Below are 117,260 nucleotides of genomic sequence, written 5' to 3' on the forward strand. Positions count from 1 at the left end.
CTCTGCTTTAGAATATACTATCTAGGTTGGTCATAACTTTTCTTCCAAGGAGTAAGCGTCTTTTAATTTCATGGCTGCAATCACCATCTGCAGTGATTCTGGAGCCCCCCCCCAAAATAAAGTCTGACACTGTTTCCACTGTTTCCCCATCTATTTCCCATGAAGTGATGGGACCAGATGCCATGATCTTCGTTTTCTGAATGTTGAGCTTTAAGCCAACTTTTTCGCTCTCCTCTTTCACTTTCATCAAGAGGCCTTTTAGTTCCTCTTCACTTTCTGCCATAAGGGTGGTGTTATCTGCATATCTGAGATTATTGATATTTCTCCCAGCAATCTTGATTCCAGCTTGTGCTTCTTCCAGCCCAGCGTTTCTCATGATGTACTCTGCATGTAAGTTCAATAAGCAGGGTGACAATATACAGCCTTGACGTACTCCTTTTCCTATTTGGAACCAGTCTGTTGTTCCATGTCCAGTTCTAACTGTTGCTTCCTGACCTGCATACAGATTTCTCAAGAGGCAGGTCAGGTGGTCTGTATTCCCATCTCTTTCAGAATTTTCCACAGTTTATTGTGATTCACACAGTCAAAGGCTTTGGCATAGTCAATAAAGCAGAAATTGATGTTTTTCTGGAACTCTCTTGCTTTTTCCATGATCCAGCGGATGTTGGCAATTTGATCTCTGGTTCCTCTGCCTTTTCTAAAACCAGCTTGAACGTCAGGGAGTTCTCGGTTGATGTATTGCTGAAGCCTGGCTTGGAGAATTTTGAGCATCACCTTACTAGCATGTGAGATGAGTGCAATTGTGCAGTAGTTTGAGCATTCTTTAGCATTGCCTTTCTTTGGAATTGGAATGAAAACTGACCTTTTCCAGTCCTGTGGCCACTGCTGGGTTTTCCAAATTTGCTGGCATATTGAGTGCAGCACTTTCACAGCATCATCTTTCAGGATTTGAAATGGCTCAATTGGAATTCCATCACCTCCACTAGCTTTGTTCATTCACTTGAAATTTTCCCGTAGTTCTTTTCCCCCAGATTTATTTCTGGCTGTGTTGTCTCTGCAGCGCTCCGTTACTGCGTGTGGGCTTTCTCTAGGTGCAGAGCGTGGGCTCTAGGGCGTGGAGGCGTCAGTAGTCGCAGGGGCTCAGCTGTCCCTCGGGAAGTGGGATCCTAGTCCCGGGACCAGGGATTGAGCCTGTGTCCCCTGCACAGAATTCTTAACCAATGGGCACCACGGAAATGCCCTTCGAATCCTGTTCTCATGTTTCACCCCGTACAGTTTCTATAATGTGAGCTGTGCTCAGCTGCTCAGGCGTGTCCAACTCTTTGACCCCATGGACTGTAGCCCACTAGGCTCCTCTGTCCATGGAATTTCTGGGCAAGCATCCTGGAACGGGCTGCCACGCCCTTCTCCAGGGGATCTCCCCCACCCAGGGATGGAGCCAGGATCTCCCGCGCTGCGGGCGGGCTCTTCACCAGCTGAGCCTCCGCAGCTCTGCCGTAACACTCACTGACCTCCTCTTCTGCAACGCCTCATCTACTGCGGTATCTTAAGTTCAGCGAGAAACTGCTCTCTTCCTTCTTTCTCCTTCCACTACACCCCTCTTGTCCTTCTTTACAGACCTTCCACGTCTTTTGCCTTTTTGAACGCACGAAGAGCGCAAACCGCCACGCCAGCCGCCTTCCCTGCTCCTTCTAACACGCGCGTCCGTTTTGATCTGCTCTGAAGACTCTCATTACGGGCTGTGCTTGCCTGCCTCTTTGCATGCCTGGTGATCCCTGAATGGACGCCACACGCTGCGAATTTTACTTTGTAAGGTGCTAGATATTCTTACGTTCCTGGAAATCTTTTGGGGCTTTGTTGAAGAATACAGTTAATTGACCTAGACACAGCTTGATCCTTTCAAGTCCTGTTTTTATGATTTGTTAGCTGGGTCCACAGCAATGTTCAATCTAGGGCTCAAAGTTCATTTATGAGGCAAGCCTTTCCTGGATACTTCCAACCACCTTTATTTAACTCACCCATCAAAGCCATTACCTGCCGCGCCAGACACCACACAACTGGAGACCACCCCTATAGCCCGGAGCCCTCTGCTCTGTTCACATCATCCAATTCCAGATGTCCTCAAACCGGCCTGCCTTGCCCCACCTCTGCTTCCCCCGTGGAACCCACACGCAGGCCCTGGGTCATGCCTCCCCTCCCCTCCTGTCCTTGACCCACGCGGGGTTTCCTCGGGTGACCCCGCGCATGATGGCACGGCCCTTGCGCTTGGGGAGTGTCGTCTCCACGCCTGACGCCTGTCACACCTGAAAGAACACTCTTGGTCTTAACAGTCTCCCCGCCGAGGTGCGAGTCAGGTCTTCCTCTGGCCGGTAGGAGCGGGAACCGTCCCCAGGTCTGTGGCGCCGCGTCTTCCCCATGGCTTCCTTCCTGGCCTGTCTCCTCGGTATTTAAGAGGAGCCTCTGCAGCCCCCGGGTCCTCTGTGGGGCTTGCTTCTCCCTGCTGTTCTGCCCTCTGAACCTGAGCTGCCTCGGGGTCTCTGGACTCAGCTGGCCCCTCAACCCGGGAAGGCTGCAGCTCCCCTCACTGCCGCCGCCGCCAGGATGCTCTCACCAGGCGGTAAGGCCACCTCGTGAGTTTCCCAGCTCTTGGGGGTTACTCTCCTTTAATGCCCTGAGTTTTTGTTTTTTTTTTTTTTTAAAAGGCATGAGGGTAAGTTTCCATCTTGGCCAGAAGCAGGAATAACAAAAAAAAATCCTGTGTGCTTTATTTTGTTTTTTTAAGCTTATGAAATACTCAGCAGGCGTGTCTAGAAGCAGAGATGGTATCAATGACTCAACGGAGTCTGCACCTCCCGGTACAGATAAGAGGCTGGAATCCCTCTCTTAGGCCGTGGTCCGGGTGTCCCTCCCCAACACCGCCCTTGGACCTGTGTCTTCTTTACCATGCCATGTTGCTTCCAACCTTACTGTTTTTCTTAAACTGCAATTTTCTATTAAAACTTTTTTTAATGTATTTTAACTTTTGAGGGTTGTGCAGGATGTGGGATCTTAGTTCTTTGACCAGGGATCGAACTCAAATTCCCCTGCAGTGGGAATACGCAGTCTTAACTACCGGACCCCCAGGGAAGGGTGGAGGTCCTATTAACAAAAAAAAAAAAAAAAAGGAAAGAGAAAAAGAGGGACCTTCCGAGGATCAACTTGCAGAAATTTACAAAAGAAGACCAAAAGAGCAATGGGGGGGTTAGGGGAGGCAGGAAGAGAAAGAAGTACAACAGGCAAAGCCCTGAGATCTGACATCCGAGTAACAGGAACTCCAGAAAGAACACCCAGAAAACCAAAGGAGCGAAATCATTAACAAGTAATTCAAGAAAGTTTCCCAGAAATGAAGGACTGAAGTCCGTTCTGAAAAGGCTCATTCAGCAAGAGCCCAGGGCAATGCACCCACAGACCTTGGCTGCGGCGCGGTGGTGTGAATCCCGGAGCCGGGAGAGACAGTTTCGTACAAAGGTCAGTGCTCAGAACAGCCCCGGACTTCTCCACTGCAGCACAGAGTTTCCGATGGAAAGGCAACAATGCCTTCAATATTCTAACGGAAGCGAACTCCCACCTGGAGTCTCACCCTCAGCGGAGTATGAGAGAAGTCGCTTTCCGACACGTGCCTCTTCTACAGCAGAGGTGGGAGGAAGAGGTTACAAACCACAGGAGACCTCAAGAGGAAAGCCCGGAATGGCAAGGCCTTAAGCGCAAAGGAAAGCCAGTCCATGGAGAAGAGACTGACCAGACAGGGGGGATTAATGTCTTTAGACAAGTCTGGGGTTGGACTAGCAACAAGCAGACAGAAAACGAAGCAAGGAAGAATGTCCTGGGTCGGCCAAAAGGCTCACTCATCACGGAAAAACCCAAACCAACTCCTGGCCGACCCAACAAGAGGATTATTAATTCTAGGAAAGAGAAAGTTCTGCACGAAAGCGATCCCATCTACCACCTGGCTCAGCTGCAATCAAACCCCGGGCCCTAATCCCTAATAACAGAAACACCGACTATGATCGGGTCAGAATTACAGTATCAGGGAGACGGGCCACGGGGAGCACACGTCGGTAGGCAGGTCGGAGAAGCTGAAAGGTAAACGCCTGAAACGAAACGTCAAGGAGTAGCCACACAAACAGGCTTAAATGGAGACACGGAAGCAAACACGGACAAGCAGCCCGGAGCCGAGAGGGCTGGGGGAGAGGCGGCGCAACAAAGCTCCCAGAGCCACCCGCTCTTTCAGTGTGAATAACCGTTCTTCCTAAAGTGTGGAACACAAAACTGTTTACAAAGCTGTTTTAGGGTAACTTCATCGTTTTATAAAACTTCCAGGGAACTCCCCGGCAGTCCAGTGGTTGGGCCTCAGCTGCCGAGGGCCCAGGTTCGATCTCTGCTCAGGGAACCAAGGTCCCACGAACCATGGGGCACGGCCAAAAAGTTAACGCTCACATAAAACAAGACACTCTAGACCAGGCTCAGAACGTGGGCTTGGACAGGCTGAACCGGAATCGCTGAGTGGGGACCGCAAGGGCATGGCTCCAAACAGGTTCCGGAGCCCCCATCTCCAGGGGAGGCGCTGTGGGAACTTCGGTCGTGTCTGCGCGCATCTCAGTGGACCTGTTCCTTTTCAGAAACAGGTGTTCCTTTCCTTATCAGAAACAGATGAACTCCTGGTCGCATCGAAAGCAAATTACCTCCTTCCACTGGGAGTGCGCTGGAAGCCGCCCCCAGCCACCCTTCGTTGAACTTATAGGAGGAGCTCTGGGGGGACGGTCCTGGGAACTGACCTGCACGCAGGGCTGGCCCGAGGACCGCCACCTCGTGGCCGTGCTGTGACCTCGGGACGGAAGCTCGCTAGGGGACCTCCACCTCCCCCAGCACCGGGACATCTGTCCAACAGGCACCATTCTAGGGCCGACAACCGACCCCCTCGCCTCCAGTTTCTGCCGAAGCTCATCCTACACAGGGCCCCTGCCGGCCCCTCTCCCGTGTCCGACTTCTCCACGCTGCTTTTCCAGTTCGGGGCTGCCGTCAGCTACCAGCGCCGCACACCCCGTCTCTGCGTCAGCAGCCGCCGCTGTGCCAGTACACGCCGAGCGCTCTGACGAACACACAGGACCCTGCCCCCCGGGTCAGCGCAGCACTGCTTAGGAAGCCAGGGCTGCAGGAGCCACGGGGCTCTGAGTGACCTTCTCGTATTAGATTACTTCTGCTAGGTGCTGAGTCACTGGGGCTTGCAGGCTGTAAGCTCTGGGTCTTGGTTTCTTTCCCCACAGGCAGGACCTGTGTGTCCCGTTGTTTAAGCTGAGCTGACAGTGCTCCTGAAGAGGCTGCCGCGTGCATGACTGTGTGCCAACAAGGGAACCTGTGCGCCCTCGGAGCCCCTCCAAGCGCTTAGCCAGTGCCGGCTGGGACGGCGGCCCCCGTGCTCATCAATAACTGTGCTACTTCAAACTGGCGCTTCCCCAGCACACCTCCCAGGGTGTCAAAGCTTAAGCTGCGGCCCAAGCAAACACAGCAAAAAAACTACAAAAGGAACAGAGTCCTCAGATTCTCAAAAAGAAAAAGCCACCATATTTATTTAGTTTAACATCTTACCCACATCTAAAGAAAATGATGTCAACAGATAACCTAGGACATATACATAGGCACGCACCCCGACCCAGATAACCTAAAACAAAAAAAAAAAAAGCAAAGTTCTGTCCAACAGATAAAATCTATCTTCGCTTCTGGAAGATGTTTCCACGTCCCATTCCACGTCCTCTCCCTCTTGCGGCCACTGAAAGGTAGGGGAGAGAAAAGACGAGGCAGGTCGGTGCGGACCCTCACCACCGAGGAGCCAGTCCAGCAGCAGGCCCGCCCGCCACACCTCACGGGGAAAGCGCCCCCAGGAGGGGCGGGTGGCCAGGCAGAGCTGGAGAGGACACCCTGAACCTGTCTCCTGGCCCAGCACTGCCCCACCAGAAGCTGGGGGCAGGGCCTCGCAGGGACGGTGGTTTGGGGGGCCCGCCTGGGAACCAGAGAAAAGATGAATTCTCAGAGCTGCCCCAGGGTGAGCAAGCAAAACACTACAGATGCATTTAATTCACACGTAAAATTCCGAAACAGATGTCAAGTGTTAACGTCTATTAAATCTGGGTGAGGATTCTTGTTCTCTGAGCTGTTCTGCACGTGGAATGTTTCTGAATGGGGGCCGGGGAACCACAGGTGAAAACCCCAAACCACCCCTCGATGAAGACCGCTGTTCTGACTCAGGTCCGAAGAGGGGACCAGTGGCTTTGAAGAAGGGAAGATACCCTGCCGGCCTCTGGACTCTCCTCTCAGAGCCTGGAGCTGACCCAGGAGGGAAGGCAGGCCGTGAGAACCTGGGGGCACCGCCTCCTAGAGCCCCGACAGAGACGGGAGGGCGGCCCCGAGGAAGCGGAGCAGCAGCTGCAGCTCAGCCTCCGTACCTTCCCCTGGACGGAGGGCCAGGGCTCCAGTCCCCGCCGGGAGGGGCGAGGAGGCTCCCTGACCGGCTCTCCTGGAGGGCATCTGCAAGGCCCCTCGGAGCTCCAAGGCCACCTGAAGTGGGACAGGCCTGCTGCAGTTACAGGCCTGAGGGGCATCCGGGGACCTTCTGGCTCTGTATCGATAGATACTCAGACTGCTCCTAACGACTCACTCGTTTCCTAGCTGATCAACACGGCAGAACTCTTCAGGACCCTGACCCTGAACACTGAGTGGGCTAACCCAGGGAAAACGATCAGGCCGCATCACTGGGAAGACCACGTCCCACTTCTGGAACGTAGCAAAGGAAAATCGCATTCAGCCTCCTTTAACGGGTAAAAGATGGCCCCAGACGGCTGACTTCCCATCTGAGAGTGCCCCTCCCCACACCACCTCTCTCGCTCACGCTGGGCATCAGGAGACACCCCAGCCACACAGGGCCCACCCCCCCAGCCCTTCAGGGCCGCGCCTCTGCTCAGCGAGCAGCGCGGGGCAGGCTCCCCGCAGTCACCACAGCGGACTCATCCGCTCTCATCTGAGCCCGTCTTTCCTTAAGGAGCAGCTGTGGATCTTGTGCGCGTCCTGAGTGGGGGCGAGTGAGGCAAGACCGAGAAGGTGGGGTCTGGGGGTCCCCAGGACTGCGGGGCAGCGGTGTGGAGCTGGCTGCCCAGCCACAGGGCCTCCCTAGCAGGCCCCGGCTCGTCTGCCCGGCGCAGCCCCGCGCCCGCAGCACCTACCCTGGGCCTTCAGGATGGCCGCCTTGCCCCGGCCGGCACCCGAGCCCTGGTTCTTGTTCTTCATGCTCTTCAACATGGGTGCGTTCTTCAGCATGTCGGGCAGAATCAGGAAGCGGATCTTGCTGCCCCGGATGTACACCTGCTCCAGCTGGGCCACGCGGCCGTCTCTGTACGTGACCGTGATGTTGGACATCTGTAAGGGAACCGCCCTCGTCAGTAAGGTCACGGGCACCGGCAGAGAGCAGGGGGCAGGGGGCATGAAGGCAAGCGCTGGCTGGAGCGGGGGAGACCAGAAACGCAGATGCGTACGTCACAAGATGAAGCCGGGGACTCCAGAGGGCCTGCGGTGTGTACCGGAGCGGGGCTGCGCCTCGCGCCTCGCAGTACGCGGGTTCCCACTTCAATGGATTGAAAACCCAAGGCTGAATGGCCAGCACGCGGAGATTCCTACCTGGAACCTGGGCCTGGCCCCCAAGCCCCAATTCTGCCATCCGCAGCCCCCCCGTCAGCGTGTGCCACATGTCAGCCTCGCGCACCCCCGCATCGGCTGCAAAGGCGCCCCGAGGGCCACGAGCGCTCCAGACGTGGTGCCGCCCACACCCGGCGCCCGTGCCCAAACACAGGGCAGGTGTGCAGCGACAGCTCGCACGGGGACCACACAGGACTCAGGAGCAGGGCCGTCGCTGCAGCTACGCGGCCCCTCCAGCCTGCGGGCAGACGCGGATGCCGGCAGCGGGCGGCGGGGGTGGCCAGGGGAGAACCCAGCCAGGAGACTGGCCGGTCGTGGGAAGGCAACAGAAACGTGCCCGTGCCGATGCCGACAGGTACCACGCCTAACAGCACGGCAGCTCACTCCGCCAGCCTTCTGGGTGGAAAGGGAGCAGTCTGTCCACAGCGGGTCAAGCCCACATCGCACAGCGGAGCGCTGTTCCCTGCTTCCTGGCACCTGTTGTCTCCTTACCCCGACCTGCTCTTCCCTTCGAGTGCTAACTGCCCCGCCCCGGCCTCTGCTGGAGCCCCGGCCTCTGCTGGAGCCCCGGCCTGCAGAAGGGGCAGATGCACTCGGAGCCAGCCTGCAGCCTGCTCGGGGGCTCTCTGCCGCCGGCCGCCTCTCCTCCAGCCCACCCTGAGCACCGGACAGGCCGTTCTGGAAGAGCAGTGACACTCTGACTGCTCTCACAACCGGCATGTGTCCGGGCTGAAGCCTGCTCACGTCGGGGGCAACGATGACGGCAACGGGTCACAACCCCGTCACAAACACACGGATAGCGTGAGCCCATGTGGAGAACAAACGCGGGAATACACGGAGAGGCCCGCAGAGCAGACCCAGAGAACACAGGAAGTCCCATGGCAGAAGGAAAGCGCCCTTGCAACGGTTATAACTCCACCAAGATTCAAGCAAGAACCTTCACCGGGCGCGAGGCAGGGCTGGCCACCGGGAGACCGCTGAGAAACAGAACTTTACAAGGCATTTATTAAAGAACCTCCCCAGGAAACGCTCATCAGTCACGAAAGGAAAAGAAGCAGGCCCTGAAGGGCACACACAACACCTCAACCAGAAGATCAGGTTCACCTCAGGACACAAAAGTCACAACACCCCCCAAAGCGTAACCCAAATGAGAAAACGTCAGAGAAGCCCTAATCAAAGCACAGCCTAACAAAACAACCAGCCTCTAGTCTTCACCAAGTCATCCGTGGCGTGAAAAAGCAAGCTTGGAGCAACTGCTACACGCACTGAGGGGTCCGGGGCTGGGCCATGAGGGACAGCCTGCACGCCCCAAACACTGGAGGTGCTGCAGGTGAAAGAACAGACCCCATGCTGGGGTGCCTGGCTTAACAGCACAGCGGGAGGGAGCACGGGCACACGCGCACGACGGGCACGCGTGAAGGGGGCTAGGACCGCAGCCCGCTCCCCAGGAGAGCTCAGAGAACATCGCGGGGGGCTCCTACGGCCAAGATAACAGCCCACACTGACCTGTCACCGAAGGGGTGAGCATGCCAACACCCGCAGAGCGTCACTTCCGCGGAATCCATTAACCATCACCTTCCCTGGCAAAACGTCTGGGAATCACGCTGCTTTAAGTGTAGTGAAAGTCTGGACTTGGCCCTTACTTTTTTTTTTTTTAAAAAGGTAATATTTACTGTGCTTTGATGATCACAAACTTAACACACGATTGACGTTTCAAAATGAGAAAAATATTTTTAAAAAATTTTAAATGGAAAATGGCACCCCACTCCAGTACTCTTGCCTGGAGAATCCCATGGAGGGAGGAGCCTGGTGGGCTACAGTCCATGGGGTCGCAAAGAGCCGGACACAACTGAGCGACTTCACTTTCAACCACATATAACTTCTCACTGAAAAGCAACTACTCACGTGAGCCTTCCTCAAAATCTTTTTAAAGCATTTTAACGTATCATTTATAGCCTGGTTCTCGTCTTCATAAAACTGGGAACACTATGGAGTCCTGTATCTCCCCACTTATGCCAGTGGCCACACCACTTTACTGGGTGAGTAATCTTCTTCACAATGTGTACTAGTTTGGGTGATGAGCAACGTTGGCTGAGCTGAGACTTCCCCAGGGCAGCGCTGCTGTCGGAGGCTCTCCTAGTCGCCACCCGCTCCTCCGGGTCAGACCCGCGCCCTACACCAAAAGCTCTCCTGCCCCTGCCCCTGCCCCTTGACCCTCTGCAGCAGTCAGCTCCCCCAGTCAATCTCTTGCCGAGTTAACTCTATCCGCCTTTTACAGATGAACAAACAGGTAATTAACATTCCAAAGCCAGCTGAAATTCAAACCCACATCCAATTCCAAAGCCCAAGCTCCTAAACAGAAACTGCGACCCACACTGTAAAGCGATGCCATGCGAATTCACGCGCCGTGGGAAGGGAAGCGCACCAAGCAGTGGGTCCAACACGTCTTGGCAGAGCGATATTCAGCAGGTGAGTCCCGTAATCTCATTCTTCCCATTTCATGGATAAAACTATCACCCAAACCTGCTTGCTTGGCCAAGTATTTGCTCCGAGTGCAGTCACACGAGGTGCTTCTGCTAGGAAAATGGCAAATACCCAGAGTATGCGAGCGAAGACTCTGCTAGCTGCAAAGCACTGTGCAAACGCGCTGTGCGGGGCGGGGGCGCTGAGCCTGACGGCTCCGCTGAAGGCTGCGCTGCTGCTGCTGAGTCGCTTCAGTCGTGTCCGACTCTGTGCGACCCCACAGACCGCAGCCCGCCAGGCTCCCCGTCCACAGGATTTTCCAGGCAAGAGCGCTGGAGTGGGGTGCCACTGCCTCCTCCGGAAGGCTGTGCTGCTTCTCTTAAATGGGCCCAAAGTCCGTGAGAAGACAACCACGGGACTGGGAGCAGCGAAGGACGAGCAATCTAAACAGTCAGATTCTAGGTTTCATATTCTCAACCTCCAAGAGGCTCTCACTGATGCCCGCCTCTCTGGCACCTCTAATAGGGCCTGGCACAGCTTAGGCACTCGGTGAACCACCGCTGAGCAAGAACCTCAAGGAGCCCCAGCCGCCCGCGCCCTGCCCTCCGAGGCTCCGGCCCGCCCCGGCCCCGCACAGAGCAGGGCACCTGGCAGTTCATGTTGTCCTCCGCCTCGATGAGCTTGCCCCGATACACCTCGCCAGTGTTCGTCTCACACGTCACGATGTGGCCCTCGGCCTCGTGGAGGACTTTGATCGGCACTCCGATAGACATCCCGGCAGGAAGAGAGTTCTGCGGTGAGAGAGAGACAGCAGTTAGCTCATCTTCCGACGCCCAAGAACGCATGTGCAAACACCACAACCCCTCAAGGCTGACACTCTGGAAAACTCAGCAAAGTTGCCAGAGGTGCACTAGTTTTTTTTTTAGCTGAATTCTGAGCTTGAAGGACCCATCTGGCAAACACGTGCAGGGTGTGAGTGGGGAGGAACAGGGCCTCAACAGGGGGAAAGCTGACGGGAAAGAGCTGCCTCCCATCTTCCTTCCACCACAGGGCTCTTGAGTGCGCATGTTAAGTCGCTTTTCTGACTCTCTGCGACCCCATGGACTGTAGCCCACCAGGTTCCTCTGTCCGTGGGATTCTCCAGGCAACAATACTGGAGTGGGCTGCCACGCCCTTTTCCAGGGGATCTTCCCCACCCAGGGATGGAGCCCACGTCTCTTACATCTCCTGCACTGGCAAGAGGTCTTTTTAACCACTAGCGCCATCTGGGAAGCTCAGACGGGGCTGTGCGTTTAATTCAACCCATTAAGCACTCTGACCGTCTACTTACTTCACCATTAAGCTAAAGAGAAAATATCCAAGTGTTCACAAGGTGGCGGCGTGCTACAAGTGGGAAACGCTCACCCTGGAGGGAAAATATAACCAGGGAGAACCCCGACTTGATCTAATTAAGAGAGAAAAAAAGCAAGTGGATTTTTTCAATCCCAAGACGGGTGTATAAAACGAAAACTTCTGTAAAATGAAATGCTTTCTGCTCTCCAGTAATCAAGGCACGTCGCAGCCATCTGGTATTCCAGCCTTCCAAATGCAAATTTTTAAGCCCAGGTAAAAACCATACTGGCTTTTTGGCAGCTGTCCGTTACTTCCTGTAAGTGCTGAGGAGCTGGGGGATGTCAGAAGCACAAGAGGCGGTCCCTCGTACCTTAACTTTAGGGTAAAGGAGGAATTAGGCTGTGAACAGCCGAAAAGCAGGAATTGGCCCCAGATAGCTGAGATGCATGTGAAAGAAAAGATTTCAGGAAGCCCGGACTCTTGCATCTTCCCAAAGAACAGAAAAGTATTAAATCTCTTCAGGCCGGAGATCTGGTCTCCATTACTCAACAGTCATCTTTTAATATTCAGATTACCTGCCCCTTGCTGCAAACTTCTTTGTAGCCTGACTCCACCCCACCCAACATTTCTCTCTCCCAGGGGTCGCCTGAAATCCTGTCTTCCGGGCTCGGAGTCCTCATGATTCCCACCGAATAAACCTAATTCTCAGCTTTTAGGTGGCGGTATTTTTTCGGTTGACACGCAGCAGGAGGTCGAAAGAGAGGAAAAGGACCGGGAGAGGTTAGGAAAAAACAGGTTCCATTGCTGAGGACAACGCTGAACCGCAGCTGGGGGAACCGGGGCAGCACAGAGACTACCCCACGGAAGGGCAGCCGGAGTTACAAGACGCTGCAACACGATTTAGACAGAAGCAAGGAAATGTGATAACCTGTGTTTCCAGCGTTAGGGGATCAGGTCCTGGAAGGGGGAGGGAGGCAGAGATGCCAAGGGCTTTGAAAAGAAATCAGCCAAGTAGGGATCTGGGGGGAAGGTGGCCACCAGCCAGGAACGATCTCAAGACCACTGCCTGGATACTTCGAGAAACACCGGCCTGGAGAGGTTCGGAAACCGAAGAGCAAGTACTTCGGGGAAAAAGCTAACGAACGCACCTCCAGGCGCTTGGGAGGCGCCGCTGGGGGTCGGGGTGGCCCAGCTCCCCGCGGCTCTCCCTCCACGAGCACCGCAGGGCTCCTCGGCGGCGCGTCCTCCTCCAGCCCCCCGGCCCCCCGCGGGACCTCGGCCTAGCCCTCGCCCTCCCCGCACCCCCGGCCCCGTCCTCACCGGCTCCGGGCTCCTCTTTCAGAGGCGGCAGGGCAGACGGAACTCCGGCGACTGCGAAGGCGTGAGGGCGCGAATGGCGGGCCGCGCGCTCCCAGAATACCACGCGTTCCCAAAATGCCTCGCGCAGGGCCCGCCCCCTTCCTTTACCCGAGTGGCGGCGGGCGACGTCTCTCGCCTTCGCGTTCATCCTTACCGCGCCGGCTGGGGAACCCGAGCTCGGGTACAATAGTTCCGGGCCCGGGGAAGAGCGGGGCTGATGACCGGACCCAGGTGCCGCCGGAAACAGCGACCCTCGGGCCGGCCCGGGCCGAGGGGGACTCGCGGTCCCCAGCGCCCGACGCCAGACGCGGGCTGGACAGCGAGGCGGGCGGCGGCGGCGGCGGGGGCCCGGGGCCGGGACCTGCCCCCGCAGGGGAAGCCTGGGAAGCCGACGGCGCCGGGGAAGGGGTGCCCCGAGCGAGGCGAGTGCCCCCGGCGTGCGGACAGGGAGAGCGGGGACCCGGAGCAGCGGGCCGGGGGGCCGCCGGCGTGGGAGCCGGGGCGGGCCGGGGCGGGCCGGGGCGGGGCCTGGGGCCGCCGCCGCCTCCCGCCCCCGCTCCCCCCGGGGCGCTGGTGCTGGCCGCCCGGGGAGCCGGCGCGCGCCGGCCGCGCGCTCCCGTCCCCAGTCGACGCCAGAGCTGCAGCCCGCGCCGGGCCGGGGCCATGGGAGCCCCGCGCCGCCCGGGTCATGAGGACGGAGGTGGACGCGCAGGCAGCGGGGCCGCCGCTCGAGCCCGGTCAGTGTGGTCCCCCCGTCACCCCGGGGATCGCGGTGGGCGCGGGGCAGGGCCCCGGGGATCGGGGGGCGGCCCTGACCCCGGGGATCGCGGTGGGCGCCGGGCAGGGCCCCGGGGATCGGGGGGCGGCCCTGACCCCGGGGATCGCGGTGGGCGCGGGGCAGGGCCCTGGGGATCGGGGGGCGGCCCTGACCCCGGGGATCGCGGTGGGCGCGGGGCAGGGCCCCGGGGATCGGGGGGCGGCCCTGACCCCGGGGATCGCGGTGGGCGCGGGGCAGGGCCCTGGGGATCGGGGATCCGGGATCAGGGTTGGGGGGCAGCCCTCAGCCTGGGAATCGAGTTTGGGGGGGAACCCCGCCCGAGCGCCGGGCAGGGTCCGGCCGCGCGACCTTGGGCCGACCGCCGCCGCGGCCCCGGCTGTTGAGCTCTGAGCAAAACCTGGGCAGGTGTGCGCTCCGGCGGGTCCCGCCGGGCCGGCTACGGTCAGTTGGGGTTTGTTTGTTTTTCCTGATAACTCCCTGAGCAGGGACACCCCTGGGCATCTCTCGCTTGCGGTCATGGAGGGAAGGAGGGTCCTGGTTGAGCGGCCGGGGCGGGGGGAGGGGTCACCTTTCCCTGGAGCGAAAAGTCCTCTTTGGAGCTGCTTTGGGGAGAGCCTGTCCCCTCTCCGGTAACTGAGGCCTTAGACGGGGCAGGCAACTGGCAGGGCAGGGAGGGACAGCCTGCCCCTGGCCTCCCAGACTCCTGCCTGTTGTCTTGCTACGGAGTCTTCCTTCTCTAGTCCCGCCTTCCCCAGCGCCTGAGTTCCTTTGCTGGGGGGTGGGGAAGGGGGCACACACTGATAAATCAGCGGCCAGCCTCCGTGTGCTTTTCTGAGTGGGAGAGGGCGAGCAGTGGTTCCCCATCCCCTCTGCAACATACAGTTGACAAGAAAGGGCTGGTGAACTCTACAGTGAGGTGCCCGCACGGGGGAGACCCCAGCCCTGAGGCATCCATGGGGCACGACTGTGGCTGCAGCAAGGATTTGGGTCCAGGGCTGTCCCCGGGATTTGCTGTCTCGTCCTCCGGTTGTCCCACTCTGAGATCTTGGACCAGACACTTGCCTTTCCAGAGGCGCCTCCGTGGGGTAATGACTCACATTTCCAGGGCGCCTTCTCTGAGCAGGCACTCTGCCCGAGTTGTTTACATGCAGGGCCTCATTAATCCTCATAACGACTTGGGTGAAGCTGGTTCCTATTGTCACTTGCACTTTTGCAGATGAGCCGACCAAGAGCTTAAGTATTCAGGGCCAGGAAACTGCCTTCCTTCCTTGAGGACAGCTGCCAGCTGAAGCCAGGCCAGCCCCTTCCAGGCGGACCCTGGCCCTCAGGTGGGACGGGCTGTGGCTCCAGGTGCCTGGCAGCAGCTTTGGGCTTGGAAGGCCTGCCCTTATTGGGTTGGCTGACTTGCTTGTGCCTGGATTGGGGGTGGCCCCGAGGTGGGTGTTCAGGCGCCTCAGGGGTGTGGGCAGGATCAAAGCGTAAGAGATAAGGGTGAGAAGAGGTGGGGCAGAGTTCCTGAGGGCCCCAGCCAGCGGCGGGCGGTGCCACGTTTCACAGTTGGGGAGGCAGAGACAAGAGTCGGAGCCTGGCCACAGGTGCCCAGCCAGCCAGTGCCAGAGCCCGGGCGCAGAGTCAGGAGGAGCCGTGGACAGAGGATCATAGTCTGGAAGCCTGGGGGAGGGGGAGTCCTGCAGTGACCCGGAGGCTCAGGCCGCTCGAGGGAAAGGAAAAAAAAAAAGATAACCGCCTTCCATTCACCACCGAAGTGTGTCTGCCGAGGTCTCCGGGCTGGGAGGAGGCAAACGCTGCGTGTCTGCCACTGAGGAGTTCCCCACGGGTCTGGCGAGCAGACAGACACCAGCTCCGGTCCTCCAGGTGGAGGGGAAGGGACCGAGGCGTTTGCATGTTCAGAGATGGGAGACAGCCTTCTGGATGGAGGGATCTGCAGGAGCCAAGGCTGGGGAGCAAACAGCCTGTGGAGAGAAAGCCAGGAGGCAGCGTGCAGCTGCGGGAGGGGCTCTGGAAGGGCAGCAGCAGCCTGCGGAGGCCTCTGCCCCTGCTCAGCCTTCGGCGGGGCATTACTTTGGGACGTGAACACTTGGACGGCAGGGCTTGGTCCCGTGATCTAGTGTGCCCAGGGCCTAGCACACCGTAGTGGGCACTCGGGAGTTCATTTTCTTTCCAGCAGCGGTTTCTGGAGTCACCAGGCACTGGGAAAAACAGCGAATAAGATGAGCCAATCCTCTGCCCTGGGGCCGCTTCCAGTCTAGCAGGGAGACAGGCAGGCTTTTTCCGCTGTGGTGTCACTTTTGCCGAGCACTGTGGAGGAGCCCCTGCTCCCGAAGGCGGTCAGTAAACGCCTCTCACGGGGCGGGGGGTGGGGGGGCTTTGAGCCAGGACCTGAGCGGCAGAAAGGGGCAGACTTGAATCCCGAGGGTAAGAGCGCTCCCCCGGGGTGAGTGGGGCAGGCCCAGCGGGGCTTCGCAAGGGGTAAGAACTGTCTCCTGAGGGCTGTGGAAGACTGTGGAGGGACCCTTGCGGCTGCTGTGGACTGGAGAGGGACGGGGTGGCGGGGGGGGACAGGCAGAAGTCTGGCAGGTCGGGGCCCACGGGGCCCAGTCCGCAGCAGTGGGCGGAGGTGGTTGCTGCAAGGCACAGAGAGGTGGCCTGGGCTCCTTTTAGGGCCTCCTGGGGCCGGGGGACGGAGAGAGCGCAGCCTGACCCCCGACTGGCCTCAGCGCCCCGGGCCCCAGCCAGATGGAAGGCGAGGCTCCTGGCCGCACCCGTAAAGGGGCGCCGGGGACATTCTTGCCCCAGGGGCCAGGCGGCTCGGCCAGCAAGCGGCCTGCTCTCAGCAGTGCCGCCCTGCTTTCTGTGGGCCCTGCAGGTGAGGCGGGAGAGGAGAGAGGTCACGGCAGTGCAAGCAAGGCACAGTCCTGGCCCCTGCCCCAGAGAGGGCGTGGACAGTCCAGCAGGGCAGGGGTCCACGCGGGGGGCCCGGGCCGGCGGAGTGCTGATGAGCGACGGGGCACGGCCAGCCTGCCGTCCGGGGAGGCCTGGGAGGTGCTGGCCTCTGAGCCAGGCCTTGAGGCCGGGGAGGGTGTGGACGGGAGGGCGGAAGCTTGGGACCCCTGCAGGCGACAGGAGGTCGCAGGTCACAAGGCCAGGATGGACCGCAGGGCTCCCAGGCGCCCTGCTGGTTGGTCCACGTAGGGGTGGGATGGGGAAGGGTGCTGGGGGTCAGCTCTGCGCGGGCCGGTTGTGCGTTCAGGAGCGTCGCCTGGAGACCCCAGAGGGGGCGATCACGGCAGCCGAAAGGGCGTCCTGAACGAGCAGAGTGTCACGGGCGGTTCTTTAGCTCTGAGCTCCGAGCAGATTCCCGGGACCCCGGGGCAGGAGGGCCCCCCAGGCCCTGGGCCAGCGGGCCTGCCACGGCCCGCTCTCCGGTCTTAGGGCGCGTCCCGCACGGCCCCTGGCCCAGCCCCTGGTTTTCCTCAGCCGCCCGTGTGGGCTGTCCGCCCGGCCACTCCCCACCGAGTCGCCAGTCCGCAGGCCGGGCGCTCATGGGGCCCTAGGGAGGCGTTTGTTGACCAAAAGGGAAATCAGACCAAAGTCCCCACTCGAGGGATGGCCAGGCCCAGCCCACACGTGGAAGTCAGCGGCCCACGCCAGCAGGAGAGCCGAAACCGGAACGCCCAGGCCAGGCCCTTGCTGCTCTGCCCCGGGCAGCATGGCCCTGGCTGATAGGTGACTGCTCCCTCCTTGTAACCCCGGGGGCTGTGGAGTCAGCGGCCTTGGGAATTGAGACAGGAATGCCTGCCGAATGCCTCCGGGAGCCCCCCGCCACAGGGGCTCCAGAGAGGGGCCGCGGAGGGGCGTGGTGCCCGGGGCGGGGGGCCGTGCACCAAGCGGGCAGCGTCGTGGAAAAGTCTGCAGACAGGGTTTGGCTCCGTGGCCTGGGGGCTGAGCCAGTCCAGGCGGGAGGGAGGGGCACGTGAAGGCTGCAGCCCAGGGCGGGCGAGGGGCGGCTGGGCAGCAGAGGGTGCGGGGGCCACCCCACCGAGGGCCTGTGCACAGGGCTGGCCCGCCCAGACCGGCGCTTGGGGAGACCTCTGTTGTGGCAAGGAGAACGGGCTGAGGGGCCCAGTAAGGCTGTGGACCGTCCTCGAGTGGCCCCTTGGGACCTGAGTGGGCGCCAGCGGTGGCAGCTCCAGTGGGCGTGGGGTGGCGGGCACTGCGCCAAGAGTCTATGACCCCCTCCCGCCCCTGCCACCCGTGACCCCCCCCACCGTCCTCCTCCCGCCTGTGACCTCCCCCTCACCCCTCCCAACCATGACCCCCTCCTGCCCCTGCCACCCGTGACCCCCCCACGCCCCTCCCGCCCATGACCCCCCTCCCGCCTGTGACCCCCCTCCCGCCCCTGCCACCTGTGACCCCCCACCGTCCTCCTCCCGCCCGTGACCCCCACGCTCCTCCCGTGCAGGGGACTTCGTGCAGCTGCCGGTTCCCGTCATCCAGCAGCTCTTCCACTGGGACTGTGGCCTGGCCTGCTCCAGGATGGTGCTCCGGTGAGTGTGCCGGGCTGGCCCTCTGATGGGGGGCGGCGCAGGGGGAGAGCCCTGGGTGGGATTCATCGTCCAGGTGGCTGTCTCCAGCTGGGGCTTCGGGAAGGCCCAGCATCCACCCAGGCTCCACCCCAGCTGCGGAAGCCCGTGGCGGTGGACCAGGCCCCCCAGGTCTGCCTCCAGAGGATGCCCAGAGTCTGGAATGGCCAGGAAGTCACAGGTGCCCGGGCCTGCCCCACAGACTGACCCCCACGGCCGAGACGCAGGGCCCTCCTGCAGCCCCCCGACCTTGGACTCTTGGGAGACGGGGTCACTGGGCAGGGCAGCCTCCCGCTCCCCTTCCTGGAAGTCCAGGCAAGACAGGTGTTCCGTGCCTAACGCTCAGGGAACCGGTGAGGAGATGTGCTCCACTTAGAAGGTCCTGAGATGAGGCTGGAGAGGCTGGCAACTGGCCCAGAGCCACACGGCCCGTGAGGGACGCCAGGCGCAGAGTCCAGGCCCCGGACGGGGACCTGCGTGGTGCCCGGGAGGCCCCGGGCAGTGTGCAGTCAGGACCTAGGAGTTCACGATGCAGGGCGGAGCCTCGCGGGGGCACAGGCTCACACAGCAGGCCCTCGGGGAGGCTGCCCCGAGGCTCAGCGGGCACTGTGCCCGCAGGTACCTGGGCCAGCTGGACGACGCTGAGTTCGAGAGGGCCCTGCAGGAGCTGCGGCTCACCAGGAGCATCTGGACCATCGACCTGGCCTACCTGATGCGCCGCTTTGGTGTGCGGCACCGCTTCTGCACCCAGACCCTGGGCGTGGACAAGGGCTACAAGAACCAGGTGCGCCGGCAGCGGCCTTCCGGGCGTGGGACTGGGACCCAGACCGACGCGCAGCCAGACCGGGCACCAGGGCCCAGCAGCCCAGACACCCCCACTCTCACCTGTCCTGGACGCACCTGCCAACTTGCAGAGGCGCCCCGGTGACCTTCACGGTCCTGCCCTCTGCCGCAGCTCCAGCCGGCCAGGCCTCGGGCACCTGTCTTCCTCCGGCCGTCATTTGCTGGTTTTCCTCCTTCGTACGGGGACAGCCAGCTCCAAGTTGGGTCCCTGGTGTTCTAGAAGGAAAAAGAAAATCTACTGTCTTTCGTTTTTATAAAAAAGGAAGGCTGCCAGGGACCTCCTTGGAGGTCCAGTGGCTCAGACTCGGCGCTTCCAACGCAGAGGGCGTGGGTTCCTTCCCTGGCCGGAGAACTAAGATCCCAGGAGCCGTGTGGAACGGTCAAGAAGATAACTCAAAAAAACCCAAAAACACAAATAACAACAAAAGTAGAATGCCCGTAAAGCCTCATTGCGACCCCAGTGCACTCTGCCACCCTTAGGAGCAGGCCTGCCTCCAGCCTGGGCCGAGCAGAGAGTGCCTGCTGGCCTCGTGGGCGACAGGCCCACTACCCCGCGGCCAGTGCCCATCCACCTAGCTCTCCTTTGAACTATCCAGGCCAGGGGGAGAGGCTGGTGGATCTGGTGTGGTCAGAGTGGCCTCGAGGTGGAGGAAAGGCCCAGAGCAGTTCTCTCCTGCCTCCCCCGTGGGGGCCCTGGCCCCCCGAAGGCCCCTGCGCCAAACAGACTGTGTCCTTTGCTGACACGCGCTGGCTGAGTCGAGTGGGTGGCGTCCAGACCCCCGCCCACCCCCAGGGTGCTGGCCCAAGCCTGCCGCCCGCCCGTCTCCCGAGCACCCTCGCCAGCCTCGGGCGGTTCCGCCGCCCGCAGGCCGGGCCCGTGTCCGCTCCTGACCCCTGTGCTGTTGGCGCCCTCCCGGGGGCGGGCGTGAGGGCAGCCGGGCGGCAGCCTCTGCAGCTGCTTTGGCCTTGCAGCCCTTTTACAGGAAGCACTTCGACGCAGAGGAGACCCGGGTGAACCAGCTCTTTGCACAAGCCAAGACCTGCAAGGTGCTGGTGGAGAAGTGGTGAGTCCGCGTGTCGCCCCCGCCCCCGCCGCCCTTCCTCACGCACCTGCCACCCCAGGGCTGGTGGGGGGAGGCCCCCCTTGGGAAGGGGCAGGCCTGAGCTTTCCCACCTTGCTGGCCATGGGCACTGACTTGTACCCGCCCCCGCCCCCTGAGCCTTAGTTTTTCCATCCATCAAATGGGAACAGGTAGGGGGCTATGTGACCTAGGCTACACAAACTCTGGCCTAGGGTGGACCCTGAGCGGGCACACAGGACAGGTGAGCGAGACAGATCTGGCCAGCCCTCGGGCTGCTCAGGGAGTGCTGGCCGTGTGGCAGAGCACACGGACCCCGGTGGCGGGGGCACGGCCTGGGGAGCGCGCTGGCGCGGCGGGAGGCTGGCAGGGAGGCCTGGGTGTCAGCTGTCAGGGAGGCCTGGCCAGACCTCCTCCCGGCTGCCTGACCTTAATAGGTCTCCCTCTTCTCCTCCACACGGGGCGGGGGTGGGGGGACAGGAGACTTGCCCAGACGCAAGCAGCTTCCTCCCCAGCCTGCTGCGGGCACTGCGCCCAGCGGGCGTCCGGCTCCCAGACCCGGGCTGGTCTCTCCTTGGGTCTCCCGTCCTCCTGGATGGCTGTCTTCATGGTCACGTGACCCAGGCACATAGCCCTCTGGGCACAGGGAGGTCTCCACGTGTCCCCAGGCCACGTGAGCGCGTGTTGGAGGGTGAGGTGGCCGGTGTTAGCTCGGTGGCACCTGACCGGCTGCATGGAGGGCGGGGGCCGTTCCCGGCCAGACACCCCCCCGCCCCCCGCACAGTGAGTCCCACAGTCACCCCAGCCGCCCAGCCATGCACTGACCCGCGCCCGGGACCCCCACCCGGGCCCTCCCTCCAGCTGCGCCTGCGCTTCCCGGTGGCCGAAGCCCCCCTCGGGTCATACCTCCTACTGGGAGCTCAGCCAGCTGCTTCCTCTCAGAGACCCAGTGGAAAAATGGCACGCTTCCCCAGGCCAAGGCGTCAGAGCAGGCTGCCCTGTGACTCGGCGGGGCTGGAGCTGGGCCCGGCTACCAGGTGCCCACACGTACCCCCGAGGGGCCTGGAAGGAAGGAGGGCTCAGCGTGGCTCGGCATTGGCCCCCCAACCCCCAGTGAAGACGGTGGGGCCCGGGCACTGGGGAATCCCCCCAGCCCTTCCCACCTCAGGTCTGTCTGGGACTTGCCTCCTCCCGGGGGCCTCAGAGGGGCCAGGGCCTAAGAGTCTGGAACAGCCGGCTGACCCAGGGTTCCCCTGTGGGCGTTGCCAACTAGCCCTTCCCAGGCAGCCCCTTCTGCCACAGGGAGCCTCAAACAGAAAGAGAAATAACCCCTGCTTGGCTCCGATTGGGGGAAGTAAGTTAGGCCGCCCGTTCACACTACTGATGCACCCTTCAGGGTAAAAGACCGGGGCAGTGAGGGGCAGGCCCAGAGATGGGGTGCCGTCTGGAGTCGTATGGTCACCCTGTGACGGGCCTGTGGGGCCCAGCGTGTCCTGGGCACCCCCCCCCCCCGTCCATGCTTGGTCCCCCACTGAGCCCCGCCCACCGTGACAAAGCAGGCGGGTGCCCCCTGCACGGAGCTCAGGGCGGACGCGAGGCGCAGACCTGGGGACGGGGCAGACCGGGGCCTGGCAGGGGTCCGCAGGCGGGGCCTGGGGCCCAGCGGCACCGGCTGACGCCCGTCCGCCCCCCGCAGCAGGGTGAGCATGCAGGACATCCAGGCCCACCTGGCGCAGGGCCACGTGGCCATCGTGCTGGTGAACTCGGGGGTGCTGCACTGCGACCTCTGCTCCAGCCCCCCCAAGTACTGCTGCTTCGCGCCCAGCGGGCCCCGCCGCCTCTGCCGCTCGCCCGAGTACCAGGGCCACTTCGTCGTGCTGCGCGGCTACAGCCGGGCCGCCGGCTGCGTCTTCTACAACAACCCGGCCTACGCCGACCGTGAGTGGGGCGGGTGGGCCCCACCGCCTTCTCCCGGGGCCCCTGCCCGCCATCCCCGGGCCGGCCCTCTGCCCCCACCCAGGGCCCAGCCCAGGGCTGCGGTTCCCGGCGCCCCCAGCCCCCAGGCCAGCCCTCTGTGCTAGAAAGGGAGGTCTGGGGACCCTGGTCAGGGGACTAAGAGCCTGCACGCTTCGCAGAGTGGCCGAAAGAAAAAAAGAAAGTCTGCCCAGCCCTGGCCCTGGCCCCCGCCCAAGGCCCGGACTCCCCACGGCCCCGGGGACAAGGAGGGACCATAGCCCTGCGGCCTCCAGCGAGTCCCTCCCCTCTGGGCCTCCCTTTCTCCTGCTGAATCGGGGACAGCGCAGGGGACAGGCTCACAGGGGCCGCAGCGGCTGCAGGGAGGGCGTCCCGCGTGGTGGGGGTCAGCCGGGGTGCCCCCTTGCTGACCGCCCCGCCCTCCTGCCGCAGCAGGGATGTGCAGCGCCAGCGTCAGCAACTTCGAGGAGGCCAGGACCAGCTACGGCACGGACGAGGACATCCTCTTCGTCTACGGGGACAGCTGACAGCGGGGGCCCGCTGCGCCCTGCCCTGCCCCCAGAGGCCACCCCAGAGGCGCTGGCCCAGGCCTGGGGCTCAGACGAGGCGCTGCGTCCCTGCTGGCTGTTGACATCGTGCGGGCAGCCCCACATCTCAGGGTTGGGTGCTGGGGCCCTGGGCCTGCACGCCTGATCATGGCCGGGGGTGGCCTGTGGCCTCCCCCCAACCCAGCGCTCACTCCTGGCCCTCTGCAGAGAAGGCCGGGGGGTCTCTGTCGGCAGAGGGAGTAACCTAACCCAGGATCGCACAGCGCGGACCCCCGCATGGACTGGGGCGGCCTCCTGTTCCTTCCTTTTTTAGCCGGGGGAGGCGCGTGTGTGTGTGTGTGCGCGTGCGTGCGTGCCTCTGTGTGTGTGTGTGTGTGTGCGTGCGTGCCTGTGTGTGTGTGTGTGTGTGTGTGTGTGTGTGAGATTTAAGTCTTTTTTTTAGCCGGGGGAGGGTGTTTTTTTGAGATTGAAGTTTTCGCTTTTGGTGGCGCGAGACTCAACCTCAAGCAAGACAATAATAGTGGGGTCACAGGTACTTTGGAACCACGGACACCTCTTTTCACGGGCAGATCAGCCAGGCCAGGATCTCTTCCAAAGCCAGGGGGACCCGGGGCTGCAGGCAGGCAGGCCTCGCGCCACAGCCAGAACCTGACTCAGGACAGTGGTGGGGCTGCGTCTTGAACCTGGGTCTACACCCCTGGAGAAAAAAGGGAAATGGGTCATTCCCAAAAGGGGCTGGGACACCTCCTGCCCCTGCCCTGGGTTACCTCTGGCCAGGGGGGCCAGGATGCCGCCGTCAGCTACAGCACCTAAGTCTTGGTCGTCGGTGCCAGAAGCCTGATGCTGGGGCAGCGGCTTCCGCCGCTTCCCCAGGCTACGGACCACCCAGGACCACCCAGCTGTACAGCTCCTCTACCTGACAGCCTTGACTGAGAGGCAGGCACTTCTGGCCAGGCAGCCGCCCTTGCGGGCCCGTCTCGTCCCCGTTGCCTTAACCCTGGGTAGCCTGAGACCAGCCCCCCCCCCCCACCCCGAGTCCTGGTTCCCAAGGCCAGGAGGACCACACGTGGCAGCTGCAGGCTGGGCGCCCCTGGAAGGGGCCCGGGTGACCCCGGTGAGGGCGGCGGTGTCCAGGGAGACAGCGACAGAAAGGGGCGGCCGCCCTCAGGGAGGCCCACTACTCAGGCCGGCGGGGGCTGCCCAGGGAGTAGCCTCCAGTGTCCATGTTGCCTTCATCCGTCAGAGACACTGTCCCCAGGTCGGAGGAGCGAGCCTCTCGGGGAAGCCGCAGGTTAGAGGTCACCCGTCTGGAAGGTTCACAGGAGCTGCCTGGCCCCAGGGCCGACGCCACCTGCCTGGAGGGGGTCTCGGAGGCGAACCTCACCGTGTTATGTCCTGTTCACACACAAATCATGAAAACGGGGCTGGAGACAGCAGGACTCGGCCCACGACCCTGAGACCCCTTGGCCACACGTGGAGGGGGGCGCCCTGGACCGCTGGCTGTCTCCCCAGCCACCTAGGGGCAAAAGGGATTTTATGCATCACAGGGATTTTTATATGTGTTATCTCGTTTGTAATGAGCCATTCTCAATAAACATGGTCCTCACTCCAAGACCCTGGCAGCCCCCCCGCCCGCCTCTGTGATCCCAGTCTCCTTGGGACGGTCGCTCCTGAGCTCACGTGTAGGTGTGCTGGCCACCGGCCGCCCGGGCGTCCTCACGACGTGACCAGAGGTGCTAAGGAGGGGACAGCTCAAAACCGAGCGCAAAGGATCACTGGGGATCCAGGAGACCAGAGTGCGGAACCTTCCAGAGACTGTCGACTCTAACGCCCTGTGCTGAGAGCCAAGGGTGCGAAGCTCTATCTATATGACGGTGCCCTGACCAGGCCAGCTCGGCTAGCAAGGCGTGCCCAGGCAGTTAGGAGGTGCAGAAAAGGCTCTGATCCTACGGTGCGGGGACCCCGTTCCCTCAGGGGCTCTCCCAACTGCTTTGCCGCACAGTTCATTTCTGTGGGACCCTGGTCTTCCCTGAATGATGCTGACCTTTGGGTAAGCCCTGGTCCAGCATCCTGAGGTCATCGCTCAGGACTTGTCTGGTGGTCCATTGGCTGAGAACCCACCTTCCGATGCGGGGCCCGCAGGTATGGTCAGGAAACTTTTAAGATCCCAAGTGCCGTGGGGCAACTGAGCAAGCAAGCGGATGGTTGGCTGCTGATCCTCTGGGGACTTAGATCGCCAGCTCCTCCCACGAAAGCAAAACCACTGGCTCCACAGTGACCTCCAGCTCCCCCAAACGCCGGGGTCTTGTTCTCTGGTGGGACGACTAAGCTGAAATCTGATGGGTCCACCTGTGGCCAAGCTGTTCACCCAAAGCTGCACAGCCCCAAGCTGGAAGCAGGCATGGGTCCTCCGCTCAGGGGCTAGAGGCCCAGGCCAGTTCACCCGGTAAGCCTTGCTGCGCTTTTACCGGCTCTGCCACCAATAAAATACGTCAGACTGTCCAGCTCACTCAAGTCGAGGCGCAAGGGGAGAGTCTGTCCACCCTGATAGGGCCCACTGGGACAAGCCTGGTGACCGCACCTCAGCACCATCCAACGGCCACCTGGGCCTGTCCCTGGGCTGGGCAGAGCAGCGCCCCCGCCACCGTGGACCCCGCACGAAGGACACAGCACTTTCCGATGCAGAGGTTGCCCCTGCATGCAGAGAGGTGATTCTGGCCAAGGGCCGGCCCGTTTCTCCTGCAGGGAAGGAGGGCGCTGTGTCCAGGGCTTGGCCCTGCGCAGCACGCCCCCAATTCCATCACACCTCCCACCAGCTCTCGGGACTATCCGCGGTGGGCACTTGTTAGGGTCACGGAAGTGCTGCTCCCATCCGATCAGGCACTTTGGGTGCACTGCTGTGGCCCTTTAAACTCATCCGGGTGGTGTTCTTGGCTTTCGGGGCGGCCTGCAGCCTGACGAGGGTGCGCCTTTCATCACAAAAGCTCATCAACAAGGAGCGGGCGTCAAGGCGCTCGGTGGACCCTCTGCACGCCCTGCCGTCTGTCCGTGGGCACCTGGAGCCCTCCAGCACGGGAGAGCCTCCTCGTGGGCCCGGCCTCCCTCTCGGCCTCCTGGGCCACTCGCCCTTGTAGAGCAGTGTGGTTGCTGCACGCACCTGTCCCTAGAAAAGTCGCTTCCCGGGGACACCTGGACAGCAGTAGTAAGACGGTCAGCAGGACTTATTTCAAACTTCGGGGCTGAGCAGAGGCTGAGGTCCACGCCCAGAATTCCCTCCTGGTCTGGGAGTCCCAGCTCTGCTCTGCAGGGCCTTTGGCCGGATTAAATCAGGCCTACCCAGATTATCTAGGATAATCTCACTCGCTTGGTTAACTGCCTACAGGCTTAAATCACACTGGCCAAATACCTTCACAGATTAGCGTCTGATTGGGTAAACAGAGACAGCAGCCTGGCCAAGGTGACAGCTTCCATGGCTGTCCCCCGTCCGCAGAAGTCGCTGCCAACTCTAAACGGAAGGCTCTCTGGCTGCAGAGCGCGGGCTTCAGCAGCCGCGGTTCCCAGGCCCTGGAGCTCAGGCTGAGCAGCTGTGGCCCGCAGGCTTTGCTCCCCCACGGCATGTGGGGTCTTCCTGGCCGGGTCAGGGATGGAGCACACATCTCCAGCACTGGCAGGTGAGCCACCAGGGAGGTCCCTCACTTCTCTTCTTATTCGGCTGTGCTGGGCCTTCCAGCGAGATTTTCCATCTTTGTTGTGGCACGTGGACTGTTCAATGGCAGCACGTGGGATCTCAGTTCCCCGAGCAGGGGTTGAACCCGGCCCCGCCCTACAGTGGAAGCGTGGAGTCTCAGCCACTGGACCACCAGGCAAGTCCCCCATCGGTCTCGCTTCAAACCATCCTGCACAATCAGTGCCTGGGATTATCTTTTAATTGCATTATATAATTCACCCAGCAAAGTTTAACCACCTCAAAGTGACCAGAGTGACCAGATTCAGCGGCTCTGGCACACCCACCGTGCTGTGAAACACTCCTCTCCACCCGGCCCCCAAACGCTTTCATCCCCGGAGAAGGAAACCCGGTGCTCCTGCGCCAGCCCGCCTCACCCGACCAGCCTCCCCGCCCGCCCGCCCGGGCACAGCAGCGCCACCGGGGAGCCCGCAGGGAGAGCCCAGACTCAGCAGAGCCTGGCGCCCTGGCCCGTCCGCTGCGGGCAGAGGTGCCCTCCCCGGCGGGCGCGGGCTGAGGGCCGGCCGCTACTCTTTCACAATCCTGGGGGTGTAGTCGGGTTTGACAGCTTCGGCAAGCTCCTGAGCGTACATCTCGTATCTGCCCGTCATCTGAAAGCGAAAACAGCGGGACTTGGAGTGGTTCCGTTTCATTCTGAACGCCCTCGTTCGCACACCTCGCCTGCTGCCACTAGAGGGCAGCTGTGGGACAGAAATGCGACCGGAAGGCGGGCCGGAGGCCAGGATGGTCTCAGGCTGGGATTCGGAGACGCCACCCCGGCCCAACCCCGGCGTGACCCCTCCGACCCCGATTCCGGGGCGGTGGCGAAGATCACGGAGGCCGACGTGACTCACGCCCCCGGCCCCTGCTGCTGGAGCAGCTCTGTGATCTTCCACCGGAAGGCGTGGCGGCTCCCAGGCAGGGGGAGGAGGGCCGTCCTGCCCCCCGCGCCTCCACCCGAGAGGGGCTGACCTGCCGCCGCCCACTGGCAGCAGTGGGTCCCCGGGATCCACACCCCGGCGGCCTGGCTCTGGAGGGCCACCCACTGCACGCGGCGTCTCATCCTGGACACAGCGGCTGGGGAGAGGCTGGGGCGCGGCAGGAAAGCCCACCCAGGGCGCTCTCACCCCGTCCTTCCCACCGCCCCCTCCCTCCCAAGGCTCTGGCAGGAGCGGGGCCCGTCATCACAGCTGGGGACGGCTTCCGCTTTCAGAAAGTTACTAATGAGAAGCCATTCAGCTTACTGGCTCCCGCTTCCCATCCGTGCGGAACCGGCATTAACCTAAGCTTCCCAGGAGGACGAGAGACAGGAGACCTTCGCGTGGGCAGCGCCCTGTTGCTCAGTCGCCTGGGACTCAGGGAATGTGCCCAAGGACCCATGCTCACAGAAACAGGAGTCTCAGGCCTGGAGCCCACGTCTGGCTGGCCCCCCGCACCGCCCCCGCCCCCACCCCCGCCCCCGCCCCCGCCCCCGCCCAGGAGCGCTGGGCCGGCATCCCATCCTGACGATGTGACGTCTGTGCTGAGAAGCCGGTAAGGAGTTGGTGGAAACACCCCGGGAGGCTAACAGGGCGACACTCCAGCTGTGTGCCTGACGCGCTGTATTCCGGGGTGGGGGGGTCCCAGGCCGCAAGCATCCCGCTCTGGGAGGCGGGCACTTACGAGCCTTGGAGACCCGCCACCTTCCTTACAGGGTGTCAGGCCCCCAAGGCCTCCTGTTTTACAAGCGGGCGCATAAGGCCAGGAGCCGAAGTGGCTCGCAAGGCAGCAGCACCGCCAAGGCCCACTTCCCTCCATCGTCCGGGCCCAGCCTTGGGGCCTGGCCACGGGCAGAGCCAGACACACGCATCCATCTTGTGGTGCCGTCCCAGTGCAAGTGCCTGGGAAGGAAAAGAGGATTAGTGAGGCCAAGCCACTCTACTCCCTGGACAGATGGAATTGAGATGAACCTGCTTGGAGGCGCCCAGAATCTAATAAATCAGATGAGTGGGAAATTTATCGAGGCCTGCTGCCCCGGCAGCGTTTGACCCCGTGGTTCCCCTCCCAGGCCCCAGCCTCCGGCCTTCTGTGCAGCTCAGGGAGGGGGCCCATGCGGCTGGCCCTCAGGCCGCCCGGAGCGGCGCAGTCCTGGTGCTGGGAGCGGGCCGGGCCGCGCGGAGGAGCAGGGGCCTGGACACCCACCTTGAAGCCCCAGATGTCATTCACCTGCCGGCACAGGTTGAGGTCCAGCTCGGCGACCAGGAGCCCATCCCGGGTGCGGGAGAGCCCGGGGGTGCGGCTGCCATCCGGGGCCGCCACGTAGCTCGAGCCGTAAAAGTAGCCGAAGTCCCGGTGAGCTGCGGGGCAGCAACCGCAAGGCCCGTGAGCCCGTGCAGACGCGGGTGGCCTCTGCACCCACGTGGGGGAGACGCCCAGGACGAGGGCCCCCACACTCTCCCCAGCAGCTGCTGCGGCCCCGAGGACCTGCCTCCCCCGTCAGGCCTGGACGCCCGGCCGCTGGCTGCAAGTCGCCCTCAACGCCCTCCCCTCTGCCTCGGGAACCTTTCTTTTTATTATTTTTGATTTATTTCTATTATGTGTTTGGGTGCGCTGGGTCTTAGGTGCTGCACGTGGGATCTTTAAACTGAGATTAAAATGCTGTTTTTCTGATACGCACGCATATATGCGTATAGTTCGTTTGCTTATTTTTGTAGTTGTGGCATGCTGGATCCCGTTCCCTGGCCGGGGGTTGAACCCAGTTCCCACAGCAGGAGTGCGGAGTCTCAGCCCCTGGACCACCAGGGGGTCCCGACCCTGGGAACCGGTCTAAGGCCTCCCTGGCAGAGCTGTTGGTCCCCAGCATCAGCCACCACGGCCCAAGGGAGTCACGTGGCCCCCACGGTGAGCTCGGCCCCGCCCAGCCGTGTCGCGCCCTCACCCCCCTCCAGGCCTCGGGCCCCTCACCAGTAAAGCGGGCTGCCGGCCACCCCAAAGGTGTGCGGGGAGTGTGCGTGTGCCGCCCAGGGCCGGCAGGACCCCGGTCCTGTGACAAGAAGCCCCACGGGGCCAGAGGCTCCAGTCTCCCAGGCCTCAAGTGGGGGGATCTGAGCTCTTTCAGGAAATACTGCTGTGGGAGGCACGCCTGCTCAGCCCCGCTCTGCTTCCCAGACACCTCCTTGGAGATGGGGGTGGCCCCCTCCCACATTCCAGGCCAGAGAGGAGGGGCCGGGCGTGGCAGATTCCAGCCCTGCCTGCAGAGCCAAATAAGCTATGGGTAGGAACCCAAGGCAGCCATGCTGGGCTCCGGGGGCGCCTGGACAGCTGGGGGGTGAGGGGTGTGGTCTGCAGGGTGGGATATACACCCCTATTTCAGGGAGCTCACAGAGGGCGCCCCCACGGCTTGGCCCATCTCCACCCCAGTCCCTACTCCATTCTCATCTGGGGTGCCAGGGGGCCACAGGCCCAGGGTCCACACGAGAGCGGCAGGGGGCAGATGTGCAGACACGGTCTGTGGGGTGGGTCCTGCCAGGAGACAGCAGATGGACAAGGGACATCCAGGTTCTCCCCCGCCCAAGTCAGCCCCACGGAAAGTCAGCCCCACGGAAAGCCAGCTGGACGCACCTTTCTTGCCATCCCCAGAGGTGAACTCGTTTGGGAAGTGCTCCTGGAAATGAAACCGAGGTGAGACATGGCGCTAAGAGTGCAGAACCCTCCTGCCAGCGCCAGACGACACAAGAGACGCGGGTTCGGTCCCTGGGTCGGGGAGGTCCCCTGGAGGAGGAAATGGCAGCCCACTCCCGTGTTCCTGCCTGGAGAAGCCCAGGGACGGGGGAGCCTGGCGGGCTGCAGTCCACGGGACGCGACGGAAGCGGCTTAGCCTGCACGCACAAGACACACCTCTAGGGGGCGTTGGCGGGACGCTCGTCAGAGTCAGCCAGGGCGAGGGACCCAGGACAGTCACAGCCATGTGGACCGGCCTGATGGGCCTATGCCCCCCAAGTCCCAGCCCCCCGGCCAGCCGGGCATCTGACCAGCCCCGGGGGAAAGACCCCGATTTTGCTTTCAGGAGCTTATCGTCTGCTGGGAGAAGAGAAAGCCGTTGTGGAGACTGGCTCTCTGGGGCCGTGGAGGGCATCTGGGGCTTCACAATGCCCAGCCTGGGGGCAGCGCAGACAGCAGGGATACCCGCTCTCGATACCTTCCCCAAGACTGCGCGTCCAGCCAGGAGGGGGCGCCACGTACGGGCTGGTTAAAACACCAAGTTTCTTTCCTGTGGACCCACTCAGGGTTATCTCAGGCTGATCAGATGCTCTGAGTAGAGTCTGACATCTGATTAGCAAGAATGCGGAAGAGGATTTGTTATGTAATAAATACCCGGTGTTTGTACTCAAATCTTTCGGTGCCTGAGGTCAAGGTTTGGGGGAGGACGGGAAGAAAGCAGGTACTGGGTGGTGGTCATGGGCTGAGAGCCTTTGAAAATGACCTCAGCCGCAAGCGCAAGAGGGCCTGAGCAGTGCCAGCTTTCACGGCGACCGGCCCGGCCAGGCTCCCCGTGCCGGGACCCCGGGGTGTGGGGCGTGTGTGCCCAGAGGGGGTGGGACCCCGGGGTCCCCTCCTGGGCCCCCGCCACTGCCGCTCCTCCCGCCTGGCTTCTGCCGGGGCTGCCCCCGGAGGCTGGGCCTCAGGGACTCACCTGGCCCACGCGGTTGATGGCGCAGGTGAAGCAGTGGTTGGCGATGGCTGCGTTCCTGGCCTCGATGGGCCACAGGGACTCACTGCGCGAGAGGAAGGAGAGGAGCCAGCTTGCCAACCTCCCAGCCTTTGACTCAGCGGACGCTCGGCCCTGAGCTGCGGCCGGGCTGCCAGTCTTGCCGCGGGGCTCACGGCGCCCACGGGCGACCCCACACCCACCACCAACAGGCCAGCTCGTCCCGGCTCGGGCCGAAGCAGCCTTGTGGAGGGCGCCCGACGCACCAGCGGCAGCCCTGGATCAAAGCCTCGCCCTGGGGCCCCCCAGGCAGCGCAGCGGTTAAGACTCTCCCACTGCCGAGTGCACGGGTTCAATCCCCGGTCGGAGAGCTAAGGTCCCACAGGCCATGGGTGCGGTCAAAAAAAAGGAAATCCTCGCCCTAAGTTTCCTTTTCTGAAGCTTCCCCAAAGGGAAGCTGTGCAGACAAGCATCAGCTCACGGCTTCAGGAAACATCCGTCCCTTTCTTTGGCAGCTGAAGTGTCTGGCGGGTTAGGGGGTGCTACCTGGCAGGACCCCCTTAGCTGCTGCTTCTGCCTCATTCCCTCCTCCCAGGTGGGGTCAGGAACCCACCCCCCCCCCAGGCCAGTAGACATGAGAAGGGAGCTGGGGGCCTGGGGGCCTGTGTGCCCCCCAGCCCCTACCCTTGTAGTACAAGTCATATCCGACACTCTGCGACCCCATGGACTGCAGCCCACCGGGCTCCTCTGTTCACGGGATTTCCCAGGCAAGAGTACTAGGGTGGGTTGCCGTTTCCTCCTCCAGGGGAATTTTCCAGACCCGGGCTAGGGGGGCGTCAAACCCTCAGCTGGCGGGCTCTTTACCACTGGAGGTACCAGGGGGAGCCCTGTCATGCCGCTTTGCAAAGCCATCTGTCTCTGCGGGGCAAGATTTCGGGCCCAGCAAATAGTAAACCTGAGAGGAATTCAGGCTGGAGGCGGGCATCACCTCCCCTGAGCTGCCCCCCCATTTCCCTCTTCTGAACCCCGAGCCTCGAAGCAGAGCCCCCCACCCTGGTTCTCCTATGGGCACAGGACGGGGACATCCCCACGCGGGCACAGCTGAGCTCCCCAGGTCCAGCGCCTGCAGGGGTGGAGGGACTCCGTGGGAAACTCTGCTCCTGCGGACACCTGTCCGTCCGCAGCCCACCAGCAAAACGTGCCATGGAATTCAGCGGGCCTGCTGGCCACTGGCGGTCTGAGGAACAGTGCCGTCAGGGTTCTGGGTGCAGGGCTGCGAGCCCACTCAGAAGCACGGGGTGCCTGGGAGCGGAGGGCCCCGGAGCCTTCCTGTCAGCGTGCACCTGGCTGAGACCAGGGAGTAGGTGGAGGGGTGGGTGGGTGCTTGTCACAAGCCTAATTCTCGGCAGCGTTCACGAGTCTGGAGGGGGAAAAAGAATTCCAGCCTTGACGGAGGGACTCATTTTCCTGTTTTTCTCCCCCCAGTTGCTCGGCTGAGCTGACAAAACTTTTAAGAAAGGATTTTTACAGAAACACGCCCGTCGCTGACATTTTCGGGAATTAAATAGACAGCTGTGGAGCAGGCGCCGGGAGACACACGTCTTGCAGTTCTCCAGGGAGGGTGAGGGGGCCAGGACCCAACCCCCGGCCGGCAGGACACCGAGGCTCTCAGACAAGGCTGGAGATTCCTGAGAGCCGGGCTGGGCCGGGCGGGCGGGGTGCACCAGCCCCTGAAATCAGCCACAGTGGGGAAGGGTGGGAGGGCGGAAACCTCTGACCACTCGGCTGCAGGGCTCACGGTGACTCGGTTCATCAAACTGCACTGTGCCTCCACTGGGTGCTCGGAACTGGGGGACCCTATGTGCGGACACCTTGCCCACTCCCGCGAGGACACACGTGTTTGCACGCGCACGGGCGTGTGTGTGGGGGGAGGGGTGCTGATACAGGAGGTGGGAGATGTCAGAGAAGGGGATGGGTGCTTCTAGAAGCTGCGAGCCGAGGCTGCTGTGCAGCTGGTGGGTCTCTGCCGGGCCTCCTGCTTGTAAACCCTCAGCATCGATTCCACAAACAACCCTTCAGTATTTTAGGAAACTCACCCTGCGTCCCCTCCGTCCTAGCGAACCGCCTGCTGTACCGTTTTCCACACTCTACAGCCATCCTCGGCAAGGAGAGTCTCGGCAGGGTTCTGAGCCCAGCCTGGAAACGTCCCTTCTGCTCAGAGGCAGGGGTCACGGAGCTGTGTTAGCCCCAGGACGGCTGGACGATGTCCGCTGGGGGAGAGGAGCTGACCGTGAGCGCTCTCTCCCTTCCAGCTTTTCCCTGTTGTCCGTCACATGGCCCTGAGCAACTTCACGCAGGAAGCTTTCCTCTGCTCTCGCCAAAGTGCCCTCAAGCTAAGGTTTTCAGGCTGTAATTATCTGGTCAAGGGTGTGAGGGCTTCCCCATGGCTCAGCGAGAAGGAGATATGGGAGACACGGTTCCGGCGGGAAGATGCCCTGGAGGAGGAATTGGCAACCCACTGCAGTCTTCTTGCCTGGAGAATCCCATGGACAGAGGGGCCTGGTGGGCTGCAGTCCACGGGGTTGCACAGAGTCGGACATGACTGAGCGGCTGAGTGCGCAACGGGGTGAACGCTGTGGGAGCTGCTCAGACATGGGGCTTCCAAAAGACCCGTCAGCGCTTCGGTCGCCAGCAGAAACACACCCTCCCTGGAGGGCGCGAGTGGGCGGGACCACTGCTGTCCAAGGAAGGAAGACGGACAGCCGTTCACAAGCCAAGGTCACGAGCCATCAGGCGTGTTTTATGTTGAGCAGCTTCTGTCTGCTTAACTGGGGCTGATAAAAGCCCAGAAGCGCTCGGACGGAGAGGTGACACCTGAGTCCAGGCCACGGCTGTGTCCCTCCCAGCCTGCGCGCGGCTGTGCGCCGGGGGGCACTGGCTTCAGGGACCCCTCTGGGTGATGCCGCTCGCTGTGTGTGTAACACGTGGCTGCTCTGCGGCGTGGCCCGGGGCGTCTGTCCGGGCTTGCTGGCTGGACGACCAGGAACCACTCTTCCTCACGACTCTCAGGGGACGCGTTGTCACAGCGGCCACGCTGCCCGCTGCCTCTCTGGGGGTGGGGAGGAGACCCCAGACGTGACCGCCTCCGTGTGCCCAAGAGCGCCCCCTCCCCCAGACACAGACAGGACGGGGTTGTTCTGTAAGGGACGGCCGCGCAGATCAGTGTGCTGAGGGCTGAGGGAGGGGGCCCCACTTTCAGCAGCAAGTTCGAGGTGAAATGACGGCTATGTCCCCACATTTAAATTTCGGAAATCTTGTGGCGAGCGAGGGCAGGAGTGACAGGGTGGGCCCCCAGGGGACTGCAGGCTGCCCCCGAGCTGCCCCCCTCCACCGGGGATGGACACTCCCCCTCCCCACACCCGCCAACCCCCCCCTCCGATGACACGGCAGACCCCGGAATGCTCTGGGGGGAGCGAGCTGGGGAGGGAGGCATTCGCACAGATGCCCGGCGCTCTCCTGCTCCTTGATGAGGCAAAGGTGGAAACCACCCGCTGCTGGGGAGGGCGAAGCTAGGAAAGGGCACTGGTGCCAGTCACTGCAGCCCAGTGAGCGTCCCGGGGAGGCCCCGGAGCCCGCCCCCCACCCTGTGACAGCAGCTTTGTCTGCTCAGGGATAAGGCTAACACCACGTGGCTGGGTAAACGCAGGTGGCAGAGACCCTTGACTGATCTCTCAAGGACCCTCTCAGCTCGGACCCCTCCATCGCCGCCCACCCGCGCTGGACGGGAGGGGAGCCAAAGCTGCTCGGGTAACCCCCGATGCTCCGGCCCTTAGAAGGGGAGCTTTCCCGAATCCTGCCAGCGGGCCCTGCCCGAGACCTCGCCGCAGCCAAGGACGGCGTTTCGCAGCAGGGCACTGCTGTTCAGTATGGCGTGTCCGAGTCTGGGCGACCCCTGGGGACTGCAGCCCGCCAGCCGCCTCCGTCCGTGGGGATTCTCCAGGCAAGGACACTGGGGTGGGTTCCCCTGCCCTCCTCCAGGGGGATGGTCTTCCCGACCCAGGGACCGAACCCGCATCTCCTGCGTCTCTTGTATCGGCAGGTGGGTTCGTGACCACGTAGCACCACCTGGGGAGACCCCTCAGCTCTTCGAGGCGGGGACTGTAACGGACGCCTAAGTTGGCTGGCCCTAGCACTCACCGTCCCGGGGCTCGGGGACGTTGCACATCCCGGTGGTCACCTGCCTGCTCTTCACCCAACCCGCCTCTGCGCCCCGAAACCCGGCCCCCGGGCCCCCGCCGGGCCCCTTGGGCCCAGTGACCTGAGCGCTCCGATGGTGGCGGAGGGGTTGAAGATGATTTCGGCCCCGTTGATGCTGAACATCAGCCAGTTGAGGGGGTGGTGCCGCCCGTAGCAGATGTTGACGGCGATCCGCCCGAACTGGGTCTGGAACACGGGGTGGCCCAGGTTTCCCTCCATGTAGTATGTGGACTGGAAGACAGAGGGCCGCGGACGGATGCTGAGCCGCCAAGCTTCCCTTTCCTTAGGCTTGACAGAAAAATGAAAACATCGCCCATCCTCCCGAAGAGACACTCCTGGTATGACTCTAAACTCCAAAATTTCAGGCCACTTAAACTAAAAATAAAAAAAAAAAAAACCCAAACCGGAAAACCAGGCACAACACGAGCAAGCTCGCCCGAGGGGAAAGCACCGTGGCTGGAGCCCCTGCCCGCAGACCTGCGGTGACGCGGCAGAAAGCCCCCAGAGCTTCTTCCCGCAGTATGTCAAGGATAAACTGGGTGAGGTTTCATCCCAGCACCACTAGAGGCTGAGGCGTGTGGTCAACGTCCTCACCAGCCATCTGTACCCCGCCGGCTTGGGGGGGGGCACACGCCAACGTGTGTGATCTGAGCCACCGACCAAGGCCCATCTGAGACTGGAATTCCTCCCAGGGAGTGCCCTGTTCCACGGGCCTCCCTGGACAGACTGCCTGGGGTCAAGGACGTCTCCCACGGCCGGTAGGCAGGACACAGTCCTGGCAACTCTGCCAGCCCCCTCGGGGTGCCGGCCAGGGTCCCACGCAGGTCCGCTCCCTGCCTCTGCCTCCTCCCGTTAACCTCAACATTCGGCCGAGCTGGGCAGCAGCCAGGATGTGTGCACCGTGTGGACACGCGAGCAGGTCCCGGTGCACCGAGACACGCCCGGCGCTCTCTGCGGGGAGCTCAGGGTTAAGCCCAGAGTGAGCAGGTTCGGGGGCACGTCTTGCTGCCCCCCGCCTCCAGCGGTCCCTGGGGCACGCTGGGTGCTTCTTTCTCCTCTGGGGGCCTCGGCCAGCTCTGCACACCCCTTCACGTCGGCCCGACCGGCCTGGGAGCAGCTGGGACCCTCACAGCTGGGGAGGGCAGAGGGCGTCACACCCTGAACAGCTGTACTTACTGCAGACCCAGCTCAGACTTCAGACCTCAGGCGTTAGGTGAGGTCCGTTTCCCACCAGCCAACATCCACCTCCCTCCACCCACGATGGGCGTTAACCAGTTAGGACAGCCAACCAGTTAGGCCCTGAGCACGGGCTGAAGCCCTGGCCTTCACAGCTGTGCTCAGACGCGCAGCCCTCACGGCCGCCTGACACTCGGACCCTGGGGGAGCCCCAGACAAGGATCCCCCCACCCCCGAACAGGGACCAGACCTTGACGGACGAGGCGCTCAGGGCCTGCAGGGCCCGGCGATCGCCTCATGCGTGTGCGCCGTCGGTGCTGGCCTTACCTCATGCGCTGCTTTTCTTTCCCTCTTTATTGTTTAAATTATGGAAGTGTGATAACACACTGACGGGAGACTTGGAAAATAGAGGACAAAGTGACATACAGTTTACAATTTTTTTTTTTTAAGTAAACTAAAATTTTTCGCTGGAGTTTCAACATCAAACTCTCAAAAAACTGAACAGAATATCCAGAAAAGCAGAAGGTCAAAGTAGACCTGAAAACATGCTCCTCACTTTCAAGAAGAATTCCAGGAGGCCGACTCGGGTTACATTTTTAAAAATATTAATATATGCAAGAACACAGCCCTCTGTGCTAGAGACACGTGGGGACTCGCCCGGGACGCCCACTGTACCCCAGCCGCCCGCGTGACGCAGGGCGACGCGGGGCAGTCACACCATGCGGCGGCAGGGCCGCTCACGGGCCCAGGCGGGGTGGCTCACCTCGTTGAAGTCGCCCACTCTGGGGATGTGGTTCTTCCTCGTCTTGCCCAGGACCGCTCCAGAGCTGGAGATGACCACAGCCGTGTTCCACAGGACGTCCCCATGGGCCGAGTCTCGCTCCAGGATGGGGGACACCACCACCATACTGTGCTTCCTCGCCAGCTGGAAAAACAGACGTGGCGCCACCCTCCTTTCAAAGCGCGCATCGGATGTTTTTACGGAAGGATTCGAGGGTCCTCCTAGATAACGTCTGGGCTCCTCGCTCTCTCTACGCTTGTCCTTTTAAAGACCAAATGCCAGCGCTGTTCTGATGCCCAAGCTTAGCTACATAGGAACCGGCCTCGTCCTCGGGCACCCCCGCTGGGAGTGGACGGCCGGTGCAGCTGCTGCGGGGGCCACGCCCCCAAAAGTAAACCCAGAATGACCCCAGGACCCCCGATCCCACTTCTGGGTCTCCCCAAAGACCTGAAATGCGCCCTACAAGCGAGAAGAACCGTTTCTTCACCTCATTTACCGTGTGCCACGTTACAAACGGTGGGACACGACTTAGTGACCGAACAATGTCGTCTGCGCCAACAGGCAAGATACTTTATTCTGATTTTAGATGTTTCTTTCATGTGGCACGATTCGATGCCATCAGTTTGCGTTGCTTGAATATGGCATGTCCGTGTAATCTTCTCCTCCCAGACATGGTGTAATCCTTGATTTCTCCTTGATCCAAGATCTAGGAGAGAGAGCGTCAGTCTCCCACTGGCTGCGTTTTTGCATTCTCTGTGTTGTTGTGGTTTATACTTTTACGGGTAGTCGCTGGTTGTACGTAATATTGGCCTGGGATCAGCTGGTGTGCAGGATATGAGCTCCCCAAGCAGGGGCTGAGCTCTGCCCCCGCCAGGGGGAGTGCAGAGTCTGGACCTCTGGACCGTCACGGAAGTCCCACTCTCCCGATTCTTAAGCAGTCTACACTTAAACAGTTCCAGTCAGAATCAAATCACTTGACATTTCCATGAGCCTGGGCTTATATCAGCACTATACAGGTTATATCAGGATTTCTGAAACACTGAACATAGCCCCGGGGACCTTTCTAGTGTGGCTAAGGCTGATTTCCTAATTCTAAAGGGTGCAGAGAGCAAAGTCTTACGTTTTCCAACCCTGTGACCCCTCGACAAAGATCACAGACCCCGCAGTACAAATAAAATAAAAGCAAGCCTTCACGCCACTTCCCACAGACCTTCAGACCCGGAGGCAATAACGAGACAAAACGAAAAAAAGCAGATAAGGAGCGTTGACAAGGGTGTGGGGAAACGGGAACCTTCATAAAATGCCAGCACGAGTATAAATGATGTTGGGCTCCTCACGGAGTTAAATGCCAGCGCCACAGGGCTGGCAGCTGAGCGGGAGAGTGCCAGTGCTCACCCGTGCCCCCAGCAGCGCTGCTCACACCAGCCAAGGGAGGGGGCAACCCCACCAGATAAAGCGTGGCGTGCGCACGCAGTCGGAGAAGGCAAAGGCACCCCTCTCCAGTGCTCTTGCCTGGAAAATCCCATGCACGGAGGAGCTTGGCGGGCTGCAGCGCCTGGGGTCACAAGGAGTCGGACACGACTGAGCGGCTTCACGCATGCTTGCAGCGCAGTATTGTCATTTTGTTCAGCTGCTCGGTAGTGTCCAACTCTTTGTGACCCCATGGGCTGTAGCCTGCTAGGCTCCCCTGTCCTTCACTACCTCCCGGAGCTTGCTCAAACTCATGTCCATCGAGTCGGTGATGCCATCCAACCAGCTCATCCTCTGCCGCCGCCCCCTTCTCTTCCTGCCTTCGATCTTTCCAGCATCAGGGTCTTTTCTGACGAGCTGGCTTTTTGCATTGGGTCGACAGAGTATTGGAGCTTCAGCATCAGTCCTTGCAACAAACATTCAGGGTTGATTTCCTTTAGGATGGACTGAACGGAGTGTTGTCCAGCCTTAAGAAGGAAGGCGGTCCTGGCCCACGGGTGAAGTGGCTGTGGTCTCTGACGTGGATGAAACTGAGGACGTCGTGCCAAGTGAAGCCAGCCAGGCGCAAAAGGACCGACACTGCAGACGTGTGCTCAGGTGGGGCATCGAAAGCAGCCGAATTCACAGAGACCAAGCGGGTCAGGTGCCCGCAGCTGCAGGTGGAGCGGGCTTGATGCGTGGCTGGAGGGTTTCGGGCCTGCAAGATGACGACTTCTGGAGGCCTGTCGCGCAACGCTGTGAAGGCACTCACCACCCCCGACCAGGACGCCTAGGAGTGCTTGAGGTGACCGGAGACGTGGTTTCTGCCGCCGTGCACGCGCTCAGGCACGCCACACACTCTGCCACCGCGCGGACTGCAGCCCGCCAGGCTCCTCGTCCCTGACAGCATCCAGGCAAGAATACTGGCGCGGGCTGCCATTTCCTCCTCCGGGGGATCTTCCCAACCCAGGGACCCAACCCGCCTCTCCTGCATTGGCAGGCAGATCATTTACCACCAAGCCACCTGGGAAGCCCTCTTAGCGCAATAAAAAGAAGAAAACCAGGGCTTTCTCTGGCAGCACAGTGGAGAAGGCGATGGTACCCACTCCAGTACTCTTGCCTGGAAAATCCCATGGACGGAGGAGCCTGGTAGGCTGCAGTCCATGGGGACATGACTGAGCGACTTCATTTTCACTTTTCACTTTCACTTTTCACTTTCACTCATTGGAGAAGGAAATGGCAACCCACTCCAGTGCTCTTGCCTGGAGAATCCCAGGGACGGGGGAGCCTGGGGGGCTGCCGTCTCTGGGGCCGCACAGAGTCGGACATGACTGAAGCGCCTTAGCAGCAGCAGCACAGTGGTTAAGACTCTGCGCTTCCACTGCAGGCGCACAGGTTCAACCTCTGGTTGAGGAACTAAGATTCTACATGCCTCTTGGCGCAGCCAAAAAAAAAAAAAAGATTAAAAAAAGGAAAAAAAATCGTATGTCTCATCTACCCAAAAAAACCCAGAAACCCAGAACCCAACCAAACGTAACTCTTGGATACCAGATTCCTGTTGTCTCAAATGAGAACTGCAGGATCTGGGGGCCAGGAGGAGCAGCCCCAGCCGGTCATCTGTGCTCAGCCCGTTGCTACCCCCGACCTCAGCAACAGGACGGTGACCGCAGGATGCCAGGAGCCACGCAGGGGCGGCCGTGGCCCTGGGGCCCTGATGTGGACACGGGTGCCCTGGACCAGCGCACTCCCATCCTCCTGCCCTTTCTTCCTCCCGTCCTGGCTCAGGCACGCCGTCCGCGATCACTTCCTGCCCGGTCCTTGTCATCTTCTTGTCCGAGGCACAGAACTGACCTAGTGGCTGGGAGGCATCCCCCTGCAGCCTGAGAAGAGGGCTGCTTGGAATCACGGCTCGGTATTGACAGGGTCACTGTGGTCCAAAAGCCCCGAAATTTCCGTAGGAACGACGGGAGTTTTCTGAGGTGAGAGTGAGCATAAGCCACCATGTGGGACGTCATGGGGGTTTTGGGGGTGGCCACTCCATGAAGACAGTTCAAGGAGCGTAAAGCCCATCGCTTCAAAGGGCAGCAGTCCGTGGTTTTTAGCACACTCAGAGTTGTGCAACCGACACCACAACCTAATTTTAGAAAGTTTTCAACGCCCCAAGCGGAAACCCCGTCCCCGTGAGCATCCCTGCTCATCCCTTCTCCCCGCTTAGCCCTTGGCAGCCACCGACCTGTTCTCTGCCTCCACACAGCTGCCCTTCCTGGACAATGCGTAGAAACAGAATCTTGGAACACACTATGAGGTTTAAATAAAGAAAAATGAGGCCCAGTTTCTACACTGATGAGACGGGCCACACCTGTCAGGCCCCAGCAAGTGGGGTACAGGGCTCTGGCCAGGGACGTGGGCTTGACCCTAGTCCCCAGGTGCCAGGCCCGCCCCTTGCCGGCTGCAGACCCTGCTCTGGGCGGGTCACCCCCAGGCCGCCTCTGCGGGCTGCAGCTCCCTCACTTAAAAAGCCACGACAGGGAACTTCTCTGGAGGGTCCAGCGGGGAAGAATCAGCCTGCCAATGCGGGGAACACGGGATTGATCCCCGGTCAGGGAAGATCCCACCTGCTGCAGAGCACTAAACCTGTGCACCCCGACTAGTGAGGCCGCGCTCCAGACAGCAGCGGGAATGGCCACCGCCGGAGCCGGCACCCCTGAGGCCCGGGGGGCCCAGCTCGAGGGAGCCCCCACTCACCTCAACGCAGCAACGGAGGCCTAGTGCAGCCACGAATAACCTGAATTCATTAATGTCATTTTCTAAAAAGGCATGAAGGGCTCCTCTGGCTCAGAAACTGATTTCAAGTGAAAGGACACTTGAGAAAAAAAAAGGGCAATAAATAGTCTGATCTACTCTTATCTGCAAAACCAGAGCCAGGCGGGCGCACTGGCCTTGGGGCAGGACCACCCCGGCCGCAGCGGCCAGGCTCTGACCTGCATGTGTCCGCCGCCCCCAGGGCTGGCTTGCCAGCTGAAGGCCGCTTAACGTCTTACCTCTTGACAGAACTTGATGGTGGGCCCGTCCTCTGCTGACTCGGCAAATTCCGTCCACGGAAGCTTCTCTCTCGTACAGAAAGCAAAGGGCATCGCTGTGGAGAGGAGGCAGGCCAGAGTCACACCCAGGCTCAGGGCCTCTGGGGGGGCCCCTCGGCCTGGTGTGGGGGGCCTGCCTCCTGAGGCCACCCCCGGCTATGGACGACGGGCAGACCCTCCCCTTTCCCGGCTTCTAGGGGAGAGGCCAGCCATCCTGCCTACGGTCTTAGACACACTTGCAGCAGAAAGCCAAACAAACGCTTGCACACCCAGGCTCACAGCGGCCGAAAGATGGAAACGACCCGGGTCCACCCACGGACGAATGGCTGGACGGCGGTCCACCCACTCGGTGGGATACTGTGCTGTGTGCTCAGGCGCGTCCGACCCTTTGTGACCCCGTGGACCGTAGCCCGCCAGCCTCCTCTGTCCATGGGGATTCTCCCAGCCAAGGATACTGCAACGGGTGGCCATTTCCTTCTGCAGGGGATCCTCCCGACCCAGGGGTCGAACGCACGTATCCTGCATTGGCGGGCGGATTCTTTACCGCTGAGCCACCTTATTCAGCCTTAAAAAGGCAGGAAATTCTGACACTTGCTCCAACATGGGTGGACCCTGAAGACAGTAGTTCAGTCCAGTCGCTCAGTCGTGTCCGACTCTTTCAACATGGGTGGACCCTGAAGACAGTAGCTCAGTTCAGTTGCTCAGTCGTGTCCGACTCTTTGCAACCCCATGAATCTGAAGACGTTGCGTGCGGTGAAATAAGGGAGACAGAGGACAAGCGCTGCACCGGGCCACTCACATGGGCGCCCAGGACAGGCAGGTTCACGGAGACAGAGAGCGGAAGGACGGGTGCCGGGCCTGGGGGGCGCGCAGAACGGCGGGCTGCTGTTCGAGGGGCTGGAGCATCAGTGGGCAGGTGAGAAGGCTCTGCACGCGGACAGTGGCGATGGTTACAGGACAATGTGCGTGCGCTGAATGTTACGGAACTGAACCCACCAAAAAATGGTTAAAATGGTCAGCTTTATGCTCTGTCTATGCTACCAAAAGGTCAACCACACACACACAGAGGGAGCCCCTGGTGGCTCAGCAGTAAAGAATCCGCCTGCCAATGCGGGGCATGCGGGTTCGATCCCTGGGTCGGGAAGATCCCCTTGGAGAAGGAAATGGCAACCCACTCCAGGACTCTTGCCTGCAAAGTTCCATGGACAGAGGAGCCTGGGGGCTACAGTCCATGCGGTTGCGAAAGTCAGACACAATTTAGCGGCTAAACCATACGTGAAACAATTCTGTACAAGGTACAGCCAGAAACTGCTGGCCGACCTGCAGGTTGCTACGAGCACAGCCAAGGCTTCTTGGAGACGGTGTCCGAGGGTCCCCTCCCACGTCCATAGGAATGCTCCTTCTCCCGGGGGCCGAGGCCTCTTCAGGAACGAGGAGAGCTGTTCGTGCAATGGCCCCAGCAGAAGTCTGGGACATGCTGGATGGGCTGAGCGCTCTCCGGGGATAAAAGCATGCTTTCTGTCCTCTCTGGATAGATGATGCCCCACCATCGAGAGGGCCAGCTCAGCAGGAAGGTTCATAACTCACTGAGGTTTGTGTGCTTTAAAAAAAAGAAAGAGCAGGTACACACAGGTGCGGTAACAATTCAAAGAGTGCCAGGGCACCAGATTCTCAGCGGAGGTTTCCCCTGTGGGGGTGGAGGGGGCTGGCAGCCGGTAGGCACCAGGGAGGCGCGCACTCCTGCCGAGCGTGCTCCGCCACCTCGCGCACACGCTTCCACGTGCGCTGGTCTGCTGGCGCTCTCCCGCGTCCCCGGCGAGCTGGAGCCCCAGCCGAGTGGTCACTGGCTCTTCTGGACTCATCCTCCGGGTCCTTCCGCAACCTTTGCCCACTTCCTGCCGAGCTGCTGTCTTTTCCTTCGTGACTTGGAGCACTGAATTCCTTCTTTGGACCAATTCCGTGCAGAGTTGGCCCTCTGTACCTGTGGGTTCCCCCACCAGCTGAGGGTGGAAAATGTTTGAAGAAAAAAAAAAATCCACAACGCCCGAAAAAGCAGAACTTGAGGTTGCCACACAGAGGCAAGTATTCACTCGGCATTTGCACAGTGTTAATGCCGCTGGACAGCTCTGAAACCGACCGGCCTGCAGCGAAGGTTTGTGGGAAAGCTGTGGGATGTGGCCGAGGAGGCCTTTACCTGGTTGCTGCACAGGGCGTGTGTGGCCTCACTGTCATCAGCTGGCGACCACAAATTGGCACCTGCATGGGGGGCTTGCCATGTACCTCTGCAAGGAGCAGATGACTGTGCTGTGGCCGCTGCTGACCCCCAGCACCCCCTGCAGGAGTTCACTGTCAGAGCAGAAACGGGGCACTGTGCCCCGGGAACCTGGCGGGACAGGTCTTCAGGGAGGTAGGTGTTCTCAGAGGCTGACGTTACGAGCCAGCTCCTGTATGCCCTCGTGTCTAGAAAAGCACGAGAATCCTTCGTGGTGGCGACTGTTCCCCCTGAACAGAAGCTTCACGAGACCAGCAGAAACTTTCTACCAGAAAAACACATACGTGCGCCCCCCCGTAACCAAAATCAACAGAGACCGACCTTCCCCGCTACCCCTTCGGAGCAGCTTCTCAGAGCTGTCTGAGGGGCTGTCTCCTGGGCTGCAGTCCTCATATTGCCCCCAATAAAACGTAACTCTCACGTGCTGCACTTTTTGTTTTAAGTCGTCACAGTCTTTCCCAAACCCGGGCCGCGTGCCCAGCACGGTGCCAGGCCTGGTGAGAGGCAGCCTCTCCCGATACCCCTGTGAAGTGAGCGTGACTCTTCATCCCACAGAGGAGGAAGCGGGGCACCAGGCTCCCCAGTCCCTTCCAGTCCCTGGCAACCTGGGAGGACGGTGGCACCACAACCATCTCGGCCGCCCGGGACGTGGCCCACGGAGGCAGCGAAGTGGGCAGCGGACTCTGCCAGAAGCAGCCCCGGGGGCCTTGGCACCGGGCTCAAGACTCCCCAGGCTCCTTGGGTGAAGACGGATGAGCTATTTTAAGGAAGCCAACAAGAACGCTGTTGATAACGAAGAAAGATCCCTAATGACCGCTCACTCGCAGCTTTCAGAGCATTAGGAGAGACTCAAGGGCCCCAAGAGGATAAGACCTCCCTTCCGATTTCGTTTCAGGCTGCTAAGCTCTCCACATTTCTCCATTTCCATCTGAATGGTTTCTTTTCCTGTTTTCACAACCCCTGTAGTGTCAACAAACTTTCAAAAGCCGCATGTGGAAGGCAGGTTGGGGGAGGCTGGCTGCAAAGTTCTAACCATATTTTGCAAATCAGAGGGAAAAGGGGGTCCCCCATTCACTGAACCAGCGCTCCTCAAGTCACGCTCTGGACTTAGACACGGCCCTGCCCTCAGGAGATGCCAGCTGAGATGGGGCGCTCAATGGGAACCTGGTGGGGTGCTTAGTTCTGCGCAGGGGAGCCCCCAGGGCCCCCCAAAGGAGAGGGTGTCCACATTAAGCCTTGATGGATGAGTGGGAGTTTTCCAAGAAAGAGAAGAAGTTGGTTAAACCACCCAACAAATATTTTTAGCACCTGTCATGCACCAAGGATTATTCAAGCCACTAAAGATAAGACGGGGGTGGGAGAAAGAGTAAGCAGAACGGGATCCATCCAAACAATGGGATATTATGCGGCCACGGAAAGGAAGGGCAGTCTGACACTCGCAACAACAGGGACGGGCCTTGAAACACGACGCTCAGCGAGACCAGCCAGACACCAAGGGCCAAACACTGCAGGATTCCACTGGCACGAGGCCCCAGAGTCGTCAGATGCGCGGGGACAGAAAGCAGAACAGGGTCGGACGCCGCTGAAGCCACTTGGCAGCAGCAGCAGCAGCAGCTGCTCTCGGCGACGTGGAGGTAGGACTGCGGTTTTGCAAGCGGCAGAGAAAGCGTCGGGAGGGGCACTTACTCCACGCCTCCTGGAAGCAGACGATGTTGACCCCACACATGGCAGCCACCTCCACGACGGCCTCCACGCGTCTGTGTAGGGCAGCGACCTGGCGAGTCAAACAGCGAGCGTGAGAGCCCGTTGGGTTCTACTGCTGCTAATAAGTTGCGTCAGCCGCGTCCGACCCTGGCTGACCCCGTAGTCGGCAGCCCACCAGGCTCCCCCGTCCCTGGGATTCTCCAGGCAAGAGCACTGGAGTGGGCTGCCATTTCCTTCTCGGGTTCTACTGGTTAAGGCCAACTTTAACGTCCATCCCCCACCCGGCCCGCTCCAGGAAGACGTGCAGGGTGGGAGGTTCTGGGATGGGGGACAGTCCTCGGGCCCGAAGCCATGGGCAAAGGTGGAGGGGCAGAGGCCCTGGGGTCCCTCAGGCACTGGACGCCGCCTCGCTGAGCCTGGGTTTTCCCTGTCTGGAGAATGGGGAGAAGGCTGCCCGCCTCGTGGCATTGCTGAGATGTGAGCTGCTTCCTGAGAGAGGGGCCCAGCACACTCCAGAGCCGTCCCCTGGGTCACCTCCCCCTGTGTCCCCCAGCCCTGGGACCCCGGTCACTCAGGACACCCTGCGCCTGCAGCTGTGGGGATGCCCAGTCCTGCCAGCTCTGTCCCCGCGTGTTCCTGATCTTCCAAGGACGCCCAGCTGCGCCCTCTACCAGAACGTACTCCCTCCCCCCGACCTGACCTGCCCAGCGTGTGTTCTCACGTGTCGTCCATGGTGGGGGCGAGAATCGGGGTACCTGGGCTGCCCCCCAGCCTACGTGCACCCCGACAGCAGCGCCGCTCCCCCGGGCTTTCCCGTCTCATGACCCCACGAGCTCCTTAGGAGAGGCATCCTCAAATTATCCATGTCCTCAGCCCGCTGTCTGGCTCCCAGGAGACATTTGGAAGTGTTTTTGTTTAGAGACAGACCAGTGGAACCTGGTGGGGCCAGGCTGAAACCCAGAGACACCGGGTGCCCCCCCTACAGGGCCCTGCAGAGGCTGAGCTGGGAGCACATTCCTAGGTGCTGGAGGGGGGTGGGGAGGTAAGGACCACGTCTCTGCCCCGCCATGACCTCCTGACAACCTGGACTGGCCAAGGAGACAGATTTGCAACCCGATGGAGGCTGCGCGGGTGACTCCCGCACCGAGGAGCCAGGCAGAGGCGCACGGGCTGGACAGACATGTGCGCTGGCCAAAGCCCAAGAGGCAGGGTTCCAACAGAGAGAGCAGGAGCCCAAGGGTGGCCTCCTCCCTGGCAACTTGAACTCCATCCCAGGAGAGGGAGGCGGAGAAAGTGGTAGGAGCCAAAGAAAGAGAAAAGCAAGGGACATGGTTGAAGGGCCAGTGGGGGGGGGTGCCACACCAGGGCAGAACAGCTGGTCAGCCAGCAGGGACCGTGGCTGGAGGGCCGGGGCGGGGGGCACACCAGGGCAGGGCAGCTGATCGGCCAGTGGGGACCGTGACCAAGTCTTACAGGCGGGAGAGGCCTACCTGCTTCACCACGGGTGTGTCCGCGGGGAGCGGGGTCCTGTTCTGAACGAGCCCCACACGCACGGTCCGGGGCCTTCTCTGCTGCTCCGCGGCGGCCTCGAACGCATAGCCCTGCAGCTCGAAGTCCCCTCTGGAGGCGGCCTCGAGAGCCGCGCCGGGCAGGTCGAGCTTCCTAGACGCAGGAAGGCAGAGGGCAGATGAGCTGAGTGGGTCCGCGGCACCTGACGACACCCGCAGTCGCTCCTCCAGCCGAGAAGGGGTGCATGCGGTGTCCCGGCAGGAAGGCGCAGGAGCTGGCCAGGGCCGCGACCACCTGTGGGAAGCTGGGGCGGGGCTGCAGGACGGGGGACCGCCCCACCCCCAAGGGCCCCGGCGGGCGGAGAATGGCTTCAACTGGATTCTGGAGCCGGCAGGCCAAGTGGTTAGGCCCCACAGAGGAGGGCAGGGGGACGGGGCGGCAGGGAACCTAGGCAAGAGGTTGATGTTCAAGCTGCTGAAATCGGGGGCGGGGATTGAAGTCTCAGCATAGGTGAGAGGGGACGGAGTCCCCCAAACATCTGTGGACTGGAGTCAGAGGGCTCTGTGAGCTGGGGGGGTCACAGCAGGTTGTAAGGAGACAGGCGAGCAGGAGGCCAGGACTGATAGCAGGACAGAGGGTCACGAGTGTCTGGCGACCCCTGCCCTGCCAGGACCCCCAGCGGAGAGGGCAGCTCCCAGCCCGGTGCCGGACGGGCGAGGTGGGGCCCGGGCATCCAGACCAAAGGCTGAAGGGCTTCTCCCGGTGTGTGGTTTATTAACAGAGGCAAGTGGATTATTGATAAAATCTCCCACCAAAGTGACCACGGGCCAAACGGCAAACGCTGATGCCTGCTCCGTGCCCCCGCCCAGGGGTGGAACCTGCAGGAGAGGGCCCAGGAAGAGCTGACCATCTAGAGGGCGAGAGGGTTACGAAATACCCCAAGAATGCTTCAGAAAATTGCCTGACAGCCGTTATCTAATAATACTCCTCTCCCACTTTGAATCCCTTACTTAACAACGTTTCTTTCAAAATCACAGCCCTGTCAGCCCAAGCCCCCCTGCCACCGCCCCCCTGCCAGGCGCTTTCCGTGACGGCTCCCTGACAGCTCGGAGCTGGGTTCCGCCCTGACAGTCAGCCTGCTTTTCAAACTCGTCAGGGCTCCGTGCACTGCGACAGGTTAGAAATAGCTGCAAAGCCCACACCGTGCCTCCTGTTGCCGTGGGGGCCTCAGAGACGGTCCCCCGCCCCCCAGGACAAGTCACCGTTGCAGCGGGGGGCTGGGCGAGCGGCCTGTCCTCAGCCAGGAGGAAGACATCGGCTGGGAAAGCTCGCCAGAGGTCCACAAGCCCCCCAGGTGTAAGCTGGTCCTGCAGCCTCTGGCCGGCCCGCCCCACCCCAGCTCCCTGGGGACACCTGGCCCCGAGGCCTGGGGCCACATCCTGGAGGCTTTCCCTGCCCTCCTGTTATCCTGGCCTACCCGGCCCTGCCCCACTTCCTCCTGGAGAACCCACCTGGCCCTCAAGATGCACCCCCCGACCGTGTCCTGGTTCCACCAAGGGGCTCGGCTCACGGAGGCAGTGGGGCGACAGACAGCCGCGGTGGACGGAGCCCAGCCAACGGACCAGGACCTCACACGTGGGCTCTCTCCTGCCCTCAGCCCTCCCTTGGTGCCTGCAGCGGGCTCTCTGCCCCTCACCCGGTGGCTAAGGCCCCCACCCTGAGGGCCTCACTTACGACTCCAAGAAGGAAAGCCCATCACTTCCTGTCCTGGCCCCACAGACCCCTTTCCAGTTGGGGTCAAGGCAGGCCTTGCCCAAGGGAGCCCAGCCCCTGCTTCCTTGGCAACCTCTGGCTTCTGGAACTTCTTCCCCTCTAATGGATCTGCATTTTAAATAATTAAACCAGAGCTTTGTTACAAAAGAAACACAGGCTCTTGGGGAGGGGAAAAAAAGAAAACTCAAACGGTGGAGAATGTCAAACGAGTTCCCCTCCCTCCCGGAGCCTGGAGACAGCCCCTCAACGTCTGCCGCTTCTTTCCAGCATTTTCCCGTGTACGTCACACGCACAAAGGGGCCCTTCTGTGCGCTCCACTCTGCTGCGGGCACTCTTTCGCTCAGCGCTGTACACCCGTTGGGCGCCGTTCCCTATCTCCTGCAGACCGACCACAGTTCGCCATGACAGCTGTTTGAGTCTCTCCTCTCCTGTTTAGGAAGCACCAGAACCCCAGGGACAGGGGAGCCTGGTGGGCTGCCGTCTATGGGGTCGCACAGAGTGGGACACGACTGCAGTGACTTAGCAGCAGCAGCAGCAGCCTTCTGACTGCTAAAGCCACCTGGACTCCCTGCGGTCCCCACCCTTCCAGACCTCCTTGAGTCGCCCGACAGTCTGTCCCCAGTCTGAGCTGCCTCCTCGGTACTGGCCCTCGGGTCCTGCAACCTCACATCCTTGCCTCTGGAGCCTCCCACAGAATCTCCACTTCCTCTGCCCTTAGACTTCTCCTCTGCACCCACCCCTTCACCTGCAATGACCGTCCCTAGGACAACCCCAAGCCAGCGCCCACCACCTCTCTGGAGTCTTTGTAACAGGCTGTGGGCTGACCTGTGCACCCCTTCCGCCAGAAAAGATACGCTCAACATCCTAACACCCAGAACTCGTGACTGGGGAACTTTTTGGGAAAAACAGGGTCTTTGCAGACGGCATTAAAGATCTCAAGATAAGATCACTTGGTATCACCTGGGGGAGCCCGAATAAGCCAGTGCTGGGTTTTAAAAGGAAGGCCCAGAGGAGAGACACGGGCAGAAAAGAGTGTGGAATCAGAGGCAGAGGCCGGCGTGATGCTGCCACGGGCCCAGGAAACCAGAAGCCGCCAGAAAGCAGAAAAGCCTTGGGAGGACGCTGCCCGGAACCTCTGGAAGACCGTGCCCCTGCCAACACCCTGCCTTTTGTGCTTCTGGTCTTCAGAACCACGGGGATACATTTCCTTGGTTGAAGCCACGCGGCGTACGGCCATTTGTCAGAGCACACCTGCCGCGCCGGCCTGCCCCCCAGCTGCACCTCATCAGGTGAACCCACACGGGCCTCCCAAGGGCCCACACCCCCTGTGCCAGGCTGGCTGCCGCACCGCCTGTTGAGACTTCTGGGACCCTTCCTCCTCTCTGCCCCCAGGCACTCTGCCCGGTTTAGGCCTCCCCACCATCCACCTGCCCTTTGCAAATGCTCTGAAGGCTCCCAGCACCACCAGGACAATCCTGCCGCCTCTGCAGAGGAGGAGCCCCCAGGATCCACCCCGACTACTCCCACCTCCTCTCCTGGGCGAGCCCCCACAGTATTCTACAGCCACAGCCCCCAGACGGGCCTGTCCCCTGCTGTCTGCGCCTTGGCCTGGAGCAGCGGAGCCCCTTCCCGTCTCCGGACCAACTCCGCAGTCTCTTTCAGGACGCAGCTGAAGCCTGGCGCCCCAGAAGCCTCCCCCACTTGCCCCAACCCCGTCCATATGCACCCCCTCAGCTCCCCCGCATGCCTTCTTGCAGAGCAGGACAACCAGCAAAAGACGGAAGCCCCTTGAGGGCAGGAACCGTGGCTAACTCATCCTAGGACCTCTGGTGCCTGAGACAAAAATAAACGCTCAATAAATGTTTGTTGAATGAATAAATGCTTCTTGGTTCTGGCTGTCTTAAACCGTGCCTTGATGCTCTTTGGGGATTTCGTCTGTCTGGCACAAGCAAAGGCCCATTTAGCTCACTCACTTACTAAACACTTGCTAAGCGTCACCTTTGTCTTGGGGCCAGTGAGCACTCAGAGGAGCCGGTCTTGCGTGGAGTGAAGGCGGAGTCTAGGGGAGGACTCCATCATGCCCCCACAGAGGCAGCCATACCCAAGTCGGACCATGAGAAATGAACAAAAGACTTTGTTAAATACATTTTTTTATGTGGGTAATTTTTTAAAAGTCTTGATTGAGTTTGTTACAATGTTGCTTCTCTTTTGCGTTTTGGTTTTTTGGCCTCTAGGCAAGTGGGATCTTGGGGTCTCCCTGGTGGCTCAGAGTAAATAATTCGCCCGCAAGGCAGGAGACCTGGCTTGGATCCCTGGGTCGGGACGACCCCCTGGAGAAGCGAATGGCTACCCACTCCAGGATTTTTGCCTGGGGAATTCCATGGACAGAGTTTACAGTCCATGGGGTCGCAAAGAGCCAGACACAACCGAGCGGCTAATACTTTCACGTTTCGTGCAGGATCTTAGGTCCCCAACCAGAAGCTGGACCCATCCCCTCTGCACTGGAGGTGGTTCTTAACCACTGGGCCTCCAGGAAAGTTCCACGAACAGACGAACTTCTAAATGAGTAATTTTCCATCTTCACTTCGCATTCATAGCCAAATCCCACCCAATCATAAGTACAAACGGTTAAAACCCCAGAGTGAAGCTCGGAAGGGCCTAGCGCAGGGTGGAACAGAACCAAGGAGAGGGAAAATAGGAAGAATGGAAAGCGGAACCACTGACTCGGTTGCCGTGAGCCAAGCCCCAGGAAGAGGCCTGGTGGTCACTGATGAACGGAATCTGGCTTCCACGCCAGTCTTTCCTTGCTCTGGAGTGATCCCAGTGTGTGCACAGAGTCCTTCCAAGGCAGCCCTTTACCCTGAGCTCTAGAACGGGTCCTGGCCTGTCACCTACGCGGGAAACTTCTCTATTCCCAGCACTCTCTCTGACACCCGCGAGCTCTGTCTTTTCCCAGGGGAACTTGCCTGCCTCACCTTTAAATACTCCCTGCTTCAGGGCACTTTCCTTAGGAGCCCCAGTTCTCAGAGGTTTCCCCCATCGTGAGCCTTCACAGGTGGCATGGGAGGCAGTAATCCAGCATCAGCCCACTGGAGGGGCCTTGAGGGTGGGCAGTCCCAGGCACCCTCTTTGGGGATGAAGAGCCCTCTGGACACCGTTCGGCACCACGCTAACCCCCAAAGCTCCCCCTTTACTATCCACTACCTGTGAAAACATCTGGGGCTCTGAGGTCCGGTCCCCACCCCCGCCAGAACGCCACATGAGCTGGTGGCTGGGGCCCTCTGATCCAATTAACCCCCTCCAGTTCCAGGGGAGCTGACCAGGTGCTTCAAGGTCACTGCCACGAGGTCAGGGAGTGTGTGGTGTGGCTGGATGGGGGGAGCCCACAAACGGGCAAGAAAGTGGAAGGATGTCTGGTCAGGAGTTGCGTAGGGTCAGAGTTCGGATTTCATTCTAAGGGCCGTGGGAATCCCTTATAGAGTTTTAAACAGGATATGAGTTACATCTTCTGGTTGCTTTGAGAAAAGTGGACCAAAGAGAAACAGGAGCAGAAGGGCAAGTGTCTTCCAGCCCTGCGCTGCCGGCGTCCAAGAGCGCACTGCCCTTGGAAAGTCCCAGCGATGCCCACAGCAGGCTGGGAGTTAGCTCCGAGCATGGGAACTAACTCCTGGGACCTGCCAGTGGGAAAGGTCCCTTCGCCAACCAGATTCAGAGGCCTCTCCATCCCAGGACCCAGAGGCCGGTCACTGCGGAAAGGAGGAGCCGGGGGGCAGGACCTCCAGTGGGCCTGATGGGGGCTCTGGCTGGAGGTGCCGACCTAGACAGCCAGCCAGAGGGCAGGCCTGGTGCCGGGGAAGGAGCGGGTCACTGGAAGCTGGAAAGAAAGCTGGGTGATCACAGGGAAAGCGCAAATGAGCAAAACTGTCCTTCCCTCCAGGCTCCTAAGGGTTACAGTGGGTTGTGCAGCTGAGGTCCCATCTAGAGAACTCAGGGTCTCAGCTCGCCAATCCAGGATTCACCACCGCCCCCGCAAAGCCCTTCAGACCCGGAAGCCCCCGGTGTGGTCCCCCAGATCCACACCCGCTGGCCCCAGGGGACCCCGAGCCCCACCCCAAGCCCCCTGCCCGGCCAGTCTGGCTCCACGCACCTGGTCTCTTTGCCATAGAGAAGGCGTTTGACCTCCTGCAGGTCTCCGAGTGGCAGATGTTTTTCCAAGCACCGTTCCAGCGACTCAAACCCGGACCCGGCCATGGCTGAGGTCCGCACGTTTGTCCAGCCCTAGAGTGCCTGCTGCCCTTCGCCCCGGGGGGAGGAGGCGGAGGAGGCGGCAGTGGCCAGGCCCGCACATGCGCCCGCCGCCCGGGAGGACTCCGAGGACCCCGCTCCCCCCGCTCACGCCCCTGCTGGGCGCCAATCAGCGCCCGGGGCGTCGCGTGCGGTGACCGGGAAGGTGAATGGACCTTCCTGCCGCGCCTGGACTCCGGCCCAGCGCCCCGGACACGGGCTGAGTGCCCCGGGGGAGGGGAGCCTGGGCTGGAGGCCCCGCCACCCCCTCCGAGGCCTGGTGTCTGGAGTTAGGCGGGGTGGGGGCCAGGCCGCGCTCCCCCACACAGGGACCCTTGGGCCGTCGGGTGGCCAGTTACCACGGAGCGGGTGCGGTCGGCGAGGCGCGGACGGGTGGGTGTCCCCACGGGCTCCCTGGGTGAGATGGGGAGGGGGGTCCGGACCACCTCCCAGAGGCCACGGTGAGTCCCCCAGGACGTGAGGAGCCCTTGAGTCCGGCCCACCCGAGAGCCGGGCAGTGCGGCCCGATGGGGCAGGCACCTGCAGGGACGGTCTGCTCAGCCACTCGCAGGCCTCGCCACCCTGGATGCGGACAGAATCCTCGCGGGGTTGTTGGCCCGTCAAAGGAGATGGGGAGAACGGGGTAGGGGAGCCCAGAGAAGGCGCCGTGGGGCCGGGCTGGAGGGACGCTGCAGAAGCCCCTCGCGCGGGTGTGGGCGTTGATCTGATGCCTGTTCACGGTCAGTTTCCAGTATCTGATGGAGATGACTTTCATGAATGCAACCTTTGAGGGCTGGCAGTGTGTAAGGCGGAGAAGGCAATGGCACCCCACTCCAGTACTCTTGCCTGGAAAATCCCATGGGCGGAGGAGCCTGGTGGGCCGCAGTCCATGGCGTCGCTAAGGGTCGGACACGACTGAGCGACTTCACTTTCACTTTTCACTTTCATGCATTGGAGAAGGAAATGGCAACCCACGCCCGTGTTCTTGCCTGGAGAATCCCAGGGGCGGGGGAGCCTGGTGGGCTGCCGTCTATGGGGTCGCACAGAGTCGGACACGACTGAAGCAACTTAGCAGCAGCAGCAGCAGCAGTGCGTAAGGCTCCTAGATGAGGGCGTTGCACAGATCAGTGAGACCTGGCACCTTTCCTCCATGGTTTCGGGTAGGGAGAGACTCTGTAAATACAGCAGATTAAAAACAAACAAGCCCCGACTCACTGATTTGGCCGCCCCGGGTCTTGGGTGGCAGCTGGGGCTGCCTGTAGTTGCCGCGCCTGAACTCGGCTGTGGCTCGTGGCCAGCAGGAGCTAGTTCCCTGTGCTGGTCGCGGTTTAGCCGAAAGACAATGTCGGACTCTGGAACTCCACGGACTGCAGCCCGCCAGGCTCCTCTGTCCATGGGATTCTCTAGGCAAGAAGACAGGAGTGGGTTACCATTTCCTCCTCCAGGGGATCTTCCCAACCCAGGGGTGGAACCAGGGTATACTTCATTTCCCTGCATTGATGGGCGGGTCGTGTCTGACTCTTTGTGACCCCATGGACTGCAGCCCGCCAGGCTCCTCTGTCCATGGGATTCTCCAGGCAAGAACACTGGAGTGGGTTACCATTTCCTCCTCCAGAGGATCTTCCCGACCCAGGGACTGACTCCCGACCGAGGGCTGTATGCCTTGTGCTGGCATAGCACAAGGGTTCTTCACCAGCGCTGTCTGGGAAGCCCGGGAACGAACTGGAGCGCCCTGTGTCGGGAGCGCAGTCTTAGCCAGTGGAGCACCAGGGCAGTCCCAACACAGCAGATTTGAACAATTCGGTATGAAAAACCCAAGATGCCTTGGAGCTCACAGGAAAGGGTGCTTTCTGGCATAGAAAGGGAAATAATTCAAGACCTCAAAGTAGAGGCCTTATTGCCAGCTCAGAATGGCTCAGAGGGAATTTGAGCCTCCCTTCTTCCGCCTGCTCTTATCTCCTATTGCGGCATTTCCTAGTTTAGTTAATGGCCTCGCTGCCCACTCATTTGCCAAGCTTCCTCCACGTTCTTGCTCCCATACAATCAAGTTCTGCTAAATTTGTCTCCTGCCTTTTGTTAAACTCTTTCCCTCTCCCACCTCATGCCTGCAACCGCGTCATCTTTTGCTTGAACGGCTGCCAGTCTCCTAACTTAACTCCTTAGCGCTGATGTCTATCCTTAGTCGTCCTTCTAAAACTAACGTCTTGACATCCTTCATACCCTCTCTTTTATTATCTTCCTGCTTAGAATGACCTGCCATCTTCTGTTCTGTGACCTCTTACCCATCCTCCAAGACAAAGCTTACATATCCCCTCCTGTTAAGTCTCCTCCAGTTGCTCCAGAAGTTAGACTCTACTAACCCTCTGTGGATACCCCTATTAGAGCATTTCTCAAACACTGTTGTGTAATTATTTCTGAGCTCTAGGCAGGAACTGGGTCTGATCTACTTTTGTGTCTTCGGGGCTTTGATTAATTCTGAAGGGATCAAGGACAGATTCATTAAAGTGATGACATTTGAGCTGGACCTTGAGGCAGAAGGAGAAACTGTTATTATAGTTAAATTGCTTAATCCATCTTGCCCTATTGTTCGGTGACAGGTCATTCACCCTAGGTCATTATAAACCAGAGTTTCACAAATATGAAACATGTATTTGAGAAGGGTTTTAAAAATTATGTTAATTTTTTTTTATTTACCCAATTTATTTTCATTCTAAATAATAAGCCGCTTGACTAGATTCTTCTTTGGTAATGAGTAAAAATGACAATAGGCTCCGCCCTGCTTTCTCTTTGCAAATCCAGCCAAATCCCAAAGGTTTTAACTGCTTGCAAGCATACGACAGTGAGGGACTCTTCCTTGTTATGAAGACCAGTACTTTCGGTGGTGATATGGTTTGGTTTACGGATATGTAATAATTCAGTAGTTGTATACAGCATGAACAGGAAGGATGGAATAGGGGTCATTTGCTGACATATAGTTTTTCGAAGATTTGAAGCATATGATACTAACATTTTAAAAATCTGGGTTTTGCTATATTTTTTGTTTGAAGTGTCATTTTATAGAGGAAAAAAGAGCCTTATACCAGGAGTCAGGAAGTTTGTGGTTTAGTCTGGGTTCTGCCATCACCTCAGTCTTCCTGTTGTAAGAAAGATGGGGAAGGGAAGAAATCTGGGAATACCGTCTGCAGAAACTAAGCCCTTTCTAATTCTAATAAAATATGAGTCTAACAATCTAGTCACATATAAATTTATCTATTTACATGCATGTCTATGACAGAGCTTCATTATAGAGGCTGGTTTTATAGAAAGCCGATTTGTTTAAAATGTATCGGTTTTAGGCGTTGCTTTTAAATTCATAGCGTACATTAATTTTAATTCTTAGGGAAGGTACTTAAGGTACTGTGGACTGTGCTCATCAACACTGGACAGATCTGAAGGATTTTATGATCATCACGGGTGAGCAGGCCTCGACATGGGGACCCCATGACATGGAGACCCCGTCTGCCTCTTTTCTCCTGTGAACCAAAGGGGCTGCTTGAGACCTCGTTTAGCACTTTACAGCACACAAGAGCTTTTGCCTCTTTTTGTCCCATTCGATTCTCTCAGTATTACTGTGAACTGTGGGGCAGGAGCTCTTGGTATTTGTCAGATTTCCAAATTAAACATGATACTTACTGGAAGTAAAAGTACAGGCGCCAATATTTCACTTGTAGTCAGTCAAGGGGGAAAGGCCTTAAGGGACACAATCCTAAAGGCCCAATGTCGGGGCTAGCTTGTCCCTATATGGTGTTCCTTAGCTCAGAAATTATAGTTCTTCTTCTTTGCTAGGGTGTATTTTATTGCTAATATTACTACTATCCTTGTGTAGACTTGAGTGGCTCGCACGAAAGAGTTTTGGTATAGTGTACCCAAGTTGCCTGAAAATGGATTTTGTAGCAGAGCAGGGCCAGCCCAGGCAATATGGTGACGTATGGAGTTTTCATGGTTTTTCCCATCATGTATGGATGTGAGAGTTGGACCATAAAGAAAGCTGAGCGCCAAAGAATCGATGCTTTTGAACTGCAGTGCTGGAGAAGACTTCCCTTGGACTACAAGGAGACCCAACCAGTGACCCCTAAAGGAAATCAGTCCTGGATATTCATTGGAAGGACTGATGCTCAAGCTCCAATACTTGAGCCACCTGATGAGAAGAGCTGACTCATTGGAAAAGACCCTGATGCTGGGGAAGATTGAAGGCAGGAGGAGAAGGGGATGACAGAGGCTGAGCTGGTTGGATGGCATCACCGACTCAATGGACATGAGCTTGAACAAGCTCTGGGAGATGGTGATGGACAGGGAGGCCTGGTCATAGGTTCATAGGGTTGCGAAGAGTCAGACACAACTGAGCAACTGAACTGACTGATGGAGTTTCATTGTCTCCTTTCGAGCAGCTTAAACCTTTGTTCTTTGTTTCTGCTTTGAATCCATTGCTTCTTCCTTCATAACTAGCCCTGCCCATCCCTGAAAGGCCTTCCTTACCCTCAGCAAACTTTCAGAATCCATCTTGATGTTAGCTGAGCAACATTAAAACGCAGTGATCACCTCCATTTAGCGGGGGAGATCCTACGGAAGGGAGCTCTGATGACAGGAGTGTCAGGGGTGAGAAAAAATCCTAAGATGAATATTTGAATCAGGAGACCTCACCCCTCACCCCTCATTGTTTTCTGGAATATGACCTATCTCCTCCGTCTTATACATTCCTATTGCTACTTACACATCCATGCACAGGCTCTCATCATCTGAATTACTTCAACCAACTCATGATCAGTCTTCCTGCCTCCCAACTTCAAATTCCTCCTTAGCCTCGGTTCCCAGAGTGATCTGCTCTTCAGCGGCACTTCATTAGTTTAGGCCAAAGTCCAAGATGGCGTGGCACCAGGCCCCCTGACTTGGCCTCGTTTCCTGCTATAACTCTTCCCTGCCCATACTTTGGGCTCCAGCCCCGTCAGGCTGTTTCTAGTTGCACAAACACTGCCCCGTTTCATGCCTCTGTCTTTGCTCGGCTTTTTCTTCACCCAGAAAATTCTCACCCAGACCCTAAGATTCAATTCAGGTGTCTGCTCTCCAACGAGTCCTCTCCTGGCTCCTCAGGGTTGCTGTGGAGCAAACACTTCTGTGTTTCCATATTACTGAAGCTATGAAGTTTCTTGAGGATAGCAGTATGACATGCCTTTGGAAATAAAATGCTTTGTGTATAATTGGTGCTCAACAAATGATTGTTGAAGTAAATTAAACACCATATAAATATAAGTGTTTTTATAGCCACAGGGTCCTTTTGTAGCTAAATATTTAGCCTGCTTTTTAAAAAGACCACCCATAGCTGTGGCAGCTTCATAACTGTCTCCTTTTCCGCTGCCTTTACATCCTGGTTGTCTCCGACACAAGTCTTGGGTGGGTGCACACGTCTGACCAAATCCTGGAGCGGTTCGTGTGACAGCATGAATGGCCAAGAGGAGGAAGTCCGCCTCCAGGGGCTGCTTCCTGCAGCACAGCTCTGCTTGCTGGGAGGCTGCAAGCCCGACGGGTAGCGGTCAATCCCTCTTTGATTGTCTCCTCACCCATAGTCCCCTGGATTAGGAGTTTGGCAGGATCTTTAGCCATCACTTTCTTGAGTTGTACGTAACACACGTCAGGCCTCACCTTCAGAAATGTCCCAGCTATAGGTAACACACAGATCCCTGTGGCTTCCCCGGTGGTGCTGGAGGTGAAGAACCCGCCTGCCAGCCCAGGAGATGTAAGAGACACAGGTTCGATCCCTGGGTCGGGAAGATGCCCTGGAGGAGGGCATGGCAACCCACTCCAGTATTCTTGGCTGGAGAATCCCATTGACAGAGGAGCCTGACAGGCTACGGCCCACAGGACTGCAAAGAGTCGGACAGGACTGAGACGACTTCACAGGCGAAGGTAACAGACAGCTGCCTACGTGCGTCTTGAGAAGCAATATGGTGTAACAGAAAGAACGTTGAATTGGTATATAAATAGATTCTAATCCTGGTTTTGCTATTAGGTAACTGCAGCTCTAGATAAATTACCTGATATCTCTTCCTGATCTCTAAAGTTAAAGGTAATGGACTAATTCTCATACATTTTATGATGGCTAGAGTTTGGGATCTCTTAACTGTTGTGACAGCTTTTCACTGAGGCCCCCCCCCCCCCTCTTTTTAATCCAAATGGGAAGGGCGGGTGGAGCACATGCGGCTAGAGGCCCGCTCCTCGGCTAGTAGTGCTCTGAGACCAGGACCAGGACCCTCTTGTGTTAGAGCGCCTTGGCCCCGGGGAACTGCATTAGACCAGAAATCCCAGGGCTTGGGGTTCAGCCCTGGCTCCCCCAGGACAAGTCATGAGCTTTCCAGGTCTGTTTCTGCATCTGTAAATGAGTATGACAATACCCACTCTACTTTCTTTGAATTGAAATAATCAAATAAGCGAAGTGGAAATATCTTTGAAAATCTATACAGGAGTATTTTTTCAAGATATTTGTAATTAAGGAAAAGGTGTTCAGGTATAATATTCCCATGGAAAATCATAAATTTACCACCCTTAATGTCCTGGGTGCTCATCTTCGGGTATTTTTCAGTGGTGGTAGCATCTTTGTATTGAATCATTTATACTCTTTCTGCCGGTTCTTCTGGGAATCAAAAGCATACATTTAAAAGACGAGTAACTTTGAGGAAGGCGGCATTCTGAGGGAAGCCGTGAAGTCAGAGTTGGCTAGCCTAAGCTGAAGCCTAGTCCACAGCCCATCATTAGCTTGTCTAATCACTTGGGCTAGCAAGCTAAGCACAGTGCAAAATCCTGGGCTGAATTTTTGGGACCCAAACTTCATGAAGTTTCAACATGGTAAAATGAACCTTCTTCTTAAATGAACCTTCCTTTCAACCTCCCGCTCTCCCTAAAACACTGACATGAATATGCGGTGAGCTCGGCAGCAATATGTGTGGCATTTAGGGGTATTTGGCTGTTCATAAACTCAGCGTGAGTCGCCTGAGAGTTGTAGCTGCAGAGAAGCTGATTTAGTCTTCAGAAGGCTGCATCATGAGAGGGTCAGTGTCCAGAAACACCTGCAATCTGTCTGGCTCTGGGCCATGTGTGTGGCATGTAGACCATTTTGAGCACAGCCAGAAAAGAGAGAGATGATGCCGGTGAGACCATCTCATAGCAGCAAATGGTTGAAGGCACTGGGAACATTTATCCAGCAAAGCAAACACAGGAATGATACTGTCACTTGAGTCAGATCTCTGAAGCGGGCCAGGTGTAAGAGGTTTATATTTGTTCCGTATGGCCCTGCGGAGAGGCGCTGGAGGCGACGCATAGAAACACAGGGAGGTGCGCTTCAGGCCCAGTTACTTCCAGCGGGGGCGTCAGGATGCAGTTGCCTGCCTCTGCAGGCAGTGAGCGCTCAGCTGCTCTGAGTGTTCAAGCGCGGTCCCCACGGCCACTTGGTGGGGGTGTTGCAGAAGAAAGTCGGTCATCAGATGGGCAGTTGGACCAGATAGTCCGGGATTTGGACATATTGCTTTAACGTGAACCAAAACACAAACAACCAAACAAAAACCCCTAGGGATATCAAATCCAGAGAGCCGCAAACAGACCGTAGACCAGTAAGACGGTTTGGTGTCTGAAGCAGTGAAAGTCAGGAGGAACCTGCTGCTGAAGAGCCGGGCGGCGGGGAGACTTCAGTAACGCGCGTGGTAGCAGCGGAAGCCGTGTTTCTCAGAGAGTATTTGTCCGGCTTGGTTGGTTTCAATCGGAAAGGGACTACTTTAGTTGATAGTAGTGTGGACTTAGATCCTGGCACCTAATAGTGACTGAATAGGATTTTGGTCCCAGAATCAGGATGAAACAACCAACTTGTGGTTGTGAAGAGTGATTTCAACTGGAAAGTGGTTGTGTCTGGCCATCAGTTAGGGCAGAATCACTGTGCGGGGACTGAGAGCCCGCGCAGGCTCACAGCTGCGCACAGCCCAAGGCCGACGCGAGTGAATATGGACGGAAAGATATCTGTTAATCCAGACCAAACAGGCTCGTGTTCTGTACCTTGCCATCTACAGACAGCTGGTATCTAAAAGCCCTCAGCGCTGAAGCCAGGTCGGTTTCGTGCTCGGGGAGGCTGTACTGTGTCCTCTTATCCATTGCAAAGGGCCTGCAGTGCGAGCTCTGTCCTTAGTCCCGGAATCTGAGGCCCGCCTTAGACTCCAGCCTTGCTGCTGGCCCCGCCTGGATAATTACTGTCCCAAGTCAGATAGCCAGCCTGCCACGGTTGGGGCAATAAACACACTTGCGCTCCAGTTCAGGAACTGAGTCTAGGTTTTGTTTCTTAGATCCAGTCTCCTCCTGGCATGCCAGTGTACTGCCTCCTTTTAAACCTAGCTCTGCCGAGGGCTTGGGTCTCATTCTGCTCGCTGGGCCCTGCTAGCTGCTGACAGACTCCAACACAGACCACTTCCTGCCCCTGCCAAATCCCAGTGCCGCAGAGGCGCACCTTTGGACCTGTGTGCGCTGCAGGGTTAGGCTTCCGTTCTCTAAGACATGGAGCATCCCCTTCGTCATCAGGAGGCTTTCTTGGAGTCCTAAGTTTCTCCCTGGTCAAGGGAGTTGATTTGACCACGCCCGCTCCCTGTGGGAGCCCACCTGGTGCCGGCTTGCGCCTGGAGCGTTCCGCAGGAGGCCGTCTTCCATACCGGCCTCTCCCGTCACTAGCCAGCAAGAGCTTCCTGAACTCGAGACCATGCGTCCTTCTGAACCTCTGCGGAGTGCTTCTGGGCTCCCCAGCCCCATCTCTGTTTACTTAGCTGGGTGCTTTTCCTGTCTAGACTCCAAAGAGTTAAGTTTTAGCTGTCCACGGCAAGCTGCACAGCTTGTCTCACGAGGCTCATACAGACAGTCAGCATTTATTCTCTTCATTGGTTCACTTTATAAACGTGTATTGAGTAAGCCAGACAACTGGACCAGGCACTGGAGTCAAACACGGGTAAGTCCTATGGTGCTTGCTCTCCTAATCTAATAAGGCGCCTGTTTATCCAGTGCCTGCTGTGTGCCAGGCCTCCAAGTGACACACCTCGCAGAGGATGTCACTGTGTCACAGAGGAGTGTTGAGGAAAAGCTGGGCAGTTTGTATTACAGACCTGAGGCTCCAGAGACAGCACATGGTTAGTGCTTAATAAACAGTAGCTGTGTTTACCATGTTGGGCAATAATATTACCAAAAGGGCCGCACAGGTCCAGAGGGCGGGGAACAAGCGTCTGAGCCAGAAGGAGGTGTGGAGGACACAGGAAGGTCGATCCAAGAAGGGGGAAAAGCAGAAAAAGGTGCCCATTACAGAGTAGCCGGTCTGCCTGGGGCACCAGGGTAGATAAACAGTCGCGCTGCACCAGTGTGCGGGAAGATAGCGTCCTAGAGACACGTGCTCAAGACAGATTCTAGCCATGAAAGCTTTTACTGTATTCACGGGAGAAAATGCATGAAGTTTGTAAAAACTGGAAGGGTCAGACCAGCCTGAAAGTTATCCGGCCGAAAGGAAGGGAGACTGCAGGCTGCTTAGCCGCCTGGAGAGAGAGAAGCCCTTGCAAAACGAGGAGGTGACTGCGTCGCTTAAATGGACTTTGATCCATGTGTCTGGCAGGACAAGTGGAAATATTTTTCTCTTAAATAATTCAGGCCTGCCAGGCTTCCAACCCAGTTTAAGATAGTATAATCAGCTGCTATATAAAAATGTGTATGGTGTTCCAGTGTTGAAGGAGTAGAGTTTAAAGGAGGGATAAATACAAATTTCTGTGTTCAGCAGAGAGTTCATGAATAAAGCCCCTGCTGGCAGATACACGAGCGCCTTCAGCGGATTGCATTATCCCAAGGAGAAGGGAACACGATTTGCCTGTTGACCTGGCTTATAATGTACTTAAAACCATATCATCAGGAGACAGGCCTGATGATTTAAAGATATTTCTGTTTCCAATGTTCTATATTTTTATGAGGTAGACTTAATTTGAGATCTGTGACAGATTTTTCACGGCTGGTTGTTCGTATTTTCCCAAATCAGTAGAGACAGAAAATGGTGGGGAAACAAATGAAATTAAAAGGCCGTGGCAATCATGGCCATGCAAGATGAGGCTGCACAGCAACGATGCTGCTTAATCATGTCCCCAAACGTCGGGTTATTTTATCAAAAGCAACGTGGTACAGTGGTGAAATCGTACGTTTTAAAATTCCCAACTCTGCTATGTCTTAGTTTTATAACCTTGAGAAAGTAGCTTTTCTGAACCTTCTTTTTACTTTTTTAAAGCATTTATTCTTAATTGGAGGGTCGTTGCTTTACGGTAGTCTCTTCAGCAGCGTGAGTCAGCCAGGATTATACACGTGTCCGCTCCCTCTTGAGCCTCCCCCCCCCCCCCGCCTCCCAGCCCTCCGGGTGCGGCAGAGCGCGGGGCTGCGCCCGCGTGGCGCAGCAGCTCCCCGTCAGCCAGCTGCGTTGCGCGCGGCCGTGCGCATGTTCCAGCGCGGCTCTCTCGTCTCTCTCCCTCTCCTTCCCCCGTCGTGTCCAGAGTCTGTTCTGCACGCCTGCGTCTCTGTTCCTGTCTGGATCTTCTCTTACTCTTCTTCAGCATAAGATGATAATACTTGCTTCTGTGACTGCTTCAAGAATTAAATGAAAAGCGGGTCTGTGAAATAATCAGCAGTATGATGTCCCACTCTCCGTAGGGATATCGCTTCCCCACAGCGATGGGGCCACTCCTTGGAATATTTGGAAAGCCCCTGTGGATGTTGCCTACAGAGCCTGTGTTACAGCTTCTGGAACAACTTTAGTGCTGATAAGGGTTTTTGTTTTTGTTTTTTTTTGAGAGTAGATTTTATTTTTGAAAAAACAACAAGAGCTTAATTATTGGATGATGAGGTTGGAGGTTTTAACAGAGTGTGATGATAAAGTCTGGACTGTAGATTGATCATGAAAGCAACTCTGATGGAAAAGTTCCAGAGAAGCGACGAGCAAACAGAGTTTTTGGGATCAGTTTTGGATAGGTAAATTCTTGTGTGTTTCAGCTTTGTTATGTTCCACCTCATTTCTGTAGGATGATGCAAGACAGAGCTGATGATAGAGACCAGCAAAACGTGAGGAGGAAATAAAACACAGAGGCCGTCCTCCTGGCAGAGAGTTTACTGAAATATTTGAAATTCTTTCATTATGTACAACTCAGGGCTGCGTGCTAACAATGTAAAAAAAAAAAAAAAAATCCTGTTTCCAAGCCTTAGTGTATCGGGCTCGCCCGGCGGCTCAGCGGTAAAGAATTTGCCTGCCAGTGCGGGAGACCCGGGTTTGACGCCTGATCTGGGAAGCTCCCACGTGCCACAGAGCGGCTAAGTCGAGGGGCACAGCTATTGAGCCCGTGCTTTAGAGCCCGGGGGCTGCAGCTGCTGGAGCCTGCGCAACCTCGGGCCCAGAGTCCACAGCAAGAGAGGCTGCTGCCGCGCGAGCCTGGGCGCCACAGCCAGCGAGCAGCCCCTGCTCGGCACCCTGGGGGAAAGCCCTCGCCGCAACCGAGACCCGGCACAGCGAGGAGAAGCGGAATGGCGCTTAAGCAGATCTTTCCGTCCCAAGGCCGAGCACGGCCTCCCAGTCCTGCTTCGTGTCCCACTCGGTGCCGCCTTGAGATGAGTTCCTCGCCTCTGACCACTGTCCTCCTCTCAGCTTTCCAGGCACAAAGCTGCGTCCGATTCCGTCTCCTGCGTTAGCCATTTCCGCTGTAGAAGGTTTTCTCCTCTGCCTCTTTCCCGGTCTTACCGGATCCACGGTCATCTCTCCACCCGCTGGATTTTGCCTGGGTGACCGTAGTGGCCAGGAGGCTGATTTCCTAGTTTCTCCGATGTCGGTGCTTTTGTCTGACAGCGCCTTTTGCTTTTAACCTAATACTTTCACTCCCACGTGGTTATATCTTTGTTACAGCACCTAGCACAGTGCTGTGTGCGTGCCTGCTCCTGAGATCATCGTTGGCGCCCGATCTCTGGACGCTGAGCTCTCTGGAAGCAGGAGTGACCTCCTTTACCTCTGCCTATGGTGCTCAGGGCTTGCACACAGTTGTGTGGCCCCAAGCACATTGCTGAACGGCTCTATGTCTCAGTTTCTTCATCTGCAAAATGAGGATAGTAGTGTCTGTCAAAGCGCCGCTGCGTTGAAAGTGTGTGTGTATGTGTGTGTGTGTGTGTGTGTGTGAAAAGGGAGCTTCTGTATTATTATAGTTTTGTATATGACCATTTCTGTATCATTAGAGCACTCAGAAAAGTTACTGCTTGGTTTATCTGGTCAGACTCCTATTTCCTTGACCTTCGAGGGCTCCTATTTCCTTGACCTTCGAGGGCTTCTGTTTTCTGACTCCCCTCTTCTCTCCAGGTTGGTCTCACTGGCCCCCAGCATCGCCTCCCGTCCGCTAGCCCAGGCTTCTTTCTGTTGGCAAACGCTCTGCCCTCTCCGCCTGGGAGCGCCCGTGCCTTCTGTCGCTCCCTCCCCTTCCCTCGCCTCAGGTCCTCGGGAAGCCTTCTTCCTCTCTGAGGTCCCCACCAGAAGCTCCGCCTCGCCCTCACTCCTCTCTGCTTGAGCTCCTCTGGCATTTAGAGTTTGTATCTCAGCATAGGTACTTAACAGTGCCTTGGGTTTGTTCTGTCTCTCCAAAAAGAGTAAAAGCTCTTTGAGGACAGGGATCACGTGTTTCTTTCATATTCTCTCCTGTACACGGCGGCATGGTACCGGGTTTGTACTCATATAATAACCTTTTTTTCTTTATTTTATTGACATACAGTTGACTTACAATGTTTCCGGTGCACAGCAAGGTGATTCAGTTGTACATATAGACATATATTATTTTTGAAATTATTTTCCATTATAGGTAATTACAAGATACTGACTATAGTTCCCTGCGCTATACAGTAAACCTTTGTGGCTTGTTGCCTATTTTTTGAATCTTAGAAATCTAGCATTCTATTCATACTAAGTTCAAACAAATGGAATCAAAATGTCATAAATTTTTTAGTCAGGCAAACATTTGCCAGTGTTCTGAAACATATATATTCTGCATATTGTTATCTATATATACATACAGAAGCTTCTCTACTAGATAAAGACTTGAGAAAGAAAACACACACACACACAAAGACGGGGAAATCGGGAACATGCACTAGACGACATGGGAGCACAGAATATGAGATAGAAGAAGTGAGGCCAACGGGATAAACGCGAAGGCTCATCGCAGAGTCCGGCTGCTTTAAACATGGCTGCTCATGAGACGTGTATCTGGAGCTCCAGCGAGAAAGGCAGTGCCTGGGCATCTCTATTTTTCAAAAAATACCGAATAATTCTGTTATGCAGGATTTTAAAACACGGTTACCAGGTTTTCTATTAAACGGTAGTTTTGGTGATCTAGAGTTATCTTATTTTTCTGTTGACCCACCATGATACAATAGCGTTACGTAACAGTTGCATAATCACAACAGTAAGAGATGTTTCTCAGTTTCCATAATCAACAGTCAGACAAACAATAATTACAGCTGCAAGCCATAATGGAAACATGATTAACCTAACAAGAAAAAATAATTACGTACAAGTTGGGGGGGGGTTGTCAGAAAGTGAAGAGGAGCTAAAAAGCCTCTTGATGAAAGTGAAAGAGGAGAGTGAAAAAGTTGGCTTAAAGCTCAACATTCAGAAAATGAAGATCATGGCATCTGGTCCCATCACTTTATGGGAAATAGATGGGGAAACAGTGGAAACAGTGGCAGACTTTATTTTTGGGGGGCTCCAAAATCACTGCAGATGGTGACTGCAGCCATGAAATTAAAAGACGCTTACCCCTTGGAAGGAAAGTTCTGACCAACCTAGATAGCATATTGAAAAGCAGAGACATTACTTTGCCAATAAAGGTCCGTCTAGTCAAGACTATGGTTTTTCCTGTGGTCATGTATGGATGTGAGAGTTGGACTGTGAAGAAGGCTGAGCACCGAAGAATTGATGCTTTTGAACCGTGGTGTTGGAGAAGACTCTTGAGAGAGTAAAGGAGATCAGCCCTGGGATTTCTTTGGAGGGAATGATGCTAAAGCTGAAACTCCAGTACTTTGGCCACCTCATGCGAAGAGTTGACTCATTGGAGAAGACTCTGATGCTGGAGGGGTTGGGGGCAGGAGGAGAAGGGGACGACCAAGGATGAGATGGCCGGATGGCATCACAGACTCGATGGACGGGAGTCTGAGTGAACTCCGGGAGCTGGTGATGGACAGGGAGGCCTGGCGTGCTGCGGTTCACAGGGTCGCAGAGAGTCGGGCGCGCCTGAGCGGCTGGGCTGGGCTGACCTGGCGGCTGGGCTGAGCTGAGCTGGCGGCTGTCAGCAGAGTGATGTGGGGAGTGAAAGCGGATGCACGCACAGGCTGCGCTCCCCCAGCCAGCCTGTGTCTTTTCGTTGGTGTGTTTAACCCGTTTACGTTTAGGGTGATTATGGATGTATGTGGCCTCATTACTGTTTCGCAATTGTTCAGAGTCTGTTGTAGGTTGTTTCCTCCCTAGAGAAGCTCCTTTAGTACTTGTTGGAAGCTGGTTTGGTGGTGCTGACTTCTCTTAACTTTGGCTCGTCTGGAAAGCTTTAGATGTCTCCATCAGCCTGAATGGGAGTCTTGCTGGAAAGAGTACTCTTGGTTGCAGGTTCTTCCCTTTTACCACGTCAAACATCTTGCGCCATTCGCTTTTGGCTTGTCGAGCTTCTGTTGAGAAAGCCGCTGACGGCCCGACGGGAGTTCCCTGTACGTTGTTTGTCGTTTTCCTTCGTTTCTTTTCGTGTTTTTATCTCCGTCTTTCACTTTTGTCCGTCTGATTTCTGCACGGCTCAGCGTGCTCCCCCTTGGGTTCATCCTGCCTGGGACTCTCTGTGCTTCCTGGACTTGGATGACCATTTCCTTTCCCGCGTTAGGGAAGCTTTTCAGCTATTATCTCTCCAAATATTTTTCCGGGCCTCTCTGTGCTCTGTTCCGCGGCGGTGATCTCCACCACCCTGTCGTCCGGCCGTTTCCCGCTCTCTGCCTCAGTCGCGCTGCTGCGGATCCTTCTGGTGTCCTGCTCACCCGTGTCTGTTCTTTAGCTCATCTCGGTCTTTGGTAAACGTCGCCTGCATCTGCTCCATTGTTTTCCCGAGATGCTGGATCATCTTCACAATCGTTATTCTGAATTTGTTTCTGGAAGGTTGCCTGTCTCCCTTTCGTTTACTTGTTTTTCTGGAGTTTTGCCTTGTTCCTTCATCTGGGACTTAACTTTCTGCTTTTTCATCCTGGTTAATTTTCTATACTGTGGCTTTTGTTTTAGCCACTGTGGGACTGTGGTTTTTCTTGCTTCTTCTGTCTGGCCTCTGATGGAGGAGGCTCAGAGGCTTCTGTAAGCTTCCTGATGGGAGGGACTGGCAATGGGAAAAACTGGGTCTTGCTCTGGTGGGCAGGGCCTTGCTCAGTGAAGCTTTAGTCCAATTATCCGCTGATGGGAGGGGCTGTGCTCCCTCGTTGGGCATTGTTTGGCCTGAGAGACCCAGCCCTGGGGTCTGCAGGGCTCTACGGTAAGGTTAATGGCAACCTCCAAGAGGGCTTATGCCAAGGGGGGACCTTCCCAGGCTGCTGCGGCCAGGGCCCTGTCCCCCGGCTGAGCTCCTGTTGGCCCGCGCCTGCACAGGAGGCCCTCCAACACCAGCAGGTGGTTTTGGCTCAGCCTCCTGGGGGGTTGCCGCTCCTTTCTGCCGGGGCTCGGTGTGGGCAAGGTTTTGATTGTGCCCTCCGAGACTGTAGTCTGTTTCCCGCAGTCCTGTGGACTACGGTCAAATCCCGCTGGCCTGCAGGGTCGGATTCCTTGGGGATCCCCAGTCCCCTTGTTGGATCCTGGGCTGGGAAGCCTGATGTGGGGTTCAGAGCTTTCACAGCAGGGGGAGAACTTCTTTGCTGTTATTGTTTTCCAGTGTGTGGCCGCCCCTCGGTGGGTGTGGGATGTGATTTTTGCTATGATTGTGCCCCTCTCACCATCTCACCACAGCTTCTTCTTTGTCTTTTGACGTGGGGTCTCTTTTCTGGGGGGTTCCAGCATGCTCTGCCGACGGCTGTCTAACAGCTAGTTAAGCAACTCTTGCAGGGAGATGAGCACACATCTTTCTACTCTGCCATCTGCCATCTGATAACCTTTCTTGACGCATATTTTTTGATGCATATTACTAATGTGCTTTAGAAAGTATATGTATTTGCAGCAAGATACAGTAATTGAAAATGAGGTGCCTTCATTCTAATAGGGAGCTAGGAATATAAATATTCAGGGTGTCCCTTGGTCACTGCTGTGGAAGTTTTAAGAAAAGAGGATTAATGTGCTCAGATCTATTAATTAGATAAATCGTGGGTCTGTGCAGAGGGCAAGCAGGGTGAGTAAAGGCTAGAAGTAAAGGCTTCCAGTCTGCAGCATAACCTGAGACACGACAAAACTCTAATCTAAGGAGAGGGAGAGGTTAAATTCAGAAGATACTTTGGAAATAAAAATCAAAGAGATTTGTGTTCACTGAAATGGCGTATGGAAGATAGGGACGTTCAAGATGAGTAGGCTTGCTTCTTGAGCCTTGGCTTAATGGTGACACCATTTAGGAAGCAGGAGCCATGAGTGAAAAAGCAACTTTGGAAATTTAGATGCTTGTGGGTCTTCCAAAGACAGATCCCTGTGAACAGATGGAAACTTGGGTCTGGGGCCTCAGCTTTAGAACTGGGACTAGAGAGAGTGAGTCGGAGGTCTAATAAGCACATAGTGATTGCTGAGTCCATGGGCATAGAAGAGATCACCCAGAGACAGGACGCAGAGAGGTGGGAGGTGGAAAGCGGTGAGACAGAAAGTTCAGGGGAGTTGGAGGAGATGCAGAAAGGAGCAGGTCACCCGAGGTCAGAGTGCGGGCCGGCAGTTAACGTCGCAGCGGGTCAGCTCACGAGTGCGCATCGGACTCGGGAAAGCATTACAGTGGGCTGAGCTGGTCCCTGGTAGGAGTTCAGGGTATGGTGGCCAAAGTGAATTGAGTAGGGGAACAGAAGGGCCAACAGTGAGACCTGCTTGGAGTGACAGGAAGGAGAGAGAACAGTTTATTTGAGGGTGAGATACGGCTTTTTTTTTTTTTTTTTTTTTAATGAAGGTGTTTTGAATGTTTTTTGTGAAGGGAGGGAAAGGACCTGGGGAGGGGGGACGGCGGCAGCTGCGTGCTGCTGCTAGGCTGCTTCCGTTGTGTCTGAGTCTTTTGCAGCCCTGGACTAGCCCGCCGGGCCCCCCTGTCCATGCGATTCCAGCAAGAACTCTGGGTCGGGTTGCCTTTTCCTCCTCTAAGAGATCTTCCCCAGCCCGGGGCTGAACCGCGGTTCTGAGGTCTCCTGCACTGGCAGGGTTCTTGACCACTGGTGCCGCCTGGGAGGCCCGTCGGCTGTGTGCTGGGGGGCCCTTTACACATTCTTTCAATCCGTTCTCATACCATCTTGAAGTGGGGCCTCCCATCCACATGGTGTCTGAGGCTCCGCTCAGTCTACGAAACTGACCAGAGGGTGAAGGTTTCTCTGACTGCGAAGACCAGACTCCATCAGCAGGTGCTGCTCCTTCCACACGCTTCCTCCCCTCCGTGTAATCTGTTGGTCTGGGCGAAGAAGGGAGTGGGAAGAAATGGGGCCACGGTCATTGTGCCGCGACGACCTGAGGTGCAGTGGGAACACCTTCTCCACGGCAGGAGGCAGGGCGAGGCCTGAGGATGACCTGTAGAAGCTGAGCGACACGGCGAGCCTTAGTGGTCTTCCCTTAAGAGGGAGGGGCAGGGAAGGACACTGAGGTCAGAAACAATTGCTAGACAACTGACAATTAGAAATTATAGCCGAATAGCTGTGTTTAAGATGCTTTGGTTAATAAAAAGGTAAAGTTGGTTGAAAGATATCCAAGATTCTTAAAAAAACACCTGTCGGAAGTTGCTTTCACTTTCTTGGGGTTTAAAGAAAGACGGCAAAAGAGAGGCAAGTTCATACTAAAAAAAAGAAGTCCCTTTAAAAGGGCAGGAAGAATTGAGAGGTCAGTATATTATGAAGAAAGCCTAGGAAAGTATTTTTGTGTTTATATAAAGCTCCAATCCCTAAAGAATAAAGAGTAAGATATGAAAAAGCTCCAGACCCTTAGGATGGATCAGAGAGCCCCCGGCCTCTGACACAGCAGAGAGAGGGCACTGGACCCTGGAGTGGAGAGCCCTGCCTCAGCGCCCCACTCTGTCGCTGGGCACTTCCCATCAGCTCGTTAGGGCTGTTTTCTCAGCTGCAAAAGCTGCGGGCTGGTCTCTGATCTCTAAAGTGCCTTTGAGCTCGGAGTGTCTGTACTGGCGCTGGACACAGTCTGGCACGGTGGTAAGCACAGGCTCTAGACAGTGCTCACGTTGAATCTCCCCGCCTCACACCCACGCTGTGGGACCAGAGGCGAGGTACCAGCCTCCCTGGGCCTCAGTTTTCTCACTTGTAAACTAGGAATATTGCTAGTAACACCCGCACTGGGCAGTTGTGAAGACTCAGTGAAAACAGTCTGTAAACACTGCCTGACAGCAGGAAGTGCTGGATAAACGTAAGTTGTTGCAATCACAGATGCCGTTACACTGATACCCTTTTGCCACCAAGAGCATGCACCACTTTGCACCTACATCTTAAGGAGAAGAAGGCAAACGGAATTAACCAATCGGAGTTTGCCAGGTTCCCCTTTGGGAAAGGAATGAAAGGAATCCTCAAAGATTTGAGCTGTCAGGACCTCTGGGTTATGATTCAGCCACAGTCGACTGTCAGAATTTTCCCACAGCTCAGTGGAAAGTCACTGAAGGCTTCATGAAAGCGGTGCCGCCGCCTCCTGTGTTTCTCTGCTAGGAGGCACCGCTGACCCTGGAGTTTGAGTCTGCTGGTATCCCAGCAGGGGTAAGATCTGAGCAGCCTGCTGGACTCGGCGTCCGCAGCCCTGAGTGTCTGCCGCGCTGCAGACTCCAGCCTGTGAGTTTGTTGTCAACCCAGAGGTAGGGCATACAGAAGAGAAGTTTGGGGCCCGGATTGTTTTTCTAGGCTGGAACAGTGATGCAGTAACTGTCAGGTTACTTTGGAATTCAGAATCTCGCGTCTCCGTTGTCCACGCTATTCTCTGCCTCTCTCTGTGGGTAAACTTACGATTATGGATGTGACCTCGGAAGACAGCATACGCTAGTGATAGTCACAAAGGTTTTCTCAAATTACCCCAACAGAACCCTCACCTGTTTGTGACTGGCCATAGTTCAAACAGAAATGGAAATATCTGCACATTTGCTTCAAAGTCCTGACGTCTTTTGAAATCTTTCTAGATCACTTTCCCAAATTTGAATGCAGTGTCTCTTCAATGGGCTGAATGTTTCTCAAGCTTCCTGTTCTTAGCCTTGCAGAGGAAAGTAGTTTCTTGATCACCATGATGTTTAAGTAACTGTTGCTGATCTGGGCCAGTGCTCACTTTCCCTCTCATGGTTCCTTTGTCAGGAGCAGGCAGGGCAGGTCCCGCTCTGGCCTGGATATTCCCTCGCATTGAGGTTTACCCAGCATACGAATAAAATTTGAAACTGAGGCCTCTTGTCTAGGTATGAACTCCCGTTATGGCTAACCCCAGACTTGGTACTGGATGCCATTCACACCCTGATGTTGGTTGCCATACGCACCTCTTGACAGCATTTTAGTGATTCTGGTGCCTCCAAGCTGAAGAATTCTGCCTTTGGCCTCATTGCTTGTCTGTGTATTCTTTTCTCTTTAAGTGGATCATTGGGGTCCCTCCCTGCCCTTTGCCGAGTAATTAACTTGATGGTACTTGAAATGCCATACAATATACAGCATTTTTAGATAGGTAAAATGAGGCCCAGAGGCTTCCCTGGTGGCTCAGTGGTAAGGAATCCGCCTGCCAACGCAGGAGATGTGGGTTTGATCCGTGATCTGGAAAGATCCCACATACTGCGGAGCAGGTAAGCCCGTGGGCCACAGCTGCTGAGCCTGTTCACAGAGCCAGACCCGCGGCTGCTGACCCGTTCACGGAGCCCAGGCCCGCGGCTGCTGAGCCCGTTCACAGAGCCCAGACCCGCGGCTGCTGAGCCCGTTTACAGAGCCCAGGCCTTCGGCTGCTGAGCCTGTTCTCCACATCACGAGAGTAGCCCCCGCTCTCTGCAACTAGAGAAAAGGCCACACAGCAGCAGAGACCCAGCACAGCCAATGCATAAGTAAGTGAAATTAGTTTTTGGAAATGGAGGCCCAGAAAAGGTAATGACTTGTCCAGGTTCAAACAAGCACTTCTCAACAGGGGTCAAGCCCAGAATGCTGACTTCTCTAGGTCCTGCACCATACTGCTTGTGTTAGCTAGCAAGCATCTTCTTTTAAAGGAGAGGTTAAGCTGAGTGGTGGGAATGAGACCCTTCATGAAGAAAGGACAGGGCTGAAGGAGGTTGGAACCCAGGCAGGGGTCGGCACTGTGTAGGCAGGAGGCCCGAGGAAGCAGCGAGTGCCCGCTGCGGGTGGAGCCGGGGGCCCCCGGGTGAGCACGGCGCGCAGGGTGAGCTGGGAGACCACCGCAGCTCTTGGCCCGCTTGGAAACGCTCACCCGGCCAAACAGATACAGCTGCCCGTCCGGATCTTATTATTTCTACAGCTGCGATTTAACTGCTGCTTATCTTTCCTCTAGGAGATTCCTTGGAATGAAACCAATGGGAGATGAGGGTTTGGAGGAGTCTCATCAGAGCAGATGGGCTAGCAACAGCCAGGAAGCTTGTTGCCTTTGGCCGCGAGCACCGCCCTGGATCTGGACGTCTTGTGAGTAAACCCCAGCAGGCTCAGCCTCGAGCCCCAGTGAAGCTGTCCTGCTTCTCCTTGAAGAAGGACCTCGCGTGCTCTCACATCTTCCCTCCCCTCACGCTGATGCAGAAAATCACGTTCTCAGAGAACGCTTCCGTCTGAACTGCGGTGCCGGCAGCAGCCCCAGCTGGATTGCTTCTTAGCGCTGTCGCCCCTTGGATATATTTAGAAGTTCGCTGCACGGAAGGTCAGGAGACTGGGTCCTGGTTCTGACTGAGCCATCCATTTTCCCTGGGACCTTAGGCAAATTGCTCCTCCTTAGGCGAAGGTTTTCTCACCTGAAAGGTTGCTTATAGCAACATTATCTCTGTTTGTGAAATGATCACTGTTATCTACCAGACTTAATTTCAAAAGTACTGCTAGTGTCCCCGTTACGGATAGGAAACTGAGGCTTGCAATTCTCCTACCCTCACCATCTTATTTCAATTGCCAACCCCTACCCTGGCCGAGATCTTCCCTGTAGCTCAGGTGGTAAAGAATCTGCCTGCAGCGCAGGAGACCGGGGTTCGATCCCTGGGTCAGGAAGATCCTCTGGAGAAGGGACTGACTGTCCGCTCCAGTATTCTTGCCTGGAGAATCCCATGGATAGAGGAGCCTGACTGGCTACAGTTCGTGGGGTCGCAGAGAGTCGGGCACAACTAAGCGACTAACCCACACCCACACACCTTGGCCGAAGAATCGATGCTTTTGAACTGCAGTGTTGGAGAAAATTTTTGAGAGTCCCTTGGGCTACAAGAAGATCCAAACAGTTAGTCCTAAAGGCAATTGGTCCTGAATATTCATTGGAAGGACAGATGCTGAAGCTGAAACTCCTATGCTTTGGCCTTCTGATGTGAATAGCTGACTCATAGGAAAAGACCCTGATGCTGGGAAAGATTGAAGGCAGAAGGGGGCGACAGAGGATGAGATGGTTGGATGGCATCACCAACTCAATGGACATGTGTCTGAGTAAACTCCATGAGTTGGTGATGGACACGGAGGCCTGGTGGGCTGCAGTCCATGGGGTCACAGAGAGTCGGACACGACTGAGCGACTGAACTGAGCTGAATCCTGACCAGCAGCACTCCTTTCTCTGCCTTATTTTAGCCACAGCATTTCCTACCGCCAGAAACATGATCTCTGTTGCTTTTCGCTTTTCCCTCAGCCTCTGCAAGCTCTCTTAGGGAAGGGGCTTTGTTTTGTCCTTGTTGTTATGCATTGCTATGTTTCCAGAACCTAGAAAAATGCCTGGCACACAGTAGCCACTCAAATACTGGTTGAATGAAAAAAAATGAATGAATGTATCCTTGGTAGCAGGATACATTGGTAGACTCTATAGAAAAATCGATTTAGCAGTGTTAATGTTTAACATGCATTAACCTTTTGAACCTGCAATTCCAGAGCTAGGAATTTATCCTGTTGATGACATACTCACGCCTGTGTCTAAAGCCGTAAGTGCAAGGATGCTTCCTGCAACCGTTTGCTGTAGGAAAAGGCTAGAAGCCGTCAAACTGTGAACACTGAGGGAACTCGTGAAGCAAATTGTGATGATCCTCTGCAGCGGAGTTCTATGCAGAAGTGGAAGAGAATGGTGTAGCTCTGCGTGGGCTGATACGCAACAACCTGAGATACATCCGAAAGTGAAATAAAGCGGAGTCCAGAACAGAGTGTCACTTTCTTTTAATTTGCATTAAAAAGAAAAAGATATGATTTTAAAATATACTTGCTTGCGTCTGGACTGTTTCTAGGAGAAACACCAAATGGCTGCCCCTGGGGGAGAAACAGTTGCCCCAGTCAGTTGGATTGAATACTTTCTTTTTTGGCTGCGGCGAGTCCTCGTCGCTCCCAGCGGGCCCTCTGTAGCCGCGTCTGGCTGTGGCAGGCGGGCCTGCCCGTCGTCGTGCTGTGCGGGCCGCTCGGCTCCAGGGGCACGCATCAGCGGCAGGGGCCCGTGGGTGTAGTTGCTCCGTGGTGCGGGGGGTCTGCCCCGACCACGGGTTGTCCCTTGCGTTGCGAGGCAGATTCCTTAACCGCTGGGCCACCAGGGAAGCCATTAGAACTCACATTCTTGGAGTATGCTCCTTTTTAAAGGTTTGGTTTTTTTAAGCAGTTTCATGGAAATACAATTCACTTATCATAGATTTATCCATTTAAAGTGTACGATGCAGTGAGTTTTGCAGTAGGACGTTCTTAATTTTTAATAATTGTGGTAAATATATATGACATAAAAGTTGCCATTTTAACCATTTAAAGCGGCATCAACTACATTCACAGTGCCGGGCAGCCGTCCCCACTGTCTATTTCTGAAACTCTTTCAGCCTCAAACAGAAACTCCGTAACTGCCCTAGTACCGTGGGCTGCAGTATTTGATTTTTTTAAATTGAAGTGTGGTTGATTTGTAACTTTAGCTCCAGGTATGGACATAGCGATTCAGTATTCTTACGCATCACACTCCTTTAAAGTTGTTACAGAACAGCAAACGTGTTTCTCTGTCCCTGGGCTGTTTCTCACATGGTGAGTCTGCGTCTCAGTCCCCTGGCGCTATCTCCCCTCTCCCCTCCCTCCTCCCGGTGGTAGCCGCGGTGTGCTCTCCGCACCTGCGAGTCTGCTTCTGTTCTGTTCTATACATTTCTTAATTTTTTAGGCTCGACCTGTAAGTGATAACGTAGCCTAGTTGCCTTTATCTGTCTGAGCCATTTCACTAAGCGTAATACTCTCTCGGTCCACACACACTGTTGCAGATGGCAGGATTCCGTTCTTTTTATGGCCGAGTAACGTCCTGTTTCACACACACACACACACACACACACACACACACACACACCCCTCGCCCTCGTTATCCGTTTGTCTGTTGGTACACACTTGCGTTGCTCCCGAATCTTTTCTGTTGTCAATAACGCTGCTATAACTGTTGGGGTGTACGTGTATTTTGGAACTGGCATTTTCATCCTGTTCGTGGACGCAGCCAGGAGTGGCATTGCTGGATTCTGCCTTTGGTGTTTTGAAGAATCTCCATGCTGGTTTCCACAATGGCTGCACCAAGCTGCCTGACAAGCAGCGGTGTCTCAGGGCTCCCTTTTCTCTGCGTCCTCACCACCGCTGGCTGTTTGCGTTTTCTTTGATGAGGGCCATCCTGCCTCGTTACGGCTTCGATCTGCGTCTCTCTGGGGGTCAGTGGTGCCGAGCGTCTTTCCGTGCTGGCCCATCTGTGTGGCCTCTTTGGGACCGTGTCTGTTCAGGTCTTCTGCCCATTTCTTAATAGTGTGGTTTGCTTTTTAAAAGCAATACTTATGTATTTGGTTGCCTCGGGTCTTAACTGTGCATGTGGGATCTGGTTCCCTGACAAGCGGTCAAACCTGAGTCCCCTGTACTGGGGGCACGGAGTCTAAGCAACTGGACCAGCAGGGAAGGCCCTGGTGTGTGTTTGGTTTTTTACTATTGTATGAAGTGTTTACCTGTTTTGGCCATTAACCCCAACTGGTCATAATTACAACTTGCAAGCATTCTCTCCCACTTGGTAAGTCGTCTCATCGTTCGTCACCGCTTTCCTTGGTGTAAAAGTTCCTAAGTTTAACTAGGTGTCACTTACTTATTTTCAATTTTATTTCTTTCGCCTTAGGGGGCAGGTCCAAAGAAATGTTGCTACGACTCACGTCAGAGTGCGCTGCCTGCGCTCTTTAGTTTTATGGTTTCAGGTCTTACATTTGGGTCTTTAATCCATTTTGAGTTTACATTTGCAAATGATCTAAGGAAATGTTCTAGCCTCATCCTGTTACACGCAGCTGTCCCGTTTTCCAAGCAACACTTACTGAAGAGACTGTGTTTTCCTTCTTATATGCTCTCGCCTCCTCTGCTGTGGATTGATTGACCTCAGTTGTGTGGGTTTATTGCTGGGCTCGCTTTCCCGTTCTGTCCATCTGCGTGTCCATTTTGTGCTGGTCTGTTTTGACGACTGTAGCTTTGTAGTATAATCTGAAGTCGGGGGTGTGACACCTCCAGTTTGTTCTTTTTTCTCTCACTAGTCGTGAAATTTACTTTGTCATTAAAAAAGAAAAAAAAATCCTAGCAAACAAAAGTGCAGGGCTGTATAGCTTTACCAGGGGAATCCTACCAAACATAAAAAGAAGAGTTAATATCCATTCTTCTCAAACTGTTCCAAAAAATTGGACAGGCTAGAATACTGCCAAACTCATTCTACAAGACCTCCGTTGCCAAAATCAGAGAAAGACAATGTAAAAAAGGGAAACTACAGGCCAAGATCTCTGATGAGCAGAGATGCAAAACCCTCAGTAAAACACCAGCAAAGTGAATTTAACCGTATCCACAGGAATCCAATTTTAGCCATCTTTCTGGATAAGAGATGTTGAACACCATCTAACCCCTTCATTTTACGGATGAGAGAACAGACTCACAGAGGGAAGGTGGCTGCCCCAGGTCAGGAGGCTCATCAGTAACAGTCCTCCCAGTCCGAGGGACAGTGTTCAGGGTAGGTCACACAAGAGGCCTCTTGCCCCTTGACAAAAAGTGGGGCTTGTGTCTCTCCTGGCCCAAAGGAGGGTTTAGGAATCTCCCACGGGAGGTCTTTCTTGTATGTCTCAGATACCCGTCTATCTAGTAGTAGGGAATGGGACACTGCTCCCACGGACAGAGGAGCCTGGTGGGCTGCCGTCTACGGGATCGCACAGAGTCGGACACGACTGAAGCGACTTAGCAGCAGCAGCCGCGCCCTCCTAACAGTATCTCTGTTTAGCTCAAACCACTCAGCCAGTCTTCAGGGCTTGTCCAAATCCCCGCTTGATTCTTAACTCTTAGAAACATTGTTACTTAAAGCCTCTAATTAGCAGTCGGAGAGCAGGGTGGGCCTTTCAATGGCTGCGTCAGTTTCTGAGCTCCTTCCGCCCACTAGTGTAAGCTCTGGGCAGGCAGGAGCTGGTGGCTGATTCCCTGAAGTATGTGCCCAATCCCTGGGTCATAGTGGTTGGGTTAACTGAGCTGGGCTGTTCTGGGGGGGCGGCGGGAAGCTATGGTATGAGATGTGAGCCCCTGACAGAGTGTCTGTGCTGCCCAGAGAGACGCCGGTTGGATCTCAGAACACTGGAGCGGACAGAGGTCGTGACTGTCCCCCCGGCACCTAGAACCACGAATGACTCTTCCTTCGCGGTGCTTACCTGCTGGCAGTGACACCCTCGTTCACGTGGCTGATCACAGCTCCTCCCCTCTCCCCTCTCCTCCACTGCCTCACCCTCTGCCTCAGCACCAGGCCTGGGAAGCAGTCGGTGCTCAGAAAGTCCTTGCTGAAGGGGTGGTTGAAGGACTGGACCAACTCATTTCATAGATGGAGAAGCAGAGGCCCAAGGAGGTCGGGCTGCTCGGCGGCAAAGCTGGGACGAGCGGTCAGGCCTCCTGGGTCTCAGGCGGGTGTGCGACTCCTCCAATTTCCTTTGCGTTCGGTCACCGCTGGGGTCTAGTCCAACCTGCTTGTTTCCAGAAGGGAAACTGAGGCCCAGAGAGGGGAAGGACTCGCCCACAGTCACAGAAGAAGACCACGCCAGAGCTAGGCCTAGAGCCGAAAGCTCTTGACTCCCAAGCCAGTGCTCTTTCCTTGTAAAGGCGTAGAGAAAACAAAGCTGGATCGGGCTGATTGCCAAGCCCCTGTAGGAGGTCACATAGCCAAGCGGCTCTCAGAGCTCCTTGTCTATTCTTAGCCTGAACTTTTAGTGACTTGGGTCTGCAGCGGCTTTCCCCCCCTCTTCCTCAGCACTTGTTTTTTTGTGTATAGGTGGTGTGGGTTTTTAAATAAGGGGTGCTACGTGGAGGAAGTGGGCTTCGGCACCGTCCTGCCACGGGGGCCCTGAAGAGCATGGACGTGAGAGGGGCCCTGAGAAAACAATTAGCTTCTCTCCTCTGATGTGACCCCAGAGCCGCCCTTTCTGCTGCCTCTCACAACTGTCAACGCAAGGCTGAACTGCTCACACAATGAGGAGGAAATAGCCAGAAGGAATTTACAAAGAGGGCGGCCTGTTAGTGTTGGCCGCCGGTGCCTCACTGTGATGAGGACGGAGAACGAGCTCTTCCGGAGCCACAGTCCCGTCTGCAATGCTGTGTCATTAACGTCAGAGCCCCTTTCTGCACAAACTCTCAAAACCCCTTTCTCCACTTTGCCAAATGCTTGCTCTGGACAGGGACGCACAAGAAATTCAAGCAGCTACTGACTCTGGGTTACTTGGAAAGGACCAGAAACCCAGAGGATAGAAGGTAGTCGGTGCTGCAAGTTCAGAGGAGGCAGAAGCTGCTCTGGGCTGGCCTGGCTGAGAGAAGTTGCCGGGGCGGGGGGGGCAGCTTGAACCAGGGCTGGCGTGTAGCTGTCTGTTGCCGTGTAACAAATTACCTCAAAACTTGGTGGCTTAGAGCACAAGCAATTAATATCTCACAGTTTCTGTGGGTGAAGAATCGGATCCAGCCTAGCAGGATGACCCTGGCTCAAGGTGTTCTGGGAGGCTGCAGTCAAGCTCCTGGCCTCAAGGCTCGCCAGGACGTGGAGGGGAACCCAGTCTCAAGCTCACCGAACGGGTCGTTGGCAGGCCCATCCCTCGTGACACAAGCTTCTCTACACGACGGCTTCAGCCCGTGGAGCTGGCTTCCCCCCGGGTGACGGCAAGGGTGACTTCCGAGGTACACCGCCGCCCTTTGCTAACCTGACCTTAGACACGCTCTCCCGTCACTTCCGCTGACTCTTCACTGGAAGCAGCCACGAGGCTTGGCCCACCGAGAGGCAGAGGCCATTGGCCGCCGTGTCAGGGGCTGCCTCCCCCAACCTCGCCGGATGGGCAGGATGTAACGGAAGCACAGACAGCGTTTCAGGTGGAAAGGAGAGCGAAAGCACAGAGGCCACCGAGCTTCGAGCGCAGCGGCTCGGCTGGAGCACAGCCTGGAGCAGGAGTGTGGGCAGTAGCTGGAGAAGCTGTCTGGGCCCAGGCTGAACTGGGTTTAAAAAACACCCCGGGCTGCAGAGTTTTCCTTCTGCCCTTAGGCTCTCGTCCCTGCTGCCCCACTCCGCGGCGAGCTCTGTAAGTTTGGGAACCACTTCTGCTTCATGCTCAGTACGTCTCTGTGATTTACTGCGGAGGTTGGCAAGTGATGGTGATCAGGAAGACTCAAGGAGCAAGCCCTGTGAAGCCAGTGTGTCAGGAGAACGCACAGTGCCCGTGCCTTCTTGCTTTCGGGATTCAACAGAGTTACTTGTGGAGCGCCTGATCAAGATTTAAACACTGTCCCTTATTTCTGAGGCACCACTATGGAAATTCATAGCACACAACCAAGAGGGGCGCTGGGCTTTGGACTACAGTCCGTGTGGTTGCAAAGCGTCGGACACAGCTTAGCGACACAGCTTAGCGACACAGCTTAGCGACAACAACGGAAGCTCTTTCATCACCTCCTCGTTCTGTTGAGCCTCAGAATCTTGGTGCCTTGGCAAGAGGGGACCGGCTTGGTGTCTAAGGGCAGACAGAGCTGGTCTCCCTCAGCAGCGCAGGAGCTGGACCAGACTAGCGCAGCCGGACTGGGCAGGCTCCTCACACTGGTCTTGACTGCTCGCCGCGCCGCCTGCTCCAGTGGCTGGCTGGAGCGCCTGTCCGAGCTGCCGTCTGTGTTGCCCTTTGCTGTGACGGGAGGGAGAGCCTCTTCTGGGGGAAGGAGTGGAGGAAAAAAACTACCAGGTGGTGGGTTTGTTCGGGGCCGCCCCAGTCTGGGAGCTTAACCAGTAGCAACTGCTTTCTCCCAGTTCGGAGGCTGCAAGGGTCGCCGAGTCGGCAGGCTGGGTGTCTCCTGAGGCCCTCCTCCCGGCCTCGTGATGGTGTCCTCCCGTCTGGAGGCCTTTCTTCTCTGCTCACACCCCTGTGTCTTTTCCTATCTTACAAGGTCACCAGTCCTGTTGGATTAGGGCCCCACACTCGTAACCTCCTTTAACCATAACAGCCTTGTTAAAGGCTTGTCTCCACGTACAATCACACCGGGGGGTGGGGCCTCCTCATACAAGCGAGAGGGGCCCGGTTCATCCCATAACGGGGGCCAAAGTCTATCGCGCATGAGCCTTGTGTCCTGTCATCTGCGCTCTTCTAAGGGAAAGCTAACCTCCCGTTTGCAGAGATGGTGATCGATGATTCTTCTTGTTTTCCAAGGCTTTCCTTTTACTTATTTTAAATTCAACCTCTGGCGTGCTGGGTCTGCGTCGTGCGCGGGCTTTCTCTGACTGTGGTGGGCGGGCCACCCCCCGGGCTTGCGGGGCCGGCTCCTCCCTGCGCTCACGCCTCTCGCTGCTGGACGCAGGCTCCGGGGCGTGCGGGCTCCGCTGGTGTGTTGAGTGGGCGCAGCAGTTGCGACTCGCAGGCTCTGGAGCACAGGCTCGGGAGTTGTGACCCACGGGCTTAGCTGCTCTGTGGCTACGGGATCTTCCTGGATGAGGAATCGAACCTGGGTCCCTGCCTTGGCAGGCAGGCTCTTGTCCACCAGGAAAGTCCTGATCCAGGCTGTTAAGGACGCTTCACAGCCACCACCCCCCGTGGCATTACAGGAATCTCCCGGTTAGTAGACATGATGCTATCTCTCCTCTACAGAAGGGGAAGCCAAACAGGGAGGGTTCCCGGGTTCCCGAGTTCCCAGGTTCCCGCCCAGTTACAAAGTGTCTAGACTCTGGTTTCCAGATCCTGGGCCTCCTCTATCCCCTGCCTTGGTGTAACCTGCCCTTGACCACGCAGGACCAGCCCCTCAGCACCCTGACCTGGATTCTGACTGCCCACTTCTTCCTCCCGCCCTCTCCATCAGAACCTACGCCCCACCTTCGAGTCCTTCCATTTGATTACGGAAGCGACGAGTAGCTGGCTGAAGCAAATGTCGGGAAGAATCCATGTTGACTAGCTGGTGCGAGATTACTCGGGGGGGGGGGCGGGGATCCCAGCCACGGGTTAACAACCTGTGACGCTTTATAGCTTGTGAAACACTTTCTCCGCATGCCGTGTCTGACTTGTTTTCAGTCCCACCAGGATTCTCTGCAGCGGATGCCACTGGCATCCATACTGTTCAGACTCAGCGATGGGGCAGGTGCAGAGGCTGGGCTTGAACCAGACGCGGGGTGCCCTCTTTACTCTGTCTTTCTCCACCTCCGAAGTCTGCCAGACAGTTCAGAACCGTGTTTTGTTGCGTGGATGCGCTCCTCTAAATGTTCCAGCCTGCGGCTCACACCCTTCCCTGCGCATTCCCTCCTGACCGCCCCTCTGTCGAGCTCCCACGGCGCTGGGACTTGAGACTCTGCTCCGTTCCTGCTTAGCTGAGGTGACCGCAAACACATGTTCCCTCCTCACGAGGCTTTTGTTTCTTCATCTGGGATTAATTTCATCGACTAGGGCCATTTTCCAGCTTGAAGAGTCTTAACAAACTGATCGTCGGTATCTTCCGTTTCATCCACCCCATAAACAGCTATTGAGTATCTGCTATGCGTCAGGCCCTGTGCTACGCACTTTCCCCCCGTTTGCTCATTTCTTTTTAAAATAAACTTGGACCTTTGAGTTTCTTACCAACAGAAAACAATAGCAATAGAAGGGAAAACCCAAGAACAAAAAAGAAGAAAAACTTCCTCAGCAGGTTCCCGCACTCCCGCCCCACCATAGGCCTGGGGGACAGCAGGTCAAGGCCAGCAGGGACCCTGCCCTCAGGGCGTACACTTTCTCGCCTGCGGGGATTGCCCCTGGAAGCATCTGGTCTGGTACTTCTGGAGAAAAGCCCAGTCGTGCGGATGAATGACTGAGGAAGCCGAGAAAGGGCACCGGAGTAAGACGTGGCAAAGCGGGGGCCTGGGGAGCTGGGCTCTCCGGCCCGAGCTTGGGGTGCTTTCCTTCCGCACCGTGCCTTGCACTGTGAGCTCTCCCTTCTGGCCTGTGCTGAGACGGTGGCCTCTCTGCTGGGTGTTCCTGCCGAGATCTGGGCCTGCGCTGCCGCTGACTTGGTGGCTGACAACAGGCCTCATGAGTCACCATATCAACGCACAGATGCCCGCTTTCCACTGGAACTTGAGACACAAGAGTATAAGGAACACAGCCTGACGCTCGGGCGTGAGCCCGCTCCCAAGCGGGGCTTCCTTCTGGTCCTTTCCATGCTGCTGGGCCAGTCTGTCAGCCCTCCCTAGGAAACGGCACGCTTCTCTGCCCCACTCTCTACACTTCTGCCCCTGCTTTTCTCCAAATTAGGGCCAGAAGTAGCTGCCTGTAGATCTAGGCTCTGCTCACTCCGTATCCCACAGTCGTTTGCTGAAAAAGCCTTCAGCACCGCTCGCGCCTGGTCTCTCAAGGAGACGTTCCGAGATTTGGGCCACCGAGGGGACAGCCAGCCCCGGCGTGGGATGAGCCCCGCGCTCCTTTCCGTGTGGGGCACCCTCATCCGTGTGTCTTCGTAGGAACAGCAGCCTGGTGCCTACGTGAACACAAACAGCTGTTTGCACGGTCGGCCCTCAATTAGTGTGAACGTCACCACACTCATTTTAAAAATTGTGTTCGGTCAAAAGCAAACCGGCATGTGATTTAAAAAGGCAGCTTCTACAGCCCTACAAGGTTTATTGAGACCGAGAGCGCTCCTTGGCCTCGCTGCACGCACCCCGTCCCCACTCTCCCTTCCCTAGAGGGACCATTTTCAGCCTGCTCAGCTCATTCTTCTACTGATGCCTGTCTATAAACACTGAGAGCAGGTGCGTACTGCCGCTTCCTGGCTTTTCAGTTCAGGGGTTGTCTGCTGAGGCCCCACCGCAGGACGTGAGAACTCGGCCGCTCACTCCCCTGCGCGCGTGTGCGCGGCCCATGCTCCCCTGTCCCCACTATAGCCAGGGAGCAGCTTTGGGGAGGCCGGTTGCTGTGCGACAGAGCCAAGCCACGGTGTGACCTAGGACAGCTTTTCCGTCCCAGCGGGTCTCTCTGGTTTGATTCTGTTTTTTTTCTGACATTTAGGTTTCTCAGATCGCAGCACTAATTACCTCTCAGCCCTGCCAGGTGTCCAGCCCTCTTGGTGTGCCCTTGGAGGCCCGCTCCTCTCCTGCGTGGCTGCCGTCTCAGGAGCCCCCACCCCTGCCGTCAGCCCGAGGCTCCCTTGCCTCCGTCTTGTCTTGGGCCACCTGTTTCTGGATCTCATCCTTCTCGTTCTTTGCTTCCTTCCCTCTTTTTGATGACTCCTATTTTTGGAAACGTCTGAGAGCGCATGAAAGGGAGATTTTTTTAAGCCTTGCATGTCTGAAATGTCCAGCTCCCGCTTGATCAAGTGTGGAACCCCAGATAAGAAGTCATCTTTGCCTCCGAACTTCGATAGCACGGCTCCACTGTCTTCTAGGTTTCAGGGCTGCTGTGGAGGCCACGCCTTCTTTGCATGTGACCTGGAGGATTCTCTGTCTTCGGCATCAAGGATGTCACCAGGTCACACCTAGCGTGCTGGCCACGTGGTGGCCCTTTCAGCCTGAAAGCTCACGTTCCGTGATTCTGGAGTGTTCTCTTGCGTTATTCTATATCCTTCATTGTGGTTCTAAACCTCCTGTGATTCAGCTGTTGGGATGAGTTTCTCATCTGTCCTTTCCTTGTTTCCTTGTCTTTTTTATCCGACTCTCTGGGAAATTTCCTCAATTTATCTTCTAGTGCTTTTATTACATTTTAAAATTTCTGATGTCTTTTTTTTTCCCTTTCCAAGAGCTTGGCGACTTTTCCCTAAAAACAAACAAAAAAAACTTTTCAGTGGAGTTTTAGATATACTGAAATTAGGTGCACGTGGCTAGCCCACTGTTTTAACCCAGTGTCTCTAAATACATTGGTTGTTTAACAGTTCCTACCTTCTGTTTGCATCAAGCCCATCACAATGGTGCCCTACCACTTAATGCATTTGGCCCTCTCAGCCTAGAATGTGGTGTCTGTACAGAACCTTGGGGTCGTCCGGTTCATCCCCATCCCTGACAGAGAGAACACCCAGTTCTCAGAGACGGGAAGTGTCCTCTTGGAAAACGCTTGTCTCTGCCAGGACTCACCAGGGCGCGTGAGAGGAATGATTTGGCTACACTATACTCTTGTACCTGGTTTGTTTGGGTTTCCCAGGTGGCGCTACTGGTAAAGAACCCGCCTACCAGTGCAGGGGACATAAGAGATGGGAGTTTGATTCCTGGGTCGGGAAGATCCCCTGGAGGAGAGCGTGGCAACCCACTCCAGTGCTCTTGCCTGGAGACGCCCATGGATGGGGGAGCCTGGTGGGCTATAGTCCACGGGGTCGCAAAGAGTTGAACGTGTTTGTTTACTCTTTTCCAAAAAGTGTTACTGAGTTATAATTGACATATAATAAATAAACTGCACATATTTAAAAGTGTGTGACTTGATCAATTTGACCCATATACATATGGCCCCCACACATATATACACACATACTTACGAATCCATCATCACAGCCGAGATGCTGATCAGCCCCCAGACCCCTCATTCCCCTCTGTCTCTCCTGCCTCCCGCCTCCCGTGGCCTCTGCCCAGGCAGCCACGGGCCTGCTTTCTGTCCCTGTGGTCTAGTCTGTGTCTGCTCGGTATAAACGGAGTCACAGAGTGCGGCCTGTCTTTCTGTCTGGCTTTTCTGCACTGGTTTCGCTGGGTGCTTGGGAGGCCACGCCTGGCTGCCCAGGTGAGAAGGCTTCCCCAGCTCCACCACTTTCCACACCCTTCCCCTTGTGCACGCCTCCCATCTCGCCTCCTCCAGGGCTTGCCGCTGCAGCGTCCCGGCCTTCCCCTCTGCATCCAAGCCTGGAGTCGGGAAAGGACCGAATTAACATCCACACTGAGGTGACTGATATCTTCTGTGTATGGTTTGGGTGATTGTACAGAAGACGGAAGCCCATGTTTGGCTTGTGCCGAAGAAGTGAAGATCTCATGATGGATTTCCGGGCATGGCCACAGATGCGTGGGAGAGACTTTGGACAAAGGCCTCCCATGAGCCTCTAGACGTGCACCCTGGTAGCAGAATCCCCGCAAACTGAAAGCCCCTCTGGTTCCATTCAGAATTTTGGTTTCCTGAAACGTCAGCCATTGAGAAGCTAAAAAAAGAACAAATGTCTTGCTGGCCTTCCTTCCTTTTGGTCTGTTTGGCAGAGAAAAAAAAAAAGCCCTGTGTCGATAAGAGGTCAGTCGCGAAGGCAGGGATGCCATGTTTTGTCCCTGTGTCTCTGGTCTGGGTGAGAGGAGGGCCACCAGACCAAAGTCTGAAGCCGGCAGACCAGCCTGGCTCTGGAGGTGCCCCAGGTCTTCCCCTCCTTGTTGTATGTTTAATCTTTAATTCCTCATCGGTTAATTCACATTTCATTCTTGACAGTGCTGTGAAGGAGGAGAATTGGAACTATTTCTACATGTTGAATGTGAGAAAAGAGGGTAGCGCAATCTTAACTTCAACGCACTCCTCAGCAGTGGCCCTGTCCGAGGGGGGACCCCAGGCTGCTGCCCTCGCCGGGGACATGCTGGTAGGAAATCTTGGGGCGGAAGCAGGGGAGTCCGGCTCACTTTGACGTGTAGTGTATGTATTTATGGTTTGTATTAAGGCAGTGGCACCCACTCCAGTGCTCTTGCCTGGAAAATCCCATGGAGGGAGGAGCCTGGTGGGCTGCAGTCCACGGGGTCGCTAAGAGTCGGACACAACTGAGCAACTTCACTTTCACTTTTCACTTTTATGCACTGGAGAAGGACATGGCAACCCACTCCTGTGTTCTTGCCTGGAGAATCCCAGGGACGGGGAGCCTGGAGGGCTGCTGTTTATGGGGTCGCACAGAGTCGGACACGACTGAAGCGACTCAGCAGCAGCAGCAGCAGCAGCGATTGCCAAGGCAACGATATTTATCACACTGCATAGTCATATTCCTGAAGGCGAATCATCATCTGTGTTCTTCAGGCTGTGCGTTAGAACTCAGTGACTTATGCACTGAAGACAAGCTTGTTCCCTTAAGCACCAGCAGCGTTGGCACACACACACGCACCCCGTCTCCCGGGACCGGCGTTTTGCTCTGCCTTCTATAGGCTGACTTCTTTGGGCTCCATGTGGGAGCATATATAGTGTTTGTCTTTCCCTGTGTGACTTACCTCGAGGTCCGCCCGTGCTCAGGCAGCAGGCTGTTCTCAGTTCCACCGTGCGTGCGCTGCGTCTAACTGTGTCCATCTATCCCCTGACGGGCGTTTGGGTTGTCTCCATGCCTTGGCAGTTGTGAGCAGCGCTGCGATCGGCGTGGGAGTGCAGATGTCTCGTGGAAGTCCTGTCTTCATCTCCTCTGGCTGTGTACCCAGGAATGGGGTGCGGGTCCACAGGCTGAATCTGTTTTTATTTTTTTTGAGGAGCCTCCATCTTGTTTTCCATCGAGGTTGGCCCAGGTTACATTCCCACCAATAATGTACAAAGGGGTGGAACTTATTTTCACACGCTTGTTGGTCCGCTGGACTCCTCATCTGAACTGTCTGGTTTTCACTCCACCCACTTGGCTCGCAGGTGGTTTTCACAGGAGTTGCGTGCTGTGGACACTCAGGCTTCACTGAGTGTTGGCTACACGACTGTGCCTCCTTTCTCCAAGCCTGTGGCTTTCTTTCCTTTGTACATTTTGAATGTTTCTTGTGGGAAAAAAAGTTAAAAAATTTAAATAAGGGGATTTAGCAGTATTTTCTCTCGCAGCTTTTGTGTTTTAAGAAATCCGTCTTTCCCCAGAGATCATAAAGTTATCTTTGTCTTTTTGTTTGCTTCTAGTTTGTTGAAAGAGCTAAAGGGTTTTTTAGCCACGTGTATTCTGTTTTCGGTCTTACTTTTCCATTAAGAAGCTCTGTTGTCCCAGAGCCATTTAACGAGCACTCCGTCCTTCTGTGATTTGTAATGTCACCGCGGCTGCGTGACGATGCCCACGCAAGACGCATTTGTCTCCGACCTTGAGATCCCACCCACTTTGTCTGTCTGCCTGTCTGCCTATTGTAACGTCTGCCTTGAGCTTTTCTCTTTGTATGTCTGTTAAGGAACATTTTCACCTGCTTCCAAAGGGGGAAAGTTGTTTTGGCCCTTTTTGATCCTTACCCCCCCCACACATGATTTTGTTTTCAATCCAGATTGTCAAATTTCATGAAAACTCTCTTGGGCTTTTTTAGAGGTCTGTATTTCATTTCAAATTAATCTGGGAATGATTGCCAGTTTTAAAATATCGACTCTTCCCACTCACGAGCTCGGCGCGTCTCTGCCTCGATAGAGCCTTCTCTTTCTGCGCATATTTGTTGGCTTTATTCTTAGGTACCCTCTAGTTTTTGTTGCTGTTGTAAATGATGTTTTTGTAAATCGCTTCTTAGAACGGCTTTTAACTTCATCGTTGCTTGAACTTCTTTCTTTTCTCATCGTTTCGGCTGCACCTGGTCTCCGTCGCCGCGCGAGGGCCTTCTCTGGTTGCGGCAAGTGGAAGCTGCCCTCCAGCTGCCGTGCGCGGGCCTCTCACCGCAGCGGCTTCTCTCGAGGCGCGCAGGCTCACGGGCAGCTCTGGCTGCGGCTTGCCGGCTCTGGGGCCCGGGGGTTTCAGTAGTTGAGCACAGACGCTCCTCAGCTGTGGCTGCTGGCTTAGTTGCTCCTTGGCACGTGGAATCTTCCTGGGCCAGGGACCGAACCCGTTTCCCTGCGTTGGCGGGCAGATTCTTACCCACCGCGCCACCAGGGAAGTCCTCTTCTAGTAGTTTTTGATGGTATAAAGGAAGGCTGTTGATTTTTATAATATTGGCCATTAGCCAGCAGTCTTGAGGCACTCTCATTAGTACAGTCATCTCCGAAGAAATTTTTTGAGTTTTTCAATATAGAGAGTTAATGTAAATACCATCAGGTTATTCCCTTTCCCGGTCTTCCATCAGTGTCATGCTTATTGTGACCGCTCAGACCTTCATTACAATATTGACTAGTCTTTACTAGAAAGAGAAGGCTTCTAATATTTCACCACTGAGTATGATGTCTGCCGTAGGTTTTCAAAAAATACTGTTTATTGGGCTAAGAAATGCTTTTATATTTCTAGTTTACAAAGAGTTTTGACTATGAAAAGATGTTGAATTTTTAACATCATAATAATTTGCTCTGTCTATTGAGATATGTTGCTTTAACTTACTAATGTGAATAATATTGACTGATTATCTAATGTTAAGCCACCCTTGCATTCCTGGGATAAACTCCAATGGGTCGTGATTTATTTTTATACATTGCTAATACTGAGTATTTTGTGTCTAAATTTGTGGATAATGTTGGTCTCAAGTTTTCCTTTTCATACTTACGGTATAGAGAGGTGTAAACAAGCTGTTTTTATGAGGGTTACAGCCATTAGAATCAGAGGGGAATTTCAAGAGCAGCTCATTCGATCATGTCGGTAGAGACGGAAAAACTGGAACCCAGAGAAAGGAAATGCCTTTCCAAAATTATATAGAGTTACAAACAGAGTTGGGACTGAAGTACTTGGCAGAGCACTTATAAATTTCCAGTTGCTCTCCCATTCATGGTCTTACTCTGTCTTTATAGCAGCCTTGCAGGAAGAGAGTTGTTTATTGGCCCTCAGTCAGTAAAGAACGGGCTGCAATGCAGGAGACCTGGGTTCGATCCCTGGGTCAGGAAGATCCCCTGGAGGAGGGCATGGCAACCCGCCTCAGTGGGAAATCCCACGGACAGAGGAGCCTGGTGGGCCACAGTCCATGGGGTCGCAAGAGTCAGACACGACCGAGCAGCTGCACCACCACGTTTAAGGTTGGGCCGAGAACCAGGGAAGCCACATCGTGAATCATGTGACTGGAAGCCAGGCATCTGTCTCCTAGACCAGAGCCCCTTCCGAGTTACTTTCGTTCTCTGCCCAACCCCCCGACAGATCCACTGTTCAGCCTGCAATGAAGGGAACCCTGAGACCTACATGCAAAATGATTACTGTATAGGAGTCCAGCAGTATTTTCACAGGCATGTCAGACAAGCGGCCCGTCTGCTTGAGTGCGTCTGTCTGAGCGGCCACTCCAGGGGCGGGGGGGGAGGCCTTCGTGGTCCCCAAGGGTTGTCGGGTGAAGGGACACCCTCAAGGCCGGAGTAAGTCCGGGGTCTCTAAGGCTATCCCTCGTGGAGTCTCTGTACAGGGTCAGAGCACGGTCCCTGAGGGCCTGTCCTCGCCGCCCCCGACAACGGGGCTGCAGTTTCCCTCCCAGCCCTCCCCCAGCCCTGCGCCCCCGGCCCTCCCCCAGTATCTCTCGCAAGCTGCTTCCTGCACCAGCGCCCTTGTTTTGCGCCTGCTATTTGTGTCTGCTTCTAACAGCTGGCCCCAGCCCGGCAGCCCCTTGCTCGGAGGATTATCCAATTATCCCATTAGCCCAGCGTGCCCTTCCTTCCTCCAGAGCTATTAGCTCCCGTCCCTCCTGCTCCCTCGCTCCCTCCGAGGGCCCGTCTGCAGCCTCTGTGGATCCTTCCCCAGCCAGGCTGAGGGCCGGGTCAGCCCCCAGTCACACAGACTCGGGGAGCCCCAGAGCTGGAAGGGCACTCTGCATGGCGGAAGGAAGCTGGCCGCCGACTTTCAAGTCACGTGAGCCCGCTGGGCCCCACGCAGGCCTCGGGCCCTGGGTCTCTCATGTTCACGTCCCCACCGCACCCGGGCACCACGCTGTAGCAGGCGCTCCCCGTGCTCGACCCTGGGCTGGAGGGGCAACCGTTCCCACTGCACTGTCTGGAAATGTGTGGTGGGGACGAGCAGTTATGGTCTAAGAGAGAGAGAGCACGCGCCGGGGGAAACCAGCACATTCCCCAGGAGCTAAGTCACCTTAGCAGAAGAGATTTCAGCAGGAGTGGGTGTCCGGTGCATAGAGCAGGCGCTGGCGCTGGAGGGCGAAGAGGCTCCCAGCAGGGGTCAGGAGGGCCTCCTGGAGGAGGTCGTGGTGAAGCAGGGCTGTGTTGAAAGCAGGGGGATTCAGAAGGTCCGCGTTCCTTCCTGGCAGAGGCCTCCCTGAGAAGGAGAGACGGGGAGTGGGTTAGGATTGGGGGAGCGGCTCAGCTGGCTCCTTTGGGGCAGCTGGGGGACGAGCAGGGGCTCGGCCGACACAGCATCCTGAGGGCGGCCTGGCGTGACCAGGAGCGCCGTCCTGGAGCTGCTGTGGGAGGGGCAGTGTGACTGCAGGGGCCGAAGCAGCTACAGCAGAAACAGAGGTCGGTCTGGAGCTCATCCAGGTGGGTGAGAGGACGAGGCCTCGCCAACGCCATGACTTTGGGGAGACTCCTGGAGATAGGATGGATGGAACAGATTCAGAAGACGTCTGGACAGAGGCCTTGGCAGGCTATCGCAGACTGGGTCTGGGGAGACAAGGATCCCAGCAGCGGGAAGAACTATGCAGGGAGGAGGCGGGGTGGATGAGGACCCTCTGCTCTGCACCCTCGGGCACCCGTCAGGTGGAGTACGTCATAAACCGGCAAAGTCTGCTTAACCCTGCTGCGTGACGCCTTCCCTACCCCACGCGCGAGCTCCTCAGGCTTCTCCTCCAGACGTCCACGTGCTGACCTCACCAGACAGAATTGCCTTTCAGAGAAGCCTTCGCTCCCCTGGCCCCGAGCCGCTAACTATGCTAGACAGGATGGGGCTGGAGACAACAGAGGATCCGGCGGCGTGCCCCTGGCAGGCCGGCCAGGCAGGGGTGTCCTGGGAGTGCCCTCCCGCCCGCCGAGGTCCTGAGCACCTTCCTGCGGTCACTTGTTAGTTCCGCCGGGTGTCGCTGAGACTCCCTTCTCCGGGCGGGTGCGTCCGCACTGGGGACTTCAGTTTGCTGACGATGGGCTGTGGTGTTGAGACCAGACGACCCTCCTGCCTTGAGCTGGGACCCAGACCCCATGGAGCTCCTCCTCCCTGGGGCTCCGTCAACCGCCACGTGAGGCCGCTGGAGGCTGCCGCCGTCTCTTCGTGGGGCGCTCTGCACAGAGCTCGCCACTGCTGACCTGAGCGGCTGCAGCGCCCAGTGCCGTGGCGGGCACTGGCCCTGCTTCCTGGGCTCTGCCTTCCCGCTTGCCCTTGCACGCTTGCCTTTTGGGACTGGCTACAGGACTGGCACTCACGCCCACTGCTCTTCGCCCAGTTTTGTCTGCCTGGCCCCCTGAGGTCGTTTTGAACCCCGATTCGGTCAGCCCAGACACTTACAGTATCCCTTCTCTGCTCCCTCTGTGTTAAGTTGAGACTCCCCTGGACTTGAGACGCTCACTGGATGGGACGGGAGAGGGCACAGACCCCCGGTGACCCACTGTTTGTGTTCCTTGCCGAGGGGGTCAGCCAGTGTCTGCTCTCAGCCCCCAGCCCCCACGGGAACCAGAGGCTTCCAGGCGCCCCGCTTAAACCCGCACTTGCCGCCTTCCTGAGTCCCGTTTGCACCGGGCCTTTGTTGGCGCGTGCAGGCTTATGTCTAGCTGTGGAGGGCAGGGGCTCTTCTCTACGGCGATGCTCAGGCTTCTCGCTGCAGAGACTTCTCGTTTAGAGCACAGGCTCTGCGACCCAGGCTTCCGGTCGCAGCACGTGGACTCGGTGGTTCTGACTCACAAGCTGGGGGCGTGTGGGCTCTTCCTGGACCGGGGATCAAACCTGTGTCTCCCACAGCGGCGGGCGGATTCCTATCCACTGCGCCACCGGAGAAGTTGGCCACGTTTCTCTACCTCAGCGTGGCTGGGCGTTTGTGGAACATACCTTCCAAAGCACTTCCACATCTATTATGCTTTGTCTAAAAGCAGGCACGTCAGGTCAGAGAGGGACTCGCCCGCAGTCGAAGAAGCCAGTGGCAAGGCCGTTTGAACCTGGTACTGACCCCCATGCAGAGCTGTGTGAGGCAGGGTGGTGGTTTCAGGAGTGAACCGGGGGGTTTTTTGGCATCTCTGGATGAGGTGGAAGAGACAGTCAAGCTGAAACTCCAAGAGGTAGGCGAGGGATGACCGCAGAAGGCCTGGCCCGGTCTCTCCAGTCCCCTAAAGATTATGCAGCCGCCAACAGTTGTGATGGGCTCTAGGCATGAATTTTCCCAAGAGAAAACTACATAATTTTATAAAAGTTTATACTTTTTATCTGATATTTTAAAAAAAAAAAATCTCTGAATCTAAACCAGGTTCTATCACCCTCATTCTCCTTTCTAACCCAACTAGAGAGTGTGGGTGGATTGAGAAGGAGCAGAAAAGAAAGATCAAAACTGTGACAAGCCTCTGACAACATTTTAACTTGAAAATTGCCTGCAAATGGGAGGCGTAATCCCATGTGGGCAGATGCAAGTCAGGCGTGTGTCTGCTCAGCCTCCTCCGCAGCTCTTGACAAACACCTGGAAGGCACATCCCTGGACGCGACCGTGGGTCTTGGAAAGATGAACCCACATCGGCCGGCCTGGTGCCCGGTGTGCTCAGCACGCTCCCGGGGCCTGTGTCTGGATGGCGGCCTCACCTTCTGCTGCCCTGGTTGACAGCATCTCTGCCTGCCCACCCCTGACTGCCCCTGCCCAGCATCACCAGCAGGTGCCCAGAAGTGCTTGAGAGGAAGAGTCAGGAGTGGGCTCCTTCCCACCCCAGCCCGCTCTGCGCACTTCCTGGCCGTTAGACGCCGGTCCAGATGGCGAGTCTCTGCGTGGCTTGTAACACACAGGCACACTTCCCCGGGCAAGGCAGAGACACATGGATGGTTCTGCATCCAGCCTTTCCTACTGGTGGGGAAAAAAATCCTTCCCTCAGAGGAGACGGAATCCTCATACCCGTCACCTGTCCCCCCAACCCCGGAGCCTCTCTCCAAGCCCGACTCACGGGAGGGCAGCAACCTTGTTGGGGAGCTCTGCCAACTTGCCCTTTCCCCTCTGGCAAAAGACGGAGTGTATCCAGAGCCCCTCAGAAGGTGCCTGCACACCCAGGCTCCATGCTCTGCGTGTCCAGCCCTCTCCTCAGAGTCTAAGTCATCCAGCGTTCTCCCGCCCCTCCCAGCCCTGCAGCCCAACGGGGGCTGTCCCAGCGTGACAGCTGCTGCTCATGACGAGTTTCAGTGCAGTGAGGGGCGCCTTAGGACGGGGGTGGGGTGGGTGAAGGGAGGAGGGGGCTGTGGGAATCCGACTTCCAGTACCACACTTTCCACTTTCCAGAGGAGATGGGACCCTGAGGGGCAACCTGCCTCACCGCAGACCTCAGGCCTCCCCAAGTTCCTGCTCCCCTAATGCAGCCTCCGCCATGGGCACAGGTTGTCCCAGAGCTCAGGCAGTGTGTGGGTCCGGCAGGGGGCTCGGGGTGAGCACTCACCGTGTGGACAGCCCACAGGACCAGCCACGCTGGGGGCGTGCGTGCGAGACGGGCCAGGAGTGTGTTCTCGGCCCAGAGCACCTTCCCGTGGGGACCGGCGTCGAGGCAGGCTGCGACGGAGTGCTCCTCCTGCCCAAGCTGCTGGCTTCCACGAGCCCCTCGAGCCCCTGTTTCTCCACCATGGTTGAGAAGAAGGCCCGCTTCCAGCTCTGGGGTCCCCTGGCCCAGCCCAGTAGATCACGGGGTGGCCTCTCATTTCCTCTCACTTCCCAGGCTGCCCTCATCCCTGAGCTGCCGGGGCTGCCTCTGGAGCTTGCCCCCCAGTGTTATGTGCAGAACTGGGGCTGCCCCGCTTGACCCCCTCACAGCAGGCTCCTGAAAACCCAGCTGTTTTAGATAAGAGAAAGGGGCCTTAATACAAACAGGGAGCGTCGCAGAGGTGGGTTTTCAAGGGGAAAGCGGGCCGGCCTCTCGGAGCGAGTGATGAGCCAGGACCCAGCCTGAGCCGGGCCTCTGCTCACAGGCTTCCCTGGGAATCCCGGTGACTCCACAGAGAGGGCTGGTCTCTGATAGAACCCCATGCCTGCCTGGGACAGGCTGGGAGAAGCCTGCTGCCCACCCTCGGCCCCCGGGAAAGGCCAGGAGAGGTCCGAGGGGCCCCGGGCCGGAGCCTCAGGGCTCTGAGCAGCCCCGACGTCACCCCCAGCCGCCCAGCGCAGGCCGGCATGCCTCTGCAGCCCCAGGGCTGGGCGGCCTCACGCCTGGCTGGTGCTACTCTTGGGGTGTCTTTGCCCAGATGTGCGCTCGCGTGTACACACGCGTGTTCTTGTACAGCCAGGGCATGACACACGCGTGTTCTTGTACAGCCAGGGCATGACACACGCGTCTGCTTGTGTCTGTGTACACGCACGCACAAGCCTGGCTCCCACGAGCCTGCACAGGCGCGTGTGGTGAAAGGGCACGGGGCCCTCTGGGGGCCCGGGGGAGTGTGGTCCCATCGCCCCGGGACTGCCCCTGCGAGGGCCCGGGCTCAGTGGTACCAGAAACGTCTCCTGAGGCCCAGCTCTGTTCCTCCCCAGCCCAAACCTCTGTTCCCCCAAGGCCTCAGCAAAGGCTGGAGAGACAGGCTTTCTCCTTCCCGGCCTTTGTGGGTCTCTCGGTGGCCTCTCCCCACCAGCTGGTCAGGAGGACTCAGAGCCTTTGCGCTCTTGGCCGCTTCAGGCCCCAAGCTGGCCACTGTTCCGCCCTCTGCCCGCAGCCAGCACATGCCAGCGCGTGCGGGGTGGAGGGGCCCGCGTGGGTAGGGTGGGCTGTGCGTTGGTCTCTGCGGCTCCGGTCCTGGCTGTCTGTGAGAGCCCCTGGGAAGCCCCGCTGCCCGCGTCCACCTGCATCTCTGAGGCAGGGGCTCAGGGGTCGTCCTGCGTCTCCTCTGTGTAGCCAGCCCGGAGGACCTCTGATGGGTGGGGCCGTAAGGTAGTGCCGACGCAAGCCCAGCTTGGCTTGGGGTCCTCACACACACATCTGTTTGGTAGGAGTAGGAGGGTGTGCAGGGCAACGCCGCGAGACCCGGGGAGCAGGGTGAAACACGAGGAGCGGGCGGCTGTCTCTCATGTCCTCGCAGCGTGGGGGGAGCACGGCATCCCTGCACAGTTTTAGTTTGGCTGAGACAGTTCATCGAGGTCTTGGACTTTCGGTCAGATAAACCTGGGTTTTAGCTCCCTTCTGCCGTTTGCAAGCTGGGGACGGGGATGGGTGCTGAGCCTCCCTCTGCTGCTCAGCCTCCTGCACAGGGGGCTCCCGGGGCTGCGTGAGCACCGCCTGCGGCTTCTGCTGTTTCATCTCTGCCCCGAGTGTGCCTCTGCGACTCGAGACCAGGCCTGGCTCTCTCTGGGGCAACCCTGCTTCAGGCTTCTCCAGAACAGAAGGGGGGGCACCTGCTCCTTGGTGGAGGGGGCAGGGCCCAGACACAGCGTCGGAGCAAGAAACCCCCCTGGTGGGAGCAGGGGGAGGGAGTGTGGCCTCTACCCGCACCCCCCATCGATTCCAGATTCCTCTGTGGCCTTGGGGAGGGGGACGAAGAGGGCTGCAGAGGCACTGGGGAGGCGGAAGCCTGCTCCCCACGCTGAGGGGGCCCGGGAGGGCGCCTCCTTCCTTTGGGGCTGCACATGGACCTGTAGATTTTGCTGCAAGCAGACAGCCCGCTCCGGAGGAAGAGGGGTGCCCCGGAGCCCACCCACCCACCCACCGCGGCCCCAGGCAGGCTGTCTACCTCACACCTGCAACAGAGACCCCTAGGTGCGTGGTAGGCCTGACTGTGGGCTGGGAAAGGAACTCAGACACTGTTCTCACGGGACAAGCTTAAAACACAATGTGGCTCATTTTTATTTTATCTCAGAAAAAAACAACAAAATAATATTCCCTTCAGAAGGCAAGGCAGTTAGAGAGGGCCTCTGCCCGGGCAGCTCTGAGCCACCTAGACTCACCCCCGCTGGCCGGCCCTGACCGATGCCCTGCACCCACGCCCTGGCCCCCTGGGCTACAACCCTTGTCCTCAAAGGGGATGCACGGCCGCTCAGGGCCGTGGGGGACGCCTGCAGCCGGGTTAGCAGCAGGACTGAAGTGGAGCCAGCAGCCAGGGAGGGAAGGTAAGATGAAAAGGGTTTCCTCGGGCTTTCGTTTTCTCCTGGAAAAACAAAACCAGTCCAACACCGCCACCACGCATAGCAGCTCTGAACCCTTGGAAGCTGGGGGTGGGGTGAGTGTGTTGGGGGGGGGGCGGCCTGTGGGGCCCTTCCCAGCCTCAGGCCGGCCAGCCTGCTCTGCGGAGACACGGCGGCACTGGGCGGTGCTTCAGCGGCTGGGGACCGGCCCTGGCCTGGTGCAGGGCCGCCTCCGTGGGCTCCAGACCCTTCCTGCTGGGCCTCACGCCGCTCCAGCCGGTGGGGGCGCCCTCCTCGGCCCAAAGTGGGAACCGGCCGCGAGAAAGGGGGGGTCTCCGCACATGCACTCTGCTTCCCAGCACGACCGGTCCCCCCAGGCGGGAGGAGAAAGAGTCCCTTCCCTTCAGAGGGGGTGGACTCGGCGGGTCCTCAGGACACTCCTGCCCCGGCCCGGGGGCCCCCGGGGCCCGGGGACTCTGGGCGCCGGCCCTGGAGCTGCGCGTCCGGGAGGGCTCTGGGCAGCGCCAGGGCGGGGCCGTCGGGCCGGGCGGCGCTGCCGTTGGCCCAGGCGCCCCCGGGCGGGTGGCCGTTGAGGCGGAGGCCCACGCGCTCCGTGTCGGGGGCCGCCAGGGCGCGGGCGCCGGGGCCCCCCGCCTTGAAGGGCTCGCGCCGCCGCCGCCGCCGCAGCACGTGGCTGCGCAGGATCCTGCGGAAGGTGTGGCGGAACTCGCGGATGCGGTAGGCGTAGATGAACGGGTTCACCACCGAGTTGCCGTGCGAGAGGACGATGGTCAGGTACATGAGCCAGGGCGGGGCGTGGCGGCACGAGGGGCAGAAGAAGGTGAAGCAGTTGACGACGTGCAGCGGCAGCCAGCACAGCGCGAACAGCCCCACGATGATGGCCAGCGACTTGGCGGCGTGCACCTCTTTCTGCAGCGTGGAGCGCGCGCGCTCCCCCGGCGGCGCCGGCTGGCCCTCCGTCTGCTTCAGCTGCCGCCGCGCCGCCAGGAAGATGCGCAGGTAGACGCCGAGCATGAGCAGCAGCGGCAGCTGCACGCAAGCAAAGAAGTTGTAGTACACCATGTAGCCCATGGGCACCACGTCCTCGAAGAGGCAGGCCACCCGGCCCTGCCCGCAGGCCCGCGAGCTGTTCCGGCCCTCCTGCTGGCTGCAGTTGTTCCAGCCCAGCATGGGGGTCAGGCCGATGACGAAGGACAGCACCCAGCAGACGGCGATGATGCCCTTGGCCCGCGAGCCAGTCACCAAGCCGTTGTACCTGCGGAGAGGGGACCCGCGTCAGAGAGGAGCCTGGGCACCCGCCGCCCGGCCCGTCCACGGGCTCCGAGGTCTTGGGCCGGGCGCTTCCTGCCGCCCGGCCTCAGTGTGTCCTCTGATGGCTGCAGTCCTTGACTTGTTTTGGTTTGAAGAGACTAATGTGACTTGGGAAGGGGGAGGGGAGGCGTTATGACCTCCATGCCGATCTTAGGCGCCGCAAGAATGCATTTCCCTGTAGCGTGGGAATGCCCCAGAGCGTGGCCGCTGGCTGGGGACAGCACCAGCCAGATCCAGCCAGTCGGCAGGTCACACCTCCCATGCCCCGTGCTGCTCCTTTCCTACTTGACCTGGGGCCCCCAGAAGCCCCCCCCGAGAGAGGCAGCACAGGTGGGGAGGGGAAGGGTGGAGGTCCCAGGCCAGATGAGATGGTCACCTCCCTTCCAAGTCTGCCCACAGCCCTCTGGAGAGAGGCCAGGATGTCTTTAACGCTTTTACAGCAGCCTTCACAGACGGTAAAGCGTCTGCCTGCAATGCGGGAGACCGGGGTTCGATTCCCAGGTTGGGAAGATCCCTGGAGAAGGCAATGGCAATCCACTCCAGCACTCTTGCCTGGAAAATCCCATGGACGGAGGAGCCTGACAGGCTACAGTCCATGGGGTCGCTAAGAGTCAGACACGACTGAGACTTCACTTTCACATTCAAGAGGACGCAGCTGCTCGAGATCCTAAGGTCCAGAGAGAAGTAATCTGGCCCAAATCGCTCCATACTCTGGAGGGCTCCACTCTCGGGGAGAGGCTGGACCGCGGGCCCAGAAGCTGATGCCAACGAAAAGAGATGGCAGGGACTCCCCTAGTTGCCCTGGGGGTAAGACACCAAGCTCCCAAAACAGGGGACCTGGGTTCTATCCCCGGTCAGGGGACTAGATCCCACGTGCCACAGAGACCCGGAGCAGCCAAATGAATCAGTCTGAAAAAAAGACGGCAGAGATTTTGAAGAACAGGCAGTCAAAAAAACTCATCTCCCAGACTGAGAAGGGCAGCCTCAGTGTTCCGAGGGATGAGCTGCGCTTCAGGGTTTTGGTTCCCCAACACCTCTACCAGTAAACCCGACCCATCCCTTTAAAGTTCAGGTCAGCTGTCTTCCCAGAGGGGTATCAAGTGCAACGAATCCCACCCAAGCTGGGCTCCCAAGGCTGGGGGCCCCGTGGACCCTGCATCACCATCACTGAGACAGGCTGTAACGGGTGTCAACGAGACGTTCGCTTCCCTAAATTCCAGGATTGGAGGTTATCTGCAGACACTCGATCAAGGTGGAGCAGACCCGGGGGCCTGCAGGCCACACAGGTGCGAGGCCAGCGTGCTGCTGCACGTCACCGAGTGTGCAGGAGGCTCCAGACGCCCCTCAGCCACCCCTGCGCCCCCACCGCCACACATGCCTGCCCGGCGCTGCAGGATCTTGGGGGCCGGGAGCCGGCTGTTCTGGGTAAAATTGCCCACGGGTTAAATTTTGTCAGCTGATTCCCATTAAGGAGAAAAGAAAACCTGGGAGCCTCTGACCTCCCATCTAAGCCCTCATTCCCTCTCCTGAAACCCCAGGAGAGGCGTGGCCTTGCCGTGGGCATGCCAGGAGCCTGGAGGCTACTCAGGCCAAGGTGAGTTTGTCAGTTCTGAGCCCGAGCAGGACCCCACTCTCCCGAGCTCTTCGGCCCCAGTCTGCATGGGCTTGGGTGCCTCCAGCAGGAAGAGGGTCACGGGCTTTCCCAGTTCGCCCAAGCCACAGAAAGCCTACACTGCCCTATTTCGGTTCTGGAGCTTCCAATGTAAGGTCAGAGGTAATTTTTTTTTTTCCCCATTTAATTCTTACGTAGCACTTGCTGTGTGCTAGGCACTGTTTCTAGTACTCCGCAAGCTAATTTATATAATCTCATTGAATAGGGGGCTGCTTTAATGTTGACATTTTTCTGAAGAAAAGCATGCCCCTCTCTGGGTTCTAGCCCTGGTGCGTTCTTGCTTAGCCACGTTCTGTCACTCTGAGCCTCAGTCTCCTTGTCTGTAAAATGGGACTAAGAATGCGGGGCCTGGAGCACTCTCATGAGGGCAGAACAGGGGGTCAGTGGATGGATGCCGCAGGCAGGTGGGTCGTGGTTCACAGGAGACATGGGCTGCCTTGGGCAGGGGTGATCCTCCTGTCACTGGAGGCAAGCACGCAGAAGCAAACCTTCTCACCTGCAGTCCCCGAGTGTAGCTGCTGAGGAAGAGGAGGCTGACTGATATCCCCTGAGTAAATGAACCTGGGGGGTGTGGGGGGAAGCTGGGGCCCAGCGTGAAGGCTGCTGGGGACACGGTTTAAAAAGCCCACGCTGTCCAGCTATCTCCGTGCAGATGAGGAGGCCCAGGAGAGGAAGTCTGCCGCTGCGTGCTGTAAAGGAAGCCCCTCCTGGGGGCAGGAGCGGACTGATGCCACTCGTCCGTGGGCAGAGGATGCCTGGAGGAGCCCCGGCCCTGGCTTCCCGGAAGGCGGCGGGGGCCCAGCTCCTCACCGTGCCTGCTTCTCTTCCTTTTGATGTTTTAATACGTGCAGTTCTTTATTTAAGGAGCGCCCAGACAGATTAACCTTGTTACTCAAAAGAAAGCCTCTTAGGCTGAGAGCCCTGGACCCAGGCTCCCAGGGGACCGGGTCAACGTTTGGGCTCAAATGGGGAGCCACGGCCGCGCCCCAGCCTGGCCCAGTGGCAGCCCTGGGGCTGTGTGTGTGACTGAGGTAGTCTCAGCCTGCCCCGCGGGGCCTCAGACAGCCTGCCTGCCTGCCTGCCTGCCAGGCGGGGGTATGCCCAGGCCAGCCAGCGCTGCGTGGCCCTGGGGGCCTGGAGGCGTTGCAGGGAGCTGGCACCCCACACTTTGTGCTGCTGAGCCTTCTGGGGGGCCCTGTCTCTCCCACTGGGGACTGCCCTCTGATCCAGTCATGCCCCCCCAGTTCTCGGTGAGACTCGCTGCACGCCTGCCCTTCGGCCAGGAGAAAGCAGAGCCTTCCCCAGTAGTCCAAAGGCACCCGTGGCTGGAACCCACCCTCCCTCCCAGGCGCAGGCAGGCCTGAGCCGCTGCACAAGCCCCGTGGGTCACCTGTCCCCTCTCCCTGCCCGGGGCCCACCCGCAGGCTCCTTCCTTCCCCGGGGTGTCCATTCAGGGAGGGCCCCCCCGTGACACCTGCCCCCCAACACCAGTGCGCCCCGGTGCGCCCCCACAGGCTTGGCGTCATGCCCTGCAGAAAGCGCCCTCTCCAGCGCCCACTCAGAAGCCAAGGCGCTCGGATCTGACCTCTGGGGCAATCCAGCACCTGGGCCCGGGACTCTGCTGCCCCACGAGGAGGCTGCTCCCCAGAGTCTGCAGAGAGCAGTCGCCGGGGGCTAATGAGTGAAGAGGGAGGCGGCCCTGGAGATCCCCTGGGAGTCTGTCCGCTGGGGACACGGATAGCACCCGTCCCCGCCCGTGGGCAGGCCCTGCCTTCGCTCAGCAGGGCCCGGGCACACGGGAGGCACACAGAGACCTTTCTGAAGCTGCAGTCTTCGTTTTTAAAGAGAAAGTAACGGTGAACGGTGCAGGCCTGGGGACGGGCTCCTTAGAGCGTCGCCAGCGGCTGGACTTCAGAGCAGCCAGAGGGCCTCCTGAGTGGGGCAGGAGATGGCACGTGGGCCGGGCTGGTGTTCTGCGGGAGGGGCAAGGACAGCTGTCCCGAGCCAGGCGGTGGCCCGGAGCTTCCAGGAGCTCCAGGCTCCCACCTGCATCTGTCTCATCCCCCTCACGCCTGGCCTGTTCTCGGGTGCCCCAGCAGACACCGTCCCATGCCTTGCCTCCCGGCCCTCGTGTCCCAGGGCCCTTGAGTCCCAGGGTCAGGAGACACTTTTCCTTCGGAGCAGCCGCTGGCATCCTCCTGCGTAACAGGAGGGTCACAGGCGGCGGCGGCCAAGGATCAGCGGAGACGTGAGCTCACATCCTGCTGGCGGCGGCGCCCGGCCCCGGAGGGACGAACATCACCTCCACCGTCAGTCCGCGGCCGCCTGACCCGGGAGCCAGGCCGGCCCCTCCAGAGCCCTGCCTCGAGGAGCTCAGACGGCCGAGGTCAGGGTGGGACTAGGTCCTGCTCCTGAAGGTCGTGGGGCCCGGGAGGCAGGCGGGGCTGGGGAGGGGTGGCCAGGCCCATGGTTCTGAGCCTCCGGCAGCTTCAGAAAGGCCTGAATCCCCATCCACCCTCCCGCCATCCTGCGCAGGGCCCCACCACTCCAGTCCACTCGTTGGGCCCTCAAACACTCGGCCCCTGGGACAGATGAAAAAGGGGCCAGAAAGGGGCAGCAGACTCCCCAGTCACACAGCACGGGCCACCCGCCTGCACCAGGGAGAGAGGCTGGGCTGTGTGACTCTCAGAGAGCAGACAGGAAGCCACAGGCCTCTCTCTTGGATCAGTGGCTAACCCTGATCGCCCCCAGATCTGCCGTCCCTTGCTTGAATCAGGCCCACACTGGCCCTGGCCTGGAAAGGGACGCCAGTCAGACCAACCTCTGTGTCCTGGACCAGCCTGGACTCCAGCCCGCCATTCAAGCTGGTCCTCGGTTGGGGCCAGGGTCGCCTTTCCTTCTGACGAGGGCCCTAGGCTCTCCCGGGACACGGCCTCCCTGGAGCGCCGCGCAGGGCCCGTCTTCCTTTGTTTGAGCAGTGTGCTGTCCCCCGAGAGCCCGGGGGCAGTAACGGCTGCCTGAGCTGGGGGCCTGGGGCGGCCGTGTGAGCAACCCCGCAAAGGACCGCAGTCACCAAAGGACCAGGCGGCAGGCGCGCTCCTCCCAGACGCGTCCCGCCTGTGCTGCCAGCTTGCTGCGCGGCCCCAGGGGCTGCCGCTTCTCAGTCTCCTTTTCCCACCCAGATGAGGGAGGAAACGACCTCTAAGCGTGCCCTCGGGTCCCACACTCGATGTTTCCACTTGCTCATCGAGCCTCTTCCCCAGACAGGCCAGGGCGCCCTCAACCCAGCGTGCGGCTGCTCCGTAAGCAGGCCCCACCTGTCAGTGTTGACCACCTCCCTCGGGCCTGCCGCCCTCGAGGTGGTGGGGCTCAGCCCCAGAACGGAGGGGCAGGGAGGCAGGGCCGAAGCCCCCCAGCCCCTCTGGGGGTGGGGTGGGGAGGGGCGGCTTCCTAGCCCGGCTGGGCTGGTGGCTGTGTAGGTGGAGGCTGCCTTTAAGTGAACTCAGCCTCGGGGAGAGTCTTTGTTTCCACGACACTTGCCTGAAGTCATTTCACAAGTCTCACCAGGAAAACCCCACCAGCCTGAAGCCTGCAGTGGCTGGGAAGCACAATTTGCATAGAGGTCCAAGTGACTCACAGGCATCTGGCCCAGTCACTTCCCCTCAGGGTCATGTTCCTAACCTGCAAAGTGCAGGCTGGCCCGGAGGGGCTGGGAGAAGGCAGCTTCTAGCTGAGGCCCGCGGTTTCCGGTGGGGCCCACCCCACCCCAGCATCACACTTTGTGACGGGAGGCCCAGAGGCAGCCACCCCCAGGCCTGGACACAGGGTCACCAAGAGCTGCAGCACAGCAGCCTCTCCTGGGTAGCCCTGGGGAGGACCAGCCTGGCCCACGCCCACGGCGATCAGTCAGCACGGCACAACTGCCGGCCGTGCCAAGCCCTGGGCAGCCCCACGGCCCCGTCCCCACACACTGACACCAGACCGAACCCTGACCCCAGGGGCTCACCCTGACCCCTGAGTTCACCCTGTCCCCGGGTTCACCCTGACCCCTGAGTTCACCCTGACCCTCAGCTCACCCTGTCCCCGGGTTCACCCTGACCCCCGGCTCACCCTGACCCCAGGGGCTCACCCTGACCCCCGGCTCACCCTGACCCCCGGCTTCACCCTGACCCCTGAGGTCACCCTGACCCCCAGCTCACCCTGACCCCTGAGTTCACCCTGACCCCTGGCTCACCCTGACCCCCGGTTTACCTTGACCCCTGACCCCCGAGTTCACCCTGACCCCTGGCTCACCCTGACCCCCGGCTTCATCCTGACCCCTGACCCCCGAGTTCACCCTGACCCCCGACTTCATCCTGACCCCCAATTTATCCTGATCCCCGAGTTCACCCTGACCCCTGGCTCACCCTGACCCCCGGCTTCATCCTGACCCCTGACCCCCGAGTTCACCCTGACCCCTGCCTCACCCTGACCCCTGGCTCACCCTGTCCCTGGGTTCACCCTGACCCCCGGCTTCACCTTGACCCCTGAGGTCACCCTGACCCCCAGCTCACCCTGACCCCGGGGGTTCACCCTGACCCCCAGCGCAGCCCCTCATGGGTGCAGCCCCCAGCGCGAGGCACCCGGGAGCGGGGCTCACCGGAGCGGGATCCGGATGGCGATGTAGCGGTCAATGGCGATGGCCAGCAGGCTGAAGATGGAGCTCTGCGTGAGCACCAGGACGAAGCAGGCGAAGAACAGGCAGCTGTGGCAGGCCGCGCAGAAGCCGGTGCTCAGGGTCACGGCGAAGGGGATGGCGAGCACCCCCACGGCGATGTCGGCCGCCGCCAGCGAGGCCACGAAGTAGTTGGTGACGCTCTGCAGGTTGCTGTTGAGCCACACGGCCCAGCACACCAGCACGTTGCCTAGGATGGCCAGCACGGCGATGGCCAGCTCCACCGCGATGTACGCCGAGAAGCCGTCCATGGCGCGCGCGGCGGCCGGCGGGCGGGCTCAGCGAGGACGCGGGCCGCGCCAGCGCTCGGTCCATAGCTGCGGCCCGGCCGGCCCTGCCCAGGCCCCCGAGCCCCTTCTTCGCGGGAGCCGGGGCGACCCTGCCGTCGGCCGAGGGGCTCCCCCAGCGCTCTTCACCGCCCACGGCGCGTCTCCAGAACGCAGCCCCCCTGCAGGCGCTCCGGCGGCATCTCTCAGCTCTGCTTCAGGTCCTGAGACACCTGCCAGGGGAGAAGCCTCGTGAGGAGCTGGACCTCCGGGCACGGCTGGAGATACCCGGGCAGCCCCCGGCCCCCGCCGCCCAAAGCTCCCCCCGCAGGCAGGCACCGGCCGGAGGACGACCCACCGTGCCCCGGCCCTCCGGTCAGCCCAAGTGCTCTTCTCCCAGAGGAGCCAAGACCTCGCAGAGGTGAGTCGCTTCTGTAGCCCCCAGGGCTCAGCTCGCTTCTCGAGCCTTCTGCGGCAGCCCCACCACCCCCCTCCTGGAAACCCCTGGGTCTGCCGGGACCACCCTCCTCGCTCAGCCGGCGGCTGCGTCCCTGAGGGCCGGGAGCTGCCCTGCGGGGCGCCCGACTGGGAGGGCAGCGGGGTGCTGGAGCGCTCGGAGGGGGCCCGCCCCCAGAGCCCCCGCCCGCAGAGGCGCGTCTGGGCGGGCGCTCCCCAGCCCCGCCCGCTGCCTCCTCCCACGCCCGCTGCCAGCCGATCCTGCGCCCGCGGGGGTGCTCAGCCAGGACTCCACGGGCCGGCCTCGGTTTCCCCACTGACACAGTGGGAAGGCTGGACCCCAGTCGCCTCTGGGGGCCATTTACGCTCTCACCCGTGGTCCTACGAGCAGGAAATGAGCGCGCGTGAAACAGCTCCCCCCCTTTACCGGAGTCAAAATACCCTGGTGTCAAGAATCCGAGACAGCTCTGCAGAAGCAGCCCACCTCCCAGGGGCCCCTGAGCTCCCCCGCCACGCAGGCCTCTCCCCACCGCCCCGGCTTCCCCGCCACACTCCACCGTGCTGCCCGGCAGGGTCCCCTGTGCCAAGTCCACCCTCCTCCCGCCCCAAGCTCCCCCTGCCGGGGGCCCAGGTGCATGTGGGCAGTGGTGGCCGCCAGCCGCGGGGACAGGAAGCCCAAAGGTGCCCGCATGTGGGCTGGGGGCTGCCTGGCCCGTCTGTCCTCCAGGATGCGAGGCATCGGATGGACAGGCCACCTTGGGAGAAGGCTGCTCGTGGCCCCTAGCTGCATTCAGAGTGCCGGGTCCTCTCACCCCGTCCAGGAGGTGCTGTGGCACTGCGACAGTGGTGGGCACCCCGTGACACAGCAGCAGGGAGCAGCAGGGAGGAGGTGGAGCCCCTGACAAACCGAGGGGTCCCTGCAGCCTGCAGCCGCCACAAACAAGTCCCACCAAGCCCCTGTTGTGCACGGGGCACGAGCTGGCCAGCGGCTTACAGAGCCGGCTGGTGGCAGAGGCGGGGCGGACCGAGCCTCCCGGTGCCACCTCTGGCCACGCGGTGTCCCTTGGTGCCTCCGGCCGGCAGCCAGGAGCAGCAATCCCCTGGGGTGCCTGACTGCAGAAGCACCGTGTCCAGGTCTCGCCATCCTCCCACTGGAGCGAAGGGGCAGGCTCCCCTCTGGGGGGCCTTCCGGGTCCAGCGGCGGGCCCCGGGACCTGTGTCCCCCCATCAGTGAGCCGCCGGCCTCCTGCTGACCCCTTGCCATCCTTCTTGCCCTGCCTTGGCCTCTCCTGGGGAAGCTGCGTTGGCGGCACATGGCCCACACTGGAAGTCTGACTCAGGCCCGGCCCATCTCCCCGACAGGGCCCCGGGGCCAGCTGACCCGGATTGGTACCATGTTTCTGGGGAGCTGAAGCTGGACTGTCCGGGCCCCGTCCGGAGCCCCAGTGATGGGGGAACACCGCCAGCACCTGCCCCGGATGTTGGCTGACCCCACAAGAGCCAGGGTGCTTGGCACAGAAGGGCCTTGGGGCCCCTAAGCCAAGCCCTCCGGTGAGTGCCTCCCAGGACCTCTAATCCGCAGAGCCTCCCTATCACCTTCTGCACCGGGGGCGCCAAGGCCTCTAAACTGGAGCCGCCCTCCGGCCTTCCACCAGGGGCCGGGGGTGCCCTCCCACCCAAGTCGGCCCTCGAGGAGCCAGCGTGCCCCTGTGCCCCGGGCACCGTCTGCCTCCCTCAGCTGCGAGCACAGCCCCGGCCACACAGACCACCCAGGTGTCGGCCAGACCCGGCTCTCCAGCGTCAAGTGGAGTGCCCGAGGGCCGCCCGGGGCAGGCGGGCTGGAGGTGGCCAGAGCGTTCCGGCCGTCAGACCCAAGTCAGCCTGGGCACTTTGCTGGACTTTGCTGGGTATCAATGCTCCTGTGATGGCCTGTTTCAAGCCAGTCATGTGTCACTGACAGGAACCAGGAATCAACGCGCACAGCTGGTGAGAACCAGGCTCCAGCCTGCCGCTGACCACCCAGACCTGAGCTGTCCCCGGGGCCCCCCGGACTCCACCCCAGAGCCCAGGCTCAGGCGGCCTGCTGAGGAGCTCAGGAAAGGAGGATGCAGGGGCCTGAGAGCCCCCATGAAACTTGCTGGGGAAATGCCCATGGAAAACGGCAGCAAGGAGGCTTCCTGGGGCCTCTGGGCGCCTCCCGGCCGCCCTGCCTTCGGAGGCGTCCCAAAGCCACAGGAAGGTCGGAGGCCCAGGGACCAGGGCTGGGGCTGGGGCTGGGACCCGGATCTGGTAATTTCCTATCCCTCTGTTGGCCCTCGTTAATCCTTGAGTCATCTGTCGCTAGCCAAGGGGGGCAATTAAGTATTAATGAAGCAGTATTTCCTGGTGATTGTCGCCGGCCGGGGACAGGGCAGAGGGCAGAAGCCACCCCATGGCAGGCCAGAATCACGTGCCGGGGAGCAGCATGCTAAGCCTGGGGAGGGCAGCCCCACAGGATTCCCCAGCAGACACGCTCCGTCCCACCTTCCTCCTCACCCTCACCAGCCTGGCCTTTGTGTGATCAAAACGCACACGCTTCCTGGCTCCTTGTCTGTCCCAGCGGCGAGGCTTTCTGTGCTCACATACAGGCGGCAGCGGGTGGGCCCCCGAGGTCTGCTGGACGGAGGAGCCTGGCAGCTAGCATGCAGCTCCCTGCACACCTGCCCCTGAGTACCGCGAAGGGTGGGGTACTGCCTGGGCCTGTCGCAGCCACGCTGGGCCTCTTCCCAGGCTCCAGAGCCCCAGCCTGAGACCCCTGCACTAGCTTCTCAGCAAGTGTTTCTGAGAACTCGACCCTGTGCCCAGCAGCACCCTGCTGCCAACCGCTGCCCAGCCCGAGCCCACGGCCGGGGTCTTAAGGCACTGTCGTCTCGGGAGGCCGACCCAACAGCTGCCACCCAGCCTGGTGTGCGGGTCACGCCCCACCTCCAAGACCCCAGCTCCACTCCGAGAGCCTGAGAAGCACAGTTGTAAAGCACAGGAGGAAAACTAAGGGTGAGACAGACAAGCAACCAGTGGCTAAAATACAGAGACTCGCTCCAGAAGAGACAAAGGCAGTCCAGTAACCGAAAACGATGGTCAAAGGACTTAGGGTCTTCAGAGAGAGAAAAGAAAGGCGTCCATAAAGAATGAGAATTCCCGGCAGCGCCGAAAAGGGCGGGCAGACACAAACCAGAAATGAGAGCCCGGGAAGGGAACCACCGACGGACGGACGCGCACACGAGCCGGGAGCATCAGGGCGGGAGGGCATGCCGAGAACCGTCACGCAGGCCTCGCAGAGCAGGAGGCCGGAGCCTGAGGTGGCCTGGGCAACGCCGACCTCCGTCTCACGGAGGGGCTTGGTGGGCAGCTGCGCTCCTCTCCAACCGCAGGCCGCTCGCTGGCCGTTGGGGGGCCCCGAGTCTGGGCACGTGCCTCCCCCAAACCCCCAGGGCCTTGGGACCCACCCGGCCCCTCTCCAGACGAATCAGCAGGGGCAGAGCAGTGACTCCAGCACTGCCTGGAGGAGCCAGGGGCCTCCTCCCTCCAGCCCTGCGTGGCTGCCAGCCTGAGGAACTCGGCAAGGGCAACCCCCCGGCGGGCACCGCCTGCAATCCCTCCCCTAAGGCCCCGGGGTGCAGCCTCCGCTCTCAGAGCCTGAGGGCAGGATGTGGGCGGGGCAGGGCTGAGGGCCTCCCTGCACTGGGCCCGCCCCACGGGGCCTCCGCCCAGCAGGCCCTGGGGCCACACACAGGGCCCTTCTCCCTGCTGGGGACCTCGGGCCGCCTCTCCGTCGCCTCGGGTCCAGGCCAGATGCTGGACAGGCTGCAGGCCCAGCCCGCTAGCCTCAGATGGGTCACCTCCCCAACACCCCCTCCAAGGGGCCACTCCTCACACAGGGCCCTGGGTGCCCATTCCTCCAGCTCACGCTCCGAGACCCTGAGTGAGGGGTGTCCCCCAGGCTCTGCACATCCGCAGGGGGTCTTGGCTCCCAGAGCCCTCCCAGGCGAATCTTCCACTGGCAGGACCGGCTCCTGTGCTTGAAGAGGGCAAGGTGGGGGGTGCTTTCCAAATGGGGACAGACCATAGGGGGCGCGGCATGGGGGCTGGCCTGCTCAAGGGGTGGTGCCCGGGGCTTGCGGAGACATCCACACAGGGGATGGGGGAGGCAGACCTACCTCTGGGCCCTGAAGGCATGGAGAGGTGCTAGCACAGCCCTGGGGGTGGAGGGGGGTGGGTGGGCCAGAGCGGCTGGCTCCTTGACCCCTCAGTGGCCCCCGTCCCCGCCTGCGGTTTGCAAAGGCTACTGAGGGGCCAGAGGCAAACACTCCTGTGAAGATGGGCAGAAACCACCGCCCTGCCAGCAGGAGAGGCACCCGGGTGGCCTCTGCCTGCCTCCGCCTGGCACACCCCAAAGCCGTCTCTCTTCCAGGGGACAGACAGCTGGACCAACGGGGGTGGCAACCGAGGTCAGAGCCGCAGAAGGACCCTGCCCAGCAGCTTCTCACTCAGGCCTGTCCTGCAAGAGCGGTGCCAGCTGGAACCGTCTAGCAGAGCGCTCTGGGGATGGGTGAGGCTCAGAGGCGTGTCAGGGAAGGCTGGGGGAGAGGCTGGACAACTGGAGCACCCTGCCTCCCCAACCCCCACCCCCTCTGCCCCTGGAGCGAGGGCAGCCCCCCTCCACCCAGCCCCTCCCGCCCCTGTCAGGATCGCATGGCTTCCACGCCCAGGGGGGCCCTCCCACGACTGTGGGAGGCGATGGGGGGACCCCGGCCCCCTCCCAGCCCCGCCTGGGAGGCGAGCGGTCTCCCGGGAGGGCTTCTCCCCGCATCGCAGCTCCAAGCTCCTGCCCTCCCTCCTGCTTCCAGGGCAAACAAACCCTCCTGTGGCCGCCCACATTCCCCAGGCCCGGGGGCTGGAGCTCATCTTTCTGAAGCTCAGCACCTGAGGCCCGCGGTTTCCTCGGGGCCGCCGGACCCACACACCGCCCAGAACGTCTTTTCAAGCCAGCCTTCAAGCCCTCGCCTGCCCTCTGGCCCTGCCGCCCTGAACTCTCACGGGTGCACAGATTTCAGCAGATAGGCAGAGCCCACAAGACCAGTCCCAGCTCACAGGGGCAGGGGGCTCAGGAGTCAGGCAGGTTAGATGGAACGAGAGCGGCTGGCAGCTTTCACATCAGTGCTGCGCGCCCCCCGGGGCCACGGCCCTGCATGGTGGACGCTGCCCAAGGCCGCCGCGGGGCCCCACAGTTTGCAGGGTACGACGCCCTGGAGCCAAGCGCCTGCTCCCCACCCAGCGCTAGTCACTTGGCCCTCTGCTGACAGTGGTCTCTTGTGATGGCCCCCCAGCCCTACAAGCCTAACAGCTTCTCTCCGGGGTTTCCCAGCTCAAGCACTGGCCCCAGTCTGCCCACCCCCCACACCCAACACACACAGCCCTGAACATGAAGCCCCGCGTGCACCATCCCGCGTGTTTCACAGGATGAGAAGGCAGACTGGCTGGGGCAGGAAGCCCAGCGAGTGGATCCAGACCAGAACGTTTGGATGTCCAGGCCTCTCAATCCCGGCTGCTCCTGAAGCCGCCCACGGCCCTCGAGAGCGGTGAGCTCCTAAGGAGCAGACGGGGGTGGGAGGGGGGTGGCTGGGTGGCTGGGGGTCCCAGGCCCCCGGGAAAAAGGAAACATGCGAGCCCACAGACTCACCTGGCCGAAGTCTCGTCTCCCGCCGGCCTTCCCGAAGCACTGGAGAGGGAGGCCGGGTCAGCCCAGAACACGGTCTGCCCTAAGGGGATGGGCCAGTGGCCCAAGAGACCTGGGAGAGCCTGGGGACCTCCAGAGGACCCGGCGGAGCGAGGAGGAGCAGACAGCCCAGGATGGGGCCCGGCCCCAGGGGCAGAGCCTCTCCAGCCCACCCTAGGAGGAGGAGCCCCCGACAGCACCCCACCTGCCCAGCCCGCTGTGCGCCCAAGAACCGTCCATTGCGGGCCCTGGGCCGGACACCTGGGGCAGCCCTGCTGGGCTTGGCAGTGACATGGAGGATCTAACAGCGGGTGCGGGGGACGGGAGCAGCCTGGGATCCCCACGGAAAAGGGGCACAGGTCCCGCGGGTGGAAAAGCAGGCTCGGGGCCGCCTGAAATGGGGAAAAGGAGGCGGCGTCCCCCGGGGGTCAGCTGCCGTCCTGAGAAAAAGGGGTGGACCCGCCCTCCGCTCCCAGCTTCTCTCCCCCGCGGAGCCCTCGGCCCCCGCCTTCCTCCCATTGTACAGTCGGGGAAATTGAAGTCTACATCGCAGTGGCCGCGCCCCAGCGCAGACATCTCCCCTCGCTGGCCCGGGGCCCTCCCAGCCCCTGGGCACCTGGAGCCAAGCCCCTCGAGCGCCGCCACCGTTCCCGCCAGTCCCGCCTCGGCTCAGGGCGGCCCCGGGGGGCCGCCAGGACTGTCCCCACCCCGGCCTCCCCCGGGGCGGGCCCCCAGGCCGGTTCCCGCCACCAGCGCCCACCGGACGCGCCCGCGCTCGGCCGGCGCTCAGCTCCGTCCCTCGCCGCGCCCTAGGCGCTCGGGTGCCGTCCGCTCACCCGGACTCCCGGGACGCCGGGACGCCGGGGCGCTCCGCCGGTGGAAGTCCCGGCCCGCGGGGGCCGCCCGCTCCGCTCCGGCCGGCCTCTGCGGCCCCCGAGGGCGCGGCGAGGGCCCGGGGCTCCGGGCGCACCGGCGCCGCCCCCGCCCCTGCCGCTCTCGCCCCTTCCTCTCACCGCCTGCCCCGCGCGCCTTGCGGTCCAGGCCGGGGCGGCCCGGAGGGGTCCGCGCAGCGCCCCCCGACCGGGCTGGGGAGCCGGCGGCGCGCCCGCCCGGGCGCGGACCCCAGCCCTCGAAGCGGCTGTCGGAGCGGCGGGAAGGGACGCAGCGGCCGAGCGCCTGGAGGGCGTCCGCGCCGCCCGCGCTCCCGGCCCCACGGCCCTGGCCGCCCGCCTGCGACCCCGCACCCGGGGCCCCCACTGACCTGCTGCTCGAGCGCCGGCACCCGCGGTCTCGGCGCCGCTGGGGCTCCGGCTCCGCCCGCGGGCGCCCCCCGCCGGCGGCTCCCAGCCCCGCGCGGCCCGCGCCCCGCCCCGCCGCGCGCCCGCCCCGCCGCGCGCGGAGCCCGGGGGGCCTCGCGCCGTGGCCCCCGCCCCCCGCGCGCCCTCCGCTCTCCCGGCTCCCGCGTCCGCTCAGGCCACCTGCCCCGTCCCGTCCGACGATTCTCTCGGCCCGGGGCGCAGGCCCGCGCTGGCTCCCCTCCTCTGCGAAGTCCCAGGCGCGCCAGCCCCCGTGTCACCGTGCCGCCAACGGGAAGTGCCCTGTGCCTGGCGCCCCTCGGTCCTTTCCGCGGCGCCCGTTCCGGAAGGAGAAAGCTCAGCCTCAAACCAGGGTCCTGGGGGCTGGTCCCCAGCCTTGCCCGCCCTCCCTGAGTCCCACCAGCCCTGCACTGGTCCAAGACTGGCCTCTAAGAAGCCGCCCCCATTCCAGCGACCCCTCTGAGCCCTCCCCAACTTCCCTGAGCAAAAGGAGGAGGAGTCACCTTCGGCCTCCTCGACCCCCTGGAATCCCATCTCACGGATCCAGGGTTGTGTCGATTCAGAATGGGAACGCTCCACGTCCATCCGTCTCCAGCTCAGCCACTCAAGGGGACCCCTCGTCCACCCTGACTCTGGATAGACATGGGGCCACCCCAGTTCTGAGCACAGCAGGACAAGCCGCTCTGAAGCCAGGGTGTCACTGCCAAGGGTTTGCAGGAACCCCGGGGTAGGGGTGCTGTTTGCTGGCCCCGGGGGTGGAGGCTGGGTTGAGGGGGACAGCTGTCTCTGCAGCAAGCCCGCAGGTTCGGGGGAAGCGCAGGGGGGAAGCAGGGGCTCCTCTTTCTGGGGGTGCAACCTCCCCAGCTCGTCCCCCACCCCATTCAGCCAGAGGGGACCCCTGCTCCCTGTCTCCGCTGATGTCCAGGGGCCCCCTCCCCAGGCACAGGGAGGCACAGGAGGAGGGCTGGGGGAACCAGGATGGGACCCTGAGGCCTCAGGGAGAGGCGCGGGAGCACGTCCCCATGACCCCTGGGCTCAGCCCCCTCGCCCCACCCCCCAGCCGGGGCCCTGGTCCAGCCCAGCTGGCTCTGCCTCCCCTCCCCCGCACTCACCGTTGGCGGCTGGGGAGTCGGGACCCTGGTGCTGTGGCTTTCCCGTCAGCTTTGGGGGGCCGCTTGCCTCACCTGTAGAGTAGGGCTGTTATCTTTCTGCCCTGCCGCCCCCAGAGCTGTGCCACTCAGACCACGAAGGACCACCCTCCAGGTGCTCGGCTTCCCTCCCCGGCTTCTAGGCCCTCCGGTGGGACAAACTCCTACAGTGGGGACAAAACCCTTCCGCCCACACCCATCGGCCCGGATTCACTCAAGTCCTCACTCAGCAAACACCCTGGGAGTTGCTTGAGAGTCACCTGGGGTTGGCAGGGGTTCATAAGGCGGGGACCAACACTCAGCCGACCCCAGGTCACGCTCACCCCCGAGCCCCCCAGCGTGGGTCCCCAGATCCCTTCCAGGTCCCAATGGCCTTCCTACCCAGACCTCCGCAGGTGCGGCCTGGCCCCAGCCAGTGCCCAGGGGCTGAAGCCAGCGTGGGCCAGAGGGGCAAAGCCCTCGGACTTCACCCGCAGGGCCCAGTGGGAAGCCCCTCCTCTGTGTGGGTGCCCCAGGCCTGGAGTAGCTGTGTCCTCGAGACGGGGGTGGTCGGCTGGGCCAGGCGGGACTCCAGCCCTAGAGCCAGCTCCCCAGGCACTGGACCCCCCTGCCTTGGAAACAGCAGGGTCCCCAGGCTCCCGGTAGAGGTGGGGGGTGGGCCTCTGCTACAGTGGGCCTGTGTCATTTGCCACGAGCCTCTGCCCGGAGTGGACGACAGGAGGCAGGCACAGAGAGGGGCCCTTCAGCAGGTCTCGCGTCCCCGTGGTGATCCTCTGCTGCCCGCCACCTGGGGTTCTTGAGCACGCTCCTCCGGGGCTGGGCCGGGCCAGGGGGAGCCCTGCGAGCCGGCAGCTGCACCGAGGTGACGGGGGCGGGGTGCCCGGCAGGCCCCTCGTAGGCCATGGTGTTCCTGCCCAGCCCCACGCCAGCCTGTGGAAGCTGCAGGTACCCACCCTTCCTTCCGTCCAGGCCCAGCTGCTCAGGCCAGGCGGGGGGCCAGCTGGGCTCCCCCCAGCCCGCTCCCATGGGCTGTGTCCCCATCCAGGATGCACCTCCGCGGCCTCCGGCCCCCAGCTGGGCTGGCTCTGGGGTGGCAGGCTTGCACCAGCAGCAGAAGGCCAGACGTGGGGTGAAGCACCCGGAGGGTGCCGGGGCCAGGGTCCCTGAGAGCTGCCAGGCCGTCGCGAGTGCCCACCAGGCCTTCCTCTGCGAGGGGGAGGCTCTGGAACTGTGGAGGTGACTGCAGTCCCTGGCCTGGCTAGGCCCAGGAGATGAGGGCTCCAGGAACCCCAAGCCTCTGGCGGATCTGGGCGCATCCCTGTGGGCGGGAAACCTGAGGCCAGGTGGAGTGGGGCCTTGTCCTGAACAATGGTGGCCTGGGCACCGCCCCCAGCAGCCAGCTCCCCACTGCGCTTCACGGGGGGCAGGGTCCGTGGGGGCCTTTCCCGGGCTTACCCTGCTGCAGAGGCGGTCCCCCCGGGAGATGGAGGCAGACCTGCGGGCAAACGGGTGTCCCCGCGTCCTGCCTGACAGGTGCTGGCGACCTGTGGCCGCAGGCCCCTCCCCAGGCCTCCTGGTCAGCCAGTTGAGGCTACAGACATGGTGGCTCCCTCCTTGAAACCCTGACCACCCCAGACACACAAAGGACGCAGATGCTGCCTTCTGGGGGCCCCAGTGCCCCGGGCCTGGCACAGCTCGCAGGAAGAGCCCCCAGACCTCCCCCACAGCCCCCCAGTTCCTGGTCCTTCCTCCACACCCCAAGCGCTCCCAACCAAGGGGCAGGTCTCAGAACCAGGAAGCCTGGAGCCCCGTCCTGACACTGTCAGCGCTTTCCTAGTGAGCTGGGCCCCAGTGAGAACCCCACTCACCCCCAACAAAATCCAGGGCCTGCAGGCTCGGAGCCCCCACTGAGGGGCCACCTTGGACAGCCAGGCGTCCCCGAGCCCGGGGTGCCCCGCACCTCCCAGCTCTGCGCCAGCCAGGCCTCCCTGAGCCCAGGGTGCCCTGCACCACCCCCAGCCCCGTGGAGGAGGCTGGCACGGCAGCGGGTGGGTGTCTGCCTCCCGCCACCCAGGGTGGCGCCTCCCCTCCTGCTGCCTCAAGCAGGGCCTGCGGGCAGTGCAGTCTCTGGCTGCCGCGGGACGGCCCCCGGTGGGGCAGCAGCAGACGAGGCTCTGACCTGGGGAGGGGGCTGCGGGCCAGGGAGGGACGCCCACGTCGCCCCGCACCAACAGGACCGCACCGTGCGCCAGGTGGCATGCTGCGGCCACACGAGGAACAAAGGCTGACTGCTTGGGCGCCACGTAGAGTTGGCTTCGTTTGTTTCTTTATAATTTTAAATGT

The 117,260-nt window shown here is 59.0% G+C and overlaps 5 protein-coding genes and 2 long non-coding RNA genes across 15 annotated transcripts; 3 read left to right on the forward strand and 4 right to left on the reverse strand.

The window, feature by feature from the left end:
• Positions 1–5,573: 5,573 nt before the first annotated feature.
• Positions 5,574–12,953, reverse strand: SNRPD3 (small nuclear ribonucleoprotein D3 polypeptide). The gene is made up of 4 exons (XM_027956849.3): positions 12,838–12,953; positions 10,833–10,976; positions 7,254–7,446; positions 5,574–5,806 (listed from the first exon to the last, which is right to left on the reverse strand). Exons 2-4 carry the CDS (start codon positions 10,956–10,958, stop codon positions 5,745–5,747), a joined length of 381 nt encoding a protein of 126 aa, XP_027812650.1. The 5' UTR covers positions 10,959–10,976; positions 12,838–12,953; the 3' UTR covers positions 5,574–5,744.
• A 102-nt stretch (positions 12,954–13,055) lies between these two features.
• On the forward strand, positions 13,056–24,314 carry GUCD1 (guanylyl cyclase domain containing 1). 6 transcript variants are annotated; one of them, XM_027956853.3, is made up of 7 exons: positions 13,501–13,613; positions 14,871–14,982; positions 18,138–18,222; positions 18,877–19,042; positions 20,074–20,165; positions 21,877–22,118; positions 22,590–24,314. In XM_027956853.3, the coding sequence occupies exons 3-7, from the start codon at positions 18,212–18,214 to the stop codon at positions 22,679–22,681; spliced, it is 603 nt and encodes a 200-aa protein (XP_027812654.1). In that variant the 5' UTR covers positions 13,501–13,613; positions 14,871–14,982; positions 18,138–18,211; the 3' UTR covers positions 22,682–24,314. The 6 variants fall into 6 exon arrangements, with proteins under 6 accessions (XP_042090093.1, XP_042090094.1, XP_027812654.1 ...); XM_042234162.2 differs by lacking the exon at positions 13,501–13,613 and adding an exon at positions 15,840–16,002 and having other exon boundaries at positions 13,966–14,982; XM_042234159.2 differs by lacking the exons at positions 13,501–13,613; positions 14,871–14,982 and adding an exon at positions 13,056–13,298.
• Positions 24,315–26,610: 2,296 nt separating this feature from the next.
• On the reverse strand, positions 26,611–53,384 carry UPB1 (beta-ureidopropionase 1). Of its 2 annotated transcripts, XM_004017506.5 has the most exons (10): positions 53,262–53,384; positions 47,323–47,494; positions 45,815–45,902; positions 41,818–41,912; positions 37,310–37,471; positions 35,432–35,601; positions 31,099–31,180; positions 30,027–30,069; positions 28,608–28,762; positions 26,611–27,037 (listed from the first exon to the last, which is right to left on the reverse strand). In XM_004017506.5, the coding sequence occupies exons 1-10, from the start codon at positions 53,363–53,365 to the stop codon at positions 26,954–26,956; spliced, it is 1,155 nt and encodes a 384-aa protein (XP_004017555.1). In that variant the 5' UTR covers positions 53,366–53,384; the 3' UTR covers positions 26,611–26,953. The 2 variants fall into 2 exon arrangements, with proteins under 2 accessions (XP_004017555.1, XP_060256861.1); XM_060400878.1 differs by lacking the exons at positions 26,611–27,037; positions 28,608–28,762 and adding an exon at positions 29,164–29,927.
• LOC121816888 (uncharacterized) lies at positions 27,876–29,085 on the forward strand. Its single transcript, XR_006056600.1, has 2 exons — positions 27,876–27,959; positions 28,053–29,085. It is a non-coding gene; the product is annotated as an uncharacterized LOC121816888 (long non-coding RNA).
• A 216-nt stretch (positions 53,385–53,600) lies between the features above and the next one.
• On the forward strand, positions 53,601–75,962 carry LOC105602959 (uncharacterized). 3 transcript variants are annotated; one of them, XR_006056598.2, is made up of 3 exons: positions 53,601–53,791; positions 74,151–74,278; positions 75,701–75,962. It is a non-coding gene; the product is annotated as an uncharacterized LOC105602959 (long non-coding RNA). The 3 variants fall into 3 exon arrangements; XR_001021838.5 differs by lacking the exon at positions 53,601–53,791 and adding an exon at positions 62,345–62,405; XR_006056599.2 differs by lacking the exon at positions 53,601–53,791 and adding an exon at positions 63,978–64,447.
• A 21,989-nt stretch (positions 75,963–97,951) lies between these two features.
• On the reverse strand, positions 97,952–106,316 carry ADORA2A (adenosine A2a receptor). The gene is made up of 2 exons (XM_015101442.4): positions 105,902–106,316; positions 97,952–99,534 (listed from the first exon to the last, which is right to left on the reverse strand). Exons 1-2 carry the CDS (start codon positions 106,225–106,227, stop codon positions 98,688–98,690), a joined length of 1,173 nt encoding a protein of 390 aa, XP_014956928.3. The 5' UTR covers positions 106,228–106,316; the 3' UTR covers positions 97,952–98,687.
• Positions 106,255–114,354, reverse strand: LOC121816897 (collagen alpha-1(I) chain-like). Its single transcript, XM_042234228.1, has 7 exons — positions 114,273–114,354; positions 113,290–113,994; positions 112,418–112,496; positions 110,895–110,933; positions 110,645–110,750; positions 106,601–108,269; positions 106,255–106,475 (listed from the first exon to the last, which is right to left on the reverse strand). The coding sequence occupies exons 1-7, from the start codon at positions 114,352–114,354 to the stop codon at positions 106,255–106,257; spliced, it is 2,901 nt and encodes a 966-aa protein (XP_042090162.1).
• Positions 114,355–117,260: the final 2,906 nt, after the last annotated feature.

The sequence above is a fragment of the Ovis aries genome, chromosome 17, assembly GCF_016772045.2.
Source record: "Ovis aries strain OAR_USU_Benz2616 breed Rambouillet chromosome 17, ARS-UI_Ramb_v3.0, whole genome shotgun sequence".
NCBI lineage: Eukaryota > Metazoa > Chordata > Mammalia > Artiodactyla > Bovidae > Ovis > Ovis aries.

What these genes read in the sequence shown, in the direction of transcription:
- ADORA2A (XM_015101442.4), bottom strand. Translation starts at nt 106,227, where the DNA reads ATGGACGGCTTCTCGGCGTACATCGCGGTGGAGCTGGCCATCGCCGTG. An exon ending in GCCATCCGGATCCCGCTCCG is followed by an intron (nt 99,535 to 105,901) that starts GTGAGCCCCGCT and finishes CCCTCTCCGCAG; the next exon opens with GTACAACGGCTTGGTGACTG.
- UPB1 (XM_004017506.5), bottom strand. Translation starts at nt 53,365, where the DNA reads ATGGCCGGGTCCGGGTTTGAGTCGCTGGAACGGTGCTTGGAAAAACAT. An exon ending in CCATCAAGTTCTGTCAAGAG is followed by an intron (nt 37,472 to 41,817) that starts GTAAGACGTTAA and finishes CTGTTTTTCCAG; the next exon opens with CTGGCGAGGAAGCACAGTAT. An exon ending in ATGACATCTGGGGCTTCAAG is followed by an intron (nt 27,038 to 28,607) that starts GTGGGTGTCCAG and finishes TTTCGCTTTCAG; the next exon opens with ATGACGGGCAGATACGAGAT.
- SNRPD3 (XM_027956849.3), bottom strand. Translation starts at nt 10,958, where the DNA reads ATGTCTATCGGAGTGCCGATCAAAGTCCTCCACGAGGCCGAGGGCCAC. An exon ending in AGGACAACATGAACTGCCAG is followed by an intron (nt 7,447 to 10,832) that starts GTGCCCTGCTCT and finishes GTTCCCTTACAG; the next exon opens with ATGTCCAACATCACGGTCAC. An exon ending in GGCCATCCTGAAGGCCCAGG is followed by an intron (nt 5,807 to 7,253) that starts GTAGGTGCTGCG and finishes CCTACCTTTCAG; the next exon opens with TGGCCGCAAGAGGGAGAGGA.
- LOC121816897 (XM_042234228.1), bottom strand. Translation starts at nt 114,354, where the DNA reads ATGGACGTGGAGCGTTCCCATTCTGAATCGACACAACCCTGGATCCGT. An exon ending in CCGGCGTCCCGGGAGTCCGG is followed by an intron (nt 112,497 to 113,289) that starts GTGAGCGGACGG and finishes CCATCCCCTTAG; the next exon opens with GGCAGACCGTGTTCTGGGCT. An exon ending in CTCACTCAGGGTCTCGGAGC is followed by an intron (nt 108,270 to 110,644) that starts GTGAGCTGGAGG and finishes TCTGCGGATTAG; the next exon opens with AGGTCCTGGGAGGCACTCAC.
- GUCD1 (XM_042234159.2), top strand. Translation starts at nt 13,094, where the DNA reads ATGACCGGACCCAGGTGCCGCCGGAAACAGCGACCCTCGGGCCGGCCC. An exon ending in GAAGGGGTGCCCCGAGCGAG is followed by an intron (nt 13,299 to 18,137) that starts GCGAGTGCCCCC and finishes CCTCCCGTGCAG; the next exon opens with GGGACTTCGTGCAGCTGCCG. An exon ending in TGCTCCAGGATGGTGCTCCG is followed by an intron (nt 18,223 to 18,876) that starts GTGAGTGTGCCG and finishes CTGTGCCCGCAG; the next exon opens with GTACCTGGGCCAGCTGGACG.